At 40.2% G+C, this 136,706-nt stretch overlaps 2 protein-coding genes and 70 non-coding genes across 75 annotated transcripts; 71 read left to right on the top strand and 1 right to left on the bottom strand.

Annotated features, from left to right (window-relative positions):
• Positions 1-26,507: 26,507 nt before the first annotated feature.
• On the top strand, positions 26,508-26,579 carry trnac-gca (transfer RNA cysteine (anticodon GCA)). The gene has a single exon. It is a non-coding gene; the product is annotated as a tRNA-Cys (tRNA).
• A 2,460-nt stretch (positions 26,580-29,039) lies between these two features.
• On the top strand, positions 29,040-29,112 carry trnac-gca (transfer RNA cysteine (anticodon GCA)). Its single transcript has one exon. It is a non-coding gene; the product is annotated as a tRNA-Cys (tRNA).
• Positions 29,113-30,121: 1,009 nt separating this feature from the next.
• trnac-gca (transfer RNA cysteine (anticodon GCA)) lies at positions 30,122-30,194 on the top strand. Its single transcript has one exon. It is a non-coding gene; the product is annotated as a tRNA-Cys (tRNA).
• Positions 30,195-31,204: 1,010 nt separating this feature from the next.
• Positions 31,205-31,276, top strand: trnac-gca (transfer RNA cysteine (anticodon GCA)). Its single transcript has one exon. It is a non-coding gene; the product is annotated as a tRNA-Cys (tRNA).
• Positions 31,277-32,286: 1,010 nt separating this feature from the next.
• trnac-gca (transfer RNA cysteine (anticodon GCA)) lies at positions 32,287-32,358 on the top strand. The gene has a single exon. It is a non-coding gene; the product is annotated as a tRNA-Cys (tRNA).
• A 1,010-nt stretch (positions 32,359-33,368) lies between these two features.
• trnac-gca (transfer RNA cysteine (anticodon GCA)) lies at positions 33,369-33,440 on the top strand. Its single transcript has one exon. It is a non-coding gene; the product is annotated as a tRNA-Cys (tRNA).
• Positions 33,441-34,449: 1,009 nt separating this feature from the next.
• trnac-gca (transfer RNA cysteine (anticodon GCA)) lies at positions 34,450-34,521 on the top strand. Its single transcript has one exon. It is a non-coding gene; the product is annotated as a tRNA-Cys (tRNA).
• Positions 34,522-35,530: 1,009 nt separating this feature from the next.
• On the top strand, positions 35,531-35,602 carry trnac-gca (transfer RNA cysteine (anticodon GCA)). Its single transcript has one exon. It is a non-coding gene; the product is annotated as a tRNA-Cys (tRNA).
• A 1,010-nt stretch (positions 35,603-36,612) lies between these two features.
• On the top strand, positions 36,613-36,684 carry trnac-gca (transfer RNA cysteine (anticodon GCA)). The gene has a single exon. It is a non-coding gene; the product is annotated as a tRNA-Cys (tRNA).
• Positions 36,685-37,694: 1,010 nt separating this feature from the next.
• On the top strand, positions 37,695-37,766 carry trnac-gca (transfer RNA cysteine (anticodon GCA)). Its single transcript has one exon. It is a non-coding gene; the product is annotated as a tRNA-Cys (tRNA).
• Positions 37,767-38,773: 1,007 nt separating this feature from the next.
• Positions 38,774-38,845, top strand: trnac-gca (transfer RNA cysteine (anticodon GCA)). The gene has a single exon. It is a non-coding gene; the product is annotated as a tRNA-Cys (tRNA).
• Positions 38,846-39,855: 1,010 nt separating this feature from the next.
• On the top strand, positions 39,856-39,927 carry trnac-gca (transfer RNA cysteine (anticodon GCA)). The gene has a single exon. It is a non-coding gene; the product is annotated as a tRNA-Cys (tRNA).
• Positions 39,928-40,937: 1,010 nt separating this feature from the next.
• Positions 40,938-41,009, top strand: trnac-gca (transfer RNA cysteine (anticodon GCA)). The gene has a single exon. It is a non-coding gene; the product is annotated as a tRNA-Cys (tRNA).
• A 1,010-nt stretch (positions 41,010-42,019) lies between these two features.
• Positions 42,020-42,091, top strand: trnac-gca (transfer RNA cysteine (anticodon GCA)). Its single transcript has one exon. It is a non-coding gene; the product is annotated as a tRNA-Cys (tRNA).
• Positions 42,092-43,095: 1,004 nt separating this feature from the next.
• Positions 43,096-43,167, top strand: trnac-gca (transfer RNA cysteine (anticodon GCA)). The gene has a single exon. It is a non-coding gene; the product is annotated as a tRNA-Cys (tRNA).
• A 1,004-nt stretch (positions 43,168-44,171) lies between these two features.
• Positions 44,172-44,243, top strand: trnac-gca (transfer RNA cysteine (anticodon GCA)). Its single transcript has one exon. It is a non-coding gene; the product is annotated as a tRNA-Cys (tRNA).
• Positions 44,244-45,247: 1,004 nt separating this feature from the next.
• Positions 45,248-45,319, top strand: trnac-gca (transfer RNA cysteine (anticodon GCA)). The gene has a single exon. It is a non-coding gene; the product is annotated as a tRNA-Cys (tRNA).
• A 1,009-nt stretch (positions 45,320-46,328) lies between these two features.
• trnac-gca (transfer RNA cysteine (anticodon GCA)) lies at positions 46,329-46,400 on the top strand. The gene has a single exon. It is a non-coding gene; the product is annotated as a tRNA-Cys (tRNA).
• A 1,004-nt stretch (positions 46,401-47,404) lies between these two features.
• Positions 47,405-47,476, top strand: trnac-gca (transfer RNA cysteine (anticodon GCA)). The gene has a single exon. It is a non-coding gene; the product is annotated as a tRNA-Cys (tRNA).
• Positions 47,477-48,480: 1,004 nt separating this feature from the next.
• On the top strand, positions 48,481-48,552 carry trnac-gca (transfer RNA cysteine (anticodon GCA)). The gene has a single exon. It is a non-coding gene; the product is annotated as a tRNA-Cys (tRNA).
• A 1,010-nt stretch (positions 48,553-49,562) lies between these two features.
• trnac-gca (transfer RNA cysteine (anticodon GCA)) lies at positions 49,563-49,634 on the top strand. The gene has a single exon. It is a non-coding gene; the product is annotated as a tRNA-Cys (tRNA).
• A 1,010-nt stretch (positions 49,635-50,644) lies between these two features.
• Positions 50,645-50,716, top strand: trnac-gca (transfer RNA cysteine (anticodon GCA)). Its single transcript has one exon. It is a non-coding gene; the product is annotated as a tRNA-Cys (tRNA).
• Positions 50,717-51,725: 1,009 nt separating this feature from the next.
• Positions 51,726-51,797, top strand: trnac-gca (transfer RNA cysteine (anticodon GCA)). The gene has a single exon. It is a non-coding gene; the product is annotated as a tRNA-Cys (tRNA).
• A 1,009-nt stretch (positions 51,798-52,806) lies between these two features.
• trnac-gca (transfer RNA cysteine (anticodon GCA)) lies at positions 52,807-52,878 on the top strand. The gene has a single exon. It is a non-coding gene; the product is annotated as a tRNA-Cys (tRNA).
• Positions 52,879-53,887: 1,009 nt separating this feature from the next.
• On the top strand, positions 53,888-53,959 carry trnac-gca (transfer RNA cysteine (anticodon GCA)). The gene has a single exon. It is a non-coding gene; the product is annotated as a tRNA-Cys (tRNA).
• A 1,009-nt stretch (positions 53,960-54,968) lies between these two features.
• Positions 54,969-55,040, top strand: trnac-gca (transfer RNA cysteine (anticodon GCA)). Its single transcript has one exon. It is a non-coding gene; the product is annotated as a tRNA-Cys (tRNA).
• Positions 55,041-56,050: 1,010 nt separating this feature from the next.
• trnac-gca (transfer RNA cysteine (anticodon GCA)) lies at positions 56,051-56,122 on the top strand. The gene has a single exon. It is a non-coding gene; the product is annotated as a tRNA-Cys (tRNA).
• A 1,009-nt stretch (positions 56,123-57,131) lies between these two features.
• Positions 57,132-57,203, top strand: trnac-gca (transfer RNA cysteine (anticodon GCA)). Its single transcript has one exon. It is a non-coding gene; the product is annotated as a tRNA-Cys (tRNA).
• Positions 57,204-58,212: 1,009 nt separating this feature from the next.
• trnac-gca (transfer RNA cysteine (anticodon GCA)) lies at positions 58,213-58,284 on the top strand. The gene has a single exon. It is a non-coding gene; the product is annotated as a tRNA-Cys (tRNA).
• A 1,010-nt stretch (positions 58,285-59,294) lies between these two features.
• On the top strand, positions 59,295-59,366 carry trnac-gca (transfer RNA cysteine (anticodon GCA)). Its single transcript has one exon. It is a non-coding gene; the product is annotated as a tRNA-Cys (tRNA).
• Positions 59,367-60,376: 1,010 nt separating this feature from the next.
• Positions 60,377-60,448, top strand: trnac-gca (transfer RNA cysteine (anticodon GCA)). The gene has a single exon. It is a non-coding gene; the product is annotated as a tRNA-Cys (tRNA).
• A 1,010-nt stretch (positions 60,449-61,458) lies between these two features.
• Positions 61,459-61,530, top strand: trnac-gca (transfer RNA cysteine (anticodon GCA)). The gene has a single exon. It is a non-coding gene; the product is annotated as a tRNA-Cys (tRNA).
• Positions 61,531-62,539: 1,009 nt separating this feature from the next.
• Positions 62,540-62,611, top strand: trnac-gca (transfer RNA cysteine (anticodon GCA)). Its single transcript has one exon. It is a non-coding gene; the product is annotated as a tRNA-Cys (tRNA).
• Positions 62,612-63,621: 1,010 nt separating this feature from the next.
• On the top strand, positions 63,622-63,693 carry trnac-gca (transfer RNA cysteine (anticodon GCA)). Its single transcript has one exon. It is a non-coding gene; the product is annotated as a tRNA-Cys (tRNA).
• A 1,010-nt stretch (positions 63,694-64,703) lies between these two features.
• Positions 64,704-64,775, top strand: trnac-gca (transfer RNA cysteine (anticodon GCA)). The gene has a single exon. It is a non-coding gene; the product is annotated as a tRNA-Cys (tRNA).
• Positions 64,776-65,783: 1,008 nt separating this feature from the next.
• Positions 65,784-65,855, top strand: trnac-gca (transfer RNA cysteine (anticodon GCA)). The gene has a single exon. It is a non-coding gene; the product is annotated as a tRNA-Cys (tRNA).
• Positions 65,856-66,865: 1,010 nt separating this feature from the next.
• trnac-gca (transfer RNA cysteine (anticodon GCA)) lies at positions 66,866-66,937 on the top strand. Its single transcript has one exon. It is a non-coding gene; the product is annotated as a tRNA-Cys (tRNA).
• Positions 66,938-67,946: 1,009 nt separating this feature from the next.
• On the top strand, positions 67,947-68,018 carry trnac-gca (transfer RNA cysteine (anticodon GCA)). The gene has a single exon. It is a non-coding gene; the product is annotated as a tRNA-Cys (tRNA).
• Positions 68,019-69,027: 1,009 nt separating this feature from the next.
• trnac-gca (transfer RNA cysteine (anticodon GCA)) lies at positions 69,028-69,099 on the top strand. Its single transcript has one exon. It is a non-coding gene; the product is annotated as a tRNA-Cys (tRNA).
• Positions 69,100-70,108: 1,009 nt separating this feature from the next.
• Positions 70,109-70,180, top strand: trnac-gca (transfer RNA cysteine (anticodon GCA)). Its single transcript has one exon. It is a non-coding gene; the product is annotated as a tRNA-Cys (tRNA).
• A 1,009-nt stretch (positions 70,181-71,189) lies between these two features.
• Positions 71,190-71,261, top strand: trnac-gca (transfer RNA cysteine (anticodon GCA)). Its single transcript has one exon. It is a non-coding gene; the product is annotated as a tRNA-Cys (tRNA).
• A 1,010-nt stretch (positions 71,262-72,271) lies between these two features.
• On the top strand, positions 72,272-72,343 carry trnac-gca (transfer RNA cysteine (anticodon GCA)). The gene has a single exon. It is a non-coding gene; the product is annotated as a tRNA-Cys (tRNA).
• Positions 72,344-73,353: 1,010 nt separating this feature from the next.
• Positions 73,354-73,424, top strand: trnac-gca (transfer RNA cysteine (anticodon GCA)). The gene has a single exon. It is a non-coding gene; the product is annotated as a tRNA-Cys (tRNA).
• A 1,011-nt stretch (positions 73,425-74,435) lies between these two features.
• trnac-gca (transfer RNA cysteine (anticodon GCA)) lies at positions 74,436-74,507 on the top strand. The gene has a single exon. It is a non-coding gene; the product is annotated as a tRNA-Cys (tRNA).
• A 1,011-nt stretch (positions 74,508-75,518) lies between these two features.
• On the top strand, positions 75,519-75,590 carry trnac-gca (transfer RNA cysteine (anticodon GCA)). The gene has a single exon. It is a non-coding gene; the product is annotated as a tRNA-Cys (tRNA).
• Positions 75,591-76,599: 1,009 nt separating this feature from the next.
• Positions 76,600-76,671, top strand: trnac-gca (transfer RNA cysteine (anticodon GCA)). Its single transcript has one exon. It is a non-coding gene; the product is annotated as a tRNA-Cys (tRNA).
• A 1,009-nt stretch (positions 76,672-77,680) lies between these two features.
• Positions 77,681-77,752, top strand: trnac-gca (transfer RNA cysteine (anticodon GCA)). The gene has a single exon. It is a non-coding gene; the product is annotated as a tRNA-Cys (tRNA).
• Positions 77,753-78,763: 1,011 nt separating this feature from the next.
• trnac-gca (transfer RNA cysteine (anticodon GCA)) lies at positions 78,764-78,835 on the top strand. The gene has a single exon. It is a non-coding gene; the product is annotated as a tRNA-Cys (tRNA).
• A 1,009-nt stretch (positions 78,836-79,844) lies between these two features.
• trnac-gca (transfer RNA cysteine (anticodon GCA)) lies at positions 79,845-79,916 on the top strand. The gene has a single exon. It is a non-coding gene; the product is annotated as a tRNA-Cys (tRNA).
• Positions 79,917-80,925: 1,009 nt separating this feature from the next.
• Positions 80,926-80,997, top strand: trnac-gca (transfer RNA cysteine (anticodon GCA)). Its single transcript has one exon. It is a non-coding gene; the product is annotated as a tRNA-Cys (tRNA).
• A 1,009-nt stretch (positions 80,998-82,006) lies between these two features.
• trnac-gca (transfer RNA cysteine (anticodon GCA)) lies at positions 82,007-82,078 on the top strand. The gene has a single exon. It is a non-coding gene; the product is annotated as a tRNA-Cys (tRNA).
• A 1,009-nt stretch (positions 82,079-83,087) lies between these two features.
• On the top strand, positions 83,088-83,159 carry trnac-gca (transfer RNA cysteine (anticodon GCA)). The gene has a single exon. It is a non-coding gene; the product is annotated as a tRNA-Cys (tRNA).
• A 1,010-nt stretch (positions 83,160-84,169) lies between these two features.
• trnac-gca (transfer RNA cysteine (anticodon GCA)) lies at positions 84,170-84,240 on the top strand. Its single transcript has one exon. It is a non-coding gene; the product is annotated as a tRNA-Cys (tRNA).
• Positions 84,241-85,249: 1,009 nt separating this feature from the next.
• On the top strand, positions 85,250-85,321 carry trnac-gca (transfer RNA cysteine (anticodon GCA)). Its single transcript has one exon. It is a non-coding gene; the product is annotated as a tRNA-Cys (tRNA).
• A 1,009-nt stretch (positions 85,322-86,330) lies between these two features.
• On the top strand, positions 86,331-86,402 carry trnac-gca (transfer RNA cysteine (anticodon GCA)). Its single transcript has one exon. It is a non-coding gene; the product is annotated as a tRNA-Cys (tRNA).
• A 1,009-nt stretch (positions 86,403-87,411) lies between these two features.
• Positions 87,412-87,483, top strand: trnac-gca (transfer RNA cysteine (anticodon GCA)). The gene has a single exon. It is a non-coding gene; the product is annotated as a tRNA-Cys (tRNA).
• Positions 87,484-88,493: 1,010 nt separating this feature from the next.
• Positions 88,494-88,565, top strand: trnac-gca (transfer RNA cysteine (anticodon GCA)). Its single transcript has one exon. It is a non-coding gene; the product is annotated as a tRNA-Cys (tRNA).
• A 1,010-nt stretch (positions 88,566-89,575) lies between these two features.
• trnac-gca (transfer RNA cysteine (anticodon GCA)) lies at positions 89,576-89,646 on the top strand. Its single transcript has one exon. It is a non-coding gene; the product is annotated as a tRNA-Cys (tRNA).
• A 1,009-nt stretch (positions 89,647-90,655) lies between these two features.
• On the top strand, positions 90,656-90,727 carry trnac-gca (transfer RNA cysteine (anticodon GCA)). The gene has a single exon. It is a non-coding gene; the product is annotated as a tRNA-Cys (tRNA).
• A 1,010-nt stretch (positions 90,728-91,737) lies between these two features.
• trnac-gca (transfer RNA cysteine (anticodon GCA)) lies at positions 91,738-91,808 on the top strand. Its single transcript has one exon. It is a non-coding gene; the product is annotated as a tRNA-Cys (tRNA).
• A 1,010-nt stretch (positions 91,809-92,818) lies between these two features.
• Positions 92,819-92,890, top strand: trnac-gca (transfer RNA cysteine (anticodon GCA)). Its single transcript has one exon. It is a non-coding gene; the product is annotated as a tRNA-Cys (tRNA).
• Positions 92,891-93,899: 1,009 nt separating this feature from the next.
• trnac-gca (transfer RNA cysteine (anticodon GCA)) lies at positions 93,900-93,971 on the top strand. The gene has a single exon. It is a non-coding gene; the product is annotated as a tRNA-Cys (tRNA).
• A 1,009-nt stretch (positions 93,972-94,980) lies between these two features.
• On the top strand, positions 94,981-95,052 carry trnac-gca (transfer RNA cysteine (anticodon GCA)). The gene has a single exon. It is a non-coding gene; the product is annotated as a tRNA-Cys (tRNA).
• A 1,009-nt stretch (positions 95,053-96,061) lies between these two features.
• On the top strand, positions 96,062-96,133 carry trnac-gca (transfer RNA cysteine (anticodon GCA)). The gene has a single exon. It is a non-coding gene; the product is annotated as a tRNA-Cys (tRNA).
• A 1,010-nt stretch (positions 96,134-97,143) lies between these two features.
• On the top strand, positions 97,144-97,214 carry trnac-gca (transfer RNA cysteine (anticodon GCA)). The gene has a single exon. It is a non-coding gene; the product is annotated as a tRNA-Cys (tRNA).
• A 1,009-nt stretch (positions 97,215-98,223) lies between these two features.
• trnac-gca (transfer RNA cysteine (anticodon GCA)) lies at positions 98,224-98,295 on the top strand. The gene has a single exon. It is a non-coding gene; the product is annotated as a tRNA-Cys (tRNA).
• A 1,010-nt stretch (positions 98,296-99,305) lies between these two features.
• trnac-gca (transfer RNA cysteine (anticodon GCA)) lies at positions 99,306-99,376 on the top strand. Its single transcript has one exon. It is a non-coding gene; the product is annotated as a tRNA-Cys (tRNA).
• A 1,011-nt stretch (positions 99,377-100,387) lies between these two features.
• trnac-gca (transfer RNA cysteine (anticodon GCA)) lies at positions 100,388-100,459 on the top strand. Its single transcript has one exon. It is a non-coding gene; the product is annotated as a tRNA-Cys (tRNA).
• Positions 100,460-101,468: 1,009 nt separating this feature from the next.
• trnac-gca (transfer RNA cysteine (anticodon GCA)) lies at positions 101,469-101,540 on the top strand. Its single transcript has one exon. It is a non-coding gene; the product is annotated as a tRNA-Cys (tRNA).
• A 1,013-nt stretch (positions 101,541-102,553) lies between these two features.
• trnac-gca (transfer RNA cysteine (anticodon GCA)) lies at positions 102,554-102,625 on the top strand. The gene has a single exon. It is a non-coding gene; the product is annotated as a tRNA-Cys (tRNA).
• An 8,872-nt stretch (positions 102,626-111,497) lies between these two features.
• On the bottom strand, positions 111,498-128,961 carry rpap3 (RNA polymerase II associated protein 3). 4 transcript variants are annotated; one of them, XM_088644772.1, is made up of 18 exons: positions 128,638-128,961; positions 128,178-128,334; positions 127,186-127,375; positions 126,396-126,542; positions 125,544-125,660; positions 124,656-124,783; positions 123,810-123,931; positions 123,159-123,229; positions 122,939-123,073; positions 121,903-122,030; positions 120,877-120,998; positions 120,205-120,275; positions 119,952-120,068; positions 116,126-116,340; positions 115,113-115,308; positions 114,836-114,933; positions 113,303-113,403; positions 111,498-112,975 (listed from the first exon to the last, which is right to left on the bottom strand). In XM_088644772.1, exons 3-18 carry the CDS (start codon positions 127,339-127,341, stop codon positions 112,890-112,892), a joined length of 2,010 nt encoding a protein of 669 aa, XP_088500898.1. In that variant the 5' UTR covers positions 127,342-127,375; positions 128,178-128,334; positions 128,638-128,961; the 3' UTR covers positions 111,498-112,889. The 4 variants fall into 4 exon arrangements, with proteins under 4 accessions (XP_088500898.1, XP_088500899.1, XP_088500900.1 ...); XM_088644773.1 differs by having other exon boundaries at positions 115,113-115,305; XM_088644774.1 differs by lacking the exon at positions 119,952-120,068.
• Positions 128,962-129,206: 245 nt separating this feature from the next.
• On the top strand, positions 129,207-131,946 carry atp23 (ATP23 metallopeptidase and ATP synthase assembly factor homolog). Its single transcript, XM_088644776.1, has 6 exons — positions 129,207-129,496; positions 129,709-129,754; positions 129,929-130,010; positions 130,095-130,232; positions 130,569-130,652; positions 131,339-131,946. The coding sequence occupies exons 1-6, from the start codon at positions 129,346-129,348 to the stop codon at positions 131,540-131,542; spliced, it is 705 nt and encodes a 234-aa protein (XP_088500902.1). The 5' UTR covers positions 129,207-129,345; the 3' UTR covers positions 131,543-131,946.
• Positions 131,947-136,706: the final 4,760 nt, after the last annotated feature.

Here is a 136,706-nt window from a genome sequence, read left to right as displayed (position 1 = left end):
AAAGCAAACAAATACTTCTACCTATAATGTATAGTGGTACTGCATCAAACATACCCTAAGCTGTAAAGGTGTTTTCCAGAAATAAAATAAATTTAAAAAAACATGAAGCTAGATGACCCAAACAGAAACTAACACAAATCATAGTAACACTATTTCCAAATGCTGCTACACAATATTAGACTAAATGCTTTGAGATTTGTTCAACGTTAACAGTAGGGTTCAGCATGATTATATAAGACATTCAGTTGTACAGCTGTAACCAGCCACATTGCTAAAACACTAAAACATTTATGTTTCATATATATTTTTAGAAAGCATTGAATGTCAAGTGAATATTGCATCAGCATTCCATTATCATTATATCTTTGTGTGACAACATTGTAAAACATGAACAAATGCGCCAGAGTCATATTTGTATTGCCCCATTATTTCTGTTCCAAGCTGCAATTTTTTACAAGCAATATAAGTGCTTACATTATATAAGTGTTTACTTATGTAATGTTACAACATTTTGATTAACAGGTTAGCTTTTGCATATTATAATATATTATGACTAAAACCAAGAAAGTTCTATTCCTAAATAGTATGGTGCCCTCTATATCTACCATTTAGTCCTACTCAGACACCACACAGTCAAGCAAGGGATTACAATGAACAGAAACTGCAATGTTCAGTTATAAGTATTAGTATGAACTTTTAAAGCATTATTAATCTCCTAAAGCTTTGCAAATGCAGTACTAAGTAACAGGACTATCCAATGTACATTTGATGAGCTTCATTATGGAAATTTGAAATATTCATGAGAGTTTTAATGAATAAAAATATTAATTTTCCCTGGAGCCAAAATAGCCAGCACCCTCTATTTCATTATACACATTTGAAAAATTTGCTTCATTATTGGTGACTGCAAGGCATAGGCCTAACAATCAAATTGAAACATAGCTTGGTAAAAGAAATTGTCAAATAGTCCGATCAACATTTTCTGTTCTATCTAAAATGTTTCAGTATTTCAGCCTTTTATCAACAAATACACAAAGCTCTCAGTGCAAATACATTTAGAAAAACAACTGATAATGCTCATTTACAATATGGCATGTATGAAGCATCAGGCACTGCTGCTGAAGCATATTATACCATTCGTTCTCTTATTAAAGAAGGTTATTATCAAAGCGTAGCAGTATATAACTATAGAACACATTCCATCCATCTATTGTCTAATCGCTTTATCCAATATGGGACCATGGGAGAGCTGGAGCCTGTCTCGGCAAGAAATGCAAGGCAGGATACACCTTGGACAGGACGCCAGTTCATCACAGAGCACTCGGAGACATGCACACACTCGCATCAGGGCCAATTTCCTCTGAAGTCAATTAACCTACCAATATGTCTTTGGACTGTGGGAGGAAAACGAAGCACCTGGCGAAAACTCATGTGAAACAGGGGAAGCATAAAAACTTCACACAGATAGCACTCCAAATATAGAATTGAACCCAGGGCCTGAGTGCTATGAGATGGCAGACCTAACCCCTACATCACCATTTGATGCACATTCATTGTTTTTTTTTTTTTAGATGGCACAATTTCCAAGAATTTACAATATGAATCTTAGTAATTGTTGGTGTGCAAATAAGTCAGAAATTAAAGAGAAGTTATTGTATTTTACAATACTTTGATTTGGGGAATCACTGTTATGGTACAGAAGGTCTTCAATTACATACGGTTTAAGTACCAGGACTGGAAGGTGAAGATCACCAAGGTGGAATTCTGTGCATAGATCACAAGTAGAAATGAATAACCACGAATTTTGTACTATAGCACTTTAATTGGCCAATAAAAGAAAAATAAAGAATAAATCAAGTATTAGCATTCGTATTAGTATCAGCTTATAGTAAAGTACAGTTTTTGCTCCATTCAGTACTTTTGATGTCCTGACATTTTTCCTCACTCTTTTAAGTGCAAAATATTCTGTCTAAAACCAAATCAGCAGAAGAATGGGATGTGTAAATAAGTTTGGTTTCTGCTACACAATGCAAGGCATTCCATTCATATACATATAATCTAATTGAGAGAAGGAGAAAAAGATTTTTGATTAAATATAAATCCCACTTGACTTGTTGAGATAGTTTTTTAGCAGGAAGAAATTAATTTTGTTTTCTGACACTTGTACACAATAAGCCTTAAATAAAGCAGTTCTACAACAAATATTTTAACGTGTAAGATTTGTGAAATGACTAAATTACACTTCAATCTATAGATGCAAAACATTATTAAGCTATATATGTAGGAAAAAATCCATCTAGACTTCAAATACAGTAGGTGAGGAATGCATTTACAAAGTGGCCTTTGTTTTTGTAGTTAAATTTATAGCATCAATACAGGTTGTAATAGTTTGGGTTTTGTTTATTAATAATAAGAAGAAATTATATTTTATACAGCATCTTTAACTGTGGCTTCTCAAAGTGCTTTAAAGAATGACAACAATAAAAAACACAAATATATGCACAATGAAAATGCACAGGACACAGTTGAAGGGAATACTGAATACAGTAGGAGCAGAGGGGTAAAGAACAGAACCAGTTAAGTAAAGGCTCTTGAGTCTAGAGGTTTTGAGTCTAGATTTTGAAGGACTTTAGAGAATGAGAATCTCTGACATCCTTGGGGAATATTCGGGAATAACAGGAGAAGGCCCTGTCACTCATAGAGTGTAGATAGGCTGGGAGACAGGAGACCAGAATCAGAAGAGTGAAGGTCAGGAGTAGGACGATAGTAACTCAGACAGATACTGAGTTGCCAAGCCATGCAGAGCACTAAACCTGGTCAGGATTCTGGCTGCTGAATTTTGGACACACTGGAGTTTGTTCAATATGGATTTAGAAAATACAGTGAGTAGAGCTTTCGTTACATTAGTCAATTTGAGAGAAGACAAATGTTTATTAACTTTTCAGCCACAGTTAGTGACAACATTGGATGTAGTCTAGCGATATTTCTGAGGTGAAAGAAATATGTTGCAAATGTGGGTCAAATGTCAAGCCTGAATCAAATATCACCTCCAAGTTTTTCAATTTATATTGAAGTTCAAGTACAGTGCCATCCACAGTAAGGGTTACAGCACTGCCTTTACAAAATTGATGGGGGGTTCCAATAAGCATGACTTCAGTCTTGTCACAGTTTAGATAAAGGAAATTTTGAGTCATCCATGTTTTCATGTCAGAGATGCAGTTAGAGAGAGTAGAGACAGTCACATCAATGTCATATTTGGTATGGATGTAGATTTGAGTATTATCAGCAGAAATGTGATAGTTGAGGCCTTAAGATTTTTAAAGCTGACCATGTGTAAACATGTAAATGCTGAAAAGTATAGTAAAAGTTAAGTTTAGTGTTTATGTTTAGAGAAATTCTGGAAATGCTCCATACCCAATTGTGAAACTTATTCAGATTAGTTATTAGTTACATTTTTTATTTTGAATTGAAAAGCTTTGTTTTTTATGCTTTCAGTAATGTAATCTATACAGGCAGAATGATTTAAATTGCCTGCTGTCTACTGATCACAAAAATCAACACACATGGCATGAAGTCCTTGAACTGGAATTTTTAATGATTATCAATTGTCAGTATTAGTGTTTTCTAACTAAACACGTATATTTCTGAAAACAGTTATGAGATGCAAATAATGCAACATGAATGTGTAAAACTACAAATTAAATAATATATCAGAGACAAAACATTATGCAACAGTGAGATGTGTGCAGCAATTCCTTTTAATGCTGAAGTGTAATTTGTTTTGTAATTACAAAGATGACTATAATCAATCATTTACTTGAACTTGAACTTTATTGCCCTATGTAACCGGTACTGGTACAATGGAATTCTTACTTACAGAAAGTCTCTCGATTGTAAAACAAGTGTAAAAAACAAGACAAAGTGCAAACAGTGCATCAAGACAATGTACAAACAAACAATAGACAATGTGCAAGTAAACATGTAGACAGTTTGAATGTAAACAATACAGACGTGTAAACAATGACTGGAGATGTGCAATAGATAAGAAATCATAAAGAGGTAGATGGTGATGGTGTAGGTGTGGTCCGAGGGGGATGGCTAAATGTGTTCGCCAGTCTCACTGCTTGTGGATAGAAGCTATTGAAGAATCTAGTGGTAAGTGTCCGTATGCTCTTATATCTCTTGCCTGAGGGCAGTGGGGTGAAGTGCTCATGCCCGGGGTGGTGACTGTCCTCTGTGATGGCCAGAATTCTACCACGGCAGCGGTCCTCATAGAGCTGTTTAATCTCGGTGAGACCGCAGCTGATGATCTTCTGGGCCATATTGACCTTTATTGACATTTATGTTACATGCATTACATTTATTTAATGAAATTACACTTCTGTGAACGAATTATAAAATTATTATGTGAATTAAAACCGTTCACTGTGAAATGTGCATAAGCATTTTTTGAAAATGTAAGAGATAAGTGACAATAAAGCACAAAGTATACAACAAGGTCTTCTGACCACAATGGGACACAAAATGGATAGAATCCCAGATCCAAGATGGATCCCAGATCCAAATCCCTTTACACAACCCTCTTACCTCCCCCCCAGGGAAGCGTGACAGCACATACAGTAGCTATCTTCTACGTGGTTCCTGTAGATGTGAGACAAATTCTTTCTTTTCTGACCACTAGGTCACCCTGCCTATGTAAATAATGACTATAAAGCCTAATGTAAATAGTATTTAATGGTTTACTCCTGTTTTGGTCCTTGTCTTGTAACCACTCTAAACCTGCATATGTGTCCTATTCACAGTCGTTGTGAGTGTGTTAACCAGTGTAGTTGATGTGTACTGTACGTCTCTATTGCCTGATTGCCGGCTGATGAAGTGCTGTCAAAGTAGACAGACAGAAAGAAAGGTTTCTGAGGTTAGTCTCTGCGTCTGCTCTGCCAATCATAGTAATGTCTGGCAATACAGTATGTACATATGCAAACAGTTTTTCTAATCAATGAAGATTGACAAATCAGTTTTAAGGTCAAGACTCTCCAATGAACATTTGCGAGCAACATTGCAATTGGGTCCTTCACATGATATCAGGCCTAATGCTGATGTTCTGTTCTCTGCAAAACGCCGTCAACGAAGCAGCCAGAATGAAGAACATCGGAAATAACCTCACATGATGTTGAGTACATTGAGTAAAGTTAACCAATGTTTCTAAAATAAAAAAAAAGTTATTAAAATTAATTTTTAAATATTTTATACATTTTTTTTATTTTTTATACCCCTATATTTGGGAAAGGAGAGTGATTTATTCTCCAAAATAAGTGAACCAGTGAATATTCCTATACCTGATGTAAAATAAAAGTATGTCCCACCATAAACTTAAAGCATGATGTTCAGGAGAACAAATTAGTTGATTGGCGTGTGAAATCATTTATTTATCTTTTATTAGGTAAAACAAGCGGGGTATGCTGCAGTATAACCCGGTGGGCGTGTGGCAGTATACCGCATCATACCATATGCAAATTAGATTATGTTAATAGTCTATGTAAAACCGCCAGGTGGAGCTAATAAAGGTTAACCTCTCCTGTACAGCATTTGAGCTGTCACCAGAAAATGTCGGTTTCGAATCCCAATCACTGCTGAGGGACAATCTTTATTCAATTAAAAATTTAAGTTGTATACTCTTTAGACTTTTAAATTTAAACAGTGTATTACAGCATGTTAATCATTAAACATTAAAAAGGCGGTATATTTTATAAAAGCAAGATTGTTCTGTTGGACAAAAGTACACAACACAATAGTATTAATAATGAATGACCTTGGACAAGCTGTAAGCTCAAAGTATTACCCTGGTCCACATTCTTTGTAACCGTCTTTGTAAACGAAAAGAGTTTATTTTTTCATTGACAAAAAGTAACACCACAGCATTTAGTTGATCGATCACGCATTCGTTTCCAATCATACAAAGTAATTCTTGAGAATCTCTGATTCACCATGCCTTTAACATGCTCATAAACTATATTAATTTAGGAACATAAACATATTACTGTATTTAAACTGTACTGTATATTGCTGGTCTTGGTAGTTTAAAGAAAAAATACACACCAGTATTCCATTTCTCCCTAAACATTTTAAGCATCAAAGTCTTACATGTTGTTATTTGGGAAACGTTTTTACGTGCTTCTTCTGACCATATTAGGATTATATACTTTGTGAAAAGTGATAGTCTTTTAACCTTTTCTGTGAATTCGCTTGTTATCTAACAAATGCATACTTTTAGAATTTGATTAACAGGGAATAAAATATGGAATTGCGTATCTAAACAAATTAATAACGATATAATTATATTCATGTACTGTCTGGAGGAATAAACTGAAGAGGTTAGTTAATGCGACACGGAATTATTAAGAATTATCACCTCTTTTTACACTTGAGAACAAATGAGAACATTCCACTCAGTGGGCGGTGCATTGTTATCTCAATCACCGGCTAATTCGTTTTACGTCACTGGACGACAGGAGAATGTGACTGTACTGTATCCGTACAGCATGTGTGTTTCAATCAATACAGTAATTGATTAAAATCGCAATCGCGTGTTTAATTAAATGCCTTTTTTGATTCACAATCTGAAAATGAAAACCACGGTAAAGTCACCTTGAATTTAAAAAAACGATTTTGGCACGCCTGTAGCATTTTCACGAAACCTCCTAGAGTTGTGAGAACAATTGCTTTGTGTATAAAGTACATTTTGAATGTTTTCACAGCCTTCACTTTGTCGTTTTTATGCAATTTTTTTTACCACGCACGAATATTCCTATGTCCGTATCTTCGCAAGGGAATCAGTGTGAATTTTAATACTAATTAAATGACCGCGGGCACTTTCCACCCCCTCTACATTCTCAGAGTACAACAGACTAACCTTCTAATGAAAGACGGTCCACCCCCCACGGACAGGAAAAGTGCCCACAGGCACTTAATATGGTCAGTAACAGTAAACAATAACATGGTCAGAAGGAGCATGTACAAACGTTTCAAAAATAACCACATGTAAGACTCTGATGCTTAAAATGTTTAGGGAGAAAGTGGAATACTGGTGTGTATTTTTTCTTTAAACTACTGTAGTGTGCTCTCTGAAGGCACCAGTTCTGTAGGGTTTGGGCATTTACTGGGGCAATTATTAATTGTAGCAGTTAATCACAAAATTGATTCTTTTGATGGCTTTAGAATCCAACCATGCGATATAACTCAAACAACGCACACACACAGGTACAAATACACGAGGATACATTTATTAATACATAGAATATGCATGTAAACCTAACAGATCTTATCGAGAGGGTTATCAGAATACAAAAGGTATATATTCAGTCAGTTACGAAGAGTTACATATATCAAGAGGACATACGTTCAGTATATCATTCATTTAGACCGTTTCGTAAATGAACTTGGTTATAACTTCTACATTGGATATTCAAAACAAGTACATAACTCTTAGGGATTAAATTGATATCAACTGGTTGGGATAACAATTGAATTCTCGAGCTGTAATGCATTGAAGTTGAATACTCATCCAATCTCTGGGGATTCAGATCTCTTTCGGGCTCTCTGGCTCCATGCCAGGCTGTGCTGTACGGCTTGCGACGGTGCACTGCAGATGCTCACTGACCGGCTAGTTAGTGTTGGCTTTAACTAGCAAAGTTTGTGCACAGGAGAAAAGATGACTGTGAGTCCCAGCAAGTCAGGAAGAGGACCGGTTCGTTCCTGATGAAGAGCTAGTTCTGAATAGTGATTCAGCTGTCCACAGTTCTGACCTGTTCATGAGGCTTGCTGCTGATGCTAACCTCGGGTGGATCCTCTGGTTACTCTCTGGCAACCTCCGCTCTTGACTCTTAGAACAAAGGAAAGTTCTGGCACTCGGACACACTGGCCGTTCCGTGGTTGTCCGGGCTGAGTCTCAGAATGGTCAGGAGGCGCGCTGCGAGGATGTCCTGCCCTTGGGAGCCTTCTGCTCCTGGGCCGTCCTGTCCTGGAATTCTCCTTTGAATTCCCTTTAGAAAAGTTCACAATAGTCTCTCAGGCCCTCTGTGTTGCCTGTTTTTACCTGGAGTAACTTCAGCTCGTTCATTGGCTGAAAGTTCCATGGGCATCAGAGTCCCACGTGGGTTACTCGGCCCTACCAGTCCCTGATTGGTTGATCAAGGTGAGATATGAGTCACTTACTCCTGACACTTAGGAATGCAGTCCAGATGTCCATCTGGCACTCCCTAGACAGATAGGCACCAATGGATGACCATTGATCATGATAGCCAGGCTTAGCTAAGTGCATCCCCATTTGGGAGCTGTCCCTTATCAAAAGAAAACATCTTTAAATCAGCCTGCATGAATAGTTTCTCTGTGGCTGCACCTGAACAGAGAGATGAGGCCTCATTTGGGAAAGCACAGCAACACTTAATTCTGTCTTATTAATAAGCATTGCCGCTACACTACTAAAACCAGCCATATACAGTCTGTAACGTAGGGATTTCTATATGTCTTTATTTAGTGGTTACATTAGTGACAAAGGCTAAACTTTTAGCTTCAGTAACGCGTACATATCTCCCCTTTTTAGAAAACGACATGATCGAATTTAAGTCATTTTAATAACAATGAATAGTCACCTATGCGTTACAATATAAACATTTATATTGATTTAAATCGCGTTTAAATCGCCTTTATTTGAAACCCATAAATAAAGCTGATACTGTTTAGACTTTTAATTATTTAAAACTGTATTACAGCACCACAATGCACAATGCAACACAAATCGCTATCTTTTTCTTCTGTGTAATAATGTTCACCTCTCTGTCCAGCAAATTAACAATAGTAATAATAATGAACTTTATTGTATATGGTGCCTTTAAAGGTGGCTCCTCAAAGCGCTTTAGAGGTTAAAAACAATAACAACAATACTGTTAGGCTGGGCAAACGATTTTTTTTTTAAGAAATACAAAATGAGATATAATGATGTGTTCCGGCTTAGACATTAACGAAGAGCATAACACGTGTACTGTATACACTGCAAGTACAACCCCCCTCTCTGCGGGAGTGCTGGCTGTGACTGTAAACCGGTTTCACAGGTATTTTCAAAGTAGAAGGGGGCGAGATTTCCAGCAAAAGACACCTCCCCCCTCAAAAACCCAGTACGTACAGTACTTACTAGTTAAGAAAGCTAGGCTCCTCAATTAAATTTCTTTAACATATTAATGGGTTGGTGTAACAGTCCGGGCGTGGCAAGCTTCTAATGTCAACTGGACTAAGGCGAAAGGGACCCTTCTTTCATTGGAAGACAATGAACATATTCTAGCCCTAAATGAATTAATAGCAAACATGGTTTACATAAAATACATTTTTCCAAGAAAGTTTAGCCTTTGTCACTAATGAAACCACTAAATAAAGAGATAAATATAAAAATCTTAAGATTTTTAAAATACATGACTTTGCTAAAATTTATTAAAAAATAAAAACGATTACAAACGCCAGCGGAGAGCGAGAACAGGGGAGGGATGTTGGTTTTGTAAAAGGGGCGGGGCTATGGAAATGAGGTCTATTTGGAAATGTGGAGTTACATGTTCTGGCTGTTTGTGAATTATCGTTGTTGAGTATGGAGTGTTGAGGTATTGATTTTGTGTAATGCTTTATGTTGAAAATTGAGGTGGATTTTGTTTATAATAAAGAGGATAAACTGGGATGGGAGGAGGGTTTGGTTTTGCATAAGGGGCGGGATTATGATAATTGGAGGAATTTTAGAGAGTTTAATGGTTTGATATATTTGATTTTGTATTGTGGTTGTTATCTATATTTTTGGTTGGTATTATGTTTATATGGTTGTTTTTGTTGGTTGGTCGTTATTATGGTTATTAATAATACAATCTATAGTTGAAATCTGAGCCTAAATAAAAAGAAAAAGCATTTTCAGAGAGCAATTACGCTGTGTTTATGTAGAATAAGTGATTAGGTTTATGAGCAATCTAATTACTTATTCGTTTAAAACGCTATATAAAATAAAGTTTATTATTAATTTGCTGGACAGAGTGGTGAACATTATTATGCATAAGACAAAGATAACGATCCTGATCAGTTTAGAAATCTGTGTACGCTGTAAGGTTTTTACTTCTTAAACTTTTAAAATACACGTTTCAAATAGAAAGAAATCCTCTTCCTGGTACAGTATGTATAGCCAACCAGCGCGTCTTTTTTCTCCAATCAGAGGGGTGTCAGATGGTGTCAGCCAATCACCATTCTGAAGCCCTACCATAATCTCTGGTATGGGGAGACCCCAGAAATCTGTCCCATAGTTTATATAGATGATAGATACTTTTATTGATCCCGTGAGGGAAATAAAGTAAATCATTTTCATTTTAGGAAATTATTAAACGCTCGGTTAAAAGCAAAGGAGATTGGAGGGGACATGATGAGGTCATTCACATTAAGCAAGATAAATGGGAAACTAGAGGGAGCATCACTGATATTGTTTAAATAGCTTAGGAGCTGCAACAATTGAGTATCAATTAGTAATAGCCATTTGTGAAATTATTTTGTTTCCAGTTTGACCCCAAAAGAATGCAGTGACAAAGAGTAGGTTTAATTTAAAAGGGCTGGATTAAAATAATTGATGATTTGTGAAGGATTGTGTTGGGAAAACTTAAAATATAAGAAAACTAATGTTCATAAAAGTGTGAGCATTCTTCACCAAACCTCTCAGGATACTCCAAGGAAATGGTAGGGTGTCTACTGACGGAGCCAAAGGTAGGATGCCAGACAGACCCAAGGTGGAGGAGGACTCAGCAACAGCAGGGCCCAGGGGGAGGAACCCAGTGCCAAAAGCATCAAAGGTGTTGGACCATGTTAGATGCCAAGGAAAGCAAAAAATAATAACAAAAAAGACATGTCTGCAGGATGCCAAGGTACCAAAGAAACTGGGCCATGCTGATGCTGGGGATAGTGGCAGTCTGTAGGACACCTCCTGACTGAGCCAGATGTAAGATGCTGGACAGACCCATGGCCCGAGGAGATGGTGTCTTGAGTAGCAGGTGCCAAAAGGGAAGACACTGGAGCTGAAGGCACCAAACACTTTGAGAATGGGCCATGTTGGATGCAAAGAGCAGAGATTAAATTAATGAAAAGGAGGATGGGGAAAATGTGGATTCAGGAACAGCAAAAGATGCAGAAAAATATCGGGTAAAAAAGAGATCTGGAGTGGTAGCAAGGGCAACTCAGGGGTCCTTTTGATAAAATGGACACTGGGTGATGTTGACATGGGTGGTAGTTTATATGTTATAGTAGGTAAAGAGAAAGAAAAGGTATTATTCTTCAGAGCATTCATTTTGAAGGGAATGCCATGATTTGTAGAAAATCCACTGCAGTAGCTAGTATACAGGCTTAAATGGGAATAATGGGAGATGCAGGGGGAACAATGTAGGAGAAGCAGAATTTGAGAAGTCAGAGATTCTTGTCAAAGTCCTGAAATTATTCATTGGAATAGTTGGGAGTTTTTTCCTTTCTATCTTAGGTTGTTTTCTTTGTTCAGTTTGAGATGTTACACAGGGAAATGCATAGAAGCTCTATTATCCTTATGTGTTTTTGGTTTAATTGGTTTTGTTTTTGTTTATTTTAATATGGTTTAGTTTAAATATGCATGAGACAAAATTATATAAAATGTATATTTGACCTTTCTTTCTGTCTTTGTAGTTTGGAGGATGGTCCACATGTTGCAAATGGGGGGGTTACGAAACTGGTGAAAATCAGGAAATGACCGAGCGGTTTAGTCAATCCGTGAAATGGCTGGTATAATTAGAGGCACATGAATTCTTTATTCTCTGGCACAGCTTTGTTGAGAGGAGTAATTATCCAGGCACACTTTCTTAAAACAAATTTATTATAATGACAAAACATACAAACTACACTACACACAACATACAACACACAAGTTTTTGTACACAGTATTTACAGACAAGGCGTTTCAGAGGACTAACATTCTGGTCACCCAGAAAACTCCAGACTGCACGAAACTCTTAATTTGCCTACAGAGGCCACACAAGAGATGAGCTGCCTTCTACCTAAATACCTAAATAAACTGTAACCTGCAGTTAAATATCTCTCTCTGCACCCTGGATGCCACAAAATAAATGGGAGCCTATTTCCCTATCCATAAAATGCGCCCTAATCAGGAAAGACATTTTTAACTGAGGTACCAGAAAACCCCAAATCCTCGCGCTCTCTAACAAGGTTTTAAATACTTAGCTCCAGTCAGGTTTGATTTGGGATGATCAAGAAGTAGGAACTCTTGCCTGGCTCATATTTCAAGTCCCAACTCTTCTGGACTCCTCTGTCTTCTCCCTGCTCTCCTTGCTTTTTCCTCCTACTTCTCTCTCTCTGCTTCTCCTCCTGCCTCTCTCTCCTTTTTTCCCTGTCTTGTGCTCCTAAAGTGAACTTATACTGCTTCTTTCTGCCCTGCTCCTTTGCAAACATTAATCCGCACCTTGCCTAGCCATACTAAAATAAACTTTACTATTGTTTCAGATCAAGGGACCACCACACCTCAGCAAACATCCTCCCTGCTTTGAAGTTAGAAGTGTTTACTCTTCCCAGTGTCACAAACTTTATCTAAAAACGTACACTTGTAAGTCACCTAAAGCTGTAACTCACATATTGACAAATAATGCTTGAGGCAAAATGCAAGATAAGTGGAATAGTTTTCTCTTTCCTTCTATGATGTTTGGAGCATTTTTCAGTTGTAGACAAATAATGGGTGAGATAAAATGCAAGACAATCTGAATATTTTTTTCCTTCTATCTTTCTGTGTTACTTGGAGCATGATCTACAGTATGTGTTACCAAACTATGCACGAAAAGAAATTAGAAAAAGAGGTGTTTGCTTGATATACTGTATATAGTAAATGCTTGCAATGACTATGAGAATGTTTAAGAAAAACTGGGTGAAATTACCTTGTTTGCTGTTATCTCTCTAAAACTACAGTTAACAATTTCTTATTGGCTTTGTAATTGTACTGTAATTTATATTTTCATGTTAATCTTGGTGGTAACTCCATATTTTCTGAGACACTCGTCTACTTGTAGAAATGTCTACTTTATTATTATTGATAAAACAACAAACACAAAATATACAAAATCTACACAAAATGGGAGCTCATATAATAAGAGCTATTTAAACTAGTTCTGGAAAAGAAAGAAATCAGTTTAACACCATTAAGATTTTATTATCTAGGGTTATTTTCTGGAAATTAATGTATATTAAGGATGTCTGAGCCTTCACGCATTTGTAAATTAATTGTGATTTTAAAACTTGCTTTTGTGTGACGGAATTTGGTTTAGGTTTCTTGAAGTTTTTAGAAGCAGTTTACAAAAGAAAATTGAAAAAAAGATGCTGGAAGTGCAGAAGAAAGCTATTTATACCACACCTACCACAATCTTGTCTGTCTAGAGATGTGATCTGAGATACATCTGAATAGATAAAAGTACTTTTAAAGTTCCCAATGAGACCAATGTGGTTTTCAAAAAATCATTCCCTCCAGTTGGAATTAACAAGACGGTGAAAAACAGAAAAATGTGTAGATTCCTTGACTCAATTTTTGTGTGGAGAATGCATTTTAAGTATAATTGCCATGTTATCACAGCGTGTGGAAGTATATAAATTTTCAGTGCTTGTTTATATGTGCAGTATACAGTATAAGATTGTAGGCTTTATTTTAAAGTTGAAAGATTCGTAGATCTTTTAGTGCATTACAGTAATAAAGCATATTTTAAATAGGAGTAGTAGGAGTTGATCTATGTTGTACATTACATCAAGTGTGAAGGGAGTTTTGGCTACCAACAGACGTCACACTTCCATTGGTAGCCACTGATTTCACTGATACATCTGATGGGCCAAATGCTTTTTCATGTGTTTGTTGCCAAATAAATAACTACATAGTCACTGTCTTGCAATAGCAAGTATTCTTTTTTTTTTTGGCTCTTTTCAGTTGTATTGTATGTCTCAGTGAATGGTGAATATTTTAGAATACTTTGTGTAAAAAATATAAAAACACAGCCTAAGAAAGGTTGCAAAACAGAGGAGTCTGTTTGATTGATCTAACTCATTCGGTTCTGAGTCCCCTAAGTGAACCAAAGATCTCGTCAGGCCGTGTTTTGAAAAAACAGAGTATCAGCTTTGACAAGATGGTTGAGTAGCATCATCCAGACTTCAGCAGACCTTTGTGTGTATGTCAAGCAAAAATAATAATTGCTAACACCATATATGTACTTATGACCCTTTTCTGCATGTCTCGTACAATAAATTCTTGATACAGGATGTAGCTGTTATTTCTAGTATTGTGTGCTTATGTAATGTACATACGTACTTTTTCTGTGGGGATTGAGTCTTGAGTACTCCAAAAAGCTTAGGGACAGGTTAGTGCATTGAAAGACATACATTTTTATAGGATAGCATGATATTTATGTATTCAATTCCAAGTAAAATAGCTTGAGATATATCATGTAACTAGGGTTCCAGTATGGGAGCCTGACACCGAAACTCCTGCAACTGATAACGCCCCTCCATTATTTTCTAGTTGTCCCCCTTTTTTAGGGATTTTTATTTCTGGGTGGGCTTGGATAAGAACATAAGAAGAGCTCTAAACATTGAAGATGCTATTTTGCCTTACAAGTGCATTAGGATTTAATAACTAATTAATCCAAGGATCTCCTCCAGCTATTCTTGAAAAAAGACAGTGTACCAGCTTCAGCATCACAACTTGTCTGATACTCCCACAACCCTTTTGGTAAGGTGCCTCCCCCATAGTTTTATGAGCACATCCATGTAGTTTAAACGTGTCCCCTGATTCACAGGTAGACTGTAAATTGAACAAATAGAGGCATTTCCGTAATTTTCATTCAACTAACATCTCCATAATAAAAAATAACATGCTTCATGTGCAACAGTTCTTTGGGTTTCCACCCTTGCTACTCCTGCCCTGCCAGTTCATCCCTCATTTTCTGGGCATGAATCTGGGTCTCTGGCATTATACAACAGGGAACTTGCCGGCTGAGCTAAAGGTGACCTCCCCTGGCCCGGCAGCTGAGATCCCTGTTTTACGCGGGGGCATATTCGTTACACCTGCTTCATTTTTTGTAGTTCTATGATTCATCCTTAGATTGCATGCAAGAGTTTAAAAATTCATATTCCAAGGGAAAAAATCTGTATTAAATTTTCCACTCTATGATGTAAAAGCTCTGCAGGATTATCTTCTTGTATTTGCTTTTTTATTACAGACTTCAAATAAGCCCTTGGCAACAGTTACATTTGGAAAAGGTACTTGGATGTTGCAGATTAAGCTGTATCTTGCAATAATATTTGGACTAATACAAGTTCTGCCCCCCGAAATTCTAATGGTCTAATTCAAAGGATCCACTTAAATTTACTGAGAGTATTTGACTCCTTGCAGTTAGTATCTTAAGATAGTAGACCACTGTGTTCTTTTCAGATTGGGGTTTGCTGTAGATGTGACTGTGACGGTTCCCTGCGGGTTTGTGTCCCCACCACTCCATCCCGTACCACCTGGGCGCAAACCCAGGTTCCCAGTGTGACGCAACAGGGAACCAGCCGAAAGAGCTAAAGGAGACCTCCCTCAGCCCAGGCGCCTGAGGTCCCTGCTACGTGCAGGGAGGGCGATGATGTCACTGTGCCCAAATTAGCTCCGCTACATAGGCACATTTGTACATGTTATGGAAATAGGTAAAGTTTTTCTTTATCATTTTAAAGTTTTTAAATTCTTGTGAAAAGTGACTGCTTATTACATTTTCTACTATTCAGTTTAAAGGGTCATCTAAATTTAGTTTAATACTAGAAAACAGTATGATTTATACAGTACCTTCTGCAAATGCTTTACACAATTTACCAGAAATTATTGATTATACATTAACAGTAAATCAATTATTATTTTAAAACTCCACTCAATATTTAATGTATCTAATGATAATTTATCTATTAAAGTGAAAAACTTCATAATTGCTGTTTTGTCCTAATAGGAATATAATTAATTTTGTCACGATCATTATTTCTTGCACTGCTTATTCTTTATCACCTCAATCATATTTTAATATATTATATCATGTGTTTTATAAAACAACCAAATTTTTAAAACACATTTCCATTTTTGTTCAGATCAGTTCTGCAAACTTACCTGAGAAATGCTGTTGGGAAAACTCCAAAATTGCATTTTTGTTATGCATCACCCTGTGAATACATTTGCAAGTTCTATTCTAGAAACTGTTTACTTTTTTAATTTGTTCCAAAACCATGAAATTTATTTAAAAAGGTCATTCCTGTATTTTTTAAATATTAATCCTCTTTGTGATAAGCTATCATTCTGCTTTCAAGGAATGTATTTTTTAATTCTCAAAAGAGGTTTCCTGTTTTATCCTGCCTTAACTCCACTCAGTCCTGTTCTCAGCAAAGCCCTGTGATTCCACTAAACTGAAGTGCATAATGGGAGATGCAGCAGTATGACAGCCTCTCAGTTGGCAGGATAAGGATATTAAAGAGCCATTCATGCCTGTTTTATGAATGTAGTTATATGTAGTGACATACACAAGAAAGGACCATCTAATATATTCAGTCAAAATGTAGTGGACACCTCTAAATGTTATTAAAATCCCAAAGTAATTTTCCCAAACACCAACCACTTGGTTAAAATATAGAATCAAAACAAATGTAATAGTTTCTACTGTACCTTGACATAGTAAGTTACTTCTGTAAAACCATTACTACTTGTAAGTACATGCAGATTTCCCTCTCAGTAAAAAATCTTCAACCAAACTTTAAGCTTTGATACTATTTCAGTAGTTTGGCTAGATCCTCATAAATGTGATAGAGAGACGAAGTGATGTTTAGCATAACTCATACAGCTACAGAACAGCAGAACAACCATTAAAATGAAGCTGACCAAGCAACCCCTCACTTTAACAAGGAATAAGCTACAGTAGGTAGCAGCTACAAGGGTGGAGACGTGGGGACAGGAGAGATGTAAGAGTCATATGCACATCGGGACCCTTGATAGAGATGGATAGAATATTGGACTGATGCTTTTGACTAATTGGAACAGTGTGTTAGTCAGCAAGAGGTATATACTGTACAGTTTCTTTAACTGCTCATGTAGACTGAAACCTCTGAGGGAGATGTGGATAGGGAAGTTCAGAAGGTGATTCATACTGTATGAAGCAGAGTTTCTTAGCCTGCCCACAGATGCAATTGAAAAAATATTATTCAGAAGAGAAATCCACACAAAAAATTGATTATCCATTAAACTAAAAATGTCAGGTGAGTGATGCAGAAAAGTGTTATTGACAAATGGAAATGCCTGTACATTTAATTTCTTACAGGACAGAATGTGAGAAGAAACATACAGTAAGTGTGAGATTGCCCTACTGTAAAGGATAGAGATTTTTTCAAGAAGATAACCTTTGAAATCCTTCACGCTAAACCTAAGTTAATTAAAGCAGCTAAAGGCGCAGTGTGGTGGCTCTGTGTCTAAGGATCTGCACCTGTGGCTGACAGGTTGCTGGTTCATATACTGTGGCTGACAGAGGAATCCTGCTCCTTTGGGTCTGTGACCAAGGCCCTTATTCCCAATGGTGCCAGGGGTGCAGTATAAATGGCTAATCCTGTGCTCTGACCCCAAGTTTCTCTCTGTGTTGGTGTCTCATGGAAAGCAAGTTGGGGTATGTAAAAAGACAAATTCCAATATATGGCCAATATAGTAATCTTATCTTAAAAGGTTTAGCAATTCATCCCTCTCCAGTTGCTTGTCATTGTTCCCATGCAATTAGTTTTTGGCAATGTGGACATGCTGCAGTTGTCTTACTACATTTTAAACTGTAACCTGGGAATAATGGCTGGTGTAGCGGAACTAGTGTGGTGATGTCAGCGCCCTCACTGCACGTAGCAGTTGCCTGGGCTGGGGGAGGTTTACTTTAGCTCACGCGGTTGGTGCCCTGTTGTGTTACACCAGAGACCCGGGTTAGTGCCCCAGGTGTGGGGGACGGAACGGGTGGCGGGGGGCACGACCTCGCGCGGAACCGCGACGATAACACTGGCATCTGTCTGATTGTAAGTAACACTTACTGTAGGTACTGTATCATTCCTGAAAATTAAGTCCATTGCGTATTTGTCAGGTATATTGTTTCCCTCTAAAATTAACTGATTTAGTAGCATCTTGCATAAATGACAGTAATACTTTGTTTTGTGACTAAATTCTGTGTATATAAGTCAAACAGAAAGTAAACAATTTTTTAACACATTGTAGGGTTAAGGTCTTTTATTGTTGCACTGATATGCTGGCATAAAACTAATGAAACAGTTGATTAATACTTCTTTCCGTACACTTAGGAAAGCAGTTTTATCCTATAGTTTTACAACTATAACATACTCACAGGAACAGAAAACAATTCACAAGCATCAGTTACACAGACTCCTCTTGAATCCCAGCAACCTATTTTCATCACATAGTGCAGACATTATTCAGACTCCAGATTGAGTCTGTCACCTGATAGCAAAGGAAAAAAGCCGAAGCTATATCAACTTTTTGATTACATAACATGTTCTAAACCCTGTTCACTAAATGATGCCAATTCCATCACCCACTCCATTTTGTGTGACAGTAAAAGACTTCAGCACAGATTCACTGGTAGAAGAAACAGCATTTAGAGACCTCATCCAGTTTGAAATGCCTAGCAGTACTTCACCCGCTGATAGAGAACAGGACTCTGAAACTACAGAGGGATATAAAGAGGGAGTTAACAACATTTTCCAGCATTACTCAAATTACAGACATCTGCATGAATAGTGCAATAGCCAAGTACCTGTCTCTGCCAAATTTGTCACTGCAGTGTAGGTAGTTAAGAAATTAACTCTCAGAGTATCCCACATTGCTGGACCTTCTTTGGGATGTCTACAAAGCACCTCTGGTGGATTGTTAGAAATAAACATTTACATAGTATTAACATTTAAAAATCTTATGATATTTTTCATAATCATAAAAATGTTAGCTTCTAGCTATATTTTCATGTATTTGTACGGTTATTGTGCTTCCTAGCTACAACACAATGCGGTGCTGTTATATTTTGATGTCATATTGTACACTGTTATTAAGCTTACAACAGAGGAAGTGATGTAAATAAAAGAATAAAGATTGTGATGCCAAAAAGTTAACATCCAGTATCATGTATGCCTTGATTTACTAATGAGTACCAAGTTTAGGAGTTGTACACAGCATAAAGTAGTGACTAGGTGTTTTGCAAAGGTTTGTACTTATCCCCAATGAAAAACAGAAAGGTGCAACAGGACTTTTTGAAAAATCATTTGCATACCCATTGACTACAGCATTGAACCATTGAACAATGGTTTGATGAGACTGTGGAGCAGCAATCTACTTCCACTGAGACTTTTTGTTTTGTCACAGTTAATGACTTAAGTAAGAGAAAAAAGAATATTCCTTAGCAAAATGAGAAGCACAACTTTACAAATGAAAAGTACAGCCTTTTGAGAAGTACTGTTGCACCTGAAAAGACAGGGTATTAAATCCTTGCAAGTGCATTTCAGCCCAAAACCCTTTGTGATCACCAAAAGGTTTTCTTTCCAGAAGTGGAATGAGGAAGAGGACGAGACTGTTGCATTTTTTCGGGATGTGTTAAAGAAATTGTTTGAAAACTGCTAGTTTGTGACTCATCTGGATGAAGTTGTCTAGGACATATTGGTATGGAGCTTGTACAATGAAGTGGCATGGAAGTCTGTCATCAGAAGCAACACTAACTTACAAGAAGGCCATGGAAAATGGTATATCTCTGGAAACTTTTGCACAGGACTTCCCGTACTTCAGTAGTTCACACTATTTGGGTTTGTCAGTAACAAAATAACAAGGCAAATGCAGATATTATAGAAACTGGCAAGTTTTTCCCAAGGAACTGGGAACAATGAATGGTATTGAAGCTAATGTTTTCCTGAAACCACAGCACAAACCAAAGTTCTGTTAATCTTAGCATGTGTCATATAGCATCAGATTCAAAGTGAAGGCTGAATCAAAATGCCTGACAGAGGCTGGAGTCTTGTCACCTGTACAGTGTGGCGATTGGGCAACTCCAATTGTATCAGTTGAACTTGAACTTGAACTTTATTGCCATATGTAACCAGTACTGGTACAATGGAATTCTTACTTACAGAAAGTCTCTCGATTGTAAAACAAGTGTAAAAAAACAAAACAAAGTGCAAACAGTGCATCAAGACAATGTACAAACAAACAATAGACAATGTGCAAGTAAACATGCAGGCAGTTTGAATGTAAACAATACAGACGTGTAAACAACGACTGGAGACGTACAATAAATAAATTACAATGAGGTAGATGGTGATGGTGTGGGTGTGGTCCGAGGGGGATGGCTAAATGTGTTCGCCAGTCTCACTGCTTGTGGATAGAAGCTATTGAAGAATCTAGTGGTAAGTGTCCGTATGCTCTTATATCTCTTGCCTGAGGGCAGTGGGGTGAAGAGCTCATGCCCTGGGTGGTGACTGTCCTCTGTGATGGCCAGAATTCTACCACGGCAGTGGTCCTCATAGAGCTGTTTAATCTCGGTGAGACCGCAGCCGATGATCTTCTGGGCCATATTGACCATTCTCTGCAGTGCCTTTCTTTCTCGCGAAGAGGTGTTGCCATACCACACGGTGATCCCGTTGGTGAGGACGCTCTCGATAGTGCAGCGGTAGAATTTCACCAACACATGTATTGGCATCCCCCATCGCTTGAGGCACCTCAAGAAATAAAGGCGCTGCTGAGCCTTCTTCATGATAGAGTCAGTGTTCACAGTCCAGGTTAGATCTTTAGAGATGTGAATTCCCAAAAACCTAAAGCTGGTGACTGTTTCCACTTCCGTTCCATCAATACTGAGTGGGCTGTGAGTGTGTGGCCTGTGTCTCCGAAAGTCCACTATTAGCTCTTTCGTTTTCTTTATGTTCAAGTCCAGGTTATTGCTATGACACCACCTAAGCAGCTGTACAACTTCATCCCTGTAAGTGGACTCGTCATCATCACTGATCAGTCCTATTATAGTGGTGTCATCGGCAAACTTGATGATGCGGTTATTGCTGTGTCTTGCTGTGCAGTCGTGAGTAAATAGGGAGTACAACCTTGGACTCAGACAGCAGCCTTGTGGGGTTCCAGTGCTCAGGGTGAGTGGTGTTGATGTTTTATTGCCTATCCGCACCACCTGTGGTCTCTCGATAAGAAAGTCCAGCAGCCAGTTGCAGACAGAGTTGCACAGACCTAATCCCCTGAGCTTTGTCACCAGTTGACAGGGTATGATGGAATTGAATGCTGAACTGTAGTCCACAAACAGCATTCTCACATACGAGTTCTTAGTGTCCAGGTGTTCCAAGGCTGTATGCAGAGCCAGGGAGACAGCATCATCCACTGATCTGTTGTTCTGGTAGGCGAACTGCAGGGGGTCCAGGGACTCTGTGATGGAGGAGTTGATGTGTGACAACACCAGCTTCTCCAGGCATTTCATCACCACAGATGTTAATGCTACTGGGCGGTAATCATTCAGGCATGTCACTTTTGTCTTTTTGGGGGTTGGAACAATAGTGGTTTTTTTAAAGCAGGTGGGGACCATGGACTGTGACAGGGAGGAGTTAAAGATGTCTGTAAACACTGTGGTCAGCTGGGCTGCACATGTCCTCAGGACGCGAGGTGGTATCCCATCAGGCCCTGCAGCCTTACGGATTTGTTAAGAAAGGCTTAGTGACAGTTGTGGGGATGTTCAAGTAACTGCACAAGATTTCTCTGTTTCTTTGGAAAATAGTCAAGGTTTAGCAAATTGGATTCTCCACATGCTTACCTGCAAATAAAATTAATCACAATTCAGGAAAGTGCCTTACAGTCACCGCAAAGAAGAGCCTATTTTGCAACACCTTTCTTTGTCATGGTATCAGCTCCATGCACATTCCAGAGGGCTAGGATAAGATTTTATAGGGCCTCCCCAATGTGCACTGTTATCTAGATTATCCAGTTGTAATGATAGAAAACCCCTACAAACCATTCAACAGTGTTTGGAAGATTCTGGTTTTCATGTCCTGAAGGAAAAGTGTTAATTTTTCAAGATGTCTCAAGAATACTGGGCTGCACTACTGGTTCTGCAGGCTTGCATAAATTGCCCAGAGAAAATGGCACCAGTCAAAAAATTATGGATCAACCATTTTGATCCACAATGGAGCATCAGAATTGCCTGTGACATGTTGCCCTATGGTATTATTGCAGTTATTTTGCATTTTGTCAAATGGTGATGAGTCTCCAGCAATGCTTTTCTGAAGCATTTCTTAAAGCAGATGAGGTGTCAAAGATCCTGAAAAATCAGGAGTCCCAAATTTCCTTCAGAAAATCACAATAAAGGACTCAACAGGTAAGTTTGGCCAAGAGGTTGTGGTACAAGATTACTGCAAGATGGAGAAGTTGATATCAGACTGGTCCTGTTTTATATACAGTGGATGTCACAATTACTGTTATACTACTTAAGATTTCTGGGTTGCATTTGACTGCCAAAAGCCATATTATTAGGACCTTTTACAAAATCTTATCGTTCGTTAAATTTATAAAGTCATAACCATAATTATATCTACTATTCTGGTTTCTTGTTTGAAGTATTCTAGCTATTTAAACAGTAAATAAAAACATTATTCTCTTTTTACCTCAATGTTGGCTGTTTTTTTCTAATTTATCTCTAACCATCTAAGCAACCATACAAAGCCACACTTGTAACAGAAGTAAGTTTGATTGCGCTACAATTTTCTATCTTGTTCCTACTTAAGAAGTCTCCCATCTGTGAACACTGCCCCCAATCGTCTTTTCAAGTGAATGTTGAAATACTACAGCTAAGTATTTTTCAATAGTATTCCCAGTTTTGTTAACTATAACAGGGAACATGTTATGAATTTTATGGGTATGAATGTTAATTACCTCTAGTTCAATCACAACACTACAGGTGACAGAACCTTATATACCCAAAAATACTAACTTCATTTGAGGAGAACTATTATCTGTCTAGTGTACCTCTTACATGTACAGTACATACAAAAGATACAAAGTAAGGTAATTCAGCATCCTAGTAGTTGAAAATGTATTGTGTTGCAAAAGAGTTATTGTTGCACAACACTACAAGAACTGCAATTACAATCTGGTCTTAACAACAATGATGTATCACTAACAATTTGGGAATGCACTGTAGCGTATTGTACCAACATCCATTATGCGATGTTAAACTTTCAAATATAAACGTCACAGATTGTGTTTTCTATCTAAGCCAGCTGTCCTCTATATACAAAATAATAGTTTAGTTTCCAGAACTGACTGTTTAATATTTCCAGCCTGTTCTATACAATTATTTCTAATGTATTTTTCTACTTTGACTGCTTAGCAGGAATTGATTTGTTCTACACGTAATGGCCAAGGATATACAGTATTACGGTAGCTTAATATGAATGAAACCACTTGCAAAGATAAATCACTCCATTTATTAAAATAAAGTAAGGTTGTCAACAAGAGAGTATATCTAAGGTTCAAACAGTCATACCTTATAAAATAATTTGTCCTGTCAATTATAAAAGTAATATTACTTCAGGTGAAGTTTAAAGTGAGTACTTAATCATAGAAACAATTCCAGTTTGTACCACTTAATCTGATAAATGTCCATGTTTTATGTTTTATTATTACATTATACTTCAATTATGTAACATGGAGTTACGGTGTATTTTCATAGCCTGAAAGCAATATCATCAGATGATTCATAATCAAATTTTAAACACTCTGAAATATGAAGAAGAATGAAAATATAGCTATTGATAACTGAAACACAGGCCACTATATACATAAATGCACTTTATATGTACTGCATATAGGGACCTTATTGGTTTGGGAATCTCGGGATTTGACTGCAGCAATCATGTTTTTCCTTTTCTATTCCTGAGAGATTAAGAAGTACTTTAGAAATCAATAGTGTTATCCCATTTACATGAAAAGAACATATGTCTGAAAAATACTGAAGAAAATGTTGTTTGAATAACTTATGAATAACTGAAAATGCCTAAATGGTATTTTAATGCTATTAACAATAATAATGGTATTTACTAATCAATAAGTAACGTAAACTATCATAACTCCCAACTTGTATATGATTTTACCAAGAATATATCCAAGCCTTTGGAATAATTAGAGCAACCTCAGTCCTTTGTTTCCTGGCACAGCTTTGATAAAAGTCATAATTCAGGCAAATTAAAATAATAATGTTTATTAACAATAAAAAACACACGTTAAACTATAGTCAACATAAATATACAACACACATGTTACACTATGCACAGTACAAAATGACTAACAAGAAGCCTGATGTTCTGACCATCCAGAAAATCCCAGACTGCAGCCAAGTATTCAACTCTTACATAATGCCTACGAAGGCAAAAAGAAGAGATAAGATACCTTCTAAACTAAATAGAATACGACCTATTGTTAATTTGCTCTCTCTACATTCTCCCTATTCTAAAAATGCACCCTTTGAACAGGAGAGGCCGTTTTTAACCAAGGGATGCTTTACACAGGAAATCAAAGTTCCTAACAATAACAGAATAGCAAACTCTTATTACAAAGTTCAAATACTTAAATGCAGTCTGGTCTTTCTGGGGGACCAGGACAAGGGGCTCTTACAATCTGTCTTCTCTTGTCTATTTCCCTTGTTGTCCTGTTGTTTTCTCCTCCTGTCTGTACCTGTTTGTTTCTGTCTTCTTGGACTGTTGATTGACACTTAATCATTATTCGAGAACTTTAATTAAGGAAAACCAAGGTAAACTTTGATCACTGTATTGGGGACCCCTACATCTCCGCAAACATCTTTGCTTTGAAGCTGGAAATGTTGACACTAGCCAGGTGTTGTCCATTACATCTGGATTCTTAAAAACACTCTAAGTATTGAAGAAAGATGTTAAGAAAGGGTTAACTGATTCCCTTCTGGATGAGGACTGGACTTCTAAGTAGCAGGCTAGAGTTATGGCAGGAAAGGGGGAAAACTGATAAGGATTCCAGATGCCAGCTAGAAAACCCCCCAGGGAAGGGAAACTAACACTGACCATTTGGCCAAAGTCTGTAAACTGTCTGAACATCGTGACCTCCCCCCCTTTACATTAATAATGAGCTAAGTCAGAAGCGGCAGCAAAGGGCTATTACCATAGTAATGAGTTACGTCAGAAGTGGCAGAAAAGGGCTATATAAACTGGAGGTTTTGTACTGGCACTTTGAACAATACTTCGGTTTTATTTTTCCTTGCATGCAATAAAACTCATCTGTTTAACTTCATCTCGGGATCCAGAACTATTTTTTCTGTTACAACAGTATATAACACTATTATATACTGAACTACAGTATATATTACAAAATGCAAACAAAACAGCAATAATGTCCCATTTGTAATACCACACAAAATTGGAATTATCTAAAGCATAGTTATTGAAAAGTTTAAAATAATTCTTTTTTCACCATTCATAGCATTATCTTTTAGAAACAAATATTTACAATTAGAGTAGCAGGGGTTCAAAATACTTAGTAGGTAATAGATTTAAAACAATCTCAATATTGTTTAAGACCTGAGGTCTCTACCTAATAAACAAAACAAGAAAATGTGGCTCTATATAAAAAATGATATTGCTTGATAATACTCAAGGTTTCACCAGGTTCTTGCCAGACACTGATGGATTGTCAAACCATTAGTAACCAGTACTTTAACAGAAATTAATCTTTGTTAAAGTTAAATCCTTAGTAAAACATTTTTATGTTTTAAAAATCATTTCTGTTTTTTTATTTAAAAACAATCATAATGTTACATGTTCTGTACGGTACAAACTTAAATTAAATGAGCATTTGAATTTTAAACACAAAATGATTCATTCTTTACACACCCCCAAAAATAGAAATAGTAGCTCTTTGGGAATCTACTGTATATGACAGCAAAATTAAGAGAGTCCGGTTGCAATGAAGATCTGAAATGCATCTGAAACAACAAATCAAACCCAAAGCACCCGTGCAACTTGACAAAGATTAACGTGACGATGGCAGTCCAGGCCGTCGTCCCATGACCTCTCTTGAGGTTGTATTTGTCGTTCAGTGGTCCTGTTTTTCTTTCCTATCAAGATACATAGTCTGTCCTGAATTATTGTACCGCCATTTTGAGTCTGGATACAGAGCTGTGCCTTCCTTCTTTTTTCTATGGCCTTATGGCAATCCCTGACTTACTTGCAAGGTGGTTGGTTTCACACTTAGCCGTCCTTCTGGGACATGCTCTAATATCATCATGAAAAGCAACTCCCCCCAAATGTTATCCTTCTTAGTATTGCTTGCCTTGAGCCTGATTGGAACAAAACCAATCAGAGCACTTAGACAGCAAGGTGTTTCCATGGGGGGTATAGCTCAGTGGTAGAGCATTTGACTGCAGATCAAGAGGTCTCCGGTTCAAATCCGGGTGCCCCCTTTCCGATCCCCACCGTTGCTTTTACGAGATCAATTTGCAACCCAGATGTGTTCTCGCGTGTGTAGTGATTCATAGCCGTTTCAGGGACGCCAAATATGTAATATTAGTGGCTCTCTGAAGGCACCAGTTCTGTAGGGTTTGGGCATTTACTGAGACAATTATTAATTGTAGCAGTAAATCACAAAGTTGATTCTTTTGATGGCTTTAGAGTCCAACCATGCGACATAACTCAAACAACGCACACACACAGGTACTAATACACGAGGATACATTTATTAATACATAGAATATGCCTTAAACTAACAGATCTTATCGAGAGGGTTATCAGAATACAAAAGATATATATTCAATCAGTTACGAAGTGTTACACATATCAAGAGGACATACGTTCAGTATATCATTCATTAAGACCGTTTCGTAAATGAACTTAGTTATAACTTCTACATTAGATACTCAAACAAGTACATAACTCTTAGGAATTAAATTGATATCAACTGGTTGGGATAACAATTGAATTCTCGAGCTGTAATGCATTGAAGTTGAATACTCATCCAATCTTTGGGGATTCAGATCTCCTGCGGGCACAAAGAAACAGTTGCAGGCTGTTGCTGTCCAATCCGCGCTCTCTGGCTCGGTGCCAGTCTGTGCTGTGCGGCTTGCGACGGTGCGCTGCTGATGCTCACTGACCGGCTAGTTAGTGTTGGCTTTAACTAGCAAAGTTTGTGCACAGGAGAAAAGATGACTGTGGGTCCCAGCAAGTCAGGAAGAGGACCGGTTCGTTCCTAATGAAGAGCTAGTTCTGAATAGTGATTCAGCTGTCCACAGTTCCGACCTGTTCACGAGGCCTGCTGCTGGTTAATCTCTGGCAACCTCCACTCTAGACTCTTAGAACAAAGGAAAGTTCTGGCACTCGGACACACTGGCCGTTCCGTGGTTGTCCGGGCTGAGTCTCAGGATGGTCAGGAGGCGCGCTGCGAGGATGTCCTGCCCTTGGGAGCCTTCTGCTCCTGGGCCGTCCTGCCCTGGAATTCTCCTTTGAATTCCCTTTAGAACAGTCCACAGAATCCTCTCCAGAATCCCTTCTGAATCTCAATCTGAATCTCTCAGGCTCTCTGTGTTGCCTGTTTTTACCTGGAGGAACTTCAGCTCACTGATTGGCTGAAAGTTCCATGGGCACCAGAGTCCCACGTGGGTTACTCGGCCCTACCAGTCCCTGATTGGTTGATCAAGGTGAGATATGAGTCACTTAGTCCTGACACTTAGTAATGCAGTCCAGATGTCCAACTCGCACTCCCTAGACAGATAGGCGCCAATGGATAACCATTGATCATGATAGCCAGGCTTAGCTAAGTGCATCCCCCTTTGGGAGCTGTCCTTATCAAAAGAAAACATCTTGCATGAATAGTTTCTCTGTGGCTGCACCACAGAGATGAACAGAGAAATGTGGCCTCATTTGGGAAGCTCAGAAACACTTAATTCTGCCTTATTATTAAGCCTCGCCGCTACACGTGTATAACAGTTGATATGTCCTAACATGGTCCTTAGGCCTGTAAAATGCGCTCAAAGCTGTTTAAAAGTTGGATTGTGGTTCTTCCACCTACAATGTCAAGGAACTGAAATGGTAGTTGCGGAGACTTTTTAATTTAACTTAGCATTCAGTTGATTCTTCCACATGTACAGAGATTTTACTAGAATCCGACCAATTTTTTGTTGGACCGCTTTCACAGGGTTTTGATTGAATGCACGAGCAAATTAAAGGAGCATCTGAGTTTTAAACACAAAATGATTCTTTCTTAACGTTCCTCCAATTATAGAAATAGTAGCTCTTTGGGAATCTACCGTATATGATAGCAAAATTAAGAGAGTCTGGTCGCACTGAAGATCTGAAACGCGTCTGAAACAACAAATGAAACCCAAAGCACCCGTGCAACTCGACAAAGATTAACGTGACGATGGCAGTCCAGGCCGTCGTCCCATGACCTCTCTTGAGGTTGTATTTGTCGTTCAGTGGTCCTGTTTTTCTTTCCTATCAAGATACATAGTCTGTCCTGAATTGTTGTACCGCCATTTTGAGTCTGGATACAGAGCTGTGCCTTCCCTTGGCTTAAAAAGGAGGTAGCCAGTCAATCAAGGCAAGCTGGGGGTGGAGCCAAGGCTATTTAAACCAGACCCTATTGGAGGACAGGGAATCTGGTCTCTGTCTGCGAGGGGGAGGTTTTTATCATATTCTCGGATTTTCTTTCTTAGATGTGTTTTTTCCTTCTTTTTTCTATGGCCTTATGGCCATCCCTGACTTACTTGCAAGGTGGTTGGTTTCACACTTAGCCGTCCTTCTGGGACATGCTCTAATATCATCATGAAAAGCAACTCCCCCCAAATGTTATCCTTCTTAGTATTGCTTGCCTTGAGCCTGATTGGAAAAAAACCAATCAGAGCACTTAGACAGGAAGGTGTTTCCATGGTGGGTATAGCTCAGTGGTAGAGCATTTGACTGCAGATCAAGAGGTCTCCGGTTCAAATCCAGGTGCCCCCTTTCCGATCCCCACCGTTGCTTTTACGAGATCAATTTGCAACCCAGATGTGTTCTCGCGTGTATAACAGTTGATATGTCCTAACATGGTCCTTAGGCCTGTAAAATGCGCTCAAAGCTGTTTAAAAGTTGGATTGTGGTTCTTCCACCTACAATGTCAAGGAACTGAAATGGTAGTTGCGGAGACTTTTTAATTTAACTTAGCATTCAGTTGATTCTTCCACATGTACAGAGATTTTACTAGAATCCGACCAATTTTTTGTTGGACCGCTTCCCCAGGGTTTTGATTGAATGCACAAGCAAATTAAAGGAGCATCTGAGTTTAAAACACAAAATGATTCTTTCTTAACGTTCCCCCAATTATAGAAATAGTAGCTCTTTGGGAATCTACCGTATATGATAGCAAAATTAAGAGAGTCTGGTCGCACTGAAGATCTGAAACGCGTCTGAAACAACAAATGAAACCCAAAGCACCCGTGCAACTCGACAAAGATTAACGTGACGATGGCAGTCCAGGCCGTCGTCCCATGACCTCTCTTGAGGTTATATTTGTCGTTCAGTGGTCCTGTTTTTCTTTCCTATCAAGATACATAGTCTGTCCTGAATTGTTGTACCGCCATTTTGAGTCTGGATACAGAGCTGTGCCTTCCCTTGGCTTAAAAAGGAGGTAGCCAGTCAATCAAGGCAAGCTGGGGGTGGAGCCAAGGCTATTTAAACCAGACCCTATTAGAGGACAGGGAATCTGGTCTCTGTCTGCGAGGGGGAGGTTTTTATCATATTCTCGGATTTTCTTTCTTAGATGTGTTTTTTCCTTCTTTTTTCTATGGCCTTATGGCCATCCCTGACTTACTTGCAAGGTGGTTGGTTTCACACTTAGCCGTCCTTCTGGGACATGCTCTAATATCATCATGAAAAGCAACTCCCCCCAAATGTTATCCTTCTTAGTATTGCTTGCCTTGAGCCTGATTGGAAAAAAACCAATCAGAGCACTTAGACAGGAAGGTGTTTCCATGGTGGGTATAGCTCAGTGGTAGAGCATTTGACTGCAGATCAAGAGGTCTCCGGTTCAAATCCAGGTGCCCCCTTTCCGATCCCCACCGTTGCTTTTACGAGATCAATTTGCAACCCAGATGTGTTCTCGCGTGTATAACAGTTGATATGTCCTAACATGGTCCTTAGGCCTGTAAAATGCGCTCAAAGCTGTTTAAAAGTTGGATTGTGGTTCTTCCACCTACAATGTCAAGGAACTGAAATGGTAGTTGCGGAGACTTTTTAATTTAACTTAGCATTCAGTTGATTCTTCCACATGTACAGAGATTTTACTAGAATCCGACCAATTTTTTGTTGGACCGCTTCCCCAGGGTTTTGATTGAATGCACGAGCAAATTAAAGGAGCATCTGAGTTTTAAACACAAAATGATTCTTTCTTAACGTTCCCCCAATTATAGAAATAGTAGCTCTTTGGGAATCTACCGTATATGATAGCAAAATTAAGAGAGTCTGGTCGCACTGAAGATCTGAAACGCGTCTGAAACAACAAATGAAACCCAAAGCACCCGTGCAACTCGACAAAGATTAACGTGACGATGGCAGTCCAGGCCGTCGTCCCATGACCTCTCTTGAGGTTGTATTTGTCGTTCAGTGGTCCTGTTTTTCTTTCCTATCAAGATACATAGTCTGTCCTGAATTGTTGTACCGCCATTTTGAGTCTGGATACAGAGCTGTGCCTTCCCTTGGCTTAAAAAGGAGGTAGAAAGTCAATCAAGGCAAGCTGGGGGTGGAGCCAAGGCTATTTAAACCAGACTCTATTGGAGGACAGGGAATCTCGTCTCTTTCTGCGAGGGGGAGGTTTTTATCATATTCTCGGATTTTCTTTCTTAGATGTGTTTTTTCCTTCTTTTTTCTATGGCCTTATGGCCATCCCTGACTTATTTGCAAGGTGGTTGGTTTCACACTTAGCCGTTCTTCTGGGACATGCTCTAATATCATCATGAAAAGCAACTCCCCCCAAATGTTATCCTTCTTAGTATTGCTTGCCTTGAGCCTGATTGGAAAAAAACCAATCAGAGCACTTAGACAGCAAGGTGTGTCCATGGGGGGTATAGCTCAGTGGTAGAGCATTTGACTGCAGATCAAGAGGTCTCCGGTTCAAATCCGGGTGCCCCCTTTCCGATCCCCACCGTTGCTTTTACGAGATCAATTTGCAACCCAGATGTGTTCTCGCGTGTATAACAGTTGATATGTCCTAACATGGTCCTTAGGCCTGTAAAATGCGCTCAAAGCTGTTTAAAAGTTGGATTGTGGTTCTTCCACCTACAATGTCAAGGAACTGAAATGGTAGTTGCGGAGACTTTTTAATTTAACTTAGCATTCAGTTGATTCTTCCACATGTACAGAGATTTTACTAGAATCCGACCAATTTTTTGTTGGACCGCTTTCACAGGGTTTTGATTGAATGCACGAGCAAATTAAAGGAGCATCTGAGTTTTAAACACAAAATGATTCTTTCTTAACGTTCCCCCAATTATAGAAATAGTAGCTCTTTGGGAATCTACCGTATATGATAGCAAAATTAAGAGAGTCTGGTCGCACTGAAGATCTGAAATGCGTCTGAAACAACAAATGAAACCCAAAGCACCCGTGCAACTCGACAAAGATTAACGTGACGATGGCAGTCCAGGCCGTCGTCCCATGACCTCTCTTGAGGTTGTATTTGTCATTCAGTGGTCCTGTTTTTCTTTCCTATCAAGATACATAGTCTGTCCTGAATTGTTGTACCGCCATTTTGAGTCTGGATACAGAGCTGTGCCTTCCCTTGGCTTAAAAAGGAGGTAGCCAGTCAATCAAGGCAAGCTGGGGGTGGAGCCAAGGCTATTTAAACCAGACTCTATTGGAGGACAGGGAATCTCGTCTCTGTCTGCGAGGGGGAGGTTTTTATCATATTCTCGGATTTTCTTTCTTAGATGTGTTTTTTCCTTCTTTTTTCTATGGCCTTATGGCCATCCCTGACTTATTTGCAAGGTGGTTGGTTTCACACTTAGCCGTCCTTCTGGGACATGCTCTAATATCATCATGAAAAGCAACTCCCCCCAAATGTTATCCTTCTTAGTATTGCTTGCCTTGAGCCTGATTGGAAAAAAAACAATCAGAGCACTTAGACAGCAAGGTGTTCCCATGGGGGGTATAGCTCAGTGGTAGAGCATTTGACTGCAGATCAAGAGGTCTCCGGTTCAAATCCGGGTGCCCCTTTTCCGATCCCCACCGTTGCTTTTACGAGATCAATTTGCAACCCAGATGTGTTCTCGCGTGTATAACAGTTGATATGTCCTAACATGGTCCTTAGGCCCGTAAAATGTGCTCTAAGCTGTTTAAAAGTTGGATTGTGGTTCTTCCACCTACAATGTCAAGGAACTGAAATGGTAGTTGCGGAGACTTTTTAATTTAACTTAGCATTCAGTTGATTCTTCCACATGTACAGAGATTTTACTAGAATCCGACCAATTTTTTGTTGGACCGCTTTCACAGGGTTTTGATTGAATGCACGAGCAAATTAAAGGAGCATCTGAGTTTTAAACACAAAATGATTCTTTCTTAACGTTCCCCCAATTATAGAAATAGTAGCTCTTTGGGAATCTACCGTATATGATAGCAAAATTAAGAGAGTCTGGTCGCACTGAAGATCTGAAATGCGTCTGAAACAACAAATGAAACCCAAAGCACCCGTGCAACTCGACAAAGATTAACGTGACGATGGCAGTCCAGGCCGTCGTCCCATGACCTCTCTTGAGGTTGTATTTGTCATTCAGTGGTCCTGTTTTTCTTTCCTATCAAGATACATAGTCTGTCCTGAATTGTTGTACCGCCATTTTGAGTCTGGATACAGAGCTGTGCCTTCCCTTGTCTTAAAAAGGAGGTAGCCAGTCAATCAAGGCAAGCTGGGGGTGGAGCCAAGGCTATTTAAACCAGACTCTATTGGAGGACAGGGAATCTCGTCTCTGTCTGCGAGGGGGAGGTTTTTATCATATTCTCGGATTTTCTTTCTTAGATGTGTTTTTTCCTTCTTTTTTCTATGGCCTTATGGCCATCCCTGACTTATTTGCAAGGTGGTTGGTTTCACACTTAGCCGTCCTTCTGGGACATGCTCTAATATCATCATGAAAAGCAACTCCCCCCAAATGTTATCCTTCTTAGTATTGCTTGCCTTGAGCCTGATTGGAAAAAAAACAATCAGAGCACTTAGACAGCAAGGTGTTCCCATAGGGGGTTTAGCTCAGTGGTAGAGCATTTGACTGCAGATCAAGAGGTCTCCGGTTCAAATCCGGGTGCCCCCTTTCCGATCCCCACCGTTGCTTTTACGAGATCAATTTGCAACCCAGATGTGTTCTCGCGTGTATAACAGTTGATATGTCCTAACATGGTCCTTAGGCCTGTAAAATGCGCTCAAAGCTGTTTAAAAGTTGGATTGTGGTTCTTCCACCTACAATGTCAAGGAACTGAAATGGTAGTTGCGGAGACTTTTTAATTTAACTTAGCATTCAGTTGATTCTTCCACATGTACAGAGATTTTACTAGAATCCGACCAATTTTTTGTTGGACCGCTTTCACAGGGTTTTGATTGAATGCACGAGCAAATTAAAGGAGCATCTGAGTTTTAATCACAAAATGATTCTTTCTTAACGTTCCCCCAATTATAGAAATAGTAGCTCTTTGGGAATCTACCGTATATGATAGCAAAATTAAGAGAGTCTGGTCGCACTGAAGATCTGAAATGCGTCTGAAACAACAAATGAAACCCAAAGCACCCGTGCAACTCGACAAAGATTAACGTGACGATGGCAGTCCAGGCCGTCGTCCCATGACCTCTCTTGAGGTTGTATTTGTCGTTCAGTGGTCCTGTTTTTCTTTCCTATCAAGATACATAGTCTGTCCTGAATTGTTGTACCGCCATTTTGAGTCTGGATACAGAGCTGTGCCTTCCCTTGGCTTAAAAAGGAGGTAGCCAGTCAATCAAGGCAAGCTGGGGGTGGAGCCAAGGCTATTTAAACCAGACTCTATTGGAGGACAGGGAATCTCGTCTCTGTCTGCGAGGGGGAGGTTTTTATCATATTCTCGGATTTTCTTTCTTAGATGTGTTTTTCCTTCTTTTTTCTATGGCCTTATGGCCATCCCTGACTTACTTGCAAGGTGGTTGGTTTCACACTTAGCCGTCCTTCTGGGACATGCTCTAATATCATCATGAAAAGCAACTCCCCCCAAATGTTATCCTTCTTAGTATTGCTTGCCTTGAGCCTGATTGGAAAAAAACCAATCAGAGCACTTAGACAGCAAGGTGTTTCCATGGGGGGTATAGCTCAGCGGTAGAGCATTTGACTGCAGATCAAGAGGTCTCCGGTTCAAATCCGGGTGCCCCCTTTCCGATCCCCACCGTTGCTTTTACGAGATCAATTTGCAACCCAGATGTGTTCTCGCGTGTATAACAGTTGATATGTCCTAACATGGTCCTTAGGCCTGTAAAATGCGCTCAAAGCTGTTTAAAAGTTGGATTGTGGTTCTTCCACCTACAACGTCAAGGAACTGAAATGGTAGTTGCGGAGACTTTTTAATTTAACTTAGCATTCAGTTGATTCTTCCACATGTACAGAGATTTTACTAGAATCCGACCAATTTTTTGTTGGACCGCTTCCCCAGGGTTTTGATTGAATGCACGAGCAAATTAAAGGAGCATCTGAGTTTTAAACACAAAATGATTCTTTCTTAACGTTCCCCCAATTATAGAAATAGTAGCTCTTTGGGAATCTACCGTATATGATAGCAAAATTAAGAGAGTCTGGTCGCACTGAAGATCTGAAATGCGTCTGAAACAACAAATGATCCCAAAGCACCTGTGCAACTCGACAAAGATTAACGTGACGATGGCAGTCCAGGCCGTCGTCCCATGACCTCTCTTGAGGTTGTATTTGTCGTTCAGTGGTCCTGTTTTTCTTTCCTATCAAGATACATAGTCTGTCCTGAATTGTTGTACCGCCATTTTGAGTCTGGATACAGAGCTGTGCCTTCCCTTGGCTTAAAAAGGAGGTAGCCAGTCAATCAAGGCAAGCTGGGGGTGGAGCCAAGGCTATTTAAACCAGACTCTATTGGAGGACAGGGAATCTGGTCTCTGTCTGCGAGGGGGAGGTTTTTATCATATTCTCGGATTTTCTTTCTTAGATGTGTTTTTTCCTTCTTTTTTCTATGGCCTTATGGCCATCCCTGACTTATTTGCAAGGTGAATGGTTTCACACTTAGCCGTCCTTCTGGGACATGCTCTAATATCATCATGAAAAGCAACTCCCCCCAAATGTTATCCTTCTTAGTATTGCTTGCCTTGAGCCTGATTGGAAAAAAACCAATGAGAGCACTTAGACAGCAAGGTGTTTCCATGGGGGGTATAGCTCAGTGGTAGAGCATTTGACTGCAGATCAAGAGGTCTCCGGTTCAAATCCGGGTGCCCCCTTTCCGATCCCCACCGTTGCTTTTACGAGATCAATTTGCAACCCAGATGTGTTCTCGCGTGTATAACAGTTGATATGTCCTAACATGGTCCTTAGGCCTGTAAAATGCGCTCAAAGCTGTTTAAAAGTTGGATTGTGGTTCTTCCACCTACAATGTCAAGGAACTGAAATGGTAGTTGCGGAGACTTTTTAATTTAACTTAGCATTCAGTTGATTCTTCCACATGTACAGAGATTTTACTAGAATCCGACCAATTTTTTGTTGGACCGCTTTCACAGGGTTTTGATTGAATGCACGAGCAAATTAAAGGAGCATCTGAGTTTTAAACACAAAATGATTCTTTCTTAACGTTCCCCCAATTATAGAAATAGAAGCTCTTTGGGAATCTACCGTATATGATTGCAAAATTAAGAGAGTCTGGTCGCACTGAAGATCTGAAATGCGTCTGAAACAACAAATGAAACCCAAAGTACCCGTGCAACTCGACAAAGATTAACGTGACGATGGCAGTCCAGGCCGTCGTCCCATGACCTCTCTTGAGGTTGTATTTGTCGTTCAGTGGTCCTGTTTTTCTTTCCTATCAAGATACATAGTCTGTCCTGAATTGTTGTACCGCCATTTTGAGTCTGGATACAGAGCTGTGCCTTCCCTTGGCTTAAAAAGGAGGTAGCCAGTCAATCAAGGCAAGCTGGGGGTGGAGCCAAGGCTATTTAAACCAGACTCTATTGGAGGACAGGGAATCTGGTCTCTGTCTGCGAGGGGGAGGTTTTTATCATATTCTCGGATTTTCTTTCTTAGATGTGTTTTTTCCTTCTTTTTTCTATGGCCTTATGGCCATCCCTGACTTATTTGCAAGGTGGTTGGTTTCACACTTAGCCGTCCTTCTGGGACATGCTCTAATATCATCATGAAAAGCAACTCCCCCCAAATGTTATCCTTCTTAGTATTGCTTGCCTTGAGCCTGATTGGAAAAAAACCAATCAGAGCACTTAGACAGCAAGGTGTTTCCATGGGGGGTATAGCTCAGTGGTAGAGCATTTGACTGCAGATCAAGAGGTCTCCGGTTCAAATCCGGGTGCCCCCTTTCCGATCCCCACCGTTGCTTTTACGAGATCAATTTGCAACCCAGATGTGTTCTCGCGTGTATAACAGTTGATATGTCCTAACATGGTCCTTAGGCCTGTAAAATGCGCTCAAAGCTGTTTAAAAGTTGGATTGTGGTTCTTCCACCTACAACGTCAAGGAACTGAAATGGTAGTTGCGGAGACTTTTTAATTTAACTTAGCATTCAGTTGATTCTTCCACATGTACAGAGATTTTACTAGAATCCGACCAATTTTTTGTTGGACCGCTTTCACAGGGTTTTGATTGAATGCACGAGCAAATTAAAGGAGCATCTGAGTTTTAAACACAAAATGATTCTTTCTTAACGTTCCCCCAATTATAAAAATAGTAGCTCTTTGGGAATCTACCGTATATGATAGCAAAATTAAGAGAGTCTGGTCGCACTGAAGATCTGAAACGCGTCTGAAACAACAAATGAAACCCAAAGCACCCGTGCAACTCGACAAAGATTAACGTGACGATGGCAGTCCAGGCCGTCGTCCCATGACCTCTCTTGAGGTTGTATTTGTCGTTCAGTGGTCCTGTTTTTCTTTCCTATCAAGATACATAGTCTGTCCTGAATTGTTGTACCGCCATTTTGAGTCTGGATACAGAGCTGTGCCTTCCCTTGGCTTAAAAAGGAGGTAGCCAGTCAATCAAGGCAAGCTGGGGGTGGAGCCAAGGCTATTTAAACCAGACTCTATTGGAGGACAGGGAATCTCGTCTCTGTCTGCGAGGGGGAGGTTTTTATCATATTCTCGGATTTTCTTTCTTAGATGTGTTTTTTCCTTCTTTTTTCTATGGCCTTATGGCCATCCCTGACTTACTTGCAAGGTGGTTGGTTTCACACTTAGCCGTCCTTCTGGGACATGCTCTAATATCGTCATGAAAAGCAACTCCCCCCAAATGTTATCCTTCTTAGTATTGCTTGCCTTGAGCCTGATTGGAAAAAAACCAATCAGAGCACTTAGACAACAAGGTGTTTCCATGGGGGGTATAGCTCAGTGGTAGAGCATTTGACTGCATATCAAGAGGTCTCCAGTTCAAATCCGGGTGCCCCCTTTCCGATCCCCACCGTTGCTTTTACGAGATCAATTTGCAACCCAGATGTGTTCTCGCGTGTATAACAGTAGATATGTCCTAACATGGTCCTTAGGCCTGTAAAATGCGCTCAAAGCTGTTTAAAAGTTGGATTGTGGTTCTTCCACCTACAACGTCAAGGAACTGAAATGGAAGTTGCGGAGACTTTTTAATTTAACTTAGCATTCAGTTGATTCTTCCACATGTACAGAGATTTTACTAGAATCCGACCAATTTTTTGTTGGACCGCTTTCACAGGGTTTTGATTGAATGCACGAGCAAATTAAAGGAGCATCTGAGTTTTAAACACAAAATGATTCTTTCTTAACGTTCCCCCAATTATAGAAATAGTAGCTCTTTGGGAATCTACCGTATATGATAGCAAAATTAAGAGAGTCTGGTCGAACTGAAGATCTGAAACGCGTCTGAAACAACAAATGAAACCCAAAGCACCCGTGCAACTCGACAAAGATTAACGTGACGATGGCAGTCCAGGCCGTCGTCCCATGACCTCTCTTGAGGTTGTATTTGTCGTTCAGTGGTCCTGTTTTTCTTTCCTATCAAGATACATAGTCTGTCCTGAATTGTTGTACCGCCATTTTGAGTCTGGATACAGAGCTGTGCCTTCCCTTGGCTTAAAAAGGAGGTAGCCAGTCAATCAAGGCAAGCTGGGGGTGGAGCCAAGGCTATTTAAACCAGACTCTATTGGAGGACAGGGAAATTTCGTCTCTGTGAGGGGAAGGTTTTTATCATATTCTCGGATTTTCTTTCTTAGATCTGTTTTTTCCTTCTTTTTTCTATGGCCTTATGGCCATCCCTGACTTACTTGCAAGGTGGTTGGTTTCACACTTAGCCGTCCTTCTGGGACATGCTCTAATATCATCATGAAAAGCAACTCCCCCCAAATGTTATCCTTCTTAGTATTGCTTGCCTTGAGCCTGATTGGAAAAAAACCAATCAGAGCACTTAGACAGCAAGGTGTTTCCATGGGGGGTATAGCTCAGTGGTAGAGCATTTGACTGCAGCTCAAGAGGTCTCCGGTTCAAATCCGGGTGCCCCCTTTCCGATCCCCACCGTTGCTTTTACGAGATCAATTTGCAACCCAGATGTGTTCTCGCGTGTATAACAGTTGATATGTCCTAACATGGTCCTTAGGTCCGTAAAATGCGCTCTAAGCTGTTTAAAAGTTGGATTGTGGTTCTTCCACCTACAACGTCAAGGAACTGAAATGGTAGTTGCGGAGACTTTTTAATTTAACTTAGCATTCAGTTGATTCTTCCACATGTACAGAGATTTTACTAGAATCCGACCAATTTTTTGTTGGACCGCTTTCACAGGGTTTTGATTGAATGCACGAGCAAATTAAAGGAGCATCTGAGTTTTAAACACAAAATGATTCTTTCTTAACGTTCCCCCAATTATAGAAATAGTAGCTCTTTGGGAATCTACCGTATATGATAGCAAAATTAAGAGAGTCTGATCGCATTGAAGATCTGAAACGCGTCTGAAACAACAAATGAAACCCAAAGCACCCGTGCAACTCGACAAAGATTAACGTGACGATGGCAGTCCAGGCCGTCGTCCCATGACCTCTCTTGAGGTTGTATTTGTCTTTCAGTGGTCCTGTTTTTCTTTCCTATCAAGATACATAGTCTGTCCTGAATTGTTGTACCGCCATTTTGAGTCTGGATACAAGGCTGTGCCTTCCCTTGGCTTAAAAAGGAGGTAGCCAGTCAATCAAGGCAAGCTGGGGGTGGAGCCAAGGCTATTTAAACCAGACTCTATTGGAGGACAGGGAAACTCGTCTCTGTCTGCGAGGGGGAGGTTTTTATCATATTCTCGGATTTTCTTTCTTAGATGTGTTTTTTCCTTCTTTTTTCTATGGCCTTATGGCTATCCCTGACTTACTTGCAAGGTGGTTGGTTTCACACTTAGCCGTCCTTCTGGGACATGCTCTAATATCATCATGAAAAGCAACTCCCCCCAAATGTTATCCTTATTAGTATTGCTTGCCTTGAGCCTGATTGGAAAAAAACCAATCAGAGCACTTAGACAGCAAGGTGTTTCCATGGGGGGTATAGCTCAGTGGTAGAGCATTTGACTGCAGATCAAGAGGTCTCCGGTTCAAACCCGGGTGCCCCCTTTCCGATCCCCACCGTTGCTTTTACGAGATCAATTTGCAACCCAGATGTGTTCTCGCGTGTATAACAGATGATATGTCCTAACATGGTCCTTAGGCCTGTAAAATGCGCTCAAAGCTGTTGAAAAGTTGGATTGTGGTTCTTCCACCTACAATGTCAAGGAACTGAAATGGTAGTTGCGGAGACTTTTTAATTTAACTTAGCATTCAGTTGATTCTTCCACATGTACAGAGATTTTACTAGAATCCGACCAATTTTTTGTTGGACCGCTTTCACAGGGTTTTGATTGAATGCACGAGCAAATTAAAGGAGCATCTGAGTTTTAAACACAAAATGATTCTTTCTTAACGTTCCCCCAATTATAGAAATAGTAGCTCTTTGGGAATCTACCGTATATGATAGCAAAATTAAGAGAGTCTGGTCGCACTGAAGATCTGAAATGCGTCTGAAACAACAAATGAAACCCAAAGCACCCGTGCAACTCGACAAAGATTAACGTGACGATGGCAGTCCAGGCCGTCGTCCCATGACCTCTCTTGAGGTTGTATTTGTCGTTCAGTGGTCCTGTTTTTCTTTCCTATCAAGATACATAGTCTGTCCTGAATTGTTGTACCGCCATTTTGAGTCTGGATACAGAGCTGTGCCTTCCCTTGGCTTAAAAAGGAGGTAGCCAGTCAATCAAGGCAAGCTGGGGGTGGAGCCAAGGCTATTTAAACCAGACTCTATTGGAGGACAGGGAATCTCGTCTCTGTCTGCGAGGGGGAGGTTTTTATCATATTCTCGGATTTTCTTTCTTAGATGTGTTTTTTCCTTCTTTTTTCTATGGCCTTATGGCCATCCCTGACTTACTTGCAAGGTGGTTGGTTTCACACTTAGCCGTCCTTCTGGGACATGCTCTAATATCATCATGAAAAGCAACTCCCCCCAAATGTTATCCTTCTTAGTATTGCTTGCCTTGAGCCTGATTGGAAAAAAACCAATCAGAGCACTTAGACAGCAAGGTGTTTCCATGGGGGGTATAGCTCAGTGGTAGAGCATTTGACTGCAGATCAAGAGGTCTCCGGTTCAAATCCGGGTGCCCCCTTTCCGATCCCCACCGTTGCTTTTACGAGATCAATTTGCAACCCAGATGTGTTCTCACGTGTATAACAGATGATATGTCCTAACATGGTCCTTAGGCCTGTAAAATGCGCTCAAAGCTGTTTCAAAGTTGGATTGTGGTTCTTCCACCTACAATGTCAAGGAACTGAAATGGTAGTTGCGGAGACTTTTTAATTTAACTTAGCATTCAGTTGATTCTTCCACATGTACAGAGATTTTACTAGAATCCGACCAATTTTTTGTTGGACCGCTTTCACAGGGTTTTGATTGAATGCACGAGCAAATTAAAGGAGCATCTGAGTTTTAAACACAAAATGATTCTTTCTTAACGTTCCCCCAATTATAGAAATAGTAGCTCTTTGGGAATCTACAGTATATGATAGCAAAATTAAGAGAGTCTGGTCGCACTGAAGATCTGAAATGCGTCTGAAACCACAAATGAAACCCAAAGCACCCGTGCAACTCGACAAAGATTAACGTGACGATGGCAGTCCAGGCCGTCGTCCCATGACCTCTCTTGAGGTTGTATTTGTCGTTCAGTGGTCCTGTTTTTCTTTCCTATCAAGATACATAGTCTGTCCTGAATTGTTGTACCGCCATTTTGAGTCTGGATACAGAGCTGTGCCTTCCCTTGGCTTAAAAAGGAGGTAGCCAGTCAATCAAGGCAAGCTCGGGGTGGAGTTAAGGCTATTTAAACCAGACTCTATTGGAGGACAGGGAAACTCGTCTCTGTCTGCGAGGGGGAGGTTTTTATCATATTCTCGGATTTTCTTTCTTAGATGTGTTTTTTCCTTCTTTTTTCTATGGCCTTATGGCTATCCCTGACTTACTTGCAAGGTGGTTGGTTTCACACTTAGCCGTCCTTCTGGGACATGCTCTAATATCATCATGAAAAGCAACTCCCCCCAAATGTTATCCTTCTTAGTATTGCTTGCCTTGAGCCTGATTGGAAAAAAAGCAATCAGAGCACTTAGACAGCAAGGTGTTTCCATGGGGGGTATAGCTCAGTGGTAGAGCATTTGACTGCAGATCAAGAGGTCTCCGGTTCAAATCCGGGTGCCCCCTTTCCGATCCCCACCGTTGCTTTTACGAGATCAATTTGCAACCCAAATGTGTTCTCGCGTGTATAACAGATGATATGTCCTAACATGGTCCTTAGGCCTGTAAAATGCGCTCAAAGCTGTTTCAAAGTTGGATTGTGGTTCTTCCACCTACAATGTCAAGGAACTGAAATGGTAGTTGCGGAGACTTTTTAATTTAACTTAGCATTCAGTTGATTCTTCCACAGAGATTTTACTAGAATCCGACCAATTTTTTGTTGGACCGCTTTCACAGGGTTTTGATTGAATGCACGAGCAAATTAGAGGAGCATCTGAGTTTTAAACACAAAATGATTCTTTCTTAACGTTCCCCCAATTATAGAAATAGTAGCTCTTTGGGAATCTACCGTATATGATAGCAAAATTAAGAGAGTCTGGTCGCACTGAAGATCTGAAAAGTGTCTGAAACAACAAATGAAACCCAAAGCACCCGTGCAACTCGACAAAGATTAACGTGACGATGGCAGTCCAGGCCGTCGTCCCATGACCTCTCTTGAGGTTGTATTTGTCGTTCAGTGGTCCTGTTTTTCTTTCCTATCAAGATACATAGTCTGTCCTGAATTGTTGTACCGCCATTTTGAGTCTGGATACAGAGCTGTGCCTTCCCTTGGCTTAAAAAGGAGGTAGCCAGTCAATCAAGGCAAGCTGGGGGTGGAGCCAAGGCTATTTAAACCAGACTCTATTGGAGGACAGGGAAACTCGTCTCTGTCTGCGAGGGGGAGGTTTTTATCATATTCCCGGATTTTCTTTCCTAGATCTGTTTTTTCCTTCTTTTTTCTATGGCCTTATGGCCATCCCTGACTTACTTGCAAGGTGGTTGGTTTCACACTTAGCCGTCCTTCTGGGACATGCTCTAATATCATCATGAAAAGCAACTCCCCCCAAATGTTGTCCTTCTTAGTATTGCTTGCCTTGAGCCTGATTGGAAAAAAACCAATCAGAGCACTTAGACAGCAAGGTGTTTCCATGGGGGGTATAGCTCAGTGGTAGAGCATTTGACTGCAGATCAAGAGGTCTCCGGTTCAAATCCGGGTGCCCCCTTTCCGATCCCCACTGTTGCTTTTACGAGATCAATTTGCAACCCAGATGTGTTCTCGCGTGTATAACAGATGATATGTCCTAACATGGTCCTTAGGCCTGTAAAATGCGCTCAAAGCTGTTTCAAAGTTGGATTGTGGTTCTTCCACCTACAATGTCAAGGAACTGAAATGGTAGTTGCGGAGACTTTTTAATTTAACTTAGCATTCAGTTGATTCTTCCACAGAGATTTTACTAGAATCCGACCAATTTTTTGTTGGACCGCTTTCACAGGGTTTTGATTGAATGCACGAGCAAATTAAAGGAGCATCTGAGTTTTAAACACAAAATGATTCTTTCTTAACGTTCCCCCAATTATAGAAATAGTAGCTCTTTGGGAATCTACCGTATATGATAGCAAAATTAAGAGAGTCTGGTCGCACTGAAGATCTGAAAAGTGTCTGAAACAACAAATGAAACCCAAAGCACCCGTGCAACTCGACAAAGATTAACGTGACGATGGCAGTCCAGGCCGTCGTCCCATGACCTCTCTTGAGGTTGTATTTGTCGTTCAGTGGTCCTGTTTTTCTTTCCTATCAAGATACATAGTCTGTCCTGAATTGTTGTACCGCCATTTTGAGTCTGGATACAGAGCTGTGCCTTCCCTTGGCTTAAAAAGGAGGTAGCCAGTCAATCAAGGCAATCTGGGGGTGGAGCCAAGGCTATTTAAACCAGACTCTATTGGAGGACAGGGAAACTCGTCTCTGTCTGCGAGGGGGAGGTTTTTATCATATTCCCGGATTTTCTTTCCTAGATCTGTTTTTTCCTTCTTTTTTCTATGGCCTTATGGCCATCCCTGACTTACTTGCAAGGTGGTTGGTTTCACACTTAGCCGTCCTTCTGGGACATGCTCTAATATCATCATGAAAAGCAACTCCCCCCAAATGTTGTCCTTCTTAGTATTGCTTGCCTTGAGCCTGATTGGAAAAAAACCAATCAGAGCACTTAGACAGCAAGGTGTTTCCATGGGGGGTATAGCTCAGTGGTAGAGCATTTGACTGCAGATCAAGAGGTCTCCGGTTCAAATCCGGGTGCCCCCTTTCCGATCCCCACCGTTGCTTTTACGAGATCAATTTGCAACCCAGATGTGTTCTCGCGTGTATAACAGATGATATGTCCTAACATGGTCCTTAGGCCTGTAAAATGCGCTCAAAGCTGTTTCAAAGTTGGATTGTGGTTCTTCCACCTACAATGTCAAGGAACTGAAATGGTAGTTGCGGAGACTTTTTAATTTAACTTAGCATTCAGTTGATTCTTCCACAGAGATTTTACTAGAATCCGACCAATTTTTTGTTGGACCGCTTTCACAGGGTTTTGATTGAATGCACGAGCAAATTAAAGGAGCATCTGAGTTTTAAACACAAAATGATTCTTTCTTAACGTTCCCCCAATTATAGAAATAGTAGCTCTTTGGGAATCTACCGTATATGATAGCAAAATTAAGAGAGTCTGGTCGCACTGAAGATCTGAAAAGTGTCTGAAACAACAAATGAAACCCAAAGCACCCGTGCAACTCGACAAAGATTAACGTGACGATGGCAGTCCAGGCCGTCGTCCCATGACCTCTCTTGAGGTTGTATTTGTCGTTCAGTGGTCCTGTTTTTCTTTCCTATCAAGATACATAGTCTGTCCTGAATTGTTGTACCGCCATTTTGAGTCTGGATACAGAGCTGTGCCTTCCCTTGGCTTAAAAAGGAGGTAGCCAGTCAATCAAGGCAAGCTGGGGGTGGAGCCAAGGCTATTTAAACCAGACTCTATTGGAGGACAGGGAAACTCGTCTCTGTCTGCGAGGGGGAGGTTTTTATCATATTCTCGGATTTTCTTTCTTAGATGTGTTTTTTCCTTCTTTTTTCTATGGCCTTATGGCCATCCCTGACTTACTTGCAAGGTGGTTGGTTTCACACTTAGCCGTCCTTCTGGGACATGCTCTAATATCATCATGAAAAGTAACTCCCCCCAAATGTTATCCTTCTTAGTATTGCTTGCCTTGAGCCTGATTGGAAAAAAACCAATCAGAGCACTTAGACAGCAAGGTGTTTCCATGGGGGGTATAGCTCAGTGGTAGAGCATTTGACTGCAGATCAAGAGGTCTCCGGTTCAAATCCGGGTGCCCCCTTTCCGATCCCCACCGTTGCTTTTACGAGATCAATTTGCAACCCAGATGTGTTCTCACGTGTATAACAGATGATATGTCCTAACATGGTCCTTAGGCCTGTAAAATGCGCTCAAAGCTGTTTCAAAGTTGGATTGTGGTTCTTCCACCTACAATGTCAAGGAACTGAAATGGTAGTTGCGGAGACTTTTTAATTTAACTTAGCATTCAGTTGATTCTTCCACATGTACAGAGATTTTACTAGAATCCGACCAATTTTTTGTTGGACCGCTTTCACAGGGTTTTGATTGAATGCACGAGCAAATTAAAGGAGCATCTGAGTTTTAAACACAAAATGATTCTTTCTTAACGTTCCCCCAATTATAGAAATAGTAGCTCTTTGGGAATCTACAGTATATGATAGCAAAATTAAGAGAGTCTGGTCGCACTGAAGATCTGAAATGCGTCTGAAACCACAAATGAAACCCAAAGCACCCGTGCAACTCGACAAAGATTAACGTGACGATGGCAGTCCAGGCCGTCGTCCCATGACCTCTCTTGAGGTTGTATTTGTCGTTCAGTGGTCCTGTTTTTCTTTCCTATCAAGATACATAGTCTGTCCTGAATTGTTGTACCGCCATTTTGAGTCTGGATACAGAGCTGTGCCTTCCCTTGGCTTAAAAAGGAGGTAGCCAGTCAATCAAGGCAAGCTCGGGGTGGAGTTAAGGCTATTTAAACCAGACTCTATTGGAGGACAGGGAAACTCGTCTCTGTCTGCGAGGGGGAGGTTTTTATCATATTCTCGGATTTTCTTTCTTAGATGTGTTTTTTCCTTCTTTTTTCTATGGCCTTATGGCTATCCCTGACTTACTTGCAAGGTGGTTGGTTTCACACTTAGCCGTCCTTCTGGGACATGCTCTAATATCATCATGAAAAGCAACTCCCCCCAATGTTATCCTTCTTAGTATTGCTTGCCTTGAGCCTGATTGGAAAAAAAGCAATCAGAGCACTTAGACAGCAAGGTGTTTCCATGGGGGGTATAGCTCAGTGGTAGAGCATTTGACTGCAGATCAAGAGGTCTCCGGTTCAAATCCGGGTGCCCCCTTTCCGATCCCCACCGTTGCTTTTACGAGATCAATTTGCAACCCAGATGTGTTCTCGCGTGTATAACAGATGATATGTCCTAACATGGTCCTTAGGCCTGTAAAATGCGCTCAAAGCTGTTTCAAAGTTGGATTGTGGTTCTTCCACCTACAATGTCAAGGAACTGAAATGGTAGTTGCGGAGACTTTTTAATTTAACTTAGCATTCAGTTGATTCTTCCACAGAGATTTTACTAGAATCCGACCAATTTTTTGTTGGACCGCTTTCACAGGGTTTTGATTGAATGCACGAGCAAATTAAAGGAGCATCTGAGTTTTAAACACAAAATGATTCTTTCTTAACGTTCCCCCAATTATAGAAATAGTAGCTCTTTGGGAATCTACCGTATATGATAGCAAAATTAAGAGAGTCTGGTCGCACTGAAGATCTGAAAAGTGTCTGAAACAACAAATGAAACCCAAAGCACCCGTGCAACTCGACAAAGATTAACGTGACGATGGCAGTCCAGGCCGTCGTCCCATGACCTCTCTTGAGGTTGTATTTGTCGTTCAGTGGTCCTGTTTTTCTTTCCTATCAAGATACATAGTCTGTCCTGAATTGTTGTACCGCCATTTTGAGTCTGGATACAGAGCTGTGCCTTCCCTTGGCTTAAAAAGGAGGTAGCCAGTCAATCAAGGCAATCTGGGGGTGGAGCCAAGGCTATTTAAACCAGACTCTATTGGAGGACAGGGAAACTCGTCTCTGTCTGCGAGGGGGAGGTTTTTATCATATTCCCGGATTTTCTTTCCTAGATCTGTTTTTTCCTTCTTTTTTCTATGGCCTTATGGCCATCCCTGACTTACTTGCAAGGTGGTTGGTTTCACACTTAGCCGTCCTTCTGGGACATGCTCTAATATCATCATGAAAAGCAACTCCCCCCAAATGTTGTCCTTCTTAGTATTGCTTGCCTTGAGCCTGATTGGAAAAAAACCAATCAGAGCACTTAGACAGCAAGGTGTTTCCATGGGGGGTATAGCTCAGTGGTAGAGCATTTGACTGCAGATCAAGAGGTCTCCGGTTCAAATCCGGGTGCCCCCTTTCCGATCCCCACCGTTGCTTTTACGAGATCAATTTGCAACCCAGATGTGTTCTCGCGTGTATAACAGATGATATGTCCTAACATGGTCCTTAGGCCTGTAAAATGCGCTCAAAGCTGTTTCAAAGTTGGATTGTGGTTCTTCCACCTACAATGTCAAGGAACTGAAATGGTAGTTGCGGAGACTTTTTAATTTAACTTAGCATTCAGTTGATTCTTCCACAGAGATTTTACTAGAATCCGACCAATTTTTTGTTGGACCGCTTTCACAGGGTTTTGATTGAATGCACGAGCAAATTAAAGGAGCATCTGAGTTTTAAACACAAAATGATTCTTTCTTAACGTTCCCCCAATTATAGAAATAGTAGCTCTTTGGGAATCTACCGTATATGATAGCAAAATTAAGAGAGTCTGGTCGCACTGAAGATCTGAAAAGTGTCTGAAACAACAAATGAAACCCAAAGCACCCGTGCAACTCGACAAAGATTAACGTGACGATGGCAGTCCAGGCCGTCGTCCCATGACCTCTCTTGAGGTTGTATTTGTCGTTCAGTGGTCCTGTTTTTCTTTCCTATCAAGATACATAGTCTGTCCTGAATTGTTGTACCGCCATTTTGAGTCTGGATACAGAGCTGTGCCTTCCCTTGGCTTAAAAAGGAGGTAGCCAGTCAATCAAGGCAAGCTGGGGGTGGAGCCAAGGCTATTTAAACCAGACTCTATTGGAGGACAGGGAAACTCGTCTCTGTCTGCGAGGGGGAGGTTTTTATCACATTCCCGGATTTTCTTTCCTAGATCTGTTTTTTCCTTCTTTTTTCTATGGCCTTATGGCCATCCCTGACTTACTTGCAAGGTGGTTGGTTTCACACTTAGCCGTCCTTCTGGGACATGCTCTAATATCATCATGAAAAGCAACTCCCCCCAAATGTTATCCTTCTTAGTATTGCTTGCCTTGAGCCTGATTGGAAAAAAAACAATCAGAGCACTTAGACAGCAAGGTGTTTCCATAGGGGGTATAGCTCAGTGGTAGAGCATTTGACTGCAGATCAAGAGGTCTCCGGTTCAAATCCGGGTGCCCCCTTTCCGATCCCCACCGTTGCTTTTACGAGATCAATTTGCAACCCAGATGTGTTCTCGCGTGTATAACAGATGATATGTCCTAACATGGTCCTTAGGCCTGTAAAATGCGCTCAAAGCTGTTTCAAAGTTGGATTGTGGTTCTTCCACCTACAATGTCAAGGAACTGAAATGGTAGTTGCGGAGACTTTTTAATTTAACTTAGCATTCAGTTGATTCTTCCACATGTACAGAGATTTTACTAGAATCCGACCAATTTTTTGTTGGACCGCTTTCACAGGGTTTTGATTGAATGCACGAGCAAATTAAAGGAGCATCTGAGTTTTAAACACAAAATGATTCTTTCTTAACGTTCCCCCAATTATAGAAATAGTAGCTCTTTGGGAATCTACCGTATATGATAGCAAAATTAAGAGAGTCTGGTCGCACTGAAGATCTGAAATGCGTCTGAAACAACAAATGAAACCCAAAGCACCCGTGCAACTCGACAAAGATTAACGTGACGATGGCAGTCCAGGCCGTCGTCCCATGACCTCTCTTGAGGTTGTATTTGTCGTTCAGTGGTCCTGTTTTTCTTTCCTATCAAGATACATAGTCTGTCCTGAATTGTTGTACCGCCATTTTGAGTCTGGATACAGAGCTGTGCCTTCCCTTGGCTTAAAAAGGAGGTAGCCAGTCAATCAAGGCAAGCTGGGGGTGGAGCCAAGGCTATTTAAACCAGACTCTATTGGAGGACAGGGAAACTCGTCTCTGTCTGCGAGGGGGAGGTTTTTATCATATTCTCGGATTTTCTTTCTTAGATGTGTTTTTTCCTTCTTTTTTCTATGGCCTTATGGCCATCCCTGACTTACTTGCAAGGTGGTTGGTTTCACACTTAGCCGTCCTTCTGGGACATGCTCTAATATCATCATGAAAAGTAACTCCCCCCAAATGTTATCCTTCTTAGTATTGCTTGCCTTGAGCCTGATTGGAAAAAAACCAATCAGAGCACTTAGACAGCAAGGTGTTTCCATGGGGGGTATAGCTCAGTGGTAGAGCATTTGACTGCAGATCAAGAGGTCTCCGGTTCAAATCCGGGTGCCCCCTTTCCGATCCCCACCGTTGCTTTTACGAGATCAATTTGCAACCCAGATGTGTTCTCGCGTGTATAACAGTTGATATGTCCTAACATGGTCCTTAGGCCTGTAAAATGCGCTCAAAGCTGTTTAAAAGTTGGATTGTGGTTCTTCCACCTACAATGTCGAGGAACTGAAATGGTAGTTGCGGAGAATTTTTAATTTAACTTAGCATTCAGTTGATTCTTCCACATGTACAGAGATTTTACTAGAATCCGACCAATTTTTTGTTGGACCGCTTTCACAGGGTTTTGATTGAATGCACGAGCAAATTAAAGGAGCATCTGAGTTTTAAACACAAAATGATTCTTTCTTAACGTTCCCCCAATTATAGAAATAGTAGCTCTTTGGGAATCTACCGTATATGATAGCAAAATTAAGAGAGTCTGGTCGCACTGAAGAGCTGAAATGCGTCTGAAACAACAAATGAAACCCAAAGCACCCGTGCAACTCGACAAAGATTAACGTGACGATGGCAGTCCAGGCCGTCGTCCCATGACCTCTCTTGAGGTTGTATTTGTCGTTCAGTGGTCCTGTTTTTCTTTCCTATCAAGATACATAGTCTGTCCTGAATTGTTGTACCGCCATTTTGAGTCTGGATACAGAGCTGTGCCTTCCCTTGGCTTAAAAAGGAGGTAGCCAGTCAATCAAGGCAAGCTGGGGGTGGAGCCAAGGCTATTTAAACCAGACTCTATTGGAGGACAGGGAAACTCGTCTCTGTCTGCGAGGGGGAGGTTTTTATCATATTCTCGGATTTTCTTTCTTAGATGTGTTTTTTCTTTCTTTTTTCTATGGCCTTATGGCTATCCCTGACTTACTTGCAAGGTGGTTGGTTTCACACTTAGCCGTCCTTCTGGGACATGCTCTAATATCATCATGAAAAGCAACTCCCCCCAAATGTTATCCTTCTTAGTATTGCTTGCCTTGAGCCTGATTGGAAAAAAACCAATCAGAGCACTTAGACAGCAAGGTGTTTCCATAGGGGGTATAGCTCAGTGGTAGAGCATTTGACTGCAGATCAAGAGGTCTCTGGTTCAAATCCGGGTGCCCCCTTTCCGATCCCCACCGTTGCTTTTACGAGATCAATTTGCAACCCAGATGTGTTCTCGCGTGTATAACAGATGATATGTCCTAACATGGTCCTTAGGCCTGTAAAATGCGCTCAAAGCTGTTGAAAAGTTGGATTGTGGTTCTTCCACCTACAATGTCAAGGAACTGAAATGGTAGTTGCGGAGACTTTTTAATTTAACTTAGCATTCAGTTGATTCTTCCACATGTACAGAGATTTTACTAGAATCCGACCAATTTTTTGTTGGACCGCTTTCACAGGGTTTTGATTGAATGCACGAGCAAATTAAAGGAGCATCTGAGTTTTAAACACAAAATGATTCTTTCTTAACGTTCCCCCAATTATAGAAATAGTAGCTCTTTGGGAATCTACCGTATATGATAGCAAAATTAAGAGAGTCTGGTCGCACTGAAGATCTGAAATGCGTCTGAAACAACAAATGAAACCCAAAGCACCCGTGCAACTCGACAAAGATTAACGTGACGATGGCAGTCCAGGCCGTCGTCCCATGACCTCTCTTGAGGTTGTATTTGTCGTTCAGTGGTCCTGTTTTTCTTTCCTATCAAGATACATAGTCTGTCCTGAATTGTTGTACCGCCATTTTGAGTCTGGATACAGAGCTGTGCCTTCCCTTGGCTTAAAAAGGAGGTAGCCAGTCAATCAAGGCAAGCTGGGGGTGGAGCCAAGGCTATTTAAACCAGACTCTATTGGAGGACAGGGAATCTCGTCTCTGTCTGCGAGGGGGAGGTTTTTATCATATTCTCGGATTTTCTTTCTTAGATGTGTTTTTCCTTCTTTTTTCTATGGCCTTATGGCCATCCCTGACTTACTTGCAAGGTGGTTGGTTTCACACTTAGCCGTCCTTCTGGGACATGCTCTAATATCATCATGAAAAGCAACTCCCCCCAAATGTTATCCTTCTTAATATTCCTTGCCTTGAGCCTGATTGGAAAAAAACCAATCAGAGCACTTAGACAGCAAGGTGTTTCCATGGGGGGTATAGCTCAGTGGTAGAGCATTTGACTGCAGATCAAGAGGTCTCCGGTTCAAATCCGGGTGCCCCCTTTCCGATCCCCACCGTTGCTTTTACGAGATCAATTTGCAACCCAGATGTGTTCTCGCGTGTATAACAGTTGATATGTCCTAACATGGTCCTTAGGCCTGTAAAATGCGCTCAAAGCTGTTGAAAAGTTGGATTGTGGTTCTTCCACCTACAATGTCAAGGAACTGAAATGGTAGTTGCGGAGACTTTTTAATTTAACTTAGCATTCAGTTGATTCTTCCACATGTACAGAGATTTTACTAGAATCCGACCAATTTTTTGTTGGACCGCTTTCACAGGGTTTTGATTGAATGCACGAGCAAATTAAAGGAGCATCTGAGTTTTAAACACAAAATGATTCTTTCTTAACGTTCCCCCAATTATAGAAATAGTAGCTCTTTGGGAATCTACCGTATATGATAGCAAAATTAAGAGAGTCTGGTCGCACTGAAGATCTGAAATGCGTCTGAAACAACAAATGAAACCCAAAGCACCCGTGCAACTCGACAAAGATTAACGTGACGATGGCAGTCCAGGCCGTCGTCCCATGACCTCTCTTGAGGTTGTATTTGTCGTTCAGTGGTCCTGTTTTTCTTTCCTATCAAGATACATAGTCTGTCCTGAATTGTTGTACCGCCATTTTGAGTCTGGATACAGAGCTGTGCCTTCCCTTGGCTTAAAAAGGAGGTAGCCAGTCAATCAAGGCAAGCTGGGGGTGGAGCCAAGGCTATTTAAACCAGACTCTATTGGAGGACAGGGAATCTCGTCTCTGTCTGCGAGGGGGAGGTTTTTATCATATTCTCGGATTTTCTTTCTTAGATGTGTTTTTCCTTCTTTTTTCTATGGCCTTATGGCCATCCCTGACTTACTTGCAAGGTGGTTGGTTTCACACTTAGCCGTCCTTCTGGGACATGCTCTAATATCATCATGAAAAGCAACTCCCCCCAAATGTTATCCTTCTTAGTATTCCTTGCCTTGAGCCTGATTGGAAAAAAAACAATCAGAGCACTTAGACAGCAAGGTGTTTCCATGGGGGGTATAGCTCAGTGGTAGAGCATTTGACTGCAGATCAAGAGGTCTCCGGTTCAAATCCGGGTGCCCCCTTTCCGATCCCCACCGTTGCTTTTACGAGATCAATTTGCAACCCAGATGTGTTCTCGCGTGTATAACAGATGATATGTCCTAACATGGTCCTTAGGCCTGTAAAATGCGCTCAAAGCTGTTTCAAAGTTGGATTGTGGTTCTTCCACCTACAATGTCAAGGAACTGAAATGGTAGTTGCGGAGACTTTTTAATTTAACTTAGCATTCAGTTGATTCTTCCACATGTACAGAGATTTTACTAGAATCCGACCAATTTTTTGTTGGACCGCTTTCACAGGGTTTTGATTGAATGCACGAGCAAATTAAAGGAGCATCTGAGTTTTAAACACAAAATGATTCTTTCTTAACGTTCCCCCAATTATAGAAATAGTAGCTCTTTGGGAATCTACCGTATATGATAGCAAAATTAAGAGAGTCTGGTCGCACTGAAGATCTGAAATGCGTCTGAAACAACAAATGAAACCCAAAGCACCCGTGCAACTCGACAAAGATTAACGTGACGATGGCAGTCCAGGCCGTCGTCCCATGACCTCTCTTGAGGTTGTATTTGTCGTTCAGTGGTCCTGTTTTTCTTTCCTATCAAGATACATAGTCTGTCCTGAATTGTTGTACCGCCATTTTGAGTCTGGATACAGAGCTGTGCCTTCCCTTGGCTTAAAAAGGAGGTAGCCAGTCAATCAAGGCAAGCTGGGGGTGGAGCCAAGGCTATTTAAACCAGACTCTATTGGAGGACAGGGAAACTCGTCTCTGTCTGCGAGGGGGAGGTTTTTATCATATTCTCGGATTTTCTTTCTTAGATGTGTTTTTCCTTCTTTTTTCTATGGCCTTATGGCCATCCCTGACTTACTTGCAAGGTGGTTGGTTTCACACTTAGCCGTCCTTCTGGGACATGCTCTAATATCATCATGAAAAGCAACTCCCCCCAAATGTTATCCTTCTTAGTATTCCTTGCCTTGAGCCTGATTGGAAAAAAACCAATCAGAGCACTTAGACAGCAAGGTGTTTCCATGGGGGGTATAGCTCAGTGGTAGAGCATTTGACTGCAGATCAAGAGGTCTCCGGTTCAAATCCGGGTGCCCCCTTTCCGATCCCCACCGTTGCTTTTACGAGATCAATTTGCAACCCAGATGTGTTCTCGCGTGTATAACAGATGATATGTCCTAACATGGTCCTTAGGCCTGTAAAATGCGCTCAAAGCTGTTTCAAAGTTGGATTGTGGTTCTTCCACCTACAATGTCAAGGAACTGAAATGGTAGTTGCGGAGACTTTTTAATTTAACTTAGCATTCAGTTGATTCTTCCACATGTACAGAGATTTTACTAGAATCCGACCAATTTTTTGTTGGACCGCTTTCACAGGGTTTTGATTGAATGCACGAGCAAATTAAAGGAGCATCTGAGTTTTAAACACAAAATGATTCTTTCTTAACGTTCCCCCAATTATAGAAATAGTAGCTCTTTGGGAATCTACCGTATATGATAGCAAAATTAAGAGAGTCTGGTCGCACTGAAGATCTGAAATGCGTCTGAAACAACAAATGAAACCCAAAGCACCCGTGCAACTCGACAAAGATTAACGTGACGATGGCAGTCCAGGCCGTCGTCCCATGACCTCTCTTGAGGTTGTATTTGTCGTTCAGTGGTCCTGTTTTTCTTTCCTATCAAGATACATAGTCTGTCCTGAATTGTTGTACCGCCATTTTGAGTCTGGATACAGAGCTGTGCCTTCCCTTGGCTTAAAAAGGAGGTAGCCAGTCAATCAAGGCAAGCTGGGGGTGGAGCCAAGGCTATTTAAACCAGACTCTATTGGAGGACAGGGAAACTCGTCTCTGTCTGCGAGGGGGAGGTTTTTATCATATTCTCGGATTTTCTTTCTTAGATGTGTTTTTCCTTCTTTTTTCTATGGCCTTATGGCCATCCCTGACTTACTTGCAAGGTGGTTGGTTTCACACTTAGCCGTCCTTCTGGGACATGCTCTAATATCATCATGAAAAGCAACTCCCCCCAAATGTTATCCTTCTTAGTATTCCTTGCCTTGAGCCTGATTGGAAAAAAACCAATCAGAGCACTTAGACAGCAAGGTGTTTCCATGGGGGGTATAGCTCAGTGGTAGAGCATTTGACTGCAGATCAAGAGGTCTCCGGTTCAAATCCGGGTGCCCCCTTTCCGATCCCCACCGTTACTTTTACGAGATCAATTTGCAACCCAGATGTGTTCTCGCGTGTATAACAGATGATATGTCCTAACATGGTCCTTAGGCCTGTAAAATGCGCTCAAAGCTGTTTCAAAGTTGGATTGTGGTTCTTCCACCTACAATGTCAAGGAACTGAAATGGTAGTTGCGGAGACTTTTTAATTTAACTTAGCATTCAGTTGATTCTTCCACATGTACAGAGATTTTACTAGAATCCGACCAATTTTTTGTTGGACCGCTTTCACAGGGTTTTGATTGAATGCACGAGCAAATTAAAGGAGCATCTGAGTTTTAAACACAAAATGATTCTTTCTTAACGTTCCCCCAATTATAGAAATAGTAGCTCTTTGGGAATCTACCGTATATGATAGCAAAATTAAGAGAGTCTGGTCGCACTGAAGATCTGAAATGCGTCTGAAACAACAAATGAAACCCAAAGCACCCGTGCAACTCGACAAAGATTAACGTGACGATGGCAGTCCAGGCCGTCGTCCCATGACCTCTCTTGAGGTTGTATTTGTCGTTCAGTGGTCCTGTTTTTCTTTCCTATCAAGATACATAGTCTGTCCTGAATTGTTGTACCGCCATTTTGAGTCTGGATACAGAGCTGTGCCTTCCCTTGGCTTAAAAAGGAGGTAGCCAGTCAATCAAGGCAAGCTGGGGGTGGAGCCAAGGCTATTTAAACCAGACTCTATTGGAGGACAGGGAAACTCGTCTCTGTCTGCGAGGGGGAGGTTTTTATCATATTCTCGGATTTTCTTTCTTAGATGTGTTTTTTCCTTCTTTTTTCTATGGCCTTATGGCCATCCCTGACTTACTTGCAAGGTGGTTGGTTTCACACTTAGCCGTCCTTCTGGGACATGCTCTAATATCATCATGAAAAGCAACTCCCCCCAAATGTTATCCTTCTTAGTATTGCTTGCCTTGAGCCTGATTGGAAAAAAACCAATCAGAGCACTTAGACAGCAAGGTGTTTCCATGGGGGGTATAGCTCAGTGGTAGAGCATTTGACTGCAGATCAAGAGGTCTCCGGTTCAAATCCGGGTGCCCCCTTTCCGATCCCCACCGTTGCTTTTACGAGATCAATTTGCAACCCAGATGTGTTCTCGCGTGTATAACAGTTGATATGTCCTAACATGGTCCTTAGGCCTGTAAAATGCGCTCAAAGCTGTTTAAAAGTTGGATTGTGGTTCTTCCACCTACAATGTCGAGGAACTGAAATGGTAGTTGCGGAGAATTTTTAATTTAACTTAGCATTCAGTTGATTCTTCCACATGTACAGAGATTTTACTAGAATCCGACCAATTTTTTGTTGGACCGCTTTCACAGGGTTTTGATTGAATGCACGAGCAAATTAAAGGAGCATCTGAGTTTTAAACACAAAATGATTCTTTCTTAACGTTCCCCCAATTATAGAAATAGTAGCTCTTTGGGAATCTACCGTATATGATAGCAAAATTAAGAGAGTCTGGTCGCACTGAAGAGCTGAAATGCGTCTGAAACAACAAATGAAACCCAAAGCACCCGTGCAACTCGACAAAGATTAACGTGACGATGGCAGTCCAGGCCGTCGTCCCATGACCTCTCTTGAGGTTGTATTTGTCGTTCAGTGGTCCTGTTTTTCTTTCCTATCAAGATACATAGTCTGTCCTGAATTGTTGTACCGCCATTTTGAGTCTGGATACAGAGCTGTGCCTTCCCTTGGCTTAAAAAGGAGGTAGCCAGTCAATCAAGGCAAGCTGGGGGTGGAGCCAAGGCTATTTAAACCAGACTCTATTGGAGGACAGGGAAACTCGTCTCTGTCTGCGAGGGGGAGGTTTTTATCATATTCTCGGATTTTCTTTCTTAGATGTGTTTTTCCTTCTTTTTTCTATGGCCTTATGGCCATCCCTGACTTACTTGCAAGGTGGTTGGTTTCACACTTAGCCGTCCTTCTGGGACATGCTCTAATATCATCATGAAAAGCAACTCCCCCCAAATGTTATCCTTCTTAGTATTCCTTGCCTTGAGCCTGATTGGAAAAAAACCAATCAGAGCACTTAGACAGCAAGGTGTTTCCATGGGGGGTATAGCTCAGTGGTAGAGCATTTGACTGCAGATCAAGAGGTCTCCGGTTCAAATCCGGGTGCCCCCTTTCCGATCCCCACCGTTGCTTTTACGAGATCAATTTGCAACCCAGATGTGTTCTCGCGTGTATAACAGATGATATGTCCTAACATGGTCCTTAGGCCTGTAAAATGCGCTCAAAGCTGTTTCAAAGTTGGATTGTGGTTCTTCCACCTACAATGTCAAGGAACTGAAATGGTAGTTGCGGAGACTTTTTAATTTAACTTAGCATTCAGTTGATTCTTCCACATGTACAGAGATTTTACTAGAATCCGACCAATTTTTTGTTGGACCGCTTTCACAGGGTTTTGATTGAATGCACGAGCAAATTAAAGGAGCATCTGAGTTTTAAACACAAAATGATTCTTTCTTAACGTTCCCCCAATTATAGAAATAGTAGCTCTTTGGGAATCTACCGTATATGATAGCAAAATTAAGAGAGTCTGGTCGCACTGAAGATCTGAAATGCGTCTGAAACAACAAATGAAACCCAAAGCACCCGTGCAACTCGACAAAGATTAACGTGACGATGGCAGTCCAGGCCGTCGTCCCATGACCTCTCTTGAGGTTGTATTTGTCGTTCAGTGGTCCTGTTTTTCTTTCCTATCAAGATACATAGTCTGTCCTGAATTGTTGTACCGCCATTTTGAGTCTGGATACAGAGCTGTGCCTTCCCTTGGCTTAAAAAGGAGGTAGCCAGTCAATCAAGGCAAGCTGGGGGTGGAGCCAAGGCTATTTAAACCAGACTCTATTGGAGGACAGGGAAACTCGTCTCTGTCTGCGAGGGGGAGGTTTTTATCATATTCTCGGATTTTCTTTCTTAGATGTGTTTTTCCTTCTTTTTTCTATGGCCTTATGGCCATCCCTGACTTACTTGCAAGGTGGTTGGTTTCACACTTAGCCGTCCTTCTGGGACATGCTCTAATATCATCATGAAAAGCAACTCCCCCCAAATGTTATCCTTCTTAGTATTCCTTGCCTTGAGCCTGATTGGAAAAAAACCAATCAGAGCACTTAGACAGCAAGGTGTTTCCATGGGGGGTATAGCTCAGTGGTAGAGCATTTGACTGCAGATCAAGAGGTCTCCGGTTCAAATCCGGGTGCCCCCTTTCCGATCCCCACCGTTACTTTTACGAGATCAATTTGCAACCCAGATGTGTTCTCGCGTGTATAACAGATGATATGTCCTAACATGGTCCTTAGGCCTGTAAAATGCGCTCAAAGCTGTTTCAAAGTTGGATTGTGGTTCTTCCACCTACAATGTCAAGGAACTGAAATGGTAGTTGCGGAGACTTTTTAATTTAACTTAGCATTCAGTTGATTCTTCCACATGTACAGAGATTTTACTAGAATCCGACCAATTTTTTGTTGGACCGCTTTCACAGGGTTTTGATTGAATGCACGAGCAAATTAAAGGAGCATCTGAGTTTTAAACACAAAATGATTCTTTCTTAACGTTCCCCCAATTATAGAAATAGTAGCTCTTTGGGAATCTACCGTATATGATAGCAAAATTAAGAGAGTCTGGTCGCACTGAAGATCTGAAATGCGTCTGAAACAACAAATGAAACCCAAAGCACCCGTGCAACTCGACAAAGATTAACGTGACGATGGCAGTCCAGGCCGTCGTCCCATGACCTCTCTTGAGGTTGTATTTGTCGTTCAGTGGTCCTGTTTTTCTTTCCTATCAAGATACATAGTCTGTCCTGAATTGTTGTACCGCCATTTTGAGTCTGGATACAGAGCTGTGCCTTCCCTTGGCTTAAAAAGGAGGTAGCCAGTCAATCAAGGCAAGCTGGGGGTGGAGCCAAGGCTATTTAAACCAGACTCTATTGGAGGACAGGGAAACTCGTCTCTGTCTGCGAGGGGGAGGTTTTTATCATATTCTCGGATTTTCTTTCTTAGATGTGTTTTTTCTTTCTTTTTTCTATGGCCTTATGGCCATCCCTGACTTACTTGCAAGGTGGTTGGTTTCACACTTAGCCGTCCTTCTGGGACATGCTCTAATATCATCATGAAAAGCAACTCCCCCCAAATGTTATCCTTCTTAGTATTGCTTGCCTTGAGCCTGATTGGAAAAAAACCAATCAGAGCACTTAGACAGCAAGGTGTTTCCATGGGGGGTATAGCTCAGTGGTAGAGCATTTGACTGCAGATCAAGAGGTCTCCGGTTCAAATCCGGGTGCCCCCTTTCCGATCCCCACCGTTGCTTTTACGAGATCAATTTGCAACCCAGATGTGTTCTCGCGTGTATAACAGTTGATATGTCCTAACATGGTCCTTAGGCCTGTAAAATGCGCTCAAAGCTGTTTAAAAGTTGGATTGTGGTTCTTCCACCTACAATGTCGAGGAACTGAAATGGTAGTTGCGGAGAATTTTTAATTTAACTTAGCATTCAGTTGATTCTTCCACATGTACAGAGATTTTACTAGAATCCGACCAATTTTTTGTTGGACCGCTTTCACAGGGTTTTGATTGAATGCACGAGCAAATTAAAGGAGCATCTGAGTTTTAAACACAAAATGATTCTTTCTTAACGTTCCCCCAATTATAGAAATAGTAGCTCTTTGGGAATCTACCGTATATGATAGCAAAATTAAGAGAGTCTGGTCGCACTGAAGATCTGAAATGCGTCTGAAACAACAAATGAAACCCAAAGCACCCGTGCAACTCGACAAAGATTAACGTGACGATGGCAGTCCAGGCCGTCGTCCCATGACCTCTCTTGAGGTTGTATTTGTCGTTCAGTGGTCCTGTTTTTCTTTCCTATCAAGATACATAGTCTGTCCTGAATTGTTGTACCGCCATTTTGAGTCTGGATACAGAGCTGTGCCTTCCCTTGGCTTAAAAAGGAGGTAGCCAGTCAATCAAGGCAAGCTGGGGGTGGAGCCAAGGCTATTTAAACCAGACTCTATTGGAGGACAGGGAAACTCGTCTCTGTCTGCGAGGGGGAGGTTTTTATCATATTCTCGGATTTTCTTTCTTAGATGTGTTTTTTCTTTCTTTTTTCTATGGCCTTATGGCTATCCCTGACATACTTGCAAGGTGGTTGGTTTCACACTTAGCCGTCCTTCTGGGACATGCTCTAATATCATCATGAAAAGCAACTCCCCCCAAATGTTATCCTTCTTAGTATTGCTTGCCTTGAGCCTGATTGGAAAAAAACCAATCAGAGCACTTAGACAGCAAGGTGTTTCCATAGGGGGTATAGCTCAGTGGTAGAGCATTTGACTGCAGATCAAGAGGTCTCTGGTTCAAATCCGGGTGCCCCCTTTCCGATCCCCACCGTTGCTTTTACGAGATCAATTTGCAACCCAGATGTGTTCTCGCGTGTATAACAGATGATATGTCCTAACATGGTCCTTAGGCCTGTAAAATGCGCTCAAAGCTGTTGAAAAGTTGGATTGTGGTTCTTCCACCTACAATGTCGAGGAACTGAAATGGTAGTTGCGGAGACTTTTTAATTTAACTTAGCATTCAGTTGATTCTTCCACATGTACAGAGATTTTACTAGAATCCGACCAATTATTTGTTGGACCGCTTTCACAGGGTTTTGATTGAATGCACGAGCAAATTAAAGGAGCATCTGAGTTTTAAACACAAAATGATTCTTTCTTAACGTTCCCCCAATTATAGAAATAGTAGCTCTTTGGGAATCTACCGTATATGATAGCAAAATTAAGAGAGTCTGGTCGCACTGATAATCTGAAATGCGTCTGAAACAACAAATGAAACCCAAAGCACCCGTGCAACTCGACAAAGATTAACGTGACGATGGCAGTCCAGGCCGTCGTCCCATGACCTCTCTTGAGGTTGTATTTGTCGTTCAGTGGTCCTGTTTTTCTTTCCTATCAAGATACATAGTCTGTCCTGAATTGTTGTACCGCCATTTTGAGTCTGGATACAGAGCTGTGCCTTCCCTTGGCTTAAAAAGGAGGTAGCCAGTCAATCAAGGCAAGCTGGGGGTGGAGCCAAGGCTATTTAAACCAGACTCTATTGGAGGACAGGGAAACTCGTCTCTGTCTGCGAGGGGGAGGTTTTTATCATATTCTCGGATTTTCTTTCTTAGATGTGTTTTTTCTTTCTTTTTTCTATGGCCTTATGGCTATCCCTGACTTACTTGCAAGGTGGTTGGTTTCACACTTAGCCGTCCTTCTGGGACATGCTCTAATATCATCATGAAAAGCAACTCCCCCCAAATGTTATCCTTCTTAGTATTGCTTGCCTTGAGCCTGATTGGAAAAAAACCAATCAGAGCACTTAGACAGCAAGGTGTTTCCATAGGGGGTATAGCTCAGTGGTAGAGCATTTGACTGCAGATCAAGAGGTCTCTGGTTCAAATCCTGGTGCCCCCTTTCCGATCCCCACCGTTGCTTTTACGAGATCAATTTGCAACCCAGATGTGTTCTCGCGTGTATAACAGATGATATGTCCTAACATGGTCCTTAGGCCTGTAAAATGCGCTCAAAGCTGTTGAAAAGTTGGATTGTGGTTCTTCCACCTACAATGTCAAGGAACTGAAATGGTAGTTGCGGAGACTTTTTAATTTAACTTAGCATTCAGTTGATTCTTCCACATGTACAGAGATTTTACTAGAATCCGACCAATTATTTGTTGGACCGCTTTCACAGGGTTTTGATTGAATGCACGAGCAAATTAAAGGAGCATCTGAGTTTTAAACACAAAATGATTCTTTCTTAACGTTCCCCCAATTATAGAAATAGTAGCTCTTTGGGAATCTACCGTATATGATAGCAAAATTAAGAGAGTCTGGTCGCACTGAAGATCTGAAATGCGTCTGAAACAACAAATGAAACCCAAAGCACCCGTGCAACTCGACAAAGATTAACGTGACGATGGCAGTCCAGGCCGTCGTCCCATGACCTCTCTTGAGGTTGTATTTGTCGTTCAGTGGTCCTGTTTTTCTTTCCTATCAAGATACATAGTCTGTCCTGAATTGTTGTACCGCCATTTTGAGTCTGGATACAGAGCTGTGCCTTCCCTTGGCTTAAAAAGGAGGTAGCCAGTCAATCAAGGCAAGCTGGGGGTGGAGCCAAGGCTATTTAAACCAGACTCTATTGGAGGACAGGGAAACTCGTCTCTGTCTGCGAGGGGGAGGTTTTTATCATATTCTCGGATTTTCTTTCTTAGATGTGTTTTTTCCTTCTTTTTTCTATGGCCTTATGGCCATCCCTGACTTACTTGCAAGGTGGTTGGTTTCACACTTAGCCGTCCTTCTGGGACATGCTCTAATATCATCATGAAAAGCAACTCCCCCCAATGTTATCCTTCTTAGTATTGCTTGTCTTGAGCCTGATTGGAAAAAAACCAATCAGAGCACTTAGACAGCAAGGTGTTTCCATGGGGGGTATAGCTCAGTGGTAGAGCATTTGACTGCAGATCAAGAGGTCTCTGGTTCAAATCCGGGTGCCCCCTTTCCGATCCCCACCGTTGCTTTTACGAGATCAATTTGCAACCCAGATGTGTTCTCGCGTGTATAACAGATGATATGTCCTAACATGGTCCTTAGGCCTGTAAAATGCGCTCAAAGCTGTTTCAAAGTTGGATTGTGGTTCTTCCACCTACAATGTCAAGGAACTGAAATGGTAGTTGCGGAGACTTTTTAATTTAACTTAGCATTCAGTTGATTCTTCCACATGTACAGAGATTTTACTAGAATCCGACCAATTTTTTGTTGGACCGCTTTCACAGGGTTTTGATTGAATGCACGAGCAAATTAAAGGAGCATCTGAGTTTTAAACACAAAATGATTCTTTCTTAACGTTCCCCCAATTATAGAAATAGTAGCTCTTTGGGAATCTACCGTATATGATAGCAAAATTAAGAGAGTCTGGTCGCACTGAAGATCTGAAATGCGTCTGAAACAACAAATGAAACCCAAAGCACCCGTGCAACTCGACAAAGATTAACGTGACGATGGCAGTCTAGGCCGTCGTCCCATGACCTCTCTTGAGGTTGTATTTGTCGTTCAGTGGTCCTGTTTTTCTTTCCTATCAAGATACATAGTCTGTCCTGAATTGTTGTACCGCCATTTTGAGTCTGGATACAGAGCTGTGCCTTCCCTTGGCTTAAAAAGGAGGTAGCCAGTCAATCAAGGCAAGCTGGGGGTGGAGCCAAGGCTATTTAAACCAGACTCTATTGGAGGACAGGGAAACTCGTCTCTGTCTGCGAGGGGGAGGTTTTTATCATATTCTCGGATTTTCTTTCTTAGATGTGTTTTTTCTTTCTTTTTTCTATGGCCTTATGGCTATCCCTGACATACTTGCAAGGTGGTTGGTTTCACACTTAGCCGTCCTTCTGGGACATGCTCTAATATCATCATGAAAAGCAACTCCCCCCAAATGTTATCCTTCTTAGTATTGCTTGCCTTGAGCCTGATTGGAAAAAAACCAATCAGAGCACTTAGACAGCAAGGTGTTTCCATAGGGGGTATAGCTCAGTGGTAGAGCATTTGACTGCAGATCAAGAGGTCTCTGGTTCAAATCCGGGTGCCCCCTTTCCGATCCCCACCGTTGCTTTTACGAGATCAATTTGCAACCCAGATGTGTTCTCGCGTGTATAACAGATGATATGTCCTAACATGGTCCTTAGGCCTGTAAAATGCGCTCAAAGCTGTTGAAAAGTTGGATTGTGGTTCTTCCACCTACAATGTCGAGGAACTGAAATGGTAGTTGCGGAGACTTTTTAATTTAACTTAGCATTCAGTTGATTCTTCCACATGTACAGAGATTTTACTAGAATCCGACCAATTATTTGTTGGACCGCTTTCACAGGGTTTTGATTGAATGCACGAGCAAATTAAAGGAGCATCTGAGTTTTAAACACAAAATGATTCTTTCTTAACGTTCCCCCAATTATAGAAATAGTAGCTCTTTGGGAATCTACCGTATATGATAGCAAAATTAAGAGAGTCTGGTCGCACTGAAGATCTGAAATGCGTCTGAAACAACAAATGAAACCCAAAGCACCCGTGCAACTCGACAAAGATTAACGTGACGATGGCAGTCCAGGCCGTCGTCCCATGACCTCTCTTGAGGTTGTATTTGTCGTTCAGTGGTCCTGTTTTTCTTTCCTATCAAGATACATAGTCTGTCCTGAATTGTTGTACCGCCATTTTGAGTCTGGATACAGAGCTGTGCCTTCCCTTGGCTTAAAAAGGAGGTAGCCAGTCAATCAAGGCAAGCTGGGGGTGGAGCCAAGGCTATTTAAACCAGACTCTATTGGAGGACAGGGAAACTCGTCTCTGTCTGCGAGGGGGAGGTTTTTATCATATTCTCGGATTTTCTTTCTTAGATGTGTTTTTTCTTTCTTTTTTCTATGGCCTTATGGCTATCCCTGACTTACTTGCAAGGTGGTTGGTTTCACACTTAGCCGTCCTTCTGGGACATGCTCTAATATCATCATGAAAAGCAACTCCCCCCAAATGTTATCCTTCTTAGTATTGCTTGCCTTGAGCCTGATTGGAAAAAAACCAATCAGAGCACTTAGACAGCAAGGTGTTTCCATAGGGGGTATAGCTCAGTGGTAGAGCATTTGACTGCAGATCAAGAGGTCTCTGGTTCAAATCCTGGTGCCCCCTTTCCGATCCCCACCGTTGCTTTTACGAGATCAATTTGCAACCCAGATGTGTTCTCGCGTGTATAACAGATGATATGTCCTAACATGGTCCTTAGGCCTGTAAAATGCGCTCAAAGCTGTTGAAAAGTTGGATTGTGGTTCTTCCACCTACAATGTCAAGGAACTGAAATGGTAGTTGCGGAGACTTTTTAATTTAACTTAGCATTCAGTTGATTCTTCCACATGTACAGAGATTTTACTAGAATCCGACCAATTATTTGTTGGACCGCTTTCACAGGGTTTTGATTGAATGCACGAGCAAATTAAAGGAGCATCTGAGTTTTAAACACAAAATGATTCTTTCTTAACGTTCCCCCAATTATAGAAATAGTAGCTCTTTGGGAATCTACCGTATATGATAGCAAAATTAAGAGAGTCTGGTCGCACTGAAGATCTGAAATGCGTCTGAAACAACAAATGAAACCCAAAGCACCCGTGCAACTCGACAAAGATTAACGTGACGATGGCAGTCCAGGCCGTCGTCCCATGACCTCTCTTGAGGTTGTATTTGTCGTTCAGTGGTCCTGTTTTTCTTTCCTATCAAGATACATAGTCTGTCCTGAATTGTTGTACCGCCATTTTGAGTCTGGATACAGAGCTGTGCCTTCCCTTGGCTTAAAAAGGAGGTAGCCAGTCAATCAAGGCAAGCTGGGGGTGGAGCCAAGGCTATTTAAACCAGACTCTATTGGAGGACAGGGAAACTCGTCTCTGTCTGCGAGGGGGAGGTTTTTATCATATTCTCGGATTTTCTTTCTTAGATGTGTTTTTCCTTCTTTTTTCTATGGCCTTATGGCCATCCCTGACTTACTTGCAAGGTGGTTGGTTTCACACTTAGCCGTCCTTCTGGGACATGCTCTAATATCATCATGAAAAGCAACTCCCCCCAATGTTATCCTTCTTAGTATTGCTTGTCTTGAGCCTGATTGGAAAAAAACCAATCAGAGCACTTAGACAGCAAGGTGTTTCCATGGGGGGTATAGCTCAGTGGTAGAGCATTTGACTGCAGATCAAGAGGTCTCCGGTTCAAATCCGGGTGCCCCCTTTCCGATCCCCACCGTTGCTTTTACGAGATCAATTTGCAACCCAGATGTGTTCTCGCGTGTATAACAGATGATATGTCCTAACATGGTCCTTAGGCCCGTAAAATGCGCTCAAAGCTGTTTCAAAGTTGGATTGTGGTTCTTCCACCTACAATGTCAAGGAACTGAAATGGTAGTTGCGGAGACTTTTTAATTTAACTTAGCATTCAGTTGATTCTTCCACATGTACAGAGATTTTACTAGAATCCGACCAATTTTTTGTTGGACCGCTTTCACAGGGTTTTGATTGAATGCACGAGCAAATTAAAGGAGCATCTGAGTTTTAAACACAAAATCATTCTTTCTTAACGTTCCCCCAATTATAGAAATAGTAGCTCTTTGGGAATCTACCGTATATGATAGCAAAATTAAGAGAGTCTGGTCGCACTGAAGATCTGAAATGCGTCTGAAACAACAAATGAAACCCAAAGCACCCGTGCAACTCGACAAAGATTAACGTGACGATGGCAGTCCAGGCCGTCGTCCCATGACCTCTCTTGAGGTTGTATTTGTCGTTCAGTGGTCCTGTTTTTCTTTCCTATCAAGATACATAGTCTGTCCTGAATTGTTGTACCGCCATTTTGAGTCTGGATACAGAGCTGTGCCTTCCCTTGGCTTAAAAAGGAGGTAGCCAGTCAATCAAGGCAAGCTGGGGGTGGAGCCAAGGCTATTTAAACCAGACTCTATTGGAGGACAGGGAAACTCGTCTCTGTCTGCGAGGGGGAGGTTTTTATCATATTCTCGGATTTTCTTTCTTAGATGTGTTTTTTCCTTCTTTTTTCTATGGCCTTATGGCCATCCCTGACTTACTTGCAAGGTGGTTGGTTTCACAGCTAGCCGTCCTTCTGGGACATGCTCTAATATCATCATGAAATGCAACTCCCCCCAAATGTTATCCTTCTTAGTATTGCTTGTCTTGAGCCTGATTGGAAAAAAACCAATCAGAGCACTTAGACAGCAAGGTGTTTCCATGGGGGGTATAGCTCAGTGGTAGAGCATTTGCCTGCAGATCAAGAGGTCTCCGGTTCAAATCCGGGTGCCCCCTTTCCGATCCCCACCGTTGCTTTTACGAGATCAATTTGCAACCCAGATGTGTTCTCGCGTGTATAACAGATGATATGTCCTAACATGGTCCTTAGGCCTGTAAAATGCGCTCAAAGCTGTTTCAAAGTTGGATTGTGGTTCTTCCACCTACAATGTCAAGGAACTGAAATGGTAGTTGCGGAGACTTTTTAATTTAACTTAGCATTCAGTTGATTCTTCCACATGTACAGAGATTTTACTAGAATCCGACCAATTTTTTGTTGGACCGCTTTCACAGGGTTTTGATTGAATGCACGAGCAAATTAAAGGAGCATCTGAGTTTTAAACACAAAATGATTCTTTCTTAACGTTCCCCCAATTATAGAAATAGTAGCTCTTTGGGAATCTACCGTATATGATAGCAAAATTAAGAGAGTCTGGTCGCACTGAAGATCTGAAAAGTGTCTGAAACAACAAATGAAACCCAAAGCACCCGTGCAACTCGACAAAGATTAACGTGACGATGGCAGTCCAGGCCGTCGTCCCATGACCTCTCTTGAGGTTGTATTTGTCGTTCAGTGGTCCTGTTTTTCTTTCCTATCAAGATACATAGTCTGTCCTGAATTCTTGTACCGCCATTTTGAGTCTGGATACAGAGCTGTGCCTTCCCTTGGCTTAAAAAGGAGGTAGCCAGTCAATCAAGGCAAGCTGGGGGTGGAGCCAAGGCTATTTAAACCAGACTCTATTGGAGGACAGGGAAACTCGTCTCTGTCTGCGAGGGGGAGGTTTTTATCATATTCCCGGATTTTCTTTCCTAGATCTGTTTTTTCCTTCTTTTTTCTATGGCCTTATGGCCATCCCTGACTTACTTGCAAGGTGGTTGGTTTCACACTTAGCCGTCCTTCTGGGACATGCTCTAATATCATCATGAAAAGCAACTCCCCCCAATGTTATCCTTCTTAGTATTGCTTGTCTTGAGCCTGATTGGAAAAAAACCAATCAGAGCACTTAGACAGCAAGGTGTTTCCATGGGGGGTATAGCTCAGTGGTAGAGCATTTGACTGCAGATCAAGAGGTCTCCGGTTCAAATCCGGGTGCCCCCTTTCCGATCCCCACCGTTGCTTTTACGAGATCAATTTGCAACCCAGATGTGTTCTCGCGTGTATAACAGATGATATCTCCTAACATGGTCCTTAGGCCTGTAAAATGCGCTCAAAGCTGTTGAAAAGTTGGATTGTGGTTCTTCCACCTACAATGTCAAGGAACTGAAATGGTAGTTGCGGAGACTTTTTAATTTAACTTAGCATTCAGTTGATTCTTCCACATGTACAGAGATTTTACTAGAATCCGACCAATTTTTTGTTGGACCGCTTTCACAGGGTTTTGATTGAATGCACGAGCAAATTAAAGGAGCATCTGAGTTTTAAACACAAAATGATTCTTTCTTAACGTTCCCCCAATTATAGAAATAGTAGCTCTTTGGGAATCTACCGTATATGATAGCAAAATTAAGAGAGTCTGGTCGCACTGAAGATCTGAAATGCGTCTGAAACAACAAATGAAACCCAAAGCACCCGTGCAACTCGACAAAGATTAACGTGACGATGGCAGTCCAGGCCGTCGTCCCATGACCTCTCTTGAGGTTGTATTTGTCGTTCAGTGGTCCTGTTTTTCTTTCCTATCAAGATACATAGTCTGTCCTGAATTGTTGTACCGCCATTTTGAGTCTGGATACAGAGCTGTGCCTTCCCTTGGCTTAAAAAGGAGGTAGCCAGTCAATCAAGGCAAGCTGGGGGTGGAGCCAAGGCTATTTAAACCAGACTCTATTGGAGGACAGGGAAACTCGTCTCTGTCTGCGAGGGGGAGGTTTTTATCATATTCTCGGATTTTCTTTCTTAGATGTGTTTTTTCCTTCTTTTTTCTATGGCCTTATGGCCATCCCTGACTTACTTGCAAGGTGGTTGGTTTCACACTTAGCCGTCCTTCTGGGACATGCTCTAATATCATCATGAAAAGCAACTCCCCCCAATGTTATCCTTCTTAGTATTGCTTGTCTTGAGCCTGATTGGAAAAAAACCAATCAGAGCACTTAGACAGCAAGGTGTTTCCATGGGGGGTATAGCTCAGCGGTAGAGCATTTGACTGCAGATCAAGAGGTCTCCGGTTCAAATCCGGGTGCCCCCTTTCCGATCCCCACCGTTGCTTTTACGAGATCAATTTGCAACCCAGATGTGTTCTCGCGTGTATAACAGATGATATGTCCTAACATGGTCCTTAGGCCTGTAAAATGCGCTCAAAGCTGTTTCAAAGTTGGATTGTGGTTCTTCCACCTACAATGTCAAGGAACTGAAATGGTAGTTGCGGAGACTTTTTAATTTAACTTAGCATTCAGTTGATTCTTCCACATGTACAGAGATTTTACTAGAATCCGACCAATTTTTTGTTGGACCGCTTTCACAGGGTTTTGATTGAATGCACGAGCAAATTAAAGGAGCATCTGAGTTTTAAACACAAAATGATTCTTTCTTAACGTTCCCCCAATTATAGAAATAGTAGCTCTTTGGGAATCTACCGTATATGATAGCAAAATTAAGAGAGTCTGGTCGCACTGAAGATCTGAAAAGTGTCTGAAACAACAAATGAAACCCAAAGCACCCGTGCAACTCGACAAAGATTAACGTGACGATGGCAGTCCAGGCCGTCGTCCCATGACCTCTCTTGAGGTTGTATTTGTCGTTCAGTGGTCCTGTTTTTCTTTCCTATCAAGATACATAGTCTGTCCTGAATTGTTGTACCGCCATTTTGAGTCTGGATACAGAGCTGTGCCTTCCCTTGGCTTAAAAAGGAGGTAGCCAGTCAATCAAGGCAAGCTGGGGGTGGAGCCAAGGCTATTTAAACCAGACTCTATTGGAGGACAGGGAAACTCGTCTCTGTCTGCGAGGGGGAGGTTTTTATCATATTCCCGGATTTTCTTTCCTAGATCTGTTTTTTCCTTCTTTTTTCTATGGCCTTATGGCCATCCCTGACTTACTTGCAAGATGGTTGGTTTCACACTTAGCCGTCCTTCTGGGACATGCTCTAATATCATCATGAAAAGCAACTCCCCCCAATGTTATCCTTCTTAGTATTGCTTGTCTTGAGCCTGATTGGAAAAAAACCAATCAGAGCACTTAGACAGCAAGGTGTTTCCATGGGGGGTATAGCTCAGTGGTAGAGCATTTGACTGCAGATCAAGAGGTCTCCGGTTCAAATCCGGGTGCCCCCTTTCCGATCCCCACCGTTGCTTTTACGAGATCAATTTGCAACCCAGATGTGTTCTCGCGTGTATAACAGATGATATGTCCTAACATGGTCCTTAGGCCTGTAAAATGCGCTCAAAGCTGTTGAAAAGTTGGATTGTGGTTCTTCCACCTACAATGTCAAGGAACTGAAATGGTAGTTGAGGAGACTTTTTAATTTAACTTAGCATTCAGTTGATTCTTCCACATGTACAGAGATTTTACTAGAATCCGACCAATTTTTTGTTGGACCGCTTTCACAGGGTTTTGATTGAATGCACGAGCAAATTAAAGGAGCATCTGAGTTTTAAACACAAAATGATTCTTTCTTAACGTTCCCCCAATTATAGAAATAGTAGCTCTTTGGGAATCTACCGTATATGATAGCAAAATTAAGAGAGTCTGGTCGCACTGAAGATCTGAAATGCGTCTGAAACAACAAATGAAACCCAAAGCACCCGTGCAACTCGACAAAGATTAACGTGACGATGGCAGTCCAGGCCGTCGTCCCATGACCTCTCTTGAGGTTGTATTTGTCGTTCAGTGGTCCTGTTTTTCTTTCCTATCAAGATACATAGTCTGTCCTGAATTGTTGTACCGCCATTTTGAGTCTGGATACAGAGCTGTGCCTTCCCTTGGCTTAAAAAGGAGGTAGCCAGTCAATCAAGGCAAGCTGGGGGTGGAGCCAAGGCTATTTAAACCAGACTCTATTGGAGGACAGGGAAACTCGTCTCTGTCTGCGAGGGGGAGGTTTTTATCATATTCTCGGATTTTCTTTCTTAGATGTGTTTTTTCCTTCTTTTTTCTATGGCCTTATGGCCATCCCTGACTTACTTGCAAGGTGGTTGGTTTCACACTTAGCCGTCCTTCTGGGACATGCTCTAATATCATCATGAAAAGCAACTCCCCCCAATGTTATCCTTCTTAGTATTGCTTGTCTTGAGCCTGATTGGAAAAAAACCAATCAGAGCACTTAGACAGCAAGGTGTTTCTATGGGGGGTATAGCTCAGTGGTAGAGCATTTGACTGCAGATCAAGAGGTCTCCGGTTCAAATCCGGGTGCCCCCTTTCCGATCCCCACCGTTGCTTTTACGAGATCAATTTGCAACCCAGATGTGTTCTCGCGTGTATAACAGATGATATGTCCTAACATGGTCCTTAGGCCCGTAAAATGCGCTCAAAGCTGTTTCAAAGTTGGATTGTGGTTCTTCCACCTACAATGTCAAGGAACTGAAATGGTAGTTGCGGAGACTTTTTAATTTAACTTAGCATTCAGTTGATTCTTCCACATGTACAGAGATTTTACTAGAATCCGACCAATTTTTTGTTGGACCGCTTTCACAGGGTTTTGATTGAATGCACGAGCAAATTAAAGGAGCATCTGAGTTTTAAACACAAAATGATTCTTTCTTAACGTTCCCCCAATTATAGAAATAGTAGCTCTTTGGGAATCTACCGTATATGATAGCAAAATTAAGAGAGTCTGGTCGCACTGAAGATCTGAAATGCGTCTGAAACAACAAATGAAACCCAAAGCACCCGTGCAACTCGACAAAGATTAACGTGACGATGGCAGTCCAGGCCGTCGTCCCATGACCTCTCTTGAGGTTGTATTTGTCGTTCAGTGGTCCTGTTTTTCTTTCCTATCAAGATACATAGTCTGTCCTGAATTGTTGTACCGCCATTTTGAGTCTGGATACAGAGCTGTGCCTTCCCTTGGCTTAAAAAGGAGGTAGCCAGTCAATCAAGGCAAGCTGGGGGTGGAGCCAAGGCTATTTAAACCAGACTCTATTGGAGGACAGGGAAACTCGTCTCTGTCTGCGAGGGGGAGGTTTTTATCATATTCTCGGATTTTCTTTCTTAGATGTGTTTTTTCCTTCTTTTTTCTATGGCCTTATGGCCATCCCTGACTTACTTGCAAGGTGGTTGGTTTCACACTTAGCCGTCCTTCTGGGACATGCTCTAATATCATCATGAAAAGCAACTCCCCCCAAATGTTATCCTTCTTAGTATTGCTTGTCTTGAGCCTGATTGGAAAAAAACCAATCAGAGCACTTAGACAGCAAGGTGTTTCCATGGGGGGTATAGCTCAGTGGTAGAGCATTTGACTGCAGATCAAGAGGTCTCCGGTTCAAATCCGGGTGCCCCCTTTCCGATCCCCACTGTTGCTTTTACGAGATCAATTTGCAACCCAGATGTGTTCTCGCGTGTATAACAGATGATATGTCCTAACATGGTCCTTAGGCCTGTGAAGTGCGCTCAAAGCTGTTTAAAAGTTGGATTGTGGTTCTTCCACCTACAATGTCAAGGAACTGAAATGGTAGTTGCGGAGACTTTTTAATTTAACTTAGCATTCAGTTGATTCTTCCACATGTACAGAGATTTTACTAGAATCCGACCAATTTTTTGTTGGACCGCTTTCACAGGGTTTTGATTGAATGCACGAGCAAATTAAAGGAGCATCTGAGTTTTAAACACAAAATGATTCTTTCTTAACGTTCCCCCAATTATAGAAATAGTAGCTCTTTGGGAATCTACCGTATATGATAGCAAAATTAAGAGAGTCTGGTCGCACTGAAGATCTGAAATGCGTCTGAAACAACAAATGAAACCCAAAGCACCCGTGCAACTCGACAAAGATTAACGTGACGATGGCAGTCCAGGCCGTCGTCCCATGACCTCTCTTGAGGTTGTATTTGTCGTTCAGTGGTCCTGTTTTTCTTTCCTATCAAGATACATAGTCTGTCCTGAATTGTTGTACCGCCATTTTGAGTCTGGATACAGAGCTGTCCCTTCCCTTGGCTTAAAAAGGAGGTAGCCAGTCAATCAAGGCAAGCTGGGGGTGGAGCCAAGGCTATTTAAACCAGACTCTATTGGAGGACAGGGAAACTCGTCTCTGTCTGCGAGGGGGAGGTTTTTATCATATTCTCGGATTTTCTTTCTTAGATGTGTTTTTTCCTTCTTTTTTCTATGGCCTTATGGCCATCCCTGACTTACTTGCAAGGTGGTTGGTTTCACACTTAGCCGTCCTTCTGGGACATGCTCTAATATCATCATGAAAAGCAACTCCCCCCAAATGTTATCCTTCTTAGTATTGCTTCCCTTGAGCCTGATTGGAAAAAAACCAATCAGAGCACTTAGACAGCAAGGTGTTTCCATGGGGGGTATAGCTCAGTAGTAGAGCATTTGACTGCAAATCAAGAGGTCTCCGGTTCAATCCGGGTGCCCCCTTTCCGATCCCCACCGTTGCTTTTACGAGATCAATTTGCAACCCAGATGTGTTCTCGCGTGTATAACAGTTGATATGTCCTAACATGGTCCTTAGGCCTGTAAAATGCGCTCAAAGCTGTTTAAAAGTTGGATTGTGGTTCTTCCACCTACAATGTCAAGGAACTGAAATGGTAGTTGCGGAGACTTTTTAATTTCATTTCAGCATTCAGTTGATTCTTTCACATGTATAGAGATTTTACTAGAATCCAACCAATTTTTTGTTGGACCGCTGTCACAGGGTTTTGATTGAATGCACGAGCAAATTAAAGGAGCATCTGAGTTTTAAACACAAAATGATTCTTTCTTAACGTTCCCCCAATTATAGAAATAGTATCTCTTTGGGAATCTACCATATATGATTGCAAAATTAAGAGAGTCTGGTCACACTGAAGATCTGAATTGCGTCTGAAACAACAAATGAAACCCAAAGCACCCGTGCAACTCGACAAAGATTTACGTGACGATGGCAGTCCAGGCCGTCGTCCCATGACCTCTCTTGAGGTTGTATTTGTCGTTCAGTGGTCCTGTTTTTCTTTCCTATCAAGATACATAGTCTGTCCTGAATTGTTGTACCGCCATTTTGAGTCTGGATACAGAGCTGTGCCTTCCCTTGGCTTAAAAAGGAGGTAGCCAGTCAATCAAGGCAAGCTGGGGGTGGAGCCAAGGCTATTTAAACCAGACTCTATTGGAGAACAGGGAATCTCGTCTCTGTCTGCGAGGGGGAGGTTTTTATAATATTCTCTGATTTTCTTTCTTAGATGTGTTTTTTCCTTCTTTTTTCTATGGCCTTATGGCCATCCCTGACTTACTTGCAAGCTGGTTGGTTTCACACTTAGCCGTCCTTCTGGGACATGCTCTAATATCATCATGAAAAGCAACTCCCCCCAAATGTTATCCTTCTTAGTATTGCTTGCCTTGAGCCTGATTGGAAAAAAACCAATCAGAGCACTTAGACAGCGAGGTGTTTCCATGGGGGGTATAGCTCAGTGGTAGAGCATTTGACTGCAGATCAAGAGGTCTCTGGTTCAAATCCGGATGCCCCGTTTTCCGATCCCCACCGTTGCTTTTACGAGATCAATTTGCAACCCAGATGTGTTCTCGCGTGTATAACAGTTGATATGTCCTAACATGGTCCTTAGGCCTGTAAAATGCGCTCAAAGCTGTTTAAAAGTTGGATTGTGGTTCTTCCACCTACAATGTCAAGGAACTGAAATGGTAGTTGCGGAGACTTTTTAATTTCAATTCAGCATTCAGTTGATTCTTCCACATGTACAGAGATTTTAGTAGAATCCAACCAATTTTTTGTTGGACCGCTTTCACAGGGTTTTGATTGAATGCACGAGCAAATTAAAGGAGCATCTGAGTTTTAAACACAAAATGATTCTTTCTTAACGTTCCCCCAATTATAGAAATGGTAGCTCTTCGGGAATCTACCGTATATGATAGCAAAATTAAGATAGTCTGGTCGCACTGAAGATCTGAAATGCGTCTGAAACAACAAATGAAACCCAAAGCACCCGTGCAACTCGACAAAGATTAACGTGACGATGGCAGTCCAGGCCGTCGTCCCATGACCTCTCTTGAGGTTGTATTTGTTGTTCAGTGGTCCTGTTTTTCTTTCCTATCAAGATACATAGTCTGTCCTGAATTGTTGTACCGCCATTTTGAGTCTGGATACAGAGCTGTGCCTTCCCTTGGCTTAAAAAGGAGGTAGCCAGTCAATCAAGGCAAGCTGGGGGTGGAGCCAAGGCTATTTAAACCAGACTCTATTGGAGGACAGGGAATCTCGTCTCTGTCTGCGAGGGGGAGGTTTTTATCATATTCTCGGATTTTCTTTCTTAGATGTGTTTTTCCTTCTTTTTTCTATGGCCTTATGGCCATCCCTGACTTACTTGCAAGGTGGTTGGTTTCACACTTAGCCGTCCTTCTGGGACATGCTCTAATATCATGATGAAAAGCAACTCCCCCCAAATGTTATCCTTCTTAGTATTGCTTGCCTTGAGCCTGATTGGAAAAAAAACAATCAGAGCACTTAGACAGCAAGGTGTTTCCATAGCGGGTATAGCTCAGTGGTAGAGCATTTGACTGCAGATCAAGAGGTCTCCAGTTCAAATCCGGGTGCCCCCTTTCCGATCCCCACCGTTGCTTTTACGAGATCAATTTGCAACCCAGATGTGTTCTCGCGTGTATAACAGTTGATATGTCCTAACATGGTCCTTAGGCCTGTAAAATGCGCTCAAAGCTGTTTAAAAGTTGGATTGTGGTTCTTCCACCTACAATGTCGAGGAACTGAAATGGTAGTTGCGGAGACTTTTTAATTTAACTTAGCATTCAGTTGATTCTTCCACATGTACAGAGATTTTACTAGAATCCGACCAAATTTTTGTTGGACCGCTTTCACAGGGTTTTAAATGAATGCACGAGCAAATTAAAGGAGCATCTGAGTTTTAAACACAAAATGATTCTTTCTTAACGTTCCCCCAATTATAGAAATAGTAGCTCTTTGGGAATCTACCGTATATGATAGCAAAATTAAGAGAGTCTGGTCGCACTGAAGATCTGAAATGCGTCTGAAACAACAAATGAAACCCAAAGCACCCGTGCAACTCGACAAAGATTAACGTGACGATGGCAGTCCAGGCCGTCGTCCCATGACCTCTCTTGAGGTTGTATTTGTCGTTCAGTGGTCCTGTTTTTCTTTCCTATCAAGATACATAGTCTGTCCTGAATTGTTGTACCGCCATTTTGAGTCTGGATACAGAGCTGTGCCTTCCCTTGGCTTAAAAAGGAGGTAGCCAGTCAATCAAGGCAAGCTGGGGGTGGAGCCAAGGCTATTTAAACTAGACTCTATTGGAGGACAGGGAATCTCGTCTCTGTCTGCGAGGGGGAGGTTTTTATCATATTCTCGGATTTTCTTTCTTAGATGTGTTTTTCCTTCTTTTTTCTATGGCCTTATGGCCATCCCTGACTTACTTGCAAGGTGGTTGGTTTCACACTTAGCCGTCCTTCTGGGACATGCTCTAATATCATCATGAAAAGCAACTCCCCCCAAATGTTGTCCTTCTTAGTATTGCTTGCCTTGAGCCTGATTGGAAAAAAAACAATCAGAGCACTTAGACAGCAAGGTGTTTCCATAGGGGGTATAGCTCAGTGGTAGAGCATTTGACTGCAGATCAAGAGGTCTCCGGTTCAAATCCGGGTGCCCCCTTTCCGATCCCCACTGTTGCTTTTACGAGATCAATTTGCAACCCAGATGTGTTCTCGCGTGTATAACAGTTGATATGTCCTAACATGGTCCTTAGGCCTGTAAAATGCGCTCAAAGCTGTTTAAAAGTTGGATTGTGGTTCTTCCACCTACAATGTCGAGGAACTGAAATGGTAGTTGCGGAGACTTTTTAATTTAACTTAGCATTCAGTTGATTCTTCCACATGTACAGAGATTTTACTAGAATCCGACCAAATTTTTGTTGGACCGCTTTCACAGGGTTTTGATTGAATGCACGAGCAAATTAAAGGAGCATCTGAGTTTTAAACACAAAATGATTCTTTCTTAACGTTCCCCCAATTATAGAAATAGTAGCTCTTTGGGAATCTACCGTATATGATAGCAAAATTAAGAGAGTCTGGTCGCACTGAAGATCTGAAATGCGTCTGAAACAACAAATGAAACCCAAAGCACCCGTGCAACTCGACAAAGATTAACGTGACGATGGCAGTCCAGGCCGTCGTCCCATGACCTCTCTTGAGGTTGTATTTGTCGTTCAGTGGTCCTGTTTTTCTTTCCTATCAAGATACATAGTCTGTCCTGAATTGTTGTACCGCCATTTTGAGTCTGGATACAGAGCTGTGCCTTCCCTTGGCTTAAAAAGGAGGTAGCCAGTCAATCAAGGCAAGCTGGGGGTGGAGCCAAGGCTATTTAAACCAGACTCTATTGGAGGACAGGGAAACTCGTCTCTGTCTGCGAGGGGGAGGTTTTTATCATATTCTCGGATTTTCTTCTTAGATGTGTTTTTTCCTTCTTTTTTCTATGGCCTTATGGCCATCCCTGACTTACTTGCAAGCTGGTTGGTTTCACACTTAGCCGTCCTTCTGGGACATGCTCTAATATCATCATGAAAAGCAACTCCCCCCAAATGTTATCCTTCTTAGTATTGCTTGCCTTGAGCCTGATTGGAAAAAAACCAATCAGAGCACTTAGACAGCGAGGTGTTTCCATGGGGGGTATAGCTCAGTGGTAGAGCATTTGACTGCAGATCAAGAGGTCTCTGGTTCAAATCCGGGTGCCCCCTTTTCCGATCCCCACCGTTGCTTTTACGAGATCAATTTGCAACCCAGATGTGTTCTCGCGTGTATAACAGTTGATATGTCCTAACATGGTCCTTAGGCCTGTAAAATGCGCTCAAAGCTGTTTAAAAGTTGGATTGTGGTTCTTCCACCTACAATGTCAAGGAACTGAAATGGTAGTTGCGGAGACTTTTTAATTTCAATTCAGCATTCAGTTGATTCTTCCACATGTACAGAGATTTTAGTAGAATCCAACCAATTTTTTGTTGGACCGCTTTCACAGGGTTTTGATTGAATGCACGAGCAAATTAAAGGAGCATCTGAGTTTTAAACACAAAATGATTCTTTCTTAACGTTCCCCCAATTATAGAAATGGTAGCTCTTCGGGAATCTACCGTATATGATAGCAAAATTAAGATAGTCTGGTCGCACTGAAGATCTGAAATGCGTCTGAAACAACAAATGAAACCCAAAGCACCCGTGCAACTCAACAAAGATTAACGTGACGATGGCAGTCCAGGCCGTCGTCCCATGACCTCTCTTGAGGTTGTATTTGTTGTTCAGTGGTCCTGTTTTCTTTCCTATCAAGATACATAGTCTGTCCTGAATTGTTGTACCGCCATTTTGAGTCTGGATACAGAGCTGTGCCTTCCCTTGGCTTAAAAAGGAGGTAGCCAGTCAATCAAGGCAAGCTGGGGGTGGAGCCAAGGCTATTTAAACCAGACTCTATTGGAGGACAGGGAATCTCGTCTCTGTCTGCGAGGGGGAGGTTTTTATCATATTCTCGGATTTTCTTTCTTAGATGTGTTTTTTCCTTCTTTTTTCTATGGCCTTATGGCCATCCCTGACTTACTTGCAAGGTGGTTGGTTTCACACTTAGCCGTCCTTCTGGGACATGCTCTAATATCGTCATGAAAAGCAACTCCCCCCAAATGTTATCCTTCTGAGTATTGCTTGCCTTGAGCCTGATTGGAAAAAAACCAATCAGAGCACTTAGACAGCAAGGTGTTTCCATGGGGGGTATAGCTCAGTGGTAGAGCATTTGACTGCAGATCAAGAGGTCTCCGGTTCAAATCCGGGTGCCCCCTTTCCGATCCCCACTGTTGCTTTTACGAGATCAATTTGCAACCCAGATGTGTTCTCGCGTGTATAACAGATGATATGTCCTAACATGGTCCTTAGGCCTGTGAAGTGCGCTCAAAGCTGTTTAAAAGTTGGATTGTGGTTCTTCCACCTACAATGTCAAGGAACTGAAATGGTAGTTGCGGAGACTTTTTAATTTAACTTAGCATTCAGTTGATTCTTCCACATGTACAGAGATTTTACTAGAATCCGACCAATTTTTTGTTGGACCGCTTTCACAGGGTTTTGATTGAATGCACGAGCAAATTAAAGGAGCATCTGAGTTTTAAACACAAAATGATTCTTTCTTAACGTTCCCCCAATTATAGAAATAGTAGCTCTTTGGGAATCTACCGTATATGATAGCAAAATTAAGAGAGTCTGGTCGCACTGAAGATCTGAAATGCGTCTGAAACAACAAATGAAACCCAAAGCACCCGTGCAACTCGACAAAGATTAACGTGACGATGGCAGTCCAGGCCGTCGTCCCATGACCTCTCTTGAGGTTGTATTTGTCGTTCAGTGGTCCTGTTTTTCTTTCCTATCAAGATACATAGTCTGTCCTGAATTGTTGTACCGCCATTTTGAGTCTGGATACAGAGCTGTGCCTTCCCTTGGCTTAAAAAGGAGGTAGCCAGTCAATCAAGGCAAGCTGGGGGTGGAGCCAAGGCTATTTAAACCAGACTCTATTGGAGGACAGGGAATCTCGTCTCTGTCTGCGAGGGGGAGGTTTTTATCATATTCTCGGATTTTCTTTCTTAGATGTGTTTTTCCTTCTTTTTTCTATGGCCTTATGGCCATCCCTGACTTACTTGCAAGGTGGTTGGTTTCACACTTAGCCGTCCTTCTGGGACATGCTCTAATATCATCATGAAAAGCAACTCCCCCCAAATGTTATCCTTCTTAGTATTGCTTGCCTTGAGCCTGATTGGAAAAAAAACAATCAGAGCACTTAGACAGCAAGGTGTTTCCATAGCGGGTATAGCTCAGTGGTAGAGCATTTGACTGCAGATCAAGAGGTCTCCAGTTCAAATCCGGGTGCCCCCTTTCCGATCCCCACCGTTGCTTTTACGAGATCAATTTGCAACCCAGATGTGTTCTCGCGTGTATAACAGTTGATATGTCCTAACATGGTCCTTAGGCCTGTAAAATGCGCTCAAAGCTGTTTAAAAGTTGGATTGTGGTTCTTCCACCTACAATGTCGAGGAACTGAAATGGTAGTTGCGGAGACTTTTTAATTTAACTTAGCATTCAGTTGATTCTTCCACATGTACAGAGATTTTACTAGAATCCGACCAAATTTTTGTTGGACCGCTTCCACAGGGTTTTAAATGAATGCACGAGCAAATTAAAGGAGCATCTGAGTTTTAAACACAAAATGATTCTTTCTTAACGTTCCCCCAATTATAGAAATAGTAGCTCTTTGGGAATCTACCGTATATGATAGCAAAATTAAGAGAGTCTGGTCGCACTGAAGATCTGAAATGCGTCTGAAACAACAAATGAAACCCAAAGCACCCGTGCAACTCGACAAAGATTAACGTGACGATGGCAGTCCAGGCCGTCGTCCCATGACCTCTCTTGAGGTTGTATTTGTCGTTCAGTGGTCCTGTTTTTCTTTCCTATCAAGATACATAGTCTGTCCTGAATTGTTGTACCGCCATTTTGAGTCTGGATACAGAGCTGTGCCTTCCCTTGGCTTAAAAAGGAGGTAGCCAGTCAATCAAGGCAAGCTGGGGGTGGAGCCAAGGCTATTTAAACCAGACTCTATTGGAGGACAGGGAATCTCGTCTCTGTCTGCGAGGGGGAGGTTTTTATCATATTCTCGGATTTTCTTTCTTAGATGTGTTTTTCCTTCTTTTTTCTATGGCCTTATGGCCATCCCTGACTTACTTGCAAGGTGGTTGGTTTCACACTTAGCCGTCCTTCTGGGACATGCTCTAATATCATCATGAAAAGCAACTCCCCCCAAATGTTATCCTTCTTAGTATTGCTTGCCTTGAGCCTGATTGGAAAAAAAACAATCAGAGCACTTAGACAGCAAGGTGTTTCCATAGGGGGTATAGCTCAGTGGTAGAGCATTTGACTGCAGATCAAGAGGTCTCCGGTTCAAATCCGGGTGCCCCCTTTCCGATCCCCACCGTTGCTTTTACGAGATCAATTTGCAACCCAGATGTGTTCTCGCGTGTATAACAGTTGATATGTCCTAACATGGTCCTTAGGCCTGTAAAATGCGCTCAAAGCTGTTTAAAAGTTGGATTGTGGTTCTTCCACCTACAATGTCGAGGAACTGAAATGGTAGTTGCGGAGACTTTTTAATTTAACTTAGCATTCAGTTGATTCTTCCACATGTACAGAGATTTTACTAGAATCCGACCAAATTTTTGTTGGACCGCTTTCACAGGGTTTTGATTGAATGCACGAGCAAATTAAAGGAGCATCTGAGTTTTAAACACAAAATGATTCTTTCTTAACGTTCCCCCAATTATAGAAATAGTAGCTCTTTGGGAATCTACCGTATATGATAGCAAAATTAAGAGAGTCTGGTCGCACTGAAGATCTGAAATGCGTCTGAAACAACAAATGAAACCCAAAGCACCCGTGCAACTCGACAAAGATTAACGTGACGATGGCAGTCCAGGCCGTCGTCCCATGACCTCTCTTGAGGTTGTATTTGTCGTTCAGTGGTCCTGTTTTTCTTTCCTATCAAGATACATAGTCTGTCCTGAATTGTTGTACCGCCATTTTGAGTCTGGATACAGAGCTGTGCCTTCCCTTGGCTTAAAAAGGAGGTAGCCAGTCAATCAAGGCAAGCTGGGGGTGGAGCCAAGGCTATTTAAACCAGACTCTATTGGAGGACAGGGAAACTCGTCTCTGTCTGCGAGGGGGAGGTTTTTATCATATTCTCGGATTTTCTTCTTAGATGTGTTTTTTCCTTCTTTTTTCTATGGCCTTATGGCCATCCCTGACTTACTTGCAAGGTGGTTGGTTTCACACTTAGCCGTCCTTCTGGGACATGCTCTAATATCATCATGAAAAGCAACTCCCCCCAAATGTTATCCTTCTTAGTATTGCTTCCCTTGAGCCTGATTGGAAAAAAACCAATCAGAGCACTTAGACAGCAAGGTGTTTCCATGGGGGGTATAGCTCAGTGGTAGAGCATTTGACTGCAGATCAAGAGGTCTCCGGTTCAAATCCGGGTGCCCCCTTTCCGATCCCCACCGTTGCTTTTACGAGATCAATTTGCAACCCAGATGTGTTCTCGCGTGTATAACAGATGATATGTCCTAACATGGTCCTTAGGCCTGTGAAGTGCGCTCAAAGCTGTTTAAAAGTTGGATTGTGGTTCTTCCACCTACAATGTCAAGGAACTGAAATGGTAGTTGCGGAGACTTTTTAATTTAACTTAGCATTCAGTTGATTCTTCCACATGTACAGAGATTTTACTAGAATCCGACCAATTTTTTGTTGGACCGCTTTCACAGGGTTTTGATTGAATGCACGAGCAAATTAAAGGAGCATCTGAGTTTTAAACACAAAATGATTCTTTCTTAACGTTCCCCCAATTATAGAAATAGTAGCTCTTTGGGAATCTACCGTATATGATAGCAAAATTAAGAGAGTCTGGTCGCACTGAAGATCTGAAATGCGTCTGAAACAACAAATGAAACCCAAAGCACCCGTGCAACTCGACAAAGATTAACGTGACGATGGCAGTCCAGGCCGTCGTCCCATGACCTCTCTTGAGGTTGTATTTGTCGTTCACTGGTCCTGTTTTTCTTTCCTATCAAGATACATAGTCTGTCCTGAATTGTTGTACCGCCATTTTGAGTCTGGATACAGAGCTGTGCCTTCCCTTGGCTTAAAAAGGAGGTAGCCAGTCAATCAAGGCAAGCTGGGGGTGGAGCCAAGGCTATTTAAACCAGACTCTATTGGAGGACAGGGAATCTCGTCTCTGTCTGCGAGGGGGAGGTTTTTATCATATTCTCGGATTTTCTTTCTTAGATGTGTTTTTCCTTCTTTTTTCTATGGCCTTATGGCCATCCCTGACTTACTTGCAAGGTGGTTGGTTTCACACTTAGCCGTCCTTCTGGGACATGCTCTAATATCATCATGAAAAGCAACTCCCCCCAAATGTTATCCTTCTTAGTATTGCTTGCCTTGAGCCTGATTGGAAAAAAAACAATCAGAGCACTTAGACAGCAAGGTGTTTCCATAGGGGGTATAGCTCAGTGGTAGAGCATTTGACTGCAGATCAAGAGGTCTCCGGTTCAAATCCGGGTGCCCCCTTTCCGATCCCCACCGTTGCTTTTACGAGATCAATTTGCAACCCAGATGTGTTCTCGCGTGTATAACAGTTGATATGTCCTAACATGGTCCTTAGGCCTGTAAAATGCGCTCAAAGCTGTTTAAAAGTTGGATTGTGGTTCTTCCACCTACAATGTCGAGGAACTGAAATGGTAGTTGCGGAGACTTTTTAATTTAACTTAGCATTCAGTTGATTCTTCCACATGTACAGAGATTTTACTAGAATCCGACCAATTTTTTGTTGGACCGCTTTCACAGGGTTTTGATTGAATGCACGAGCAAATTAAAGGAGCATCTGAGTTTTAAACACAAAATGATTCTTTCTTAACGTTCCCCCAATTATAGAAATAGTAGCTCTTTGGGAATCTACCGTATATGATAGCAAAATTAAGAGAGTCTGGTCGCACTGAAGATCTGAAATGCGTCTGAAACAACAAATGAAACCCAAAGCACCCGTGCAACTCGACAAAGATTAACGTGACGATGGCAGTCCAGGCCGTCGTCCCATGACCTCTCTTGAGGTTGTATTTGTCGTTCAGTGGTCCTGTTTTTCTTTCCTATCAAGATACATAGTCTGTCCTGAATTGTTGTACCGCCATTTTGAGTCTGGATACAGAGCTGTGCCTTCCCTTGGCTTAAAAAGGAGGTAGCCAGTCAATCAAGGCAAGCTGGGGGTGGAGCCAAGGCTATTTAAACCAGACTCTATTGGAGGACAGGGAAACTCGTCTCTGTCTGCGAGGGGGAGGTTTTTATCATATTCTCGGATTTTCTTTCTTAGATGTGTTTTTTCCTTCTTTTTTCTATGGCCTTATGGCCATCCCTGACTTACTTGCAAGGTGGTTGGTTTCACACTTAGCCGTCCTTCTGGGACATGCTCTAATATCATCATGAAAAGCAACTCCCCCCAAATGTTATCCTTCTTAGTATTGCTTCCCTTGAGCCTGATTGAAAAAAAACCAATCAGAGCACTTAGACAGCAAGGTGTTTCCATGGGGGGTATAGCTCAGTGGTAGAGCATTTGACTGCAGATCAAGAGGTCTCCGGTTCAATCCGGGTGCCCCCTTTCCGATCCCCACCGTTGCTTTTACGAGATCAATTTGCAACCCAGATGTGTTCTCGCGTGTATAACAGATGATATGTCCTAACATGGTCCTTAAGCCTGTGAAGTGCGCTCAAAGCTGTTTAAAAGTTGGATTGTGGTTCTTCCACCTACAATGTCAAGGAACTGAAATGGTAGTTGCGGAGACTTTTTAATTTAACTTAGCATTCAGTTGATTCTTCCACATGTACAGAGATTTTACTAGAATCCGACCAATTTTTCGTTGGACCGCTTTCACAGGGTTTTGATTGAATGCACGAGCAAATTAAAGGAGCATCTGAGTTTTAAACACAAAATGATTCTTTCTTAACGTTCCCCCAATTATAGAAATAGTAGCTCTTTGGGAATCTACCGTATATGATAGCAAAATTAAGAGAGTCTGGTCGCACTGAAGATCTGAAATGCGTCTGAAACAACAAATGAAACCCAAAGCACCCGTGCAACTCGACAAAGATTAACGTGACGATGGCAGTCCAGGCCGTCGTCCCATGACCTCTCTTGAGGTTGTATTTGTCGTTCAGTGGTCCTGTTTTTCTTTCCTATCAAGATACATAGTCTGTCCTGAATTGTTGTACCGCCATTTTGAGTCTGGATACAGAGCTGTGCCTTCCCTTGGCTTAAAAAGGAGGTAGCCAGTCAATCAAGGCAAGCTGGGGGTGGAGCCAAGGCTATTTAAACCAGACTCTATTGGAGGACAGGGAATCTCGTCTCTGTCTGCGAGGGGGAGGTTTTTATCATATTCTCGGATTTTCTTTCTTAGATGTGTTTTTCCTTCTTTTTTCTATGGCCTTATGGCCATCCCTGACTTACTTGCAAGGTGGTTGGTTTCACACTTAGCCGTCCTTCTGGGACATGCTCTAATATCATCATGAAAAGCAACTCCCCCCAAATGTTATCCTTCTTAGTATTGCTTGCCTTGAGCCTGATTGGAAAAAAAACAATCAGAGCACTTAGACAGCAAGGTGTTTCCATAGGGGGTATAGCTCAGTGGTAGAGCATTTGACTGCAGATCAAGAGGTCTCCGGTTCAAATCCGGGTGCCCCCTTTCCGATCCCCACCGTTGCTTTTACGAGATCAATTTGCAACCCAGATGTGTTCTCGCGTGTATAACAGTTGATATGTCCTAACATGGTCCTTAGGCCTGTAAAATGCGCTCAAAGCTGTTTAAAAGTTGGATTGTGGTTCTTCCACCTACAATGTCGAGGAACTGAAATGGTAGTTGCGGAGACTTTTTAATTTAACTTAGCATTCAGTTGATTCTTCCACATGTACAGAGATTTTACTAGAATCCGACCAAATTTTTGTTGGACCGCTTTCACAGGGTTTTGATTGAATGCACGAGCAAATTAAAGGAGCATCTGAGTTTTAAACACAAAATGATTCTTTCTTAACGTTCCCCCAATTATAGAAATAGTAGCTCTTTGGGAATCTACCGTATATGATAGCAAAATTAAGAGAGTCTGGTCGCACTGAAGATCTGAAATGCGTCTGAAACAACAAATGAAACCCAAAGCACCCGTGCAACTCGACAAAGATTAACGTGACGATGGCAGTCCAGGCCGTCGTCCCATGACCTCTCTTGAGGTTGTATTTGTCGTTCAGTGGTCCTGTTTTTCTTTCCTATCAAGATACATAGTCTGTCCTGAATTGTTGTACCGCCATTTTGAGTCTGGATACAGAGCTGTGCCTTCCCTTGGCTTAAAAAGGAGGTAGCCAGTCAATCAAGGCAAGCTGGGGGTGGAGCCAAGGCTATTTAAACCAGACTCTATTGGAGGACAGGGAAACTCGTCTCTGTCTGCGAGGGGGAGGTTTTTATCATATTCTCGGATTTTCTTCTTAGATGTGTTTTTTCCTTCTTTTTTCTATGGCCTTATGGCCATCCCTGACTTACTTGCAAGGTGGTTGGTTTCACACTTAGCCGTCCTTCTGGGACATGCTCTAATATCATCATGAAAAGCAACTCCCCCCAAATGTTATCCTTCTTAGTATTGCTTCCCTTGAGCCTGATTGGAAAAAAACCAATCAGAGCACTTAGACAGCAAGGTGTTTCCATGGGGGGTATAGCTCAGTGGTAGAGCATTTGACTGCAGATCAAGAGGTCTCCGGTTCAAATCCGGGTGCCCCCTTTCCGATCCCCACCGTTGCTTTTACGAGATCAATTTGCAACCCAGATGTGTTCTCGCGTGTATAACAGATGATATGTCCTAACATGGTCCTTAGGCCTGTGAAGTGCGCTCAAAGCTGTTTAAAAGTTGGATTGTGGTTCTTCCACCTACAATGTCAAGGAACTGAAATGGTAGTTGCGGAGACTTTTTAATTTAACTTAGCATTCAGTTGATTCTTCCACATGTACAGAGATTTTACTAGAATCCGACCAATTTTTTGTTGGACCGCTTTCACAGGGTTTTGATTGAATGCACGAGCAAATTAAAGGAGCATCTGAGTTTTAAACACAAAATGATTCTTTCTTAACGTTCCCCCAATTATAGAAATAGTAGCTCTTTGGGAATCTACCGTATATGATAGCAAAATTAAGAGAGTCTGGTCGCACTGAAGATCTGAAATGCGTCTGAAACAACAAATGAAACCCAAAGCACCCGTGCAACTCGACAAAGATTAACGTGACGATGGCAGTCCAGGCCGTCGTCCCATGACCTCTCTTGAGGTTGTATTTGTCGTTCACTGGTCCTGTTTTTCTTTCCTATCAAGATACATAGTCTGTCCTGAATTGTTGTACCGCCATTTTGAGTCTGGATACAGAGCTGTGCCTTCCCTTGGCTTAAAAAGGAGGTAGCCAGTCAATCAAGGCAAGCTGGGGGTGGAGCCAAGGCTATTTAAACCAGACTCTATTGGAGGACAGGGAATCTCGTCTCTGTCTGCGAGGGGGAGGTTTTTATCATATTCTCGGATTTTCTTTCTTAGATGTGTTTTTCCTTCTTTTTTCTATGGCCTTATGGCCATCCCTGACTTACTTGCAAGGTGGTTGGTTTCACACTTAGCCGTCCTTCTGGGACATGCTCTAATATCATCATGAAAAGCAACTCCCCCCAAATGTTATCCTTCTTAGTATTGCTTGCCTTGAGCCTGATTGGAAAAAAAACAATCAGAGCACTTAGACAGCAAGGTGTTTCCATAGGGGGTATAGCTCAGTGGTAGAGCATTTGACTGCAGATCAAGAGGTCTCCGGTTCAAATCCGGGTGCCCCCTTTCCGATCCCCACCGTTGCTTTTACGAGATCAATTTGCAACCCAGATGTGTTCTCGCGTGTATAACAGTTGATATGTCCTAACATGGTCCTTAGGCCTGTAAAATGCGCTCAAAGCTGTTTAAAAGTTGGATTGTGGTTCTTCCACCTACAATGTCGAGGAACTGAAATGGTAGTTGCGGAGACTTTTTAATTTAACTTAGCATTCAGTTGATTCTTCCACATGTACAGAGATTTTACTAGAATCCGACCAATTTTTTGTTGGACCGCTTTCACAGGGTTTTGATTGAATGCACGAGCAAATTAAAGGAGCATCTGAGTTTTAAACACAAAATGATTCTTTCTTAACGTTCCCCCAATTATAGAAATAGTAGCTCTTTGGGAATCTACCGTATATGATAGCAAAATTAAGAGAGTCTGGTCGCACTGAAGATCTGAAATGCGTCTGAAACAACAAATGAAACCCAAAGCACCCGTGCAACTCGACAAAGATTAACGTGACGATGGCAGTCCAGGCCGTCGTCCCATGACCTCTCTTGAGGTTGTATTTGTCGTTCAGTGGTCCTGTTTTTCTTTCCTATCAAGATACATAGTCTGTCCTGAATTGTTGTACCGCCATTTTGAGTCTGGATACAGAGCTGTGCCTTCCCTTGGCTTAAAAAGGAGGTAGCCAGTCAATCAAGGCAAGCTGGGGGTGGAGCCAAGGCTATTTAAACCAGACTCTATTGGAGGACAGGGAAACTCGTCTCTGTCTGCGAGGGGGAGGTTTTTATCATATTCTCGGATTTTCTTTCTTAGATGTGTTTTTTCCTTCTTTTTTCTATGGCCTTATGGCCATCCCTGACTTACTTGCAAGGTGGTTGGTTTCACACTTAGCCGTCCTTCTGGGACATGCTCTAATATCATCATGAAAAGCAACTCCCCCCAAATGTTATCCTTCTTAGTATTGCTTGCCTTGAGCCTGATTGGAAAAAAAACAATCAGAGCACTTAGACAGCAAGGTGTTTCCATAGGGGGTATAGCTCAGTGGTAGAGCATTTGACTGCAGATCAAGAGGTCTCCGGTTCAAATCCGGGTGCCCCCTTTCCGATCCCCACCGTTGCTTTTACGAGATCAATTTGCAACCCAGATGTGTTCTCGCGTGTATAACAGTTGATATGTCCTAACATGGTCCTTAGGCCTGTAAAATGCGCTCAAAGCTGTTTAAAAGTTGGATTGTGGTTCTTCCACCTACAATGTCGAGGAACTGAAATGGTAGTTGCGGAGACTTTTTAATTTAACTTAGCATTCAGTTGATTCTTCCACATGTACAGAGATTTTACTAGAATCCGACCAATTTTTTGTTGGACCGCTTTCACAGGGTTTTGATTGAATGCACGAGCAAATTAAAGGAGCATCTGAGTTTTAAACACAAAATGATTCTTTCTTAACGTTCCCCCAATTATAGAAATAGTAGCTCTTTGGGAATCTACCGTATATGATAGCAAAATTAAGAGAGTCTGGTCGCACTGAAGATCTGAAATGCGTCTGAAACAACAAATGAAACCCAAAGCACCCGTGCAACTCGACAAAGATTAACGTGACGATGGCAGTCCAGGCCGTCGTCCCATGACCTCTCTTGAGGTTGTATTTGTCGTTCAGTGGTCCTGTTTTTCTTTCCTATCAAGATACATAGTCTGTCCTGAATTGTTGTACCGCCATTTTGAGTCTGGATACAGAGCTGTGCCTTCCCTTGGCTTAAAAAGGAGGTAGCCAGTCAATCAAGGCAAGCTGGGGGTGGAGCCAAGGCTATTTAAACCAGACTCTATTGGAGGACAGGGAAACTCGTCTCTGTCTGCGAGGGGGAGGTTTTTATCATATTCTCGGATTTTCTTTCTTAGATGTGTTTTTTCCTTCTTTTTTCTATGGCCTTATGGCCATCCCTGACTTACTTGCAAGGTGGTTGGTTTCACACTTAGCCGTCCTTCTGGGACATGCTCTAATATCATCATGAAAAGCAACTCCCCCCAAATGTTATCCTTCTTAGTATTGCTTCCCTTGAGCCTGATTGGAAAAAAACCAATCAGAGCACTTAGACAGCAAGGTGTTTCCATGGGGGGTATAGCTCAGTGGTAGAGCATTTGACTGCAGATCAAGAGGTCTCCGGTTCAATCCGGGTGCCCCCTTTCCGATCCCCACCGTTGCTTTTACGAGATCAATTTGCAACCCAGATGTGTTCTCGCGTGTATAACAGATGATATGTCCTAACATGGTCCTTAGGCCTGTAAAATGCGCTCAAAGCTGTTTAAAAGTTGGATTGTGGTTCTTCCACCTACAATGTCAAGGAACTGAAATGGTAGTTGCGGAGACTTTTTAATTTAACTTAGCATTCAGTTGATTCTTCCACATGTACAGAGATTTTACTAGAATCCGACCAATTTTTTGTTGGACCGCTTTCACAGGGTTTTGATTGAATGCACGAGCAAATTAAAGGAGCATCTGAGTTTTAAACACAAAATGATTCTTTCTTAACGTTCCCCCAATTATAGAAATAGTAGCTCTTTGGGAATCTACCGTATATGATAGCAAAATTAAGAGAGTCTGGTCGCACTGAAGATCTGAAATGCGTCTGAAACAACAAATGAAACCCAAAGCACCCGTGCAACTCGACAAAGATTAACGTGACGATGGCAGTCCAGGCCGTCGTCCCATGACCTCTCTTGAGGTTGTATTTGTCGTTCACTGGTCCTGTTTTTCTTTCCTATCAAGATACATAGTCTGTCCTGAATTGTTGTACCGCCATTTTGAGTCTGGATACAGAGCTGTGCCTTCCCTTGGCTTAAAAAGGAGGAAGCCAGTCAATCAAGGCAAGCTGGGGGTGGAGCCAAGGCTATTTAAACCAGACTCTATTGGAGGACAGGGAATCTCGTCTCTGTCTGCGAGGGGGAGGTTTTTATCATATTCTCGGATTTTCTTTCTTAGATGTGTTTTTCCTTCTTTTTTCTATGGCCTTATGGCCATCCCTGACTTACTTGCAAGGTGGATGGTTTCACACTTAGCCGTCCTTCTGGGACATGCTCTAATATCATCATGAAAAGCAACTCCCCCCAAATGTTATCCTTCTTAGTATTGCTTGCCTTGAGCCTGATTGGAAAAAAAACAATCAGAGCACTTAGACAGCAAGGTGTTTCCATAGGGGGTATAGCTCAGTGGTAGAGCATTTGACTGCAGATCAAGAGGTCTCCGGTTCAAATCCGGGTGCCCCCTTTCCGATCCCCACCGTTGCTTTTACGAGATCAATTTGCAACCCAGATGTGTTCTCGCGTGTATAACAGTTGATATGTCCTAACATGGTCCTTAGGCCTGTAAAATGCGCTCAAAGCTGTTTAAAAGTTGGATTGTGGTTCTTCCACCTACAATGTCGAGGAACTGAAATGGTAGTTGCGGAGACTTTTTAATTTAACTTAGCATTCAGTTGATTCTTCCACATGTACAGAGATTTTACTAGAATCCGACCAATTTTTTGTTGGACCGCTTTCACAGGGTTTTGATTGAATGCACGAGCAAATTAAAGGAGCATCTGAGTTTTAAACACAAAATGATTCTTTCTTAACGTTCCCCCAATTATAGAAATAGTAGCTCTTTGGGAATCTACCGTATATGATAGCAAAATTAAGAGAGTCTGGTCGCACTGAAGATCTGAAATGCGTCTGAAACAACAAATGAAACCCAAAGCACCCGTGCAACTCGACAAAGATTAACGTGACGATGGCAGTCCAGGCCGTCGTCCCATGACCTCTCTTGAGGTTGTATTTGTCGTTCAGTGGTCCTGTTTTTCTTTCCTATCAAGATACATAGTCTGTCCTGAATTGTTGTACCGCCATTTTGAGTCTGGATACAGAGCTGTGCCTTCCCTTGGCTTAAAAAGGAGGTAGCCAGTCAATCAAGGCAAGCTGGGGGTGGAGCCAAGGCTATTTAAACCAGACTCTATTGGAGGACAGGGAAACTCGTCTCTGTCTGCGAGGGGGAGGTTTTTATCATATTCTCGGATTTTCTTTCTTAGATGTGTTTTTTCCTTCTTTTTTCTATGGCCTTATGGCCATCCCTGACTTACTTGCAAGGTGGTTGGTTTCACACTTAGCCGTCCTTCTGGGACATGCTCTAATATCATCATGAAAAGCAACTCCCCCCAAATGTTATCCTTCTTAGTATTGCTTCCCTTGAGCCTGATTGGAAAAAAACCAATCAGAGCACTTAGACAGCAAGGTGTTTCCATGGGGGGTATAGCTCAGTGGTAGAGCATTTGACTGCAGATCAAGAGGTCTCCGGTTCAATCCGGGTGCCCCCTTTCCGATCCCCACCGTTGCTTTTACGAGATCAATTTGCAACCCAGATGTGTTCTCGCGTGTATAACAGATGATATGTCCTAACATGGTCCTTAGGCCTGTAAAATGCGCTCAAAGCTGTTTAAAAGTTGGATTGTGGTTCTTCCACCTACAATGTCAAGGAACTGAAATGGTAGTTGCGGAGACTTTTTAATTTCATTTCAGCATTCAGTTGATTCTTTCACATGTATAGAGATTTTACTAGAATCCAACCAATTTTTTGTTGGACCGCTGTCACAGGGTTTTGATTGAATGCACGAGCAAATTAAAGGAGCATCTGAGTTTTAAACACAAAATGATTCTTTCTTAACGTTCCCCCAATTATAGAAATAGTAGCTCTTTGGGAATCTACCATATATGATTGCAAAATTAAGAGAGTCTGGTCACACTGAAGATCTGAATTGCGTCTGAAACAACAAATGAAACCCAAAGCACCCGTGCAACTCGACAAAGATTAACGTGACGATGGCAGTCCAGGCCGTCGTCCCATGACCTCTCTTGAGGTTGTATTTGTCGTTCAGTGGTCCTGTTTTTCTTTCCTATCAAGATACATAGTCTGTCCTGAATTGTTGTACCGCCATTTTGAGTCTGGATACAGAGCTGTGCCTTCCCTTGGCTTAAAAAGGAGGTAGCCAGTCAATCAAGGCAAGCTGGGGGTCGAGCCAAGGCTATTTAAACCAGACTCTATTGGAGGACAGGGAATCTCGTCTCTGTCTGCGAGGGGGAGGTTTTTATCATATTCTCGGATTTTCTTTCTTAGATGTGTTTTTCCTTCTTTTTTCTATGGCCTTATGGCCATCCCTGACTTACTTGCAAGGTGGTTGGTTTCACACTTAGCCGTCCTTCTGGGACATGCTCTAATATCATCATGAAAAGCAACTCCCCCCAAATGTTATCCTTCTTAGTATTGCTTGCCTTGAGCCTGATTGGAAAAAAAACAATCAGAGCACTTAGACAGCAAGGTGTTTCCATAGCGGGTATAGCTCAGTGGTAGAGCATTTGACTGCAGATCAAGAGGTCTCCAGTTCAAATCCGGGTGCCCCCTTTCCGATCCCCACCGTTGCTTTTACGAGATCAATTTGCAACCCAGATGTGTTCTCGCGTGTATAACAGTTGATATGTCCTAACATGGTCCTTAGGCCTGTAAAATGCGCTCAAAGCTGTTTAAAAGTTGGATTGTGGTTCTTCCACCTACAATGTCGAGGAACTGAAATGGTAGTTGCGGAGACTTTTTAATTTAACTTAGCATTCAGTTGATTCTTCCACATGTACAGAGATTTTACTAGAATCCGACCAAATTTTTGTTGGACCGCTTTCACAGGGTTTTAAATGAATGCACGAGCAAATTAAAGGAGCATCTGAGTTTTAAACACAAAATGATTCTTTCTTAACGTTCCCCCAATTATAGAAATAGTAGCTCTTTGGGAATCTACCGTATATGATAGCAAAATTAAGAGAGTCTGGTCGCACTGAAGATCTGAAATGCGTCTGAAACAACAAATGAAACCCAAAGCACCCGTGCAACTCGACAAAGATTAACGTGACGATGGCAGTCCAGGCCGTCGTCCCATGACCTCTCTTGAGGTTGTATTTGTCGTTCAGTGGTCCTGTTTTTCTTTCCTATCAAGATACATAGTCTGTCCTGAATTGTTGTACCGCCATTTTGAGTCTGGATACAGAGCTGTGCCTTCCCTTGGCTTAAAAAGGAGGTAGCCAGTCAATCAAGGCAAGCTGGGGGTGGAGCCAAGGCTATTTAAACCAGACTCTATTGGAGGACAGGGAATCTCGTCTCTGTCTGCGAGGGGGAGGTTTTTATCATATTCTCGGATTTTCTTTCTTAGATGTGTTTTTCCTTCTTTTTTCTATGGCCTTATGGCCATCCCTGACTTACTTGCAAGGTGGTTGGTTTCACACTTAGCCGTCCTTCTGGGACATGCTCTAATATCATCATGAAAAGCAACTCCCCCCAAATGTTATCCTTCTTAGTATTGCTTGCCTTGAGCCTGATTGGAAAAAAAACAATCAGAGCACTTAGACAGCAAGGTGTTTCCATAGGGGGTATAGCTCAGTGGTAGAGCATTTGACTGCAGATCAAGAGGTCTCCGGTTCAAATCCGGGTGCCCCCTTTCCGATCCCCACCGTTGCTTTTACGAGATCAATTTGCAACCCAGATGTGTTCTCGCGTGTATAACAGTTGATATGTCCTAACATGGTCCTTAGGCCTGTAAAATGCGCTCAAAGCTGTTTAAAAGTTGGATTGTGGTTCTTCCACCTACAATGTCGAGGAACTGAAATGGTAGTTGCGGAGACTTTTTAATTTAACTTAGCATTCAGTTGATTCTTCCACATGTACAGAGATTTTACTAGAATCCGACCAAATTTTTGTTGGACCGCTTTCACAGGGTTTTGATTGAATGCACGAGCAAATTAAAGGAGCATCTGAGTTTTAAACACAAAATGATTCTTTCTTAACGTTCCCCCAATTATAGAAATAGTAGCTCTTTGGGAATCTACCGTATATGATAGCAAAATTAAGAGAGTCTGGTCGCACTGAAGATCTGAAATGCGTCTGAAACAACAAATGAAACCCAAAGCACCCGTGCAACTCGACAAAGATTAACGTGACGATGGCAGTCCAGGCCGTCGTCCCATGACCTCTCTTGAGGTTGTATTTGTCGTTCAGTGGTCCTGTTTTTCTTTCCTATCAAGATACATAGTCTGTCCTGAATTGTTGTACCGCCATTTTGAGTCTGGATACAGAGCTGTGCCTTCCCTTGGCTTAAAAAGGAGGTAGCCAGTCAATCAAGGCAAGCTGGGGGTGGAGCCAAGGCTATTTAAACCAGACTCTATTGGAGGACAGGGAAACTCGTCTCTGTCTGCGAGGGGGAGGTTTTTATCATATTCTCGGATTTTCTTCTTAGATGTGTTTTTTCCTTCTTTTTTCTATGGCCTTATGGCCATCCCTGACTTACTTGCAAGGTGGTTGGTTTCACACTTAGCCGTCCTTCTGGGACATGCTCTAATATCATCATGAAAAGCAACTCCCCCCAAATGTTATCCTTCTTAGTATTGCTTCCCTTGAGCCTGATTGGAAAAAAACCAATCAGAGCACTTAGACAGCAAGGTGTTTCCATGGGGGGTATAGCTCAGTGGTAGAGCATTTGACTGCAGATCAAGAGGTCTCCGGTTCAAATCCGGGTGCCCCCTTTCCGATCCCCACCGTTGCTTTTACGAGATCAATTTGCAACCCAGATGTGTTCTCGCGTGTATAACAGATGATATGTCCTAACATGGTCCTTAGGCCTGTGAAGTGCGCTCAAAGCTGTTTAAAAGTTGGATTGTGGTTCTTCCACCTACAATGTCAAGGAACTGAAATGGTAGTTGCGGAGACTTTTTAATTTAACTTAGCATTCAGTTGATTCTTCCACATGTACAGAGATTTTACTAGAATCCGACCAATTTTTTGTTGGACCGCTTTCACAGGGTTTTGATTGAATGCACGAGCAAATTAAAGGAGCATCTGAGTTTTAAACACAAAATGATTCTTTCTTAACGTTCCCCCAATTATAGAAATAGTAGCTCTTTGGGAATCTACCGTATATGATAGCAAAATTAAGAGAGTCTGGTCGCACTGAAGATCTGAAATGCGTCTGAAACAACAAATGAAACCCAAAGCACCCGTGCAACTCGACAAAGATTAACGTGACGATGGCAGTCCAGGCCGTCGTCCCATGACCTCTCTTGAGGTTGTATTTGTCGTTCACTGGTCCTGTTTTTCTTTCCTATCAAGATACATAGTCTGTCCTGAATTGTTGTACCGCCATTTTGAGTCTGGATACAGAGCTGTGCCTTCCCTTGGCTTAAAAAGGAGGTAGCCAGTCAATCAAGGCAAGCTGGGGGTGGAGCCAAGGCTATTTAAACCAGACTCTATTGGAGGACAGGGAATCTCGTCTCTGTCTGCGAGGGGGAGGTTTTTATCATATTCTCGGATTTTCTTTCTTAGATGTGTTTTTCCTTCTTTTTTCTATGGCCTTATGGCCATCCCTGACTTACTTGCAAGGTGGTTGGTTTCACACTTAGCCGTCCTTCTGGGACATGCTCTAATATCATCATGAAAAGCAACTCCCCCCAAATGTTATCCTTCTTAGTATTGCTTGCCTTGAGCCTGATTGGAAAAAAAACAATCAGAGCACTTAGACAGCAAGGTGTTTCCATAGGGGGTATAGCTCAGTGGTAGAGCATTTGACTGCAGATCAAGAGGTCTCCGGTTCAAATCCGGGTGCCCCCTTTCCGATCCCCACCGTTGCTTTTACGAGATCAATTTGCAACCCAGATGTGTTCTCGCGTGTATAACAGTTGATATGTCCTAACATGGTCCTTAGGCCTGTAAAATGCGCTCAAAGCTGTTTAAAAGTTGGATTGTGGTTCTTCCACCTACAATGTCGAGGAACTGAAATGGTAGTTGCGGAGACTTTTTAATTTAACTTAGCATTCAGTTGATTCTTCCACATGTACAGAGATTTTACTAGAATCCGACCAATTTTTTGTTGGACCGCTTTCACAGGGTTTTGATTGAATGCACGAGCAAATTAAAGGAGCATCTGAGTTTTAAACACAAAATGATTCTTTCTTAACGTTCCCCCAATTATAGAAATAGTAGCTCTTTGGGAATCTACCGTATATGATAGCAAAATTAAGAGAGTCTGGTCGCACTGAAGATCTGAAATGCGTCTGAAACAACAAATGAAACCCAAAGCACCCGTGCAACTCGACAAAGATTAACGTGACGATGGCAGTCCAGGCCGTCGTCCCATGACCTCTCTTGAGGTTGTATTTGTCGTTCAGTGGTCCTGTTTTTCTTTCCTATCAAGATACATAGTCTGTCCTGAATTGTTGTACCGCCATTTTGAGTCTGGATACAGAGCTGTGCCTTCCCTTGGCTTAAAAAGGAGGTAGCCAGTCAATCAAGGCAAGCTGGGGGTGGAGCCAAGGCTATTTAAACCAGACTCTATTGGAGGACAGGGAAACTCGTCTCTGTCTGCGAGGGGGAGGTTTTTATCATATTCTCGGATTTTCTTTCTTAGATGTGTTTTTTCCTTCTTTTTTCTATGGCCTTATGGCCATCCCTGACTTACTTGCAAGGTGGTTGGTTTCACACTTAGCCGTCCTTCTGGGACATGCTCTAATATCATCATGAAAAGCAACTCCCCCCAAATGTTATCCTTCTTAGTATTGCTTCCCTTGAGCCTGATTGGAAAAAAACCAATCAGAGCACTTAGACAGCAAGGTGTTTCCATGGGGGGTATAGCTCAGTGGTAGAGCATTTGACTGCAGATCAAGAGGTCTCCGGTTCAATCCGGGTGCCCCCTTTCCGATCCCCACCGTTGCTTTTACGAGATCAATTTGCAACCCAGATGTGTTCTCGCGTGTATAACAGATGATATGTCCTAACATGGTCCTTAGGCCTGTAAAATGCGCTCAAAGCTGTTTAAAAGTTGGATTGTGGTTCTTCCACCTACAATGTCAAGGAACTGAAATGGTAGTTGCGGAGACTTTTTAATTTAACTTAGCATTCAGTTGATTCTTCCACATGTACAGAGATTTTACTAGAATCCGACCAATTTTTTGTTGGACCGCTTTCACAGGGTTTTGATTGAATGCACGAGCAAATTAAAGGAGCATCTGAGTTTTAAACACAAAATGATTCTTTCTTAACGTTCCCCCAATTATAGAAATAGTAGCTCTTTGGGAATCTACCGTATATGATAGCAAAATTAAGAGAGTCTGGTCGCACTGAAGATCTGAAATGCGTCTGAAACAACAAATGAAACCCAAAGCACCCGTGCAACTCGACAAAGATTAACGTGACGATGGCAGTCCAGGCCGTCGTCCCATGACCTCTCTTGAGGTTGTATTTGTCGTTCACTGGTCCTGTTTTTCTTTCCTATCAAGATACATAGTCTGTCCTGAATTGTTGTACCGCCATTTTGAGTCTGGATACAGAGCTGTGCCTTCCCTTGGCTTAAAAAGGAGGAAGCCAGTCAATCAAGGCAAGCTGGGGGTGGAGCCAAGGCTATTTAAACCAGACTCTATTGGAGGACAGGGAATCTCGTCTCTGTCTGCGAGGGGGAGGTTTTTATCATATTCTCGGATTTTCTTTCTTAGATGTGTTTTTCCTTCTTTTTTCTATGGCCTTATGGCCATCCCTGACTTACTTGCAAGGTGGTTGGTTTCACACTTAGCCGTCCTTCTGGGACATGCTCTAATATCATCATGAAAAGCAACTCCCCCCAAATGTTATCCTTCTTAGTATTGCTTGCCTTGAGCCTGATTGGAAAAAAAACAATCAGAGCACTTAGACAGCAAGGTGTTTCCATAGGGGGTATAGCTCAGTGGTAGAGCATTTGACTGCAGATCAAGAGGTCTCCGGTTCAAATCCGGGTGCCCCCTTTCCGATCCCCACCGTTGCTTTTACGAGATCAATTTGCAACCCAGATGTGTTCTCGCGTGTATAACAGTTGATATGTCCTAACATGGTCCTTAGGCCTGTAAAATGCGCTCAAAGCTGTTTAAAAGTTGGATTGTGGTTCTTCCACCTACAATGTCGAGGAACTGAAATGGTAGTTGCGGAGACTTTTTAATTTAACTTAGCATTCAGTTGATTCTTCCACATGTACAGAGATTTTACTAGAATCCGACCAATTTTTTGTTGGACCGCTTTCACAGGGTTTTGATTGAATGCACGAGCAAATTAAAGGAGCATCTGAGTTTTAAACACAAAATGATTCTTTCTTAACGTTCCCCCAATTATAGAAATAGTAGCTCTTTGGGAATCTACCGTATATGATAGCAAAATTAAGAGAGTCTGGTCGCACTGAAGATCTGAAATGCGTCTGAAACAACAAATGAAACCCAAAGCACCCGTGCAACTCGACAAAGATTAACGTGACGATGGCAGTCCAGGCCGTCGTCCCATGACCTCTCTTGAGGTTGTATTTGTCGTTCAGTGGTCCTGTTTTTCTTTCCTATCAAGATACATAGTCTGTCCTGAATTGTTGTACCGCCATTTTGAGTCTGGATACAGAGCTGTGCCTTCCCTTGGCTTAAAAAGGAGGTAGCCAGTCAATCAAGGCAAGCTGGGGGTGGAGCCAAGGCTATTTAAACCAGACTCTATTGGAGGACAGGGAAACTCGTCTCTGTCTGCGAGGGGGAGGTTTTTATCATATTCTCGGATTTTCTTTCTTAGATGTGTTTTTTCCTTCTTTTTTCTATGGCCTTATGGCCATCCCTGACTTACTTGCAAGGTGGTTGGTTTCACACTTAGCCGTCCTTCTGGGACATGCTCTAATATCATCATGAAAAGCAACTCCCCCCAAATGTTATCCTTCTTAGTATTGCTTCCCTTGAGCCTGATTGGAAAAAAACCAATCAGAGCACTTAGACAGCAAGGTGTTTCCATGGGGGGTATAGCTCAGTGGTAGAGCATTTGACTGCAGATCAAGAGGTCTCCGGTTCAATCCGGGTGCCCCCTTTCCGATCCCCACCGTTGCTTTTACGAGATCAATTTGCAACCCAGATGTGTTCTCGCGTGTATAACAGATGATATGTCCTAACATGGTCCTTAGGCCTGTAAAATGCGCTCAAAGCTGTTTAAAAGTTGGATTGTGGTTCTTCCACCTACAATGTCAAGGAACTGAAATGGTAGTTGCGGAGACTTTTTAATTTCATTTCAGCATTCAGTTGATTCTTTCACATGTATAGAGATTTTACTAGAATCCAACCAATTTTTTGTTGGACCGCTGTCACAGGGTTTTGATTGAATGCACGAGCAAATTAAAGGAGCATCTGAGTTTTAAACACAAAATGATTCTTTCTTAACGTTCCCCCAATTATAGAAATAGTATCTCTTTGGGAATCTACCATATATGATTGCAAAATTAAGAGAGTCTGGTCACACTGAAGATCTGAATTGCGTCTGAAACAACAAATGAAACCCAAAGCACCCGTGCAACTCGACAAAGATTAACGTGACGATGGCAGTCCAGGCCGTCGTCCCATGACCTCTCTTGATGTTGTATTTGTCGTTCAGTGGTCCTGTTTTTCTTTCCTATCAAGATACATAGTCTGTCCTGAATTGTTGTACCGCCATTTTGAGTCTGGATACAGAGCTGTGCCTTCCCTTGGCTTAAAAAGGAGGTAGCCAGTCAATCAAGGCAAGCTGGGGGTGGAGCCAAGGCTATTTAAACCAGACTCTATTGGAGGACAGGGAAACTCGTCTCTGTCTGCGAGGGGGAGGTTTTTATCATATTCTCGGATTTTCTTTCTTAGATGTGTTTTTTCCTTCTTTTTTCTATGGCCTTATGGCCATCCCTGACTTACTTGCAAGGTGGTTGGTTTCACACTTAGCCGTCCTTCTGGGACATGCTCTAATATCATCATGAAAAGCAACTCCCCCCAAATGTTATCCTTCTTAGTATTGCTTCCCTTGAGCCTGATTGGAAAAAAACCAATCAGAGCACTTAGACAGCAAGGTGTTTCCATGGGGGGTATAGCTCAGTGGTAGAGCATTTGACTGCAGATCAAGAGGTCTCCGGTTCAAATCCGGGTGCCCCCTTTCCGATCCCCACCGTTGCTTTTACGAGATCAATTTGCAACCCAGATGTGTTCTCGCGTGTATAACAGATGATATGTCCTAACATGGTCCTTAAGCCTGTGAAGTGCGCTCAAAGCTGTTTAAAAGTTGGATTGTGGTTCTTCCACCTACAATGTCAAGGAACTGAAATGGTAGTTGCGGAGACTTTTTAATTTAACTTAGCATTCAGTTGATTCTTCCACATGTACAGAGATTTTACTAGAATCCGACCAATTTTTCGTTGGACCGCTTTCACAGGGTTTTGATTGAATGCACGAGCAAATTAAAGGAGCATCTGAGTTTTAAACACAAAATGATTCTTTCTTAACGTTCCCCCAATTATAGAAATAGTAGCTCTTTGGGAATCTACCGTATATGATAGCAAAATTAAGAGAGTCTGGTCGCACTGAAGATCTGAAATGCGTCTGAAACAACAAATGAAACCCAAAGCACCCGTGCAACTCGACAAAGATTAACGTGACGATGGCAGTCCAGGCCGTCGTCCCATGACCTCTCTTGAGGTTGTATTTGTCATTCAGTGGTCCTGTTTTTCTTTCCTATCAAGATACATAGTCTGTCCTGAATTGTTGTACCGCCATTTTGAGTCTGGATACAGAGCTGTGCCTTCCCTTGGCTTAAAAAGGAGGTAGCCAGTCAATCAAGGCAAGCTGGGGGTGGAGCCAAGGCTATTTAAACCAGACTCTATTGGAGGACAGGGAATCTCGTCTCTGTCTGCGAGGGGGAGGTTTTTATCATATTCTCGGATTTTCTTTCTTAGATGTGTTTTTCCTTCTTTTTTCTATGGCCTTATGGCCATCCCTGACTTACTTGCAAGGTGGTTGGTTTCACACTTAGCCGTCCTTCTGGGACATGCTCTAATATCATCATGAAAAGCAACTCCCCCCAAATGTTATCCTTCTTAGTATTGCTTGCCTTGAGCCTGATTGGAAAAAAACCAATCAGAGCACTTAGACAGCGAGGTGTTTCCATGGGGGGTATAGCTCAGTGGTAGAGCATTTGACTGCAGATCAAGAGGTCTCTGGTTCAAATCCGGGTGCCCCCTTTTCCGATCCCCACCGTTGCTTTTACGAGATCAATTTGCAACCCAGATGTGTTCTCGCGTGTATAACAGTTGATATGTCCTAACATGGTCCTTAGGCCTGTAAAATGCGCTCAAAGCTGTTTAAAAGTTGGATTGTGGTTCTTCCACCTACAATGTCAAGGAACTGAAATGGTAGTTGCGGAGACTTTTTAATTTCAATTCAGCATTCAGTTGATTCTTCCACATGTACAGAGATTTTAGTAGAATCCAACCAATTTTTTGTTGGACCGCTTTCACAGGGTTTTGATTGAATGCACGAGCAAATTAAAGGAGCATCTGAGTTTTAAACACAAAATGATTCTTTCTTAACGTTCCCCCAATTATAGAAATGGTAGCTCTTCGGGAATCTACCGTATATGATAGCAAAATTAAGATAGTCTGGTCGCACTGAAGATCTGAAATGCGTCTGAAACAACAAATGAAACCCAAAGCACCCGTGCAACTCGACAAAGATTAACGTGACGATGGCAGTCCAGGCCGTCGTCCCATGACCTCTCTTGAGGTTGTATTTGTTGTTCAGTGGTCCTGTTTTTCTTTCCTATCAAGATACATAGTCTGTCCTGAATTGTTGTACCGCCATTTTGAGTCTGGATACAGAGCTGTGCCTTCCCTTGGCTTAAAAAGGAGGTAGCCAGTCAATCAAGGCAAGCTGGGGGTGGAGCCAAGGCTATTTAAACCAGACTCTATTGGAGGACAGGGAATCTCGTCTCTGTCTGCGAGGGGGAGGTTTTTATCATATTCTCGGATTTTCTTTCTTAGATGTGTTTTTTCCTTCTTTTTTCTATGGCCTTATGGCCTTCCCTGACTTACTTGCAAGGTGGTTGGTTTCACACTTAGCCGTCCTTCTGGGACATGCTCTAATATCGTCATGAAAAGCAACTCCCCCCAAATGTTATCCTTCTGAGTATTGCTTGCCTTGAGCCTGATTGGAAAAAAACCAATCAGAGCACTTAGACAGCAAGGTGTTTCCATGGGGGGGTATAGCTCAGTGGTAGAGCATTTGACTGCAGATCAAGAGGTCTCCGGTTCAAATCCGGGTGCCCCCTTTCCGATCCCCACCGTTGCTCTTACGAGATCAATTTGCAACCCAGATGTGTTCTCGCGTGTTTAACAGTTGATATGTCCTAACATGGTCCTTAGGCCTGTAAAATGCGCTCAAAGCTGTTTAAAAGTTGGATTGTGGTTCTTCCACCTACAATGTCAAGGAACTGAAATGGTAGTTGCGGAGACTTTTTAATTTCATTTCAGCATTCAGTTGATTCTTCCACATGTACAGAGATTTTACTAGAATCCGACCAATTTTTTGTTGGACCGCTTTTACAGGGTTTTGATTGAATGCATGAGCAAATTATAGGAGCATTTGAGTTTTGAACACAAAATGATTCTTTCTTAACGTTCCCCCAATTATAGAAATAGTATCTCTTTGGGAATCTACCATATATGATTGCAAAATTAAGAGAGTCTGGTCACACTGAAGATCTGAATTGCGTCTGAAACAACAAATGAAACCCAAAGCACCCGTGCAACTCGACAAAGGTTATCGTGATGATGTCAGTTCATGCCTTCGTCCCATGACCTCTTTTGAGGTTCCATTTGTTGTTCGGATAATAATCAGACCACTAAGAGTGGATGGTGTTTTCATGGAGGGCTGAGCTCAGTTGTAGAGCATTTAAATGCAGATGAAACAGACATATATTTATCTTATAGGAAACACCTTTCACCACCTTTCAGGTTTATGGTGTGCTTCAAGAGCCGCCAGTCTTGCTCATGACTTTGGTATTGAATATTGCTTAGCTGTTTCCATTGAACCCGAATAGGTTCTATATTCTTCTCCCGAGCTACAGTAGAAAAATGCAAATTCTCCTGGACAATACTTAAAAGATTACATTTTCTGTTGACCACCCCTAATCCAACCAAAGCATCCATGTACCACCTACAGGTCATCATCTCATAGGAACCCCAGCAATTCTCAATGACCAACATGAGCGCATGTGCACACACACTCACACATACATACAATAAATATTATAATAATAAACTTTGTTTGATATATTAAAATGTGGCTTCTCAAAGTGTTTTACAGAAACACATAAAAATAAAAAAGCACCATTTCAGTGAGAGGGGTGAGCCTGTTTAGTCGAGCAAAGCAGATGTGAATTAATTTTTCGAGCCTTGATACAATTCACAACAGAGTCTATTAGATTTTAAATCGTCAGGCATTTTCTTGATGGCAAAGCTCTCACGGTGAATGTTGCAATGCGTCCATTAATTTCTGGAGCAACCTCTTTAATTCGCTATGTCGGCTTGTCATCGCTCTAGCACCGTCTGTACAAACTCCGACACATTTTATCCAGTCGATGCCATTCTCTTCGATACATTCAGAAGCTGAAATACGTGCTCTCCTGTAGTTCCTGTTGGTAGCGGCTTACAGAACAGAAAGTCTTAATGGGACATGCCCTCAAACTCGTATCTAACGTAAACGAGCAAATTGGCCAAATCGACTACAGACTCATCTAATTGCAGTGAAAAACATCTGCTCATCTTAACGCGCTCTGTCAGCGTACTTTTGATATAATCCTTAATTTCAATAATTCTATGAATGACTGTGTCTTTCAGGGGGGGCAGCAGGTCGAGCTGTTCAGCAGCTTTTTCTCCACACATAATAGTGTGGGGCTTACCTGCTTTAGCAATCCGCAAACTTGCATTTTTCCACATTTCCGTTTTTATTTCAGTGTTTATTTTAAGTATTTATTTCATGCGCATGGGAGAGAAACACAGAGACGCTCGGTTATTTTTCACGCTTTCCTGTGCTCACAAGATTACCAGCGTTTGGAGCACGCATTTCTATGCATTCCTGTGTTTACAACGTTGGCATTGTTCCAAAATCACGCACATTCTCCTTTCTCCCTATTTGCTGGAGATACAGTCGCTTTTTTTAAATACAATTGGTCACTTGCGTCCGTAGCACGCATTCCTATAGAGTGGTAAAGAATTACAGAGTATCTCTTGTGTCCACTGAAGTATTAGCGCGCACTGTATCGTAGTACGTAGGCTGCGTATTTGACACGTATAAAAATACAAAATATGAAAACCCGTCCCGATTTTTTCAGCGCACACAACACAATTCCAGGGTCATTTGGCGTACCACCTGGCGGCACGCCACGTACCACTGCAGGTACGCGTACCACAGTTTGAGAACCACTGCTTTAAGCTGTTACAAAACTAATGTAGCCTGGTGAACACACCACCATTCACTCTGAATCTTTCTTTCTTCAAAACAAATCTAAAAATTAAAAAACAGTATAAACTATCACAATCCATTATCTCTTTACAGTCCAAGATCTCTCTCTAAGCAAAATAAAGAAACCTACCATTTAATTTCTTCACAACATTGTGAATTGTAAACTTAAACATTATTAGTATTTTGAAACAATGTAATATCAAATAATTATTAATGTATTTATTAGGCACTCATGAATTGAGTACCATGCTATTGGTGTCATTACATGTAAAATCTCTCAGATTTACTGATTACTGAGCTTTTGTCCAGATGAAGATCCATACCACCAGAGGAGACACATTCAGCAAATAATGAAGAAAGCAGAGTAGTGTGAAGTATGACTTCCTTCAAATCCACAACTGACTAAAAAGTATGAGGAGAGATGCTCAGGAGGCAAGATATTTATTTGTTGGAGAGTCAAGAATAGGCAAGATTACAGTTTGATCACTTTGCAACTACTATTTAAAAACTCCATTAGTAATTTAATTATAAAACATGATGAGTTGTCTCCCAGATGTATACATAATTTCATCAAAATAATATTTAAATGTATTTTCTAATGGGCGCACTTAGGTAACATAGGTAAATTAATTATAGTAGTTAACTTTTGTATTCAATAGGATTGTTCAAAAGGGGTCTACAGTGAAAAGCAGAGAATAGTAGTAGTGTCTTCCACCGTTGGAAGAAAGACAAACTATGTATGCAACACATGCTCTGCACAAGATGACTGTCCTATGGTATTCAAGCCCGGAGGCGCATGTACCTACCTATTCACCATTCTCTGATTTGTACATACCACATATCTCTGTAGCTCATCTCACAAATAATCAGAAGGAATCACGTTTGGTGAGTAGGGCATTCATGGCATAATTGTCACTCATCTTTTAAGGAAGCCAAAATTTCGTAAACACTATAAGGACGTGCATTGTTCTGTTGGAATGTTGTAATCAGGATTAACCTGCATTAAGGGTAACAAGCGAGATTCCAAGACTTGATTAATCTAATGAAATTAAGTCAGGTTGTCATCAATCACCAGAACTGAAGTTCTGTAGGGACTTGATATTTCTACCCAGGCCACTGTACCTCACCATTATGTTTGGCTATAATGTAATGCCCTGTTAAATCTGATTGAGACAGTGCACCAATTTAGTCTAGTTTCCAAAATACAGATGGCATGAAAGCATATTTATCTTGCTGAAAGGGATATTTTTGTATTTTTTTTCTGGATTTTCACCAGCCTTGATGTTCAATAGGTTAAATCAACTCTATTACTAAACTCTCCGTTTTAGTGCTTATGCAACTTTTAAAGTCACTGTTGTGTATTACAGTCAGTCATGATTAAAACAATGCCAAAGATATGTAACTAATATCCAAAATTCATACATTTATTAACATATTTATCCAGAAGCATGACTTCACAGCAATTCATTTCTTTTGATTACATAAGAGTCTATGAATTAAGTGAAATATTTAGTCATCAAATGTGCTTCTCGGGTGGTAGAGGGTGTTTTATTTTTCCGTGTCATTCCCCTACACATCCACACACTACTCAGCTACTACTTCACGTGGCTATGGAGACTCCTGTAATATAATGAAAAGTGTTGGGTCCCCAAGCCATTCCTGTATAACTGTATAGATCTTTACCAGGTTCACTAATGATGCAATGTATTTTTCTAGGCTTTTGTTTTCTAAATCTGCTTTTCAGAAATAAAGTAGTCCTGAGTGTGTGACCAAACCTGTGTACTTAAGACTTAAATTTACATATTTATAAAGTTTCTAGTTCAAGGCTTTGTTCTTACCTGCAATACTGAAACTCTAAGCTGGCCTCACTGCATCAACAGCCTGTCATCTCATACTTATAGTAATACACAACAGTGACTTTAAAAGTTGCATAAGCACTAAAACGGAGAGTTTAGTAATAGAGTTGATTTAACCTATTGAACATCAAGGCTGGTGAAAATCCAGAAAAAAAATACAAAAATATCTATACTTATAGTTAATAGGCTGGGCAAACGATTTTTAATTTTTTTAAAAAATAAATAAAAAATGAGATATAATGATGTGTTCCGGCTTAACTTAGACATTGCACGACTTTAAAACCTATAAAAACAGGTTTCGAGAGTTAAAAACCACTTTTTATGCGCGAAAAATGGTTGATTTTTCTTCCTCGTGATCAGCTCAGAATCTTTGTGTACGCTGTAAGGTTTTTACTTTTTAATTAAACGTTTAAAATACACGAATTTCATAAAGACAACACACGTTTTGAAGAGAAAAAATCCCATTCTTCCTGTTGTGTGAAACTGATCAGCAGGTCTTATTTTCCCAATCAGAGGCTCTGAAAATAGCGTACCGCCCACTGCGCTCCGTCAGAGAGGGGCGCGGCACCGAGAGAGGGAGGAGGCGCGGAGCTCAGCAGTACAGAACGAGTGTTCTGCTGCCTGGAGCGCTTATGGCAGCAATCGCGTCTGCATTTATAACTTAGTTTTTAAAATTAATCAAGCAATATGAAGCATCTCTTTTTACTTTTAAGTCACTTAATTATCATTAAGCACAGCTTTCTCACCACTTAGACTACTTTTTGATACCATCCTTAGACAAAGCAGAAACTTGTTGTTCTGTCTAATGACATTACAAGTGGAAAGATTACAGATTTTAATCGTCTTTAATTTTGTTACGTTATACATTTTAGAAACGTTTCATCCATACAAACACCACAAAACTATTCTCGATTGTATTTCTGAATGGTATGTTACACTTAGTTCACTGTTTTAAATACATCTAATTAAGAAAGTTAGGTGTTAGCATAAACTATTAGCAATCAATATTAAATTTAGCACTGTAATAAGTTGTTGCACTTTCCCCCGCATCTTGTAAAAATATATTTTCATTGCTCAAATATACATTAAATCTGAAAATCATATAATAAGTTAAATACAAAACTAAATAAAAAATAGGGTTAAATATAATTCAAAATATTTTGCTAACAATGTTAACTGTTTAGGAATAATAAAATGTATTAACTAAGGAGTAGGATGGCACAGTTGTTAGTATGCTTTTTGTTTTGTTTCTTTTTCATATATACAACAGTAGTACCTGATGTCTCAGTGGCTTTCAAAATGAAATTATGCATGCAAACCTGTGAACTAGAAAGATAACTAAGCTATCCATCCATTTATAATGGTGGCGAAGTGGTTAGCATTGCTATCTTGCAGCACTGGGGTCCTAGGTTCAATTCCTGCCTGTGTGTGTGGAGTTTGCATGTTCTCTCTGGGTTACATGGTTTTTCTCCATATGTGTGATTTGACTCCCTCTCGCACTCCAAAACATACTGGTAAGTTAATTGGTTTATGGGAAAACTGGCCCTGGTGTGTGTGTGTTTGTGTCTGTCTGTCCTGTGATGGACTGGCGCTATATCCAGGGTGTATTCTGCCTTGTGTCCGTTGCTTACTGGGATAGGCTCCAAATCCTCTGTACTGGATAAAGAGATTAGAAATGGATGGAAGTAAAGGCACTATGTGGATGGAACTATACACAGTGTTAGAAACCCACTATGAAATGGCAGCATCTCACTGAGAATAAAATATTTTATAGTGCTGGCTTAAGGAAACAGCCTTTCCACCTCTCTTGCACATCAGTATCCATACCTAGTTATTTAAACTAATTATAAACATCTTAATATGCTGGCTCTGTGGATCCGCATCAGCTATGTTTGCCCATTCCTTCAATTCATGTGCATCCAACACACAGTTCAATGCTAGCAACTACACAAAATCTAAAATACAATCCTCATTTCAGTATCTATGTAAACATACAGTCTGTTAACTTCATCATCTTCATCAAAAGTATGCCTAACCCCATTAGGAAGTGTTCTTGTTATCAGTGTATTCCTCAGCTTTCCCAAAATTATCTTCTTCTTACCAACATCTCTAGTCTTTTATCCTGCAATAACTCAGCCAACACTTAAATCTCCAAAAGCTGCTTGTGTTAATTTCTTTAAATCACAAATATCATGTGTAAATACTGGCTATGTAATACTCTGCATTGTGGAATGATAGTTTATTTTAAAGGGAACTAGAGAAACTAAGAACTAGAGAAATCAAGAAAGGCTTTTTTTTTCTAGAATTAATAAATGCACATCCTGTTCACTGGGGAAATTAAATCCACACTGAGCAATCTTCAATATGTTCAGAATATGACAGCGAGAATCCTATCAGGGATGCATTACACCTGTTTTCAAGTCCTTGCACTGGTTACCTATCAGGTTTCGAGTCAACTTCAAAATCCTCATCCTCATTCAGTACCTACAGCATATGGCTTATTATCTGTCTGCTCCCCACCTTTGTCCGTCTGACTCTGGTCTTCTAGCTGTCCTCAAGAACATCTACATTCTGTGGGTGACGGGGTCTTCTCTAGGTGCACCCCAGAGCTCTCAATTTGTATTCCCAGTGATATCAGTCACGTACCCTGAGTGCATTTAAATCTAACCTCAGAACCTTTCTTTTCAGAAGACTTAGTCTGTATCTGCTTCATTTTCTAATTTTGGTAGCACCTCTAACTGCTTGTCTTTCTTATATGTATTTACTTTGTAATCTGTGGTCCTTTTATCTGTTTTTACATCTACTGTATTGCTTTGAGATGCCACTTTTAAAGGTGATATATAAAATAAAGTTTTTTATTATTGTTATAGAGAAACATGATCAGATTTTCCCTGGTTCAGAAAAAAAGATCTAAAGTACTGTATACTAGTTTGTCACTCTTCTCATTCCCTTTGCTAAATGACTTTTCATACTAATCTGATCAATCTAACTGCCTGTTTTCTGTGCTTTCTCTATCCTGCTAGATTTATAATTATTCTGAAAATAATTTCTTCTTGAAATAACTCATTTCTAAATACCTTTTTTCACTGTTAACATCTTGCAATAACTCTGCGACAAAATATGCACTTAGCTCAACCTGACAGTTCATCTTGCTACCAACATTGAATAAACAAATCTTAAGATTTCTGTATTTATGTCTTTATTTAGTGGTTTCATTAGTGACAAAGGCTAAACTTTCTTGGAAAAATGTATTTTATGTGTTGCGGAAAAAAATGACTTGCTTTAACAAAATATGTTTACAAATCCTTTCACCTGGCAATCTACCTGAATGCCCAACTATCTGAGAAGCATGGTTGCTATTAATTCATTTAGGGCTCACTGACAGAATTGCTGTTTTTTATGCATGCTAATTTTCTGATTCCTCACTCTGTTTCATGTTTATAGATAAGACTTTATTGATCGCGAAGGGAAATTGATGTACATGTTCATGTACATGATGAACATGTTTGCATGTTCTTTTGTAACATACACCTTTTTGTGATTTTTTTGTATATCTAAGCAACTGTTCCCGCATCCCTCTTCTGCACTATAGTCATGCCTTTTTTTCTGTTTGCTTATTTCAAAACAACACCTGCTCCATTTCTAAAACTTTTTGCTCATGTGCATTTTTGTATTTTTTACACCTCTAGCACTTTAACGTCCTGAATTTTCATTTGCCTTAATTTGTAGAATGAATTTGAGTTTTAGCCTTAAAAAGCTTAATTTTTCTCTATCTTTTGTTTCTTGTCCTACAACTGTTATTATTGATCACCGAATTATTGTACTTGACATGACTTCATTCACCCTTTCCTGAACGTCTATGACAGGCAGAGAGAGTGCTGTTTCTGGTGCGATCTTTTGCAGCTGACATTTCACTGTTTTAAATGAACAAGAAATTAGATTGCTCATAAATCACTTATTCTTTATAAACACAGCGTAACTGCCCTCCAAAAATCCTCTTTTTCTTGTTCGTTTTAGAGACCTTGATCGAAACTGATTTTAGATGTCAGAAAGGATTTATTTTCTCTGTATTTCCTACATTGCTTTGTCGAGATTTTAACTTTATATTTAGGCTCAGATTTCGACTATAAATTGTATAGTAACTAATAGCAGTAAATACTGATGTTTTGCTCCCTCTTACCTATTGATATATGTTTTGTAGCTGGGATGAGCTTTATTTCGTACGTGTAGCTACTGCGATTTGGACACGGAACAGTTAAAGATGGCGGCAAATCAGGCACCCAGAGAGGGGGGGGCGTATTCTCGCCTCCATAACTAAAATGCCAAATAGGAGTGGCTTAAGCGACATACACAGTCGTGTAACTGACAGTTAGGGTAGCTTATCGTGTAAATTTCGCTTTGTTGCTGATAGGTTAAGCTTTCGAAACTCTGCCCCAAAGTCATGTGACTGATTTTTCGCCCTGTTTTGTTGGTTAAACGCAATAATCACAAGCACCACCATGGTAAATGGGATGTGTAGTTTTTAATTCCGTTTGAATAATAACTGTACGTACTGTCTTCATATTTGGCCAGGGCTTTAAAGAGAAGGCGCGCCAATAAATTTCGGTGCCGTCGTCTCCGCTTTAAAGGTAGCCCCGTGCTGGAAGAATTTGACCTCGGAACGTTTGCCCAGCGTACTTATACTTTGAATAATGACCTATAAGACTTAATGGATTGGGGCTCTCCAGATCAAGATTGGAAACCTAGTTGTAAAATATTTTTAGTTCAAGTTTGTTTTCATCGTTATGCAATATAACTGCATTAACTTTTTATATCTCACTCTACATTTATATTTTTTTATTAAGTCACCTTGAATAAAAGATCATCAGTTAACATTTTTTATGATATGGTGTCTCAAAACATCTGTACACCAGGAAAAAATCTTTAGAAGAATCACTCGAATGACTGTATACACCTCATAAAGAAATAGAATGTTTTATGACCATGTTATTTCCTATTTCTAATTCTTATTCATCACCAGCTTTACAAATATTTATTGAACACACTGCATAATTAATCATTTACAGGGAAATTACCACGTGTCTTAATCTATTAAAGCTTAACTCCATTAAATCACTCTGAAGTCCAACAATTTCAAAATATGCCATTTAGAAATAATAAATTGTGACTATAATTTGCTATGGTGGATTTAATTTTAAATTGCTAATTTTTAAACACCATCTGGTTATTTTTGCATAAGGTTGCATAAGGCTCAGTCCAAGAAAACATTTAACTACCAACTTAAATTAAATGTGCTAAATATGAAATTTTAGGATTCTCACTGAACACATGAATGTTTTTATTGCTGTCAATACAAAAAGCCTGCTCTGAAGAACCAGTAAAACCAAAAAGGACTAGATAACATCTACCCAACACTTTTTTTTATCTTGGATCACATGTTCAACTGACCATATGAGCTTTAAAAGCCCAAAAAAGTTACAGCTATAGCTACAGCAATGCTACATGTACTTAATTCTGCTGTGGGTCTCTGCTGCATCTGGTCAGCTAAATCCTGAAGTAGTAAAATAGCAAACTGCAGGTCAAACTGTATTAACTAAAATATGCTGCAGGTATTCTTTTGCATGGACATTTTTAACCAGAAGTGAGTGTTGCCATAGTCAATACTGTTTAATTAAGAGAGTGATTATGCAACACTAAACAGATGCTAAAGATTAGAGATCAACTCAAACCTTCGACCTATCAAACACTGCAATTTACATATCATATATGTGATTACAGAACAACTATCAAGCAATGGCAAATTCCAAACCTCATGCTTGACTGTATCTTTTTGTTTGCCAGGAGCTCCTTGCTTTAACTCAATAAAAACTTGCCAATATGTATGGGGCTTTTACTTGCATTTGTCATGTGGATTTAATTTAATCCAGACCTCTGACTGGGTATGTACAACAAACATCACAGCGTTGTAAATCCATAGAACAATAATCAGTTGAACACATAAGGGTAGACAGAATAGTAATCAAAATATTTAGACTTGGCAACTTCACATAAAAGACATATCTTTTGTATTTTGTTACATTATCTGAAAAAGTTATGTGCAAATATTTTCAGTTGCTAGGGCTCTTCTCAACAGCATGAGAGGTCAATTCTTGACCACAATTTTTTTTAAAATAAATGTTCATTTTGTTGATAACAGGCTTGTATTAACAAACATCAAAGACTGTATCTCTTCTTTAGGCATCTGACTGCTTCATTATCCAAGCCACCGTGAAGAATAGAGGTGAACAAATCTTGTACAACTGAAAAAAAAAGAAAAAAAAACTTCAACGTTTTGCCACAGCTTGTGTCTCTTCCTCTTGGAATGACCATTTAGTTAATAAAAAAAGATACATCTGTGTTTTTTTTTTCTATAAAGCTGAGTTAAAGCATGCTTTATTGGTCACAGGAAAACAGGACTTATAGAGGATAAGAATGGTTGAAGCAAATAAACAGGCACAGAGATCAACATATGGTAAAGAGCACTGAAGACTGGTAATCACGATACAAGACAAAAAAGGCTTCTGTTTTGAGATGAACACACAACATTTTACTTTACTGGAAGTTGGGTTGCAAAGAAAATTGATTACCTTTCTTTTCTGCTGGTGACATAAACATGACTGCCATGTCAAATCGTTTCACTTCTGCCAGGTTCTTTAGAATCTCAAAAACAAGGATTGGATCTTCATACCTAAAATACATGAACATAAGTTCAATGTATTTGAGCTTTTACGTGTGAATAACTACAATTATTATTTACTAATAGAACCTATACACTGGGCTGCAAAGAACAGTGTTAAAATATTTAGCTGAATATTGGCTACACATATTATGTATGGTAGAGCATTCCATTGTGTGTTATTTATTTTATTGGGTTCTCATTATCTATTTTTATGACTTAGATGAAGATCTGATCACATTTTAGGTCAAAGTTATGCAGAAATTCAGAAAATTCTAAAGGGTTCACCAACTTTCTAGCACCACTGTATAATACTGCTATAAACTCTAAAATTATTAAAAGCACAACTGGGCATCAACAGAGTGACTGTCAACACCATTTGATATTTGTAATGAATTAAGAAAAAAGCTTCAGAGTTAATTTTATTTGACATTACAGAGTATTTTGTGTTGAACAGTGGTAAGAATTCCCGAATAAACCTATTATGATTATATGATGTAAGAAAATAAAATGTCAAAAATGCCAAAGGGGGTGAATACTTTTAAAAAATATGTATGGTTCAGAAAGAGTTGTGCAAACTGAAATTTATTCAGGACCAATTTGATATGCTTGATTGCATTAGCATCATTACAAAACAGTTAAATGATGCCAAGGAAGACTGATAAAGTGATTGCTAGGGACTGCTAACAAATTTGGAATAATATAATGCAACTTCTTTCAGTAACATTTTTAATTTGTGTGTCTCTTTTATAAACAGATGAATGTTAATTAACTAAAGAATAAACACAGCTAGTTTTACCAAGACAGACCAAACTGGACAAAAGTCTGTTTACAATATGTAAGGGTTTCTGTATCAAACAGATTTCTAGGCATAAATAGGCAGATCTCTATTATGTATTTTCACACTATCAATATTTAAGCTAATGGAAACAATAATTCCACAGTGTTAAAGCAAACATTACCTTGTGCGATTACAGCTGTGAATGACCCAGAAAAGCATACCTAACACTGCTTGGATTCCAGCTATAGTACTTTGAAATATTTTTTGTATGAAAGAAAAACACTGTGGCAGCTGAGTTTTTTTCACCCTCAATCATATCACCGTAAATTAGGCAGTAATGCCCCTCTGAGTATCTCCTGGAGTTTAGAGATTGGTTGAAAATTCCTGTTTGAGAATAATCTATGTTGGCAAGAATCTTTGAAAAATCTTAAGTGAAATCACTTCGTCTCAATAATAAGCTTCACATGGATTATTCATGGACATTTTGACAGAAATTTTGTTTACATATGCAGATGCAGGTTAATTCAAAATCACAGATGTGTATCAATAAATCTATTATGTATACATAACGGTAACCATCCAACTTTTGCGTTCAATATTTTATGGTGAGATACATTATCAGCTAATCAAATGTAACTTATATTTTCTGAAACATTGACTTACTTTATGTAAAATGTATGGAAAACCTTCAGAATCTGGTTCAGAATGTCAGGTTCCAAAGACATCTCAAAAATTTTCGGATACATGTTTGGCTCTATTTGCTGGAAAAAAAAGTCACTTGTTTCACAATGCAAAATTGCTTCATATTTGACTTAAATCTTGAAAGCTCATACTCTAATGATTTCATATAATCTGATAAATTCAACAATGCAAAGCAAAAAAATTCAAGGGACAAAATTCTTTTAAATACATTTTAGCAGTCTAGAGAAAATGAGAGTACCTTCAAGTACTTGTAGATCACATCTGGGTGATTTTTCAGCTTCCTCAAGTCTGCTTCAAGTTGAAAGCAATTTGCAGGAACAGGAGGAATGGATAAACACTCTGGTAAGGAAAAAGGTAATCCCTTCTGATCTGTTACATTTTCCACATCAGCACATTTCTCTGCTACCTTCTTCACATCATTTGTGATGGGACTTCTGCAAAATAAATAATAGAAAAAGACATGGTTTGAAAGATACTGATTTAAATCTTTATTCACAATAATTTCTTATACATGTTTCTTTGTGTTTATTTTTATTAAATCTTTAGCTTCTCATTCTTCACAAAAAATCACTTAAAATATCACCAGACAACTCTAACACAATGTGAAAATAACCCAAGATAAAAAAATGGTTAGAAACAAAGCCATTACAGCCTGACTTCCTTGTTTGGTTACAAGCGGTTTATCTGAAGTTCTCATCTAGCAATTTCATAAAGCATTAAAGGGAATCAGCTTCAACAATAAGTCTATGTACTTTTAAAGAAATACTTTAATCCATTTAATTAACTTAGCACATTATTGATTTTTGTCTGGAGAAACTGAGCTACAAACATCTTTCTGTTGGGTCATGGTAACATAAGCACATAGATCAGTAGATTTCTGCAGTTTGTGCTTTAAGAACTAAATTTACTACAGAAAATTGAGCAAAAGAATTAAATGAAAAGGCTCAGGAAAAAAAATGGTGGGAATGCTGTATCACTGCAGGATCAGAGTTTGACAAGTCACATTGTTTTTTAAAATATTAATAATGATTTTCTGTTCTCTGAAGATCACCTCCATTTTCTCAACATAACTACATGCATTAATTTAACTATTTTCTTAAGAGCTATATAATTCATCTTTTATTTCAAGCATGTATTCGATACCTTTCTGAACAAATGCATCTTTTCTCTTATTATGTTATTTTGCTTAGGTCAGTGTTGAAACAGTCCAGTTCAGGACATGAACATCAAACAAGAAAATTAGTTACTTACTTGTCAGTGGAATGTGCAGGAGAATCAGAGATCTCTTCTATTTTAAGCATTTTAGGACTAGGAGCACATTCCATTGGTACAGCTTGGCTTTCACTCACTACTGTTCTAGACGAGGATACTGTTTCACATGCTGCTGAGATAGTTGTCCTTTCTGTCCTCTTTGAAATGGAAATCTCACCACCAACTTCTTCAATAACCATTCGTCTTAGGGGTTTCTGAACAGTGAAATATATCAAGTTGAAAGAAAGCTCAAAATCTGCTTTATAATCAACACATATTGTGGTATTACTAGAACTAATAGAGCAGATGGATGAGAAAAGCAAAACAGTTGCCATTACTTTGTTCCAGTAATTTAAAGAACTATAGATTTAGAGACAGAGGGAGGCCTGGAGTGCTGTGGGTGGTATAGTCCAATCCTAATTGCACAGTGCCTCTATTGTAGCTGACTTTAGAGGTCTTTTGGGTGGAAACTTGGAGAGGATACCACCAAAGACAGGATACAGTAGGAAAGATTGATTCATTTAATGTTCTGTAGATTTTTTAAACAATTTCACCTAATAGTTTCAACAAGACCCAAAAATAATCTGGAGGAATCCTGACAAAAAATAAAATATTATGTTATAATGTTGCATTTAATTACACAGAAAACTAATCTTAATATGCCAATATGTAAATCTCAAACCATTAAAACACAGCAATTTAATCTTATTGACCACAGTTTACAGTATATAAGGTGTTATAAACTCTAAGCTATAATAAGTTCACGACATTTGCAGAGACAAAAAGAACTATTAAGGGTTAAGGGGAGGGTTATTTTATTTTCACTAAGAGCAAAACAACTGTTATTTTAAGAAGCTAAGAAAAAAAAGTTAACCAGAACGACTACTATGTATGCATGGATTAATTATTTTTATTATACACCAGAAAGCTTTAAAGAAGGTTTTAATGCCACCAACACTAAGACCATTTAGATATGTCTAAAAAAGTGTTAAATGACTTTAAACAACTTAATCAACATTAAAAGCAAACCAAAGAAAAAATGTCTGCAGCCAAAACGCTGATTATTTGCCTCATTTTATTGAGCCAAATACTTAATCAAATCAGTTTCTTTAGATTTTTTTCCAAAGAGCCATCTTCAAGCACTTCACTGCTAAAAAGAATATTTACATCAATATTTCAAAGGGTACTTCTAAAATGCTCTTCTAATTAAAACAACTCAATTAGCCAGGGAAGGTCTGATTTTTCTCTTCTTTCTTTTTTAACACCTAATTGATTTTTGTTTCCTAAGCTTTCTATTTCAAATGAAGACACATTAACTTTTAGCACTCAGTTATAATTCTCATTTTAAGCAAATAATTTGTCCTAAATACGTGAAAATGACTACATACAGTACATGAAGAGAGTAACTCAAAACACAAAGTGAAAATGCATGCCAAATTGTTTCAGTACTTTTGGCTCCAATGTGGCATTTAATTTAACTTCTAATATCTACAGAAGATCAAATACACCACTATAGAAATTAAGAAAATGCAAAAAAAGAGATTACCCAGCAAAAGTGATGCAGAAAAATTGAAAGCTTCCTGTGGAATAATATGAATGTGAGGAACATGAGCACTACTCCTTAGGCCTTAGGATCTACTAACTATAGTGGGTGTAAGTGTTAAACACAGTCAAGGTTCTTACAGTACTGAATCCTGGAACTTACAAATTCAGTTTTGAAATTATTACAGAAATCCTTTTTTGTTTTAGGTTCTCTGCTATGGCACTGCTATATCACTTTATTTTCAATGACAAGTGGTATCAGGTGTGCCTCAAGTTCAAAATGATTCTCTATTTCTTATTTCATAAGTACATGATAAGTACTGATACCATTCTCTTTTTCTTGCAGAATGAGGGAAAAGGTGTGTAAAACAGAAATGCACAATCCACTTTTCAATATGATTTATATATAGGGATTTTCCAGCCAAATGAAATGTTTATTTTGCACTTTAAAGCAACAATGCTTTGCCTGCAGCTGAGAGTTTATTTATTTGAGTGTGGTTTTAAAATAATGTGACCATTTAGTGTAGGAGGTGTTTATAGGAATACTGGACACACAGTCACTCAATATTAAGACAATTATATTTTTATTCATGTGCTCACTAACTGGAAGTGTGTAGTAATACAATATTAAATAGTTTAAATAGGTTCTCTTAAGGTTAATTTCGGCAAGTCAATTTTAAATACATTAAGTCATTATTGGTATTATTTCCAGACAGCTTTATCAAGTCTAGTATTAAATGTTCTGCTCTCTTTAACTACATATATTAGAAGCCCATTTCAATTGATTCCAAGTTGTGAATAACAAACATAATATAGTCTTTAATTGTGGGTTTCATTTATATGTTGTCAGACCAGTTGTCAGAGATAGGTGTTGTTTTGATTAAACATTTCCTTCACCTGGTAATATTTAACTGGAAGATAAATAATTTAAATTGCAGATTCTACAATTTCATTTGGTTTGTATTCAAATGGAAATAGGGATTTCAGAAAAATATACCAACATATTATTATCTTAATGACTAGTGATTCTGAAGTACTGTACAAAACTGCAAACTTTTGTATTATTATGAAGATAACATTCAAATCACTTTCCTTCTTTCCTTTTCTTTCTTCCAAATTCTACAGCAACACAGCACAAGGACACCTTTACCATCATTTACCACTGGAGAATTTTATATGCCTTATAATCATAAATACATTTAAAAAAAACAACATCCATCACTCACAAAAAAATAGGAACATGTAAATGGAAACTATGTACATGGTTTGCAAACTCTGTGTGAAGGTATGATGGCTTACCAGTAAGTGATTAGTTACATGTAATTACGTTTACATGTTCATGTTCAGATGTATGATTTTGTCTTCTATAATATATTTTTGTTTACCAACTAAAACAGAACTACACTGTCATTCGCATCCCTTTCCTTAGCCTAATCTGTATTATTTAGCCTACTTTCAAGATGATGATGCCCATAAGCAACGGCAAAAGAGAAATGCTTGGCCTCATTCATGACTTGTGAGGTTTAATAATGCACAATTCAGCAGAGAACTGAAGATTAATATTTGAAAGGTATGCACAGAGGTGGCTGTGAAAAGGTGGCTACTCTTTTTCTACATGACTATCAAGATATTTTTAGTCACTAGGACAAAGACTTCAGATTCTTGGATCTAAGTATTGGGAAGGTCACAAAAAGATCCACAATATTATTTAACGGAAGAGCATATGCATTATGTAAAATGAAGATATATTTGATCTATTTTTCTATATTTTATCTAATATATAAAGATATTTATTTTTAAAGATATATGTTTGGTAAACTCTGGCATGCAGCAGTGTGAGGTACTGTCTAGGAGCCTGAGCAGATAATTAAGAATTTGTGGGTTCAAAGCCCAAGATGAACATTGCCGTTGTACCCTTGAGGAATGCACTTCACGCTGCTTCAGTAAAATACTCAGCTGTACAAATAGGTACAAATTTAGGTACTCTGGATTAAAGCATTAGCCAAATGAATTAATCATTTATGAATTTAAATACTGGCATGCATATCTGATGTTTCCATTTGCAGCCTTTGAGATTAAAACGGTTATGTACCAATTAAAAGAAACAAAAGGAAGGTCACGTTTTCCCAATTTTAGTCTTCAAAATAATGATCAATTAATGTTTTGTTTACATTTTAGAGCTTTAGCTGTATCAGCTAGTAAATAATATATCTTTGGGGAATTCTACAGCGTGTTTTATTGGGAAACAATAGATCTTATTTACTGATGCTAGAAAAGTACTTACTTTTGAACGCAGATGAGGTGGCTTATTTATTGGCTGTACAATTCTTCTCTGACAATCACCTTGTATGTTCTGTTCTGCAGGCTGATCTTCTGATATCAAACCTTTCGCAACCATCTCCTTTAACAGAAAACAATATATTTTACTTCTGTTCAATGTTTTACTTTTTTCCCCAAATCTAATGGTTCTTGACACAGACAGGTCAAATTCAGATTAACCACATTAGGTTCAATAAAAAGTATACATACATATGTACCTTTTTCATTTTCTCGAGTTCACTCATTGCTTGCTTATTCCCTGGTTCCAGATTCAAAACTGTCTCAAAATCTGTTAAATAAAATAACATTTGTATTGAACCCGTTGTTATTCAATACTAAGCCCAGAAAATACTTCCACAGATTTCATCCAGTATGCAAAATGTATTGATATACTACAATTTCCTATATCAATAAATAAGTGCCTATTAATGAGCCCTTGTGAATACAAAGCTTCGCCCAACAACGACCTTTAACACCTTAATAGATAGTATTACATTATTTTGATCATCTGGAAAACACATAGCATCTATTAGAATACGTCAACAGAATATAGGCCAGGAAAGATTACATGTACAATTAAAACACTGCAACTACAAGACGAGGGTTTGTTCAATTGGTCAGTTCAGAAGTACAGTAAAAGCAGTATTATTCAGAGAACAGTCTGAGTCACAAAACCACAAAAAGCTTGAGAAGTCCAAACTGAAAAGTCTGGGTATTTACAGCTGACAACTGGATTGTGGCTGCAGAGTTGTAAGAAGACTATGTTGTGATGCCGGGATAGCACTGACTACATTATATTTATACCTTTAGTACTTATTTCAAGGATCTTAAATTTTACAAACTCTATGTGATTATTAAAAAAACAACAAAAAGCACAACACTCCTTCTACCTTGTTTGGCTTCTTTCAGCTTTCCCAGTGCTAATCTTGCACTCCCCCTCCTGGCAAAAGCCTTTGTGTAAGTCGCATCCAGAGCAATGGCAGTGCTGCAATCATCCTCTGCCTCTTTATACCTGTTTGATACAAAAGTTATGAAACCGACTGAAATACTTTGATATACAGGATCTCTGGAGTGAAGTAAGGAACACAGGCATAATCCAGACAAGGCTGGTTTAAATCCAGACTATTTCTTTAGTTGAGACCTGGATGCCCAATGTGCTGCCAGAGTTAGGTGAACTCGAATCAGCAGCAGTTACCACTGTGACTTTCCAGAGGACTGTAGCCTTGCAGTATCATCAGTAGGAGCTGCATCACTCAGTAGATGTAGTCGATGTAGACCAAACTCCTCAGAATCTCTCCCAGCCCCAGTATGGCAAGCAGGGGCTTGCACAGCTACTCATAACGTCATCTTGCAGCCCAAAGCTTACAACATGTTTATTCCCACCCATATCTCAAGGCAATTTCAGAAACAAGGAAATAATGAGAAGCTGTCAAAGCTACTGTAAAGGACAAATAACAGGAAAATGACTCTTATCATATTAGGAAAAAGCTGTTACTCCTTAGTATGTTCTGAAGCAATGATGGATATGCTCCCGACTAAATTAAAATGAAAACAATGTTCCATTTAAGGTACTTAAACACATACAATACAACACCTACAACACCTTAGCCCAGTACTCTCAGTTTTTAAAAGTGTTCTATATGGAACAATTTAAGAAGTCCACAGTGCATGTTTTCTGATATTTATTAAGTCATACATCTCCTACATGTTCTAGAGCAAACTGTACAAAAACTTAAAAAGAAATATAGAAGATTCCATACTTCTGAAATTGTAAAACAAAATGGCTGAAACGCATACATGCTGCACTTATTACCTGTTTTGTAATGTTAAATTACATTGTGAATTCAATGAAAACATGAAAAGGCAAGTATTGATAACAATATTAAACTGTGTTTCCAAGGAATAGAGGAACTTACTTTTCCAGTTTCAAATATGCCATGGCCCTGTTTGCTGGCAGAAGAGCATTGGTGCCATCTGCTGACATTCCTCTGGTGTAGCACTCAACAGCTGCTTCATACTTCCCTTCCTTGAAATAACCATTACCCTGAAGCACAGTTAAATTATGAAAAATCTAGATTAATCTAGACGAGCAACAAAATGCAACAATGAAACATACAGATGCTGCCTTTGTTGAGTTTGATTGGTTCATAAAAGGCTAAATACAGAATCTACTAAAACCTGAGATGTTTGCTGAATCTAAAAAGTACAAGGATCAAAATTAAAAGATGAAAAGTGATATTATGAAAAATTTCCATCTATGAATTGGCTTCATCACTCTGCTCTCCTCCCCACTGATAGCTGATGTGTGGTGAGCGTTCTGGCGCACAATGGCTGCCGTCGCATCATCCAGGTGGATGCTGCACATTGGTGATGGTGGAGGGGAGTCTCCATTACCTGCAAAGCGCTTTGAGTGGAGTGCAGGAATTAATTAATAAACTTCATATGTCTGCGGTTCACTCATTCCCTTAGAAGGCAAGGCCAATGCTTACTGCTAACTAATGGTACTAAAGAATCACCTTCATCCCATACTGCAGCTTTTCTTTTCTGTGGGAGGGGCATCTTCTAGAATAAAAATGCTCCCACCCTAGTTTTTCACCCAATGGTTTCAAAAACATGACAATGCTGTTATCATCCTTTTGAATCCATTGGGTAATATCATAAAGATGTCTGAGCCAGCATTTTCCACCTCCATCAACCAGCAGGAGATGGAGTTGACTGACTTTGCCGAGAAGGAATGGTGCTGCACTCCTCCTGAAGAATTTGAGACATACAAGAGAACCTAAACAATATATTATTTCATTCCTCCTTATATGATTAAGGAAAAACCTACAGCAACCACGATTTCTGGCATAAACCAACTACAGCTAAATAAAGCCTATAATCTAAATGTCCTTTTTAACCAAATTTGACAAAGATCCCTAGAACAAATGCATTTCAGATAATAATACATACAAGATCTTTTTGCACCACAGCCTGCTGTTTTGATTGCTCTTCTTCAATCCGTTTCTGCTCACTCTCATCTACCTGTGGTGCTTCGTTCGCTAATGTTTCTTTTTTGTTGGGTTTTACTTCTTGGGACCCCAAAGCCTACAAATAAAAGTAAAAAGGGTTTTAGTATTCATGATTTTTCATCAGAGCCATAATGAACAGCAAAGGTAATAAAGGTAAACACCTCCTTTATTTTCTTCAGCTCATTTTGTGCTTCAAGGTTATCAGGATCCAGCTTTAGGACCATCTCATAATCTTGAATTAGAAAAATTGAAGAAAGATTAAAATTATATGCCATACAAATCTTTAAAAAAACAATTTGATATTAAATAGACTTATGGCATCTTTAATGATAATAGCAGAAAACGTTAACCTTTGGTCAATTTCAAATAAATGGATACAATGGAAGTCACTAATCAAATAATTTCAATAGATTTGGCACTTTACTTTTCTAAGAACTTACTGAGTTTTAGCAAGTTCAACATTTAGATCCAAGATAAATCATTCTTGCCATTGTCCTTCAGCCAAGAAAAGAAGCAGGATTTTTTTTACTGTAAATCTGAGTGAACAGACTTCCAAATGAGCAAATTTAACTGGACTGCTAGGATAAAGTTACAAACCTAAGAGTTTAAGAGTCTTACACACCAACCGACCCAATTTCTTAGATGAATTCAGAAAGATATATTACAAATTACCTATAAAACACTTCAGAGCTGGTTTAGAAGTATTACAGCTAATCATTTAATTAAATAATTAGGTTACATCACAAAATTAAAACAGATTCCACCTCCATGCACTTACACTGTGAATGTTATATGCGAGTATGAAAACTCACCTTGTTGAGCACCTTCAAACTTCTTGAGTGCAAACCGACATGCCCCCCTTCTGGCATAAGCCTTAATATAGTTTCTGTCCAGAGCAAGCGCTAAGTTACAATCAGATTCTGCTACAGCATACCTAACAAAAGAGAAAAATTAAAGGGCTCAAAGTGCAACTTCTGGTGTAACAACTGAAATACACAACTGCCTGGATTGTTAGGAAATGGTTTCCAGATATACGGATTGCACAGAATAATTATCAGAATAACCCAAACTTCAAACATCAACATTCTCTTTAGGGTGGATTCGAACTTAGAATCCCACATATGAACAGGTAAATGTTCATTTCATGCTGAAAGGTTATGAAAAGAAAAGCAATGTTTTGGCTGTGGAGCCTTCTTCAGGTGTGAGGAAGAGAGGCAAAGTAGCACATAAATAAGGCACAGAAGAAAAGATGGAGTAGATAGAAAGGGCGGGGAGCGGAGGAAAGGATAAAGCAGGTGAGAATGGGCTTTGCAGCCTATGCATGCTGATGCAGCTACCTGCTCATATCCCACAGACGATAGCTTTGCACCATTGGCTCCTCAGCCAAACACAGAAACCAAATGTTTAAACCTGCAGTTCCTCTCCTATTGTGCAGAATTACTATTGCAACAACACACCACCAGTAGGTTAAAACTAAGCTGTGTCTAAACCCAGCTCACATTTCCTATTAGAGGGTGAACAATCTGCTGAATTCTGCTTCACAATGATAGGAAGAGCCATCTAACTAATTAAGGACTCCTACATTAATTTTGCAAGATTAAATACTTTGATCAAATAATGTTTCTCTTTCAATATTGCAGAGAAAAGGGCATACTTACTTTTTTAGTCTGAAGAAACTGGTAGCACGATTTGTGGGCAAAACGGGATTATATGGATCAGCACACATACCTCTTGTATAGCACTCTATTGCCTCATCATACTTTCCTTCTTTAAAGAATTTATTTCCCTGCAAGTATATTAAAAAGCCCCCTAAATAATATGAACAAACTTTAGAGGAACATTGTAAGGTATACTTGATTTCCAGTGAGTATTCTACACTAAAAATCGTAATCATTTTCGAAATGCAGAAATGTTTTCTGCCAATATCACGGATTACTGTAGCATGCATCTCTCAATACACAATAGAAAACACAATAAATGATGTATTAATAAGTAGCTACAAATCACAAGCTTCACACTGCCAACATTTTATATTAAAGAACTTTACATTAAAACAAATTTAACTTATATTTAAAATACATAGAACTAGCACAAAGAAACCCAACCCAATCATTTTTAGAATCAATATGCCTTCATCACAAATACCATAGATCCTTAACTCAGGTGTCATTATTGAGGACAATGAACTGACAAGCTGGTTATGCAAAACAACAATAACTGTTGAAGAGTTAGAAACACATAAAATATAAATCAAATGATAATGAAAAATGTGTTATTACCATTTCTACTTTTATCTAGTACAATTTCACTTGTTGCTCATTAAAACTAAATATGTAATAGGACAATCAGTGTTAGGCAATATTTTGGGGTGTTTTGTTTCCACCGAGCAGCAGATTTAACTATAAAATGTTTAAGGATTGTTTATGCAAGTCAGAGAACACCTGTAGCTAAATACATATCATTCATATAGAATTTATATATACACTTGAATTAATACTGGTTACTAAAAAGATTATGGCATTATAAATAAAGAGACTAAAACTCACTTTTTCCTTCTCAGAAAGAGCTTGATCCTTGTCAATATGAATCCCATCTTCATCAGAATCAGATTCATGAGATTCAGCTGGACTTTCTTCTTTGTCTACTGATTCCATTAGCTTATCCTAAAATTTATGTATGAAATTATTTCTTTAGGAAGTAAAAAATCAGAAACTAACGACAAACAATTGACGGGAAAATAATGCTGCATATTGTCATGGCTCATTATATTACCAAATATTTAAAAAAATATACATTTTTTAATGCTACAAACATTTAAAACTAAATAACTTTGAATTAGCTCCATTGCTGGAAAATGTTTTTCTTAAGGTTTTATGCAAGATTAATTCAGAAATAAGTAATGTCAATAAAAGCCATTTATGACATTTCTAATTTTATTAATGTATTTTTAAGAAATACAAGACAATTCATGATATTTTATGTTTGTTCAACAAATGCTGAATATATTTTTAATTTATCAAAACTACTACTAGATGGAACAAAGGTTAATCTAACTCAGCAACTTCACCACAACAGGTAAATAAACATGTTATAGTTTTTATATCACCTAATACAAATAAAGGAAAGTATGGAGTTCACTATTGTATTTTTCAGTGCCAAGGAGAGAAAAAGATATACAGGTGTTCACTGTCAAATGTGAATGCCGTGAATCAAAAACTTTGATTTTTTTTTTTTACAGATTTCTTCAGTTTTCTCAAGCACATCTTGTTCAATAAGAACATCAATCAAATTGATCTTTGAGTAAAACAGCATGTTTTGATATTCGGAAAATCATATAAAAATATAAAAAAATAGATGACACACTCTGAGAAAACAATGTTAGAATGAGATGAACTTACCACATCCAATTTTTCCCATGCCACATAATCGCAGGATTTTATTCTGGATGCTTTCTTCTTTTCATTCTTTGCATTCTTGGCAGCCACTTTGCTATTTTCTCTTTTCTTCTTTCTATATTCAGTATTTCTAATGGGTGGCAGATTTTCCTAAATCAGATGTAAGAGTTCAGATTTTCTAATATAACTCAACATCTCAAAAACAGCACAATCAGCAGGTTCTTGTTTCTGCTGTTTCTTTCTGCTTGTACTCTCATTGTGGAAACATGAGGACTGCAAAATCTCCAACCAACTTCTGGGACCTTATTCTCATAAGATTTGTGCACAGTATTTTACTGGCATTTCTAATGTTTATCGTTCTTTTGATGTATTCTGTACCTTGCTTGATAATTATTCTGTGAGACACTGGTGTATTAACAGACTGGTTTAATTCTACATTATATAAGCTATGTTTCTACTGTTAATATTTTAGAGCATATTATTTAAATGGAATACATAACATTCCTGGATAAAGGGGATGGCTAAATATAGCACATACACTGTACACTATTTGTGAATGTATACAATACTTTATATTTCAACTCTAAACATCACAATGTCTCATAAGCATTAAAATTTTATTTTGCAAGTGAAAAATAATTTCAAATGATTGGATGAAAAATTAATATGAAACCTGATAAATGCTCACATTATGAAGAAATGTGTTCCTGAGAGATTAACGTAAGTCCCCAAACAAGTATGTCTGAATGGCTGCCTTTTATCTGCATTTTCTTCATTCTCATGACAAACTTACTTGTGTAATTTCAACACCACTCTCTCTCCTCAGTTCCTCATCTTTCTTCTTTATGTCCATTTCCCAGCTCTCCAGCTCTTTCATGAAATCCTGCAGATCCTCTGCATTTTGTCGCATTTGAAGCTGCAGTTCTATGGCTTTATTTTGTGCAGACATGCTAGTCCAACTGATTTGATGCAAGATTAAAACACTGTAAAATTACAAAACACAAAATTAAGGGGGCACCAAAACATTTTCTTCTAAAATAAATTTAAGGAATATGTCGCAAACACAATTGAAGCCTTTCCTGTATTTTAAAAAATGTCTCTTGAAAATGTAAAAGGAGATAGCATGTTGTCTTGTGTTTATACCACAAACTAGTCTATTCAGAATTCATAAGTCCGTCCTATTAGGAATCACAACCACCTTGTCTTCCCTCCTGTCAAACTCAGCCCAGAACACTGCACATTAGGTTAAAGATCGGGCAACTAGGACACTCAGCACATTCATTTCAACCTATTTTCCCCTTTTCTGCTTGAGATTATTTAGGGTCAATCAGACTCTCATGTAAAACACGAGAACTGAAAACCAAGAGAAGTAACAACTGCCCTAACATGCAGACTTTCTTAATTACAACAATACAGTAATTTAAATCTACCTAAAATGTGTATGATAACTAATAAATGTATCCTAATTGTTTGCACAAAACAAAAATATTCACCGCACAAAAGGTTGTATAAAACCATGCCTTAGCTTTTAAAAATAAAACATGAAGGTAAGATGTGCGTGAAAAGAGCTTAAAAGTCAATCTGGTTAGGCTCTGTGGTTATATACAAATGTCATAATATGACCGTGTCATATTATATCAGCAACAGCTCTAATGAAAACTTTATACATCATAAATCAGTTGGTCTGTTTGTGGATATGTGGATGAGAAATGCATTTTAGTTCACTAGATAGCACGCTGATAAATTGCCTCTACAATCGACGATTAATTCAAATAAATATCGTACCTGTAGCGGGTATTATCCGTATATGTCTATATAGCGTAGGGGAACAATCGGCCGCAGACGAATAAGCAAATCGTTAAGTTCCTCGGTTATTTTTACAGCACCTGGTAAACGATCGCGTGCGGCGCCATAACAGCAAATCCCAGCAACCTCTGCGCTTCTTCGGAAACAGGAAAAAAAGCTTAGTTGGCTTGGAAACCATAGCCCGTCTACCAGATAGAAATTAAAGATACAGCACAATGTGCCACGGAAGTAACCAGTTTGTGATATTTTTATTAAAAAAAATAAATACAAAAACGGAAATACAACAAACTGGGGTATATACATACAAATATACAGATGTCTCAACATGACACTACAACGTAGCAACAAGTGAATGAAACGGGGGGGAAAGCAAAAAAAGCAAAAACAAAGTTTTTTAAAAAGTTAAAAAGTTAGTGATCCTCACACGACTCGTTCATACCTGGCGGTGGCGGTACTGCAGATCTTGTTAGTTAGCCGTCTGAAATACAATGAAATAAATGTCGGACACAATTAAGTTTACTCGTCAAAGCATGAGCACTGCTGCCACAGACTCACTTTGATTTGTACAACGTGTTATACAGTAGCAATCTACATGGATCTTTGCTTCTTGGAATGCGATCTGTGCTTAAATAATGAAATGTTGTGTCTAGGCAAAACATTGTCTTGGCTTTATACTTAAAAGATTTTAAATAAATAAAAGTACAAAATATTTCTTCAAGGTATTATTAAATACATTTTACATATTTTTGTCTTTGTAGTTAGTATACAATAAAAAGTATTGGCCGTTCGCTAAACACCACGTTTAGTGGCAGTGAAGAGAAGAAAAAATTACAGAAAATCAAACACGCCTGAGGCGTAGAATGACGGCGTAATTTTCTGCTTTCTTCCACTGTAAGTTAGTTCCAGAGCAAAATGGCGCCTAGCAAAATACCTTAACACAATTTGAATGTAAAACACTGTTTGGTAGCCGTTCGATAACATACTGTATCACCATTAGTCAAATTTCGAGTGACCCTTTACCTTTTACCTTTGACATTACACGCCATATGTAAAACACAGAATGACCTACTGCTGGTGAAACGTTAAGAAAAGGTTGGGTAAAGTGTTATTGAAATAATTTCGAAGTGAACGCCTAATTTTTTGTGACATGGACCAAAACAATAAGAATGAAGAAGATTATGGTTATCAGCTGTTTCCGGAAAGAAATACTCAGACATTTAAAAAAGGATCATTCGCGAAAAACCTCTTTACTTATAATCACAAGTGTCAGGTCATGCTGAAATTCACATTGGACACAAGTATGTTTGGTTATACTCTTAGTTATTTTTTTATATTTTTCATGTCTCTAATAAACAATAATTACATTAATTTAAATGTATAAATCTAAGTGACACCGGTAATTGTTAAAGCATTAAAAAACGAAAAGGAGTATAGTTGTTAATAAATAATATTTTTGTTGCTTTTTCGCTTTGTTATTTTTGTGTGTAAACTAAACGTTTGTTTCCCCCAGGTCCATATGCAAAACTGCTTCTTAGTGCAATGAAACGTTCGGGATGGTATGTATTTTTTTTATGAACAAACAGCTATTTTATACAAAATTTAATATACATTTTTTGTAGATACTTTACACATAATTAGTAGAAAAGGTTGCTTTATTGTTGATATTCTAGGAAGTCGCTTTAATTATTATGATGATAATGATGACATCGTGTTTTAATGCATTATTTCAGCACTGTTAACAAAGATAGGCATTTCTCCTGCGAGGACTGTGACGGAACTGTTAGCGGTGGTTTTGATGCTACAACTTCACAAGTAAGATGAAGATGGTTGTTATTATTATTACTAAAAATAATACCACACGTTCAACAAGTCACTGACCCTTTTTTCTTGTTTCAGATTGTTTTATGTCAGAATAACATTCATCAACAATCCCACATGAACAGGGTTGTCACCCACGAACTCATTCATGCGTTTGATCATTGCAGAGCTCACGTTGATTGGTTTAATAATTTCAAGCATCTGGCTTGTTCAGAGGTAAGACTAGATCTATTATTGTTGCGTTAACTCTGAACAAGTTGTATAAAGATGTCTGTTGCTTCTTTTAAAGTTGTGAAATTATGTGAATTTGTTCTGATTTTATTGTGAAACCTTTATTCAAACCTTAATAGATTAATATCTAATAGCAGATTTTATGGAAATCTCAAGTACAATTCTGAATATATAGAAATGCAAAGGATTATGCTATAAATGTTGCACACTTCGGCAGTTGAGCATGTGGATTTCCCCTGTGGTTATAAAGATCCTTTTTTTAAAATTTTCTGTATGATTTACAAATGTAGTCTAACCACTTAAATATTTTGTTTTTTATAGATTCGGGCAGCTAACCTTAGTGGCGACTGTTCTTTTAGTAACGAAATTATTAGACTCAACTTGGGCATTAAACAACATCATCAGGTAACTTACCGAATTAACATTGTCAGTTTTATTTCTACTGGAGAAACATGTTTAGTTTTTTGAGAAAAGGAGTAAATGGGAGTGAATGTTTAAACTGAAAAATGCAGGAGACTGTTAGCGTTCATTAACCTGCTGCGTTTTAGTGCTTTATTAGTTTATGCAGTCTAACATTAAATCGCACTTTCTCTTACGTAATTTCAGTATTTGGAGCCGAATAAAACATTTCCCCTGTGGTTTTAGGAAATGTAAACACCTTCCGTACTGAGAATCTTAAAAGAATGCTTTTAACTGATTCTTACCAATTGCACCTTTTATTTTTTTATCTTTTCAAAAAAAATATTCTTTACTTAAGATAGTACTTGTATAAGACCGATCCTAGCAGTGATGATATCTCACTCCACTTACAAGCATTTAGTTATATTTCTGTAATCGGAGTGCTGGAATAAAAAAAAAACACCTAAACCTCCTTGAGAACCTGGTCCACACTTTGTCTTTTAGTTGCTAACTTTTTGGTTAAATCCAAACATACTTCTTCATATGTATTTGTATGTTTTATTATTTTTTTAATGAATGGAAGAGGATTTTTGAAATGAAATGCATAAAATTACAGGTTTGCATTCAAAGAAGAACTTGTCAATGAAGAGGAGATTTTGTAAAGAATGTAATGAACTATTTCTGACCCTCAGAAATGTGTTCGAGATCGAGCTCTTCGCTCTATCTTAGCTGTCCGGAAAGTGAGCCGTGAAGATGCAGAGAAAACCGTGGATGAAGTGTTTGATAGCTGTTTTAATGACCATGCGCCCTTTGGAAGAATCCCACACAGCCGAAGAGATGCAGAACATGCCTACAGGGATTTTCAAAACCGAGATCGCTATTATGCTAATCTTTAAAAATTAAATTAAAATCTTTATTTCACTTTATTTGCTGTATTACAAATACAAAACTTTATTGCAAGTGGTGCTGTGTCTAAGGCCTGGGTTGTGATTCAAGCAGGCCTCGACAGTCTTTGTATCCATGCTTTTGTACTTATAAGTATGGGCATACACATATGTTTAAAATGTATAAAATGTACTCGGTAATCCATACCGAGCCACACAATTAGTTGAGAGTTGCACCCGAAGTCTGTCTGGGTTCAATAATAGTGGTTTGTTTAATATAACAAATTACACCTGTCTCTGTACATGTCATTTGGTAATTTATAGTAAGATTTGTTTCCTGGAATTTGTTATTTTGGAGAATTTAATCAGATCTGGACATTTATTGGAAATGACATTAATAAAAAAGGTTTTAATAATTTGCTCTTCAATTCTGATTTTTATAAATCAGGTCAGATGTTGTTGTAGAAGAGGGAGTTGGTTAAGGTTCATATATCAGATTGTAATAGCTGATGCCAGCTGTTCTAAATTAGCTGATCATAAACCTAAACCACCAAAACACCCCCCACGTATCAGGAAATATTGAGCAAAGTCACGTGGTTTCCTTTAGTTTCTGTGTAACTTGGTGATGGATATGTTGATAGATCTATAACATACTGTACACACATGAGAGGAGAGGAGGCAACTTGAGCTTGATCAGGTTCTATTTACAGCCCCAGAGTCAGTTCTGGTTGTACTGGGACCAGACCCTCCACAATGAATTCCTTTCATCCCCCTTTAAAGATACCATTTAGAATAGCTAATCATCCCTAAACCACATGTCTCTGGAACATGGCTGGATACTGGAGTGTCTGTCAAAAATAGATGTGAATACATGGAGACCATAGAAGCAAACGGGTGCTCCAGAATGGAATGCAGGATCTTGGAGCCATGAGGCTGATGCTAACCAACATGCTGCCTGATCATTAAAATCACATTTATATAAAAATTCAACTACATATCTCTTATGTTTCTACACAAAGTACTACAACAACTAATATTTACAAACTGTTGTGATTCTGGTTCCAATAGTCTGTCTAGGATGTTGTATCACTGGTGCCTGTCTTACAATGAGCCCAAAAACGTATTGTTCTTAATTGAACTCAGGAATGTACTGTATGAAATGAATTATTTTAAAGCATTTTCTTCAAGGTTATCAAGAAGATGAGTAACACTGTCTGCTAAATATAGACACCAAGTGACATGTTTTTAACAGACATTTGGGAAGAGGTTCGAATCTTGCAAACTTTCGCTCTCCTACGCAAAAATATCTCACTTCATGAGCACCCCTTTGCTCTTCCTTCTTGTACCCCTCCCCATTTCACCACGTCATCACCCTTGCAGCAGCTCTCTGGCTTATTCGTTGTGAACAGAGGGAGGTCATGTCAGCCTCGTCTTCACTGGCTGGCTGCCATCCCCTCAAGTCAGGCAAGTTCACCAAATAACTGCCTAAAACGTTTCAGCCTTATGTTGCATTAATCATTATTTGGATGAACTACCAAAATAAATACTAGAACAATGGATACATAGTGTAAAACAATATGCTGGGAAACAGTGTATTGATTCTTGGTATACAGATGCAGCCATTCAAAGTGAGTGGTACAGACACGTACTGCAGGTATGATGACACGGGGTACCGCGGTGCGTGTTTGGTTGACCGACAGGGGCACTCGTGGTCCGTTGGTCTGTCGTAGAAAGACTTACTGTAAACGTCTTTACTGTGCCCGTTGTAGATATTGAATTTTACCACTGAAGGGAAATCTTAGTAGCTGAGCATAAAAAGAATAGGAGCATACTGTAACGCGTGTGAAGGCCATAAACGATATTAATTTTGGAACGTAAACATACAGTATATAGCTGGTCTTGGTACTTTAAAGAAAAAAATACACACCGGTATTCCATTTCTCCCTAAACATTTTAAGCTTCGAAGTCTTTAACTAACGTGATACCGGAGTCAACAAGCATACTTTTAGAATTTGATTAAAAGGGAATATAATATGGAATCGCGTATCTAAAGAATTTAATAACGGTATGATTATATCCGTGTACTGCGGCAGGGCTGTGTAGGGCTGTTTCGCCTGCCTGATCATGCAAGCTGTCTTGTAGCCTACTGGTCTAGGTGCGTGACTACCAACTGGCAGGTTGTGTGTTCGAATCCAGCTGGTGCTGGACTTTTATTTTAACAAACATTTCTTCGAAAAAATAGGTAAGCGATATTATGGACAATCAATTGACTTTTATATTTCAAAATATCGCAACATGATCGATATTTGCGATATTTTGAACATATCTTCCCTTCTGACAGCGGTTCCTGCTTTTATTGTGTGTGTGTGTGCAACAGTAAATTTTTTTAGAGAAATGGAGGCTGGACAGTATGCGTTACAATATAAACATTTATATTGATTTAAATCGTGTTCTGATTTAAATCGCAAACGCGTGTTTAATTATGTGTTTTTTAATCATAATCAGGCCAATGCATTTCTACATTTTCTGTATGAACCAGCTTAGAGGTTCATACAGAAAGACAGCTTGTCTTTAAATTGAGTGTAAGGTAATTTATGCTTCTAAAGTCATGGTCAGTATTATTGTACTGTGCTGTACTGTGTCACATTATTTTATAGCGTTTTTATTGCGTTATTAAATCCGGTGGCGCTGTGTTAGTTTCCTGACTCACATTATTTAAACTGCGACACTGATCATTCATCTCTAAATAAACTTTATTTTATATAGCGTTTTAAGCGAATAGGTAATTAGATTGCTCATAAACCTAATCGCTTTTTCTACATAAACACAGCGTGATTGCTCTCTGTAAATGCTTTTCCTTTATTTTTAAAGTAGGCTCAGATTTCAACTATAGATCGTATTATTATAAACTTTCTTGGAAAAATGTATTTTATGTAAACCATGTTTGCTATTAATTCATTTAGGGCTAAAATACGTTCATTGTCTTCCAATCGAGTCGAGTTGACATTGGAAGCCTGCCACACCCGGACTGTTAAACCAACGCATTAGCACGTCAAAGCCCATTCAGCCACTATTGGCTTTAGTATTTAGTATTTAGTATATTGTAACGCTTACGGCAGACAGGCACTGTGTAGGAGCCGACGCACCAGAGCAGCGCATCGAGGGAGCGTCTGCATTTATAACTTAGTTTTTAAAATTAGTCAAGCAATACGAAGCATCTCCTTTTACTTAGTGCCTGAGCATACTGCAACGCGTGTGAAGCCCATAAACGATATTAATTTTGGAACTTAAACATACAGTATATGGCTGGTCTCGGTACTTTAAAGAAAACATACACACCAGTATTCCATTTCTCCCTAAACATTTTAAGCATCGAAGTCTTTAACTAACGCGATACCGGAGTCAACAAGCATACTTTTAGAATTTGATTAAAAGGGAATATAATATGGAATCACGTATCTCAAGAATTTAAAGACCAGACAATTGCAAACTCGTTTTCAATAAAATTATTTTATTCATTCAGCAGTTTGTGAGAGGGACATCCAGCAGGGAGAGACACACACACCGGTTTTCATTGACAAAATTGTTTTTTTTCAATTCCTCTTGTCTAACAGGAATGTTTTGTTTGTGGACAGACTGTTAGACAAGAGGAAAAGACCGCCTCCTCCTACGAAGCATTTCGTTGATCCGATCACGAATTCTTTTCCAGTCGTACGCAGCAAGGGTTGAGAATCTCCGATTCACCATCGTACTAATGGTTTCCTGGAGATTGCAAGGCAAGGCACTTTTGCCTCTGGACCCATCGAAATTTACAGACGTGGTCCACCCCCAGTAAATTTCAAAAGTCACAAGATTTCGAAACACGAGGGCGGCGTAGCGGTCGGCTCTTGCTTTCCCGTCTATGCCGATGCACTGCAAGTACAACCCCCCCTCCATCTCCTGGGTGATGGGTAGCAGTTGGACATCTGGGAGAATTATTCGTCCCACTGGCATCTGTGAATTCCGCTGTGCTTCCTGGGGGGAGATAGCCGGCGGGGACAGCATCAACAGATTCCTGCGCGGTGGTGAACTGAGAGGCCGGGATGGAGTGTCCTGAGGCGGTGTGTGCTCTGCGGGGGGCAGAGCTTCCGCCAGGCATTGCAGCCTGCGCGGCGGGGAGAGGCACTTTTCGGGAGACAGCTGCTCAACTGTTTGACTGCTGGAACTCTAGCCTCCCAATCCTCCCCAGTAATGCATCGTAATGCTCCCGCTGCTGCCGAAATGTCTCCATACAGGTGCTGCTTCTACAGGTTGGCACCCTGGCCAGTGGCCGAGAGCAGAGACCCACGGCCTGTGGCAAAATAACATAATTCATGTAAGAAATAAAGTCACACAGTAGTATTCATCAGTCGCGGAACAGAAGTCAAAATAAACTTTTCTTTTTTTCCGTCTTACAGCTTTCTTTTTTACTGTCCTGGTGGTAGATCGTTTCGCCCGTGCGGTGTTTTCTTGAAGAACAGGCTACGAAGAAATAATTATAATTGAATTTAAAATTCAAAACGGCAATAATACCTTGTAATATGCGCTGTAATCGCGTATTTCAGATGAAGTCTGCTGTATTTGCTTACCCTTCGCTCTTTGGAAGCTGGGGCGGCAGAAGCACCCCGTCTCTTCCCGTAAAACGCCTTGGTCTCCATACTGTACTATGGTCGCTGTAGTGCAGGTTCGCAGTTTTTTTTTTTGTGATGGGAGCTCACCCAATCCCTTGGTGTCTTTTATGCGTCACACATACTGTATTTCAGCGCCATATATTTCATGGATATTATGGAATATAATGGATGGATATCTTAGTTATCTTTCTAGTTCACAGGTTTGCATGCATAATTTAATTTTGAAAGCCACTGAGACATCAGGTACTAATGTTGTATTTATGAAAAAGAAACTAAACAAAAAACATACTAACAACTGTGCCATCCTACTCCTTAGTTAATACATTTTATTATTCATAAACAGTTAACATTGTTAGCAAAATATTTTGAATTATATTTAACCCTATTTTTTCTTTAGTTTTGTATTTAACTTATTATATGATAGTCAGACTTAATGTATATTTGAACAATGAAAATATATTTTTACAAGATTTTACATTAAGCACTTAAAATTAATATGGTTAATAATAGTAAACTGTAACATGCTG

Source organism: Lepisosteus platostomus, chromosome 9 (genome assembly GCF_059453375.1).
Source record: "Lepisosteus platostomus isolate fLepPlt1 chromosome 9, fLepPlt1.hap1, whole genome shotgun sequence".
NCBI lineage: Eukaryota > Metazoa > Chordata > Actinopteri > Semionotiformes > Lepisosteidae > Lepisosteus > Lepisosteus platostomus.
Note: the sequence above shows the minus strand (reverse complement) of the source record. Positions and strands in the feature narration are given on the sequence as shown.

What these genes read in the sequence shown, in the direction of transcription:
- atp23 (XM_088644776.1), top strand. Translation starts at nt 129,346, where the DNA reads ATGGACCAAAACAATAAGAATGAAGAAGATTATGGTTATCAGCTGTTT. An exon ending in GCAATGAAACGTTCGGGATG is followed by an intron (nt 129,755 to 129,928) that starts GTATGTATTTTT and finishes GCATTATTTCAG; the next exon opens with CACTGTTAACAAAGATAGGC. An exon ending in TTGATGCTACAACTTCACAA is followed by an intron (nt 130,011 to 130,094) that starts GTAAGATGAAGA and finishes TTCTTGTTTCAG; the next exon opens with ATTGTTTTATGTCAGAATAA.
- rpap3 (XM_088644772.1), bottom strand. Translation starts at nt 127,341, where the DNA reads ATGTCTGCACAAAATAAAGCCATAGAACTGCAGCTTCAAATGCGACAA. An exon ending in CTCTTTCTGAGAAGGAAAAA is followed by an intron (nt 124,784 to 125,543) that starts GTGAGTTTTAGT and finishes ATATACTTGCAG; the next exon opens with GGAAATAAATTCTTTAAAGA. An exon ending in GTTTGAAGGTGCTCAACAAG is followed by an intron (nt 123,230 to 123,809) that starts GTGAGTTTTCAT and finishes TTCTAATTCAAG; the next exon opens with ATTATGAGATGGTCCTAAAG.